Source organism: Salmo salar, chromosome ssa02 (assembly GCF_905237065.1).
Source record: "Salmo salar chromosome ssa02, Ssal_v3.1, whole genome shotgun sequence".
NCBI classification, from domain to species: domain Eukaryota; kingdom Metazoa; phylum Chordata; class Actinopteri; order Salmoniformes; family Salmonidae; genus Salmo; species Salmo salar.
The window spans coordinates 86,282,781-86,426,959 of record NC_059443.1 but is presented as its reverse complement, the minus strand read 5'-3'; the positions used below and the strand labels follow the sequence as shown (position 1 = coordinate 86,426,959).

Genomic DNA, 144,179 nt, shown 5'->3' with positions numbered 1-144,179 from the left:
GTTTTGCCAGCAGCCCTTCGCAATGCATTGTGCTGTTTATGACTTCAAGCCTGTCAACTCCCGAGATTAGGCTGGTGGAACCGATGTCAAATGGCTAGCTAGTTAGTCGGGTGCGCGCTAATAGTGTTTCAAACGTCACTCGCTCTGAGACTTGGAGTGGTTGTTCCCCTTGCTCTGCATGGGTAACGCTGCTTCGAGGGTGGCTGTTGTCGATGTGTTCCTGGTTTGAGCCCAGGTAGGAGCGAGGAGAGGGACGGAAGCTATACTGTTACACTGGCAACACTAAAGTGCCTATAAGAACATCCAATAGTCAAAGGTATATGAAATACAAATGGTAAAGAGAGAAATAGTTCTATAATTCCTATAATAACTACAACCTAAAACAACTTACCTGGGAATATTGAAGACTCATGTTAAAAGGAACCACCAGCTTTCATATGTTCTCATGTTCTGAGCAAGGAACTTAAACGTTAGCTTTTTTACATGGCACATATTGCACTTTCACTTTCTTCTCCAACACTTTGTTTTTGCATTATTTAAACTAAATTTAACATGTTTCATTATTTATTTGAGGCTAAATTGATAGTATTTATGTATTATATTATGTTAAAATAAGTGTTCATTCAGTATTGTTGTAATTGTCATTATTACAAATAAATAAAATTAAAAGAAATTGGCCGATTAATCGGTATCCGCCTTTTTTTGGTCCTCCAATAATCGGTATCGGGTTCGGCCTTGAAAAATCATAATCGGTCGACCTCTACTCCAGACATGACACTTGGCATTCAGGCCAGAGTTCAATCTTGGTTTCATCATGGTCTGTGAGTCTTTAGGTGCATTTTGGCAAACTCCAAGCAGGCTGTCATATGCTTTATACTGAGGAGTGGCTTCCATCTGGCCACTCTACAATAGAGGCCTGATTGGTGGAGTGCTGCAGAGTTGGTTGTCCTTCTGGAAGGTTCTCCCATCTCCACAGAGGAACTTTGGAGCTCTTAGTTGTTCTAAACTTCTTCCATTTGAGAATGATGGAGGCCACTGTGTTCTTGGGGACCTTCAATGCTGCAGACATTTTTTGGTACCCTTCCCCAGATCTGTGCCTCGACACAATCCTGTCTCAGAGCTCTACGGACAATTCCTTTGACCTCAGGGCTTGGTTTTTGCTCTGACAACTGTGGGACCTTATATCGACAGGTGTGTGCCTTCCAAATCATGTCCAATCAATTGAATTTGCCACAGGTGGACTCCAATCAAGCTGTAGTAACATCTCAAGGATGATTAATGGAAACAATTTTGAGTTTCATTGCAAAGGGTCTAAATACTTATGTAAATAAGGTATTTCTGTTTTCACTTTTTCATTATGGCTGAAAACTTTCTGAATGCACTGTATGTTTTATAATTTAAAAAATTTAACATTTATTTAACTAGGCAAGCCAGTTAAGAACAAATTATTATTTACAATGACGGCCTATAACGGCCAAACCCAGACGACGCTGGGCCAATTGTGCACCGCCCTATGGGACTCCCAATCACGGCCGGTTGTGATACAGCCTGGATTCGAACCAGGGTGTCTGTAGTTACGCCTCAAGCACTGAGATGCAGTGTCTTAGACCGCTGCACCACTCAGGAACCCCAAAATCATGTTAAAGTGCTGTCCCCACCTAAAATATATCTAGGTCAACCAAGAGTCATCTGTTCTTTTTACCAATCGATTGAAAAATACACGTTATTATATTTCACCCAATTTATAGACACATCCCATGTGTTTTAATAAAATGAACTATATGTACTGAACTTGTCTGATGCTATAAAGCATGCGCAAGTAACTAAGACACACAAATGACTTGAGGGAGCCAGTCATCAATATAACCTAACCAGAAGGGAAAAAACCTCTTCCCGACTTTGTTTACTTGCTGTTTGAGGTGAAGAAACATTTGCTTTGAGAAGCTCCACAACTCATTAGTGGTGCTGCATTAAGACAATCAGAAATACTATCAGACATCCCCAAATGGGCACATTTATAGGCCTACATTTGTGTGCAGGCCAGGTAGATTAATCCTACTTCTATATGTGTAATCAGGTGTGCGTCCTTACTCAACATTGACAGGAGTGTTTCAAACAAAAGACAATTAATAAATTGACAAAACTGACGCATCTTGCGGGGTCAGGTCTGGGTGGTCTGCCTGGGGCCATTTCATTTAGTGTCCGTTTTGGTCGGCATGGGGAATGATTGTATTTCCCCATAGTATGTTGTATCTAGTTTCCCTCCTTCAGGGTCGGCATGGAGAATGATTGTATTTCCCCATAGTATGTTGTACCTAGTTTCCCTCCTTCAGGGTCGGCATGGAGAATGATTGTATTTCCCCATAGTATGTTGTACCGAAGTTGACCGACTGAAAGGGAGCGTAACTTTATAACTGTAATTACTCTTCCCTGAAGGAGGGAAACGGGGTACAACACCTGTTTGGCCCCGCCTGTTCTTGGGCTCGGTGAAGAGCGATATTAAATTGAATATGACCTAAGGCTCGTATATCTGTGTTTATTATATTATAATTAAGTCTATGATTTGATATTTGATAGAGCAGTCTGACTGAGCGGTGGTAGGCAGCAGCAAGCTCGTGAGCATTCATTCAAACATTCATTCAAACAGCACTTTCCTGCATTTTCCAGCAGCTCTTCGCAATGCATGAAGCACAGCTCTGTTTATGACTTCAAGCCTATCAACTCCCAAGATTAGGCTGGCAATACTAAAGTGCCTATAAGAACATCCAATAGTCAAAGGTATATGAAATACAAATGGTAAAGAGAGAAATAGTTCTATAATTCCTATAATAACTGCAACCTAAAACTTCTTACCTGGGAATATTGAAGACTCATGTTAAAAGGAACCACCAGCTTTCATATGTTCTCATGTTCTGAGCAAGGAACTTAAACGTTTAGCTTTTGGCACATATTGCACTTTTACTTCTCCAACACTGTGTTTTTGCATTATTAAACCAAATGGAACATGTTTCATTGTTTATTTGAGACTAAATTGATTTTATTGATGTATTATATTAAGTTAAAATAAAAGTGCTCATTCAGTATTGTTGTAATTGTCATCATTACAAATATATATGTAAAATCGTCTGATGTAATCGGTATCGGCTTTTTTTTTGTCCTCCAATAATCGGTATTGGCGTTGAAAAATCATAATCGGTCGACCTCTACTATGTTATTGTTTGTTAAACACTTAGTGTACAAACCCTCATTGTCAGGCTGATGGCAAAGCTAGCCAAGGAGCATTTTACTGGTTGAAGTGTTTTTTAAGTATAAAGCAGTTGATTTGCGACAATAACACACAGAAATTAAGCAGGCGATTCAAACGAGCCTTACAATTATAATCCAAAAGTAGTGTGAAATGCACTCATAAACAACCTGGAAATGGAGGCTATTTTTGCTGTCAGCCTATGAGAACTCCCCTGAGTTTTCCCCCATGGTGGTGAATTAGTGAATAGACACAGAGCTTAATGTGAGTTTCCTTGAGTATCACTCCTGATCTTGCGCTGTAATATTCAAAATACAATGTGAAAAACTAAAATCTTCGCTCACCATTTTTGCTCCATACTGCATCCATAACTATCGGTTTTCTCATTAGCAGGGAGGTGTTTTTTCAACCAAATTGTGTGTGCTTTGCCTTCGTGATGCAATTTTAGCAAACACTTAAAGGGGCCTATTTTGGAGACCAAAAGTAATCTGGCACACTGCTTAGGGTTTCAACAACTTTAATAAATTCTTTGTTGCCTACAATCATTGATGTTACTACTAATGTGGAAACAAGACAAAATATGATTGTTGCTCACTTGACTGTCTTAATTGTCAAATCATTAAACAGATGTCAATTGTTGTACAACTTCATGGGTATGCTCTGGGCATCACCTTTTACCTCAAATAAACATTGGATTTCTGCTGTTGTGGGACTTTAACCATCTGTATGACTTTGTCATTCACACAGGAGAGAGACGTGACTATAGTGGATCCTCTGGGGAGCCTCAACAACCTCTTGATGCTGACGAGGCAGAGAAGAGTCTCTCCAGATCAGAACACCTCAAGAAACACCAGCAGGGAACCACAGGGAAGAAATCTCACTGCTGCTCTGACTGTGGGAAACGTTGCAAATATTAATCAGAACTTAAAATACACCAGAGAGCACACACAGGAGAGAAACCATATAGCTGTACTCAATGTGGGAAGAGTTTTGTTCAATCTGGCTCTCTGACTTTACACCAGAGAACACACACAGGAGAGAAATCTTATAGCTGTGATCAATGTGGGAAAAGTTTTACTGTGTCAAGCTCCTTGATAGTGCACCAGAGAACACACACAGGAGAGAAACCTTATAGCTGTGGTCAATGTGGGAAGAGTTTTACTGTGTCAAGCTCCTTGATAGTGCACCAGAGAACACACACAGGAGAGAAACCTTATAGCTGTGGTCAATGTGGGAAGGGTTTTAATCAGTCAAGCAGCCTGATAGTACACCAGAGAGCACACTCAGGAGAGAAACCATATAGCTGTACTCAATGTGGGAAGAGATTTGTTCAATCTGTCTCTCTGACTTTACACCAGATAACACACACAGGAGATAAATCTTATAGCTGTGATCAATGTGGGAAGAGTTTTGGTCAATCTAGAGATCTGACAGTGCACCAGAGAATACACACAGGAGAGAAACCCTATTGCTGTGATGAATGTGGGAAATGTTTTGCTGCATCTAGAAATCTGACTCTACACCAGAGAATACACACAGGAGAGAAACCTCATAGCTGTGATCAATGTGGGAAGAGATACTCTGATAAAAGATCTCTGATTAAACATAAAAAAATACATGGAGTTGAAGACGTTGTTTCATGATATCAATGAAATGATGTCACAATGTAGAATGTTTAAACATTGTAGTAGGAGTATTTTAATGATGTCACAATGTAGAATGTTTTAACATTGTAGTAGCAGTATTTTAATGATGTCACAATGTAGAACCCTAAACGTTTGCCCCCTGTTCTATTGATATTAGCCTGATATGGATATTAGACTCAGGGGAAAAATTCAGGCTCTGAATTGAATGAGTTACTATTTATGAGATTTAACAAAAAGTTAGAGTTGTTACACTTCCCACATTGGTGACCCACTTGCATCAAAATGCAACACTTCACAGTGTAGCTAGCTGTTTACCACGTTGGTGACCCACTGGAATCACAATGTAACACTTCAAAATGTAGCTAGCTGTTTACCACATTGGTGACCCACTGGAATCACAATGTAACACTTCAAAATGTAGCGAGCTGTTTTCGACAAATTGTCCTCTAACCAGTGATGTACTAATTACTCCCAGATTCTGTGTGGTTTTTGAGCTGTTAGTTTTAACAGGATGTTAAACAGGATCTCGCACAATTGATATAAGTGATGACAAATAAGTGTTGCGTTTCTCTTAGTTTTGGGGACCCATAAACTCAAAATGTAGCTGACTGTCTTCTGCAGGTTGTCCTCTAACCAGTGAGGTGTGTTTGTTTTTTTTTTTGTGAAAGTTTCAACAGCACGTACAATCTGATTTCCCTCCTTATCGATATCAGTGATTTAATTTCAACGTACTTGCAGCCTATACACATGGACGCAGTATAATAAATTGTTAATAAAATTGGGGCCCCGATCCAACAACATGCCTATCTAGTGAACCCTGAAAAGAGAGAGAAGCTCCGCAGTGAGGTGGAAAGTTACTACTGATATTGGAGGAGTTTCCTCTTGAAATCAGACATGTCTGTGGTAAGGACAATTTGGTTTCTGATTGTCTCAAGGGTGGGCAGTCGAAAAGTTTTGCGTTTAGGCGGTGAGTTGCCATGGATCACAATTAGTTTTGATTGCAACGTTTTTCCTGTATTGAGCTTTGTTGTTCCAAGGGGACGAGAGTTCTAGAAGCTAGTGGGGGAAAAATGTTATTTTCTTGTTTTTAATTGTTTGCAGCCAGTAGACACCATGTTTATATTGTAGAAGGTGAAGCATTGTAGTTGATCATAATGTGAAATGGAAGTTGTTTTCTGTTGGTGGTGAGCAAACTTGTCCAACAAAAATATAGGATATATTTGTTGTCTTAAAGGGGAAGGTGTTAGTCTTTGGTTTTTCCATTATTGTTTTGAGGTTGGACTTTAGCACGTATAGCTCGTTAGCACTGATTGGTGTCACCTCGTTAGTCAGTATGTGTTACACCTGTGCTGGCTTGTCCATCTCGTTAGTGGGAAGGTGTTTCACCTGAGCTGGTCCAGGTTCTATTTAAGAGTGTCTGGCCCAGTGCTCCAGTTGTCTTGATACATGTGGAGAGTCAACACCTTTAGTTGCTCCACCTTTTTGGTTTGCTTCCTGTCTTTAAGTTTGGTGTGGGTTTTTCTTTTGTTTGCCTCTTCTTGGGCAGATTTAGTGGGTCTCATGGTGGGTGTCTTTTAGGTCCCAGTTGTTGTTACTAGTCAACTTTCAGTGGACACCCCCATAGTGTCTTTCAGAGCCCCTCCTAAAATCCCACCTGTTTAGTTGTGGTTGTTGTCAGTGACTCTTTGTTAGTTCCTCTTCTGTTTAAGGGACATTTCTGTTTTTCTTGCTGGGGAACGTAACAACAAACAATGTGGTAAAACAAGCTTATATTTTGGGTTGGATGTTGCATCCAATTGTTAATATTTTAATCAATGGATTTTCCTTAGAATGCTCATTACTCTTTCAGTTGTTAATCTTCTGTTTTATCCTCTTATGTTTGTTGTGGTAAATATTTGTTTATTTTCATTTATTTGTTTTTTCATGTGACGCCATTGTGTTGCATCCATGTCTGAAATGTGCTGTATAAATAAAGCTTGATTTGAACATATTGTAAAACAAATGAACCCAACAGACTTGCTAAACCAATTAACAAATATGTGCAAAAGCAACACGTATCTTGGTCCATCTTAGTATGAAAAACAGTATAAATTCAGTATATCTTCCACTATGCCAAAATAGTGCATGGTATGTACATTTAGTATCACTTTTCAACCAACACAATGCATTTGTTGAAATCAACAATACGTCAAAGGATTCAACTACTGAAAACTGAAACAAACAAATGGATCAAAGAGATCAACTTCACATTTCCAGCCTGCTGAAGGCGTGGTGGAGTGGTAAACACCACCCCCGGCTCTACCAGGGGCTTGAGGTGGTCTCCCACAGCTCTGATTATGTCATGTTCTGTGGACTTGCTGTTCCATTTCTTGACTGCCCCTGCAACACAGAAACACATTTAGTCATATTATATAAAACATTCAATGTAATGGATGTGGAGCATCTACAGCCTCAGTTACACCTGGCACCTAAATGTGACTGTCATCCGATCACTCCAAGCTGCATTAGGTTCAGATCTACCAGGATGGGCCTTTGACATAGTCTGGATGCAGTCAGGCCACTGAATATATATAAGCAATGTAAAGAGATGGGGTGAATGAGTGGGGGAAAATACATTTGACACAAATGACCTTCATAAGGCAGTGGCTCGGGTAATAACAAAGAACAAATGTGTGTCTGAGGGGAAAATAACTTTCATACAGCCAGAAGGGTTGAGAAATTACACCAATATCAGTGGACAATTTGCACTAATGTAAATAAACATAGATGGTGGAACATATTCCCTTTTGCTGATCTGGGGCCTGTTGCACAAAAGTAGAATTAAGACATCCGGGATAAATGACTCAGCTGAGCTCAATGAAGCCAAAACATGTGCGTCCAGGCTTAATTGGTTGCACAAAGACCAAGCCAGGATGAGCAGACACGGATTCATTAAGCCAGGTGAAACCAATCCTGGATAGGTGCGCGCTCACGGCTCACTCAAATAGACCCCGCCACAGATCACAGATTAACTGATTTACCATGGCAACTAGAGCCGCGTACTTTTCCCCGTCGGAAGCACAAATCCTCATGGAGGCATACGAGGAGGTAAAATATATAATTAAGAAGAAAGGCAACACCGCCACAGTGATAAAGCAAAGAGAAAAAGCGTGGCAAAGTATTGCAGACCGCCTGAATGCGTAAGTAGTGCACAATTACACAGTCACCGCTCCGCTGAAACATCACAATTACAATTCAAATATTTAATTCACATCTCCAAAAATGCAGTTGTACTGTAATTATGAAACGGTTAAATTTTTAATTGAAATGCACTGCAGATATGAGTGAAATTGTGTAAAGTAACTCCATCACACTGTATAAAGCTATGATAGATTTTTTGATATTTTTACTGAAAACAAGACAAAAATACCAAGTAATTTTTTGCAGTGTGACTCCATTAAATGTGTGTGTGTGTGTGTGTGTGTGTGTGTGTGTGTGTGTGTGTGTAGATTAAACATGAACGGGCCAAAACGGACATGGCAGCAGGTCAAAATCAAATACAAGAACATTCTGCAGAATGGTATGGTCCCTGACTAATATTTAACAAAGCACAAGCATATATTGTACCCAGAAGGTGCCTGCTCACACATTGTCTGTACTGTTTTAGCAGTGAAAAAGAATACCCACAGACAAGGCACGGGTGGTGGGTCACCAAAGGCTGACCTTACCCCAGCAGAGGACATGGCCTTGGAGCTAAATAAAGGCAGGCCCGTCTTAGAGGGGATCCCTGGGGGGGAAAGAGACGAGCATAGGTTCCTCCCAAGATGCCACCCGCTTCATTCAAGGTATGTCCTTCCATCTCTACATGGGATACAACCACATTCATATTGAATCAATTTGGACTGTCTGACTTTGGTTTACCTATTGCCTTGCAGTGTCTGGCAGCACTGTGTTCCTGTTAGAGCCACCAGCACAAGCACCAGACGATGCTGATCCAGTGAGTACTCCATCAAAGGCATACTGTAGGCCTGGCATGTCTTGTCTACTAGCTTCAATATGAATCCGATTAAATGTGATAGGGTGAAGGCCCCAGTGCAGCAGCAACAGCACATGATGGAGACGATGATGAGGAGGAGACCATCTCTCTGGATTCCAGAAGGCATGAGGTATCATGTTAAGACTGTGAAAGTACTATTTACTCTACAATGGTGAGGAGTCCTCATCAAAATCAAAAAATCTAATTTCTTTTACAGGACCCAGATGCTATACAGTGGGAAAACCAGCCTGGCAACATAGTGCGTATTAATAAAAGGACACCACATCCTGCCAAATTCCAGCTGCGCTAATTGTATTGTGTTCACAGAGCTCACAAGCTATCAGAAAGTTGTATGGCAACCACCTCCGGCGCCAAATAGAACTGGCAGACATAGACATTCAGTACAAGAAGAAAAAGATGGAAAATCTTGCACTGGAGTCCGAAATAAAAAAGAGGACAATTAGGAAACTGGACCTTGAAATAAAAAAACTTGAGAGGGAGGTGAGATATGCCTTCAATGTACACTGTATGCTAACTGTAACACAAATGTATTAATCATTATTTTTCTTTCCTCCCCAGCTCCAAGAAGATGACACAGCTCAAAATAAAAATTAGGTATATTCTCGTAAAGTCAAGTGAGCCATGACATATGAGCTCTTATTGTGAGCACACAGGACGGTGGCATCTTTCTAAGGTTTTTTTTATTTTCCCAGCAATCAGTACAACCAAGTCATCGTTATAAGGCATCGCCCTCTTTTGCCCACCCCCCAGCACCAGGTGTGGCCACTAGCCTATATGAAGGCCCAAAATTGTGTGTTCCTTTCTGCTCTGACAATGGCATGCCCATTCGTGCGAGATGTGGTGGATGAAGAAGCACTTGTGCTGAGGAGAGCCTTCAGGCGAGAAAGGGTCTTCAGGGACCGGTTGGACCCACTGGCCTTCCCTGATGACCATCTATATGAAAGATACAGGTTTTCTGCAGATGGCATCAGGTATCTATGCAGACTACTGGGTCCCAGGATTAAGCACCGCACTGCACGGAGCCATGCACTGAGTGTGGAGCAAATGGTTTGTGTGGCCTTGCGCTTTTTTTCTAGTGGAGCCTTCCTGTACTCAGTGGGGGATGCAGAACAGCTGAACAAGGCCACAATTTGCCGCACAATAAGGAGTGTGTGTCTGGCTATCAAAGCATTAGCAGATGTCTTCATCTCCTTCCCTGGCCACAGAAGACTCTGTGACATCAAAGAGGAGTTCTATAGGATTGCAGGTAAGAGGATCTACAAATTACAGGACAACTGTTAACACATAGTAGGATACTCATTACTTTGTGTGACAGGTTTCCCCAATGTCATTGGTGCAGTGGACTGCACACACATAAGGATAAAAGCCCCCTCAGGTGCCCATGAGGCCGATTTTGTGAATAGGAAATCCTTTCACAGCATTAATGTTCAGGTGAACATAACTTTTTGATATTGTCCATTGACGAACACTCTGCATTGCCAGTGATGTGCATTGATTGGTGTAATATTCCTCATCTTATGATTTCAGATGGTCTGCAATGCTGACTGTGTGATCAGCAATGTTGTGGCAAAATGGCCTGGCTCAGTCCATGACTCCAGAATCTTTCGGGCCTCTGAAATCTATCAGTGCCTATCACAAGGTAAGCCACACAACCCCTATTTATAACCATCATGGCTGTGTCAAGAATATCACTGTGTTTATGAGGTAGTAATGATGAGATTTTGTGTTGACAGGTGAATTCTCTGGTGTGCTGCTGGGAGACAGGGGGTATGGCTGCCAGCCTTTTCTCCTGACACCTTTCACAGACCCCCAGGAAGCACAGCAGGCCTACAACCATGCCCATGCCAGGACCAGGGCCAGAGTTGAAATGACCTTTGGCCTCCTGAAGGCACGCTTTCACTGCCTTCACAAATTAAGGGTCAGCCCTGTTAGGGCATGTGATATTACTGTGGCTTGTGCTGTCCTCCACAATGTGGCCTGCCTGAGGAAGGAGAGGGCCCCCAGAGTGCCACCAGCCATGGACTGGGACAATCCGGCAATCTTCCCTGATGACGACAGTGGTCGGCTGCTGAGGGACCAATATGTGTTGAATTATTTTAGTTAGTATGTGTGCTTTCAATTTTGGTTAAATATGTCCTGCGGTGGCAGAGGAATTGGGTTTTTTTGGGTTCGTTTTTTTACGAATTTGGCCTCTTATGATGTTTGTGCGGTATACTGTGTGTAATACAAGGCTGCAGGGAGGCTACTGCATCCATTCATTTGTCTGTTCAGTTGATGTGTATGGATTTGTCCTGCATTTATTTTAGTGTGCAGACATGCAGGGTGTGTTATATACAGACCTTTGAATGTGTATGTATCATTTTGTATAATATGCTTGGATTCTGTGCTTTCCATCTTGTAGTCACTGTGACTTCAGTTTCGAAAGGAGCTGATGGTTTACCTGCTTTGTTTTGTCCTTATTCAATAAAGGAACATAATGTTACACATTGTGTTTTTATATTCATATGGAATGTGTATTTGTTTATATGACAGAGTACTAGGGCCACACTGAAGAAAAAGGATAAAGTCATAAATTTATGAGGCTGGTTCTTTCTGCAGAAAAGCTACATATTGTTTTTACAGTTTTGATACTTATGACAATGTGATACTTAATATTCTGGCACATCAGCATGTCTTTGTTTATGAAACCATACTGAAGTACAATTTCACGAAATGCCCCACATCTGTCATTTTAACAACTGTCCTCCTTTAAAACAACCGGTTACAATATTATTACTTGTGTTTTTTTCCCCTCTGTGGCCCTAATATTCTATCATTTTATATATAGCCTTATAGTCTATGGGAAACTGTAAATTATCTAATGATAGCAACATAATCTAAAAATTATTTTTTATCCAAAATCATTGAAATTAATGATCACAAACGTTTAAATAATGACAGTGGGTCTAGTTATGTGATAACAATGTATAGTGAGCAGTGAAATAACTATTGGTTTCCATTTGTGGTGACTGCTGACTGACATTAGGGATGAGATTAAATAGATCCTGGAATTTAGCCTGGTCTGGAGCAGGCTAGCTCCACAGAATAAATCTCCATGGTAATTTATACCATAACATATCCTCCTGCCCCCTATCCATCTTTAGTGCAACCGGATTACGGATCAATTGAGCCAGGATCACCAAGATATCCTGGCTTAATCCCTTATCCTAGTTTTGTGCAACAGGCCCCTGATGAACCACTAAGGGGACATAAATATTTACCATCTAAACTATGTGTGACCTCTCACCTCTCTGGCTGTAGAAGTGTTCTTCCTAACCAGTCCCTCAACAGCTCTCTGACTGAGCTCCACCCCCACTGGGTCTTCAGAGGAGAGGAAGGCTGAGGAGGGATGGAAGGATGAATGGATCAGTCAGTCAATAAAGTGTAGAGCTGCTGTCTATGCTGTCTGACAAAATCACTATTTTAGTAGTTCATTAAAGTAAATAAGGCTTTATGACTGCTGAATACCAACTATCAATCACTTAGATCATGTATTTTCAGGTAGAGATACATCCATGGGACGTCCCTAGCCCATTGAAGATGACATTTAAAATGGTTAAGGTAGGGGTTAAGGTTAGGGTTTAGGGTAGGGATGTCCAAAGGATCCCAGATAGCATTGACCATTGTGCATTCTTCTGTCTCTTTTACATAGCAGGTGATGGGTTCTGACTTCTGAACTTTTAAACATGAAATGTCCTTTTTATGTGAAATTGAATGAAACAATAATGTATGTTGATGCTAATATGATGTGCAATATTCCATGATGTTTCTATATGATAACAATAGAGTAATATATTTAATATAATGTACAATATTCCATGATGTTTCTATATGATAACAACAGCCTAATATATTTACTATGATGTACAATATTCCATGATGTTTCTATATGATAACAATAGCCTAATATATTTAATATGATGTACAATATTCCATGATGTTTCTATATGATAACAGAGAGAATAAAGTAGACGGCATCGGTCAAAATCGTGATTTATGACCCTATGTCCGGCTGGGGCGTACATGCCCAAATAAGGGCATCCGGTCTGGACATCCTGGCGGGAAGGTGTCACGTGGTTAGGGTCATATAGTTTTATCCTGTTCTGTCACGTGTTAGAGTTTGTGTTATATCTATATTGCATCTCTTTGAAGTTGTCATGATGATTGATGTGTATTGCCCTCATTGAACTGGGGGGGGTTGTGTTTGAACATTTCAAAGAAGATGACCCCACACCCCCCTATTTTATTGCTCTTAGGGTTGTTGTCTATGAATTAGGAATGTCCGGGGGGTTATGTGTTGGAGGCAGACGTCTTATAAATATGCCCCAGACACACATGCGGCCCCAGAACACTAAACAAGATTTTAAAAATAAACATGGATTTTGGTAAAGCAGTGATGACCGTAACAACGGAAGCAGGACCTCGGTTGAAACATAGAGAAAAGACCCAGTATAAAGCAACAATATACGACGCGCCAAAAAAGCGGTTTATATGTGTGTGTAGAACCCAAATACCGCCCGCAACTGCACTGAAAGATCAAGTGATGATGTCTAATGGACAGCACTGGGGGTATCAGTTTGATTACCCGGCCCGTAGAGTGAAACTCTATACTGTAGCCGAAGGTGGAGAATATACAGACCAGACTTTAGGAGTGGACTATGGGGCTGAGGACTGGGCGGTTTTTCGCAAGGTTTTGTGTCCCGAACTGAGAGTTATCACCAAGGGGTATAGCTTGTTCACGGGCTACGAGACCCATTGGGAAGGTACCCCAGACTCCATGTGGCTGCGTGGAGTTCTATATCAGCAACGAGGAAACCCGCAACCAAAACATTCGTGGTGGTGGCCTGACTGGGGATTTTAGGTTGCGCATGCTTATTCCTTTTAAAAGTTGGGATCTAATGGAATTGAGCATGTTAGAGTTGTTGGACGTTCTTTTTGTACAGAGCCAACAGTGGCAGAGCATTGTTCGGCTAAGGAAGTGCATAATATATACGAATCCTGAGGATTATGATTCAAAGGAACCCCAAGAAGGGTCATCCTCAGAAGGGTCAGCCCCTGAAGAAAACTAAGTACGTGGCTGCGTTAACCACGCCCTGACCCCCCAAAGGCCTGGTTCTACAATAAAAGGAGGTCCCTTAAATCTTCCACTTCTTCATTTCAGCATATACCATGGATATTCCTACAACATACCTGGACTCTGATACGTCATGGGGGCCAGACCCTACGGACTCTATGCCTCGCAGCCAACCATTCTACTCCCCCCAGCCAAGACCCTCGACACCCCCTACATGTCCACAGCCTGAGGATGTGTTTGATGGGGTGGTCAGTACTATTTTTGTGGACACCATCAAGGCCTCTGTAGCCACACTTTTAAATGTGGTGATTGGAGAGTATATACGTGAAAAATGCATAGGTTGTGAGATCAATCACCCCAGCCAGCGCCGGCATCCGTGTTTATACAAGCCCCCAAAATACTACTTCTTCAACCATTTTGAGGAGCTGGTGAAAAGACTGTGGTCCTGCAGGTTTATACCTGCGCTGGTCAGAGCCCTGGAGTCTATGGGTCTTGTGCCGTCTATTCCCAGAGTTTACGGGTAACCGAGGCTTTCCTACATGAACTGAAGGAGGCGATCTACATCCACGAAAAGAAATCCGACACACCCTGGTGGACGACAACAAATACCGGGAAGCTGTGGTGGAGGACGTGATGACTTTCTCGCTCAACAAAACCCCAGAGACCGAGTGACAATACCTATTTGTTATTTAGATGTAAAGCAATGGGGACCTATATACATACGTTGTTAGAGAGAATAAATATGTTTTTTCTTTTGAGAGAACTTACAAATGTGATGCATCAAATTATTGAAAATGAAGTGAACAATGTATCATTCTACACAACCCATAATACCTGGGCTAATGTAGAGCGTGTGCTAAAAATGGAGCAAATCATCAATCATGTACGCCATACGGGCGAGAGTATGCAATGGACACAACTGGTCTCCCGTCTTGTGGATGATTCTGAAGAACTAGAAACAAACATGTCTAAGATTTTACTTTATTTGTTTGAAACACCGTTTAATTGTAACATGTATCACATTTGTTGTTTATATACTTATATAGCTGATGTGTGTGTTTTAAAAATTCAGCGACAAAAGCCTGTAAATCTAAACCAAATATACAGGGTGTTGCATGCTGGGATCATTGAGAAAACGGGGACAAGTATCCTGCAACAAATCCTAAATTGTCTGTATATGTAATACATGATGTTTGCTAAAATAAAAATACAAAAATGAAACTGAAATGTTGTCGTTATTTGAAAGTGGCTCATTAACGTTATTGTACCTCAGAGAGGCAGGAAGGATGGCGGAGCAGATGTTGAAAAACGTGTATTTATACCCCCTCTAACCCGGGGTCTTATGGGGGTAAGGAGCGTTTACAGAGAGCTATAGCCAAAGAAACAGGTAGCCGGTTAGGCATTGCTCAAGTGGATGAGTGGTTAGCCGCGCAGGATGCTTATACTCTGCATAAACCTGTACGAAAACAATTTCCAAGAAATATAGTTTTTTCTACTCATCCTTTTGTCCCAGTTTCAGGCGGATCTATGTGACATGCAGGCCCATGCAGATAAAAATGATGGAAATCGATACATGCTAACGGTTATAGATATTTTCTCTAAAATGGCATTTGTAAGGGTCTTAAAAAATAAGAGTGGGGCAGAGGTGACCAGGGCCTTTGACGCTATCTTGAAGGATGGAGGAGTCCCCAAGAAAGTGCAGACTGATGGAGGAAAATAATTTTTTAATAATACTTTTCAGAAACTCATGAAGAAGCACAATATAGTACATTTTGCTACAGGCTCGGATTTGAAAGCTTCAGTTGTCGAACGCTTTAACAGAACTCTGAAGGAGAGGATGTGGAGATATTTTACAGCTCACAACACGCATAGATATATCGATATAGTTCAAGATTTAGTAAAGAGTTACAACTACAGCTACCATAAGAGTATAAGGATGAAGCCCGCAGAGCTCTCTTCTGAAAACTCTTTTCAAGTCTTTAAAAATCTGTATGGTTTGTTCCCCCTTCGCCGTAAGATTTTTTTTTATTTTAAATTCATAGTGGGGGACATGGTACGTATATCAAAGTTGAGGGGTGTTTTCGACAAGAAATATGAGCAAGGTTATAGTGACGAAGTGTTCACCGTTACCGAATGTCTACCTCGCATACCCCCTGTCTACAAGTTAAAAGATTATGACGGGGAGCTTATAGAGGGATCGTTTTATGAGAAGGAACTACAGAAGGTACAGGTGGTTAAAGACAAAGTCTTTCACGTGGAGGAAATTCTAGATCATAAGAGACAAAGGGGTAAAAAATGGGTCTTGGTCCATTGGAAAAACTGGCCCCAAAAGTTTAACAGTTGGGTTTTAGAGCAAGCTGTGGTGGAGGCATTGGGGGTTAACTTAAACCCTCAGGCATGATAAATACAACGTGTGTACACAGGAGTGCATCATGGAACACAGCGGCTTCTACCTGACCCTCCCCAGTAATGCGTCTGCACACATATATCGTAAGAACCAAAGTTCTAATTATAAAACCAATTTTCCAAAGCCTATAGAGTTATCCGAGGCCTGGGAAGTAGGTCTCAGCGAGATTACATACCCCCACAGCTGGTATAATATCAAAGAGAAGGACCGGGATTTTTATTGCAAAAGGATATCGGAACCTGCGAAACTTATAAAGATTAAAAAAGGGTTCTATAGAACCGTCGACAGGATCGTCTCAGAGTTGAACGAACTCCTAACCCAGAACAATACGGAAATACTCTTGAGCTACAACCCTATTCATAAACGTGTACAAATCTCAGGGGCTGCGGATAGGGGTATAAAGACCACCGGTAATTTAGCCTACGTGTTGGGGCTGGTTCCCAATAAATGGACGTATGTGAAAGATAAATTAACCCAATTCCCTGCGGATATACATGAAGGGTTTTACAACATATTTGTGTATACCGACATCATATCATATCAGAGGGTAGGAGACAGTTGTGTGCCCTTCCTGAGAACAGTTCATATAGAGGGAAAGGATGGAGGGATTGTCACTGTCATCTACGACAAGCCACACTACGTACCTGTAAGCAAGAAATATATTGAGAACATTCTGGTTGAGCTTAAAATGGATCAGAACGAAAACATCGAATTTACTTATGGTAAAACGATTGTAAAACTCCACTTTAGGCCCTCCAAAGCCTCTCTACATATATAATATATTATTAGTATTATATATTATTATTTTATTTTATATATTTTTTTTATAAACATAATACAAATAAATTAAAATGGTTATGGAACAAAACCACCATCTCGACCCTAACCGCTACGTCTCATACTATGTTGATCAAGTGGGTAATGGGTTACCCGGCTATTATGGATCCCCGACCATGTACGGTTTGGGGATAGGCGGTATATTTCGTAACCTCTTTAGGATGGTTTACCGTTTATGAAGAGAGGCCTCAGCATAGCCAAACCGCATTTAAAATCAGCGGCTAAAAATATAGTAAGTGAGGTTGTAGCCAATGCTATGACCCGAAGGGCGTCACCAGATGCCGAGCATCAAGAAGGCTCGGGGCTTATGATGTTGTCTCGAAGACCAAAAAAGAGACCTCCAGGTATAAGGCGCAGGCCAGCCCCTAAAAAGCAGAGGTTGACCGTTAAAAGAAACTCAGGAAGTCAAAGACGTGGTAAAGTGAGGAGGTCTGGACCTAAAACGACAAAAAGAATACTCAGAAGTATTTTCTAAAAGAACAAGCAACATGGCTCTTTTACACCGCATGTCCTCTGAAGCTATAAAGACTGAGCTCGATCTTTTCACGGCCCCCTTAACCCAACATTCAATAGATAGGTCCAGTTATGTGGAGATAGCCCCACTCTCTGCCATTACAGACAACGGTCCTATAGAATTTTTCATACCAGGCCACGGTGACAACTATCTGGACCTCAACAACACCTTGGTGCATTTACGTCTAAAAGTGACCAAAAGAGATGGTACTAATATTGCAAACGATGCCAAAGTGAGTCTCATTAATTACCCCTTGGCCACCATCTTCTCCCAAGTGGATGTGACTTTGGGTGAACGTCTAATTAGTCAAAGCAGTGCCACATACCCCTATAGGGCCATCATGGAGTGTTTACTCAACTACTCCGAAGACACTCTCAAGACACAATTCAGCGCCGGGCTGTTTAGCAAGGATACTGCAGGAGTCTCTATGGAATCGATAGACCCTTCCACTAGGTCCTATACACTCTGACATTTTCTTTCAAGAACGTTTACTCTTAAATTCAGTTGATTTAAGACTCAAATTAACCAGGGCCAAGGATGAGTTTTGTCTGATGTCTGCCCAAGACGGTGACTTTAGTTTAAAAGCGTTGGGGGCAACGCTTTTTATTAAAAAAGTGTCTATCTCCAGCAGTTCGTCTGGGTCACACACAGGCTTTGATGAAAGGAAATGCCCTTTACCCTCTCCTAAGAATTACCATGAAAACCTTTAGCATACCTGTGGGCAGTAGAATCTGCAGTCAAGAAAACCTTTTTCTAGGCCCTTTACCCCGCTATGTGGTTATAGGTTTGGTTGATCACGCCTCTAATACGGGCAGCTTACCTAAAAACCCATTTAATTTTCAACACTTCAATGCAGAGTATGTAGCTCTCGGTCAGGACGGACGTCAGGTCCCTGCTAAGGCTTTCCAACCGCAATTTAATAACAACATATCTGTGCGAGAATTTTACAATCTATTCCTGGCTACCAGGAGGCATCTAAAAGATCTCTCTTTACCTATTGACAGAAATGATTTTGCAGAGGGTTACACATTGTATGCTTTCAATTTATCCCCTGATGATGACACCTCAGGAAATCTGTCTGTGGTGTCCCAAGGTAACCTCAGGCTGGAAATGCGTTTCCGTACACCTTTAGCCTGTAGAGTTAGCATGATTGTTTATGCGTGCTCTGATTCAATCTTGGAAGTGAATGCCCGAAGACAGGTCTTAGTGGATTATTACTAAGGACTGTTGAGCAAAGACATGAATACCCAAGAGTTGGAAGGGCTCATGACCCGCTTGATTGGAAAACAATTTTATGGAGTGTGGGCTTGTGATTAATTACCTATTGAGAAATGGCCTGAGCGGCCGGCCATGTTTATTGTCAATACCCATCCTAAACACATGCCAGGTGAACACTGGCTAGCTGTGACACTAGAAGATGAAGGAGGAAGAAAAATCTCAACTTTTTTTTATTCCTACGGCTTTCCCCCTGGTTTTTCACATTTTCCCAAATCTATTAAAGATTTTTTGACCAACAACAGATCAAAGATCTACTATAGCATCAAACAAGTGCAAGATAACCTTTCCACTACATGTGGTCAACACTGTGTATTCTACCTGTGCCAAAGAGCCCGTGGAGTTTCTTTTGAAGATGTTATGTCTCTTTATAATGATGATTTAAGAAGTAATGATAGCGTCGTAGATTGTTTTGTTAGAAAATATCAAAAGTGTTCAAATATGTGTCCTTTAAGACCGTGTAATCAAGGCGTATGCTCGCGTCAAATGTTTCAAGAATGCCACAAATGTTAAATTGCTTAATTTTTCTAATAAACTTTATTGAATTTAATCATAGTCGTTCAAAAGTCATTCAAAATTCATTCAAAAGTCATTCAAAAGTCTAACCACCCCGAGAGATCGGGATTAGGAAAAGGTCCGGAGGCGTTCATGGGGCTAAATGAGTCATCATCATCCCCTTCATAGGGGGGAGGGGTTGTTGGGACATCTTTAGGGGTGCTGTAGCTCGGTGAAGGGTTTTGTTTTAAAGCTTGAATCTGTTGACGAAGCTTATGGTTAGGTACCCCCGAGAGGGGAATGTTGAGGATTGACAGGGCCTTAAGAAACTGAGGCCACCCTGGTGGTCTTCTGTCATCAGCAACCTTGTGGGCTGTCGTGGTACTTCTAAGCAAGTCAAACATATGTGAACCCTTGACAACAGCGCCCTGAAGGATAAACTCTCATTTGTCATTCCAAGTAGCGGTCCCCTTTGAGTCTTTTAGCTTGTTCATAATGTATCTAGCATTTTTCCTGTTACGTGCCGGAACATGTGTCAACACATCATGCATAACATTATCTTCAACAGGCATATGATCTTCAGCCGGTAAGATCGCAGGTACAGGCATTACAGGGGCATGGCTCTCTCTAAGTGCGTCATCTTTTAAAGGTTCAGGTAGGGAAAGCGTTAAATGGTTGGTATCTCTCTCACCTTGTTTTACCAAGGTCAAATACCTTTGCAAGAGGTTTGTGTATTTTTTAACCTTATCATAGGGGTTCAATCCTTTTCGGTTCAAAACATCCTTCATGACCGTATCCAAATCATTTTCCGCTGTTTGTCTGATATTTTCAGGACCCTGCATTTGTTTTTTAAGTCTATCCAACTCTTGTTGAGGCACCAAGTACATTTTATTTGCCATCACACCTTGTGTTCAACCCCCACACCTGGCAGCAATAAGGCTGGTGATGAAGGGCACAGCTATAGTTAGCAACGGCAGAAGAAAACCCCCAGACTGTTGTAGGCTATGTCTTTTCTTTCGAAGACTGGCTCTTTTATTGACAAAGAGTTTGATCGCGGTCTTTTGTCTCTTTAATTTTTTTAATTGGGTCAGGGTGAGTGGAATGCGCCCTTTGAGAAGATTCAAAGCAATCTCACATAGGGATAATATGAGATCTGAAGAACAGTGATCCAAGATGGCCTTCCGTTCTTTAGCTGTAGCCCCAACTAGGCTTCTCAAGAGGGGCTGGTTTCTTTTTAAACGCAGAGACATAGCGGTTACTTTTTAGGAATGTACGCAGCCGGCCACTCCCACGGGAACAGGCCTGTTCGGAGCCTCAGGTGTTCTGGAGTATTTGCTTTTAAATCCACGATTAAATAAGAAAATGGTGCTTTGGTAGCGTCCTTATAGCTATCCATAAAGTAGGATTTCCTTCCCGGGTACATCTGCTGAGCTAGAGTGTTAATTTGTAGTTTGTCTCTAGGGTTTTTGAACAAAACCATGTAATTGGCGTTCAAACTAATGGTATGGCTGTTTTTACCTTGGTGAAACACATTCTGCACCAAGTAAAGCACAGACAGGTTTCTATGATGAGTATATTGGGTAAATGCTCGTGCAATTTCAGGATGTTCGCTACCTGCAAATAGCATATCGTCCAAAACCAGCAGATTGTTTTTATGTGGAGGTAAAAGTTCATCATCAGACAGGGATTCAGGTATTCCTTCAACAAACTTGATTTTTATTTTCTTCAACAATTCATCATACATAGGTTGATAACATGAATAACACCACACAATATTGTCAGGCTTCTGAGATAACACATGTTCAGAATTCTCTAAAATACTTTTTACAAAACAAGTTTTACCACTGTTGGAGGGGCCTGCGATTAAGGCCGAAAATGGTAGTTGCAACCGGGGGTCAAAACCTTCTACAACAGCCATTATATCTTAAGCTTTAAGACACACTGGGGCTTAAAGCATAAGTCAGTAGCCAAAGGGCAGTGTGGTCCATGAGGGCGTACAGTTCAAGTCGGCCATAGGCCGTGGTAAATGCTGCAAGAAACACATTTACATTACCTGGGGGTAGAACCCACTTCGTGTTACGTCTCCATTGCACCAGGGCAATGTCTTGACTCAAGAATGAAAAATGTGAAATTTCGTATTGGTCCGAAAAAACAAATTCCAAAAATTCTTTGGGGTCTTTAATGATTGACGTTGTTAGCATATTGCATCTCTGCGAAAGCTTCCCCCAAAGCGAGTTTAAGTACAATTTTGACACATTTTGTTTGGTCTTGTTGACCTCTATTCTGTCAGGGTCAAGAAGAATGCCTTCTCTGTCGTGATAGTATCGAATGTACTTGTCTTTGCTCTCTTGATCTGTGACCGATGAAGGATAGCCTGAAGCCATCTGCTTGCATCTCAAGAAGATGTACTCTTTAAAAAGAGTGTCTGATTTCCTGGAAAAGTTCCACACTTCAAAGATTTTGCCCACACGATAGAGCCTTTGTGAATTCAGGTGTAACCCAGACAGCTGTAAGGGCTCTTTCCTGATCTGAGTGATCACAAGGCTTTTCCTGGTTGTTGTTTTCACTGCAGGTGCGACTAAGGGGAAAGAAAAGTTTTCCTTGAGGTCCCTTGTAGGGCAACACTGGTATAAACAAACCCCTAGGTGAATAATTTCAGGATGCCCCATAGGATAGCATGAGGAACTCATTACATGAGGATAAAGAGATGTAAAATCTACATAACCTATTGTCTCGTCTGGTTGCGCTACATACCGCAAGGTCAAAGCATTGGTACGGCCTCCATACAGGGCCTGTCGTGGCTCCAAGGGTTTGGGTGTGTCAAAGCTGGAAAGGAAAGCTCGAACATGAGGATCAGACGTTTTGAGTGCGGTCCACTCATGCTCCCACATAACATTCACTTTCAAACCATAAGTAGCCTGTAAAGATTCCAATTTGTCTTGAAACTCTAGGTACATTTCACCAAATGTATTTTGGGTTAGGACACACAGGGCCTGTGTCTCAAAGCAAGATTTACAACCGTGGAAGAAACAACCGTTGTACTCAAACACGGTCTCAACACCGTCAATATGTGTGTATCCATCTACATGATAAGGCCCAAAAGCCTTCTCACCCCTATTCAAAGCATGTTGAATAAAAATGTCTTTATCCTGGGCCAAGTACTCCAACCACTGAATGGAGCCACTAGAGTATGACTTAAATTGGCGTCGGTAGTTGTCAGGCGAGGGGATAGCTATAGATGCTGGAGGTAGAAAGTGTGTACGATAGGTTTTCATGCATGCCGATGCAATAGTTGTACAACTCCAGGGGTCAATGCCTGCATCTTTGATGACCTCTGCTCTGAATCTGAGGCACCCCTCGCGAAGGATAACCACGTCGTTGTCACAGTATGACTCCATCTCTTTGTGGAAATCAAAAGTGCTGTGACATACTGTCTCATACCATGTCATGATCTCTCTCGCTCTTTGGGAGACATTTGATCACAACCGTACATTTCAGGTCTCGGATAAGATCCTATATAGTGTAAATTCTCCTCAGATGTAAAAAAATGGGGAAACCAACCTTTCACAGAGTTCTCAAAACCCAAGGCCTCAGGCATTTGAGCCAATCTCATGGGTAAGAAGCTTAAACTGTCAATGTATCTCTGGTTGAAAGCGGGGTCTACAAAACACAAGATTTTACTACCTTGAGCTATGACACTGGGTGCAACGCCTTGCTGTATCAGAGGGTTCAAAAGAAGGTACGAATCATATGCTCTAGAATTGTGCGCTATAAACGTAAAGTTTCTGTACTGGGGTTTTCTGAAGTGTTTTAGAAAGAGGAGTGCACAATTGGGTCCCTCGGCTGACCACTTATCCTCCTTGAAAGTCATGGTAGATACAAAAATAGGCAAATGAACCCCTGATTGTTGATTAGTCTCAAAATCATAAAAAAAGTATTTCTCTGAATGTTCATCTTCAGCCAAGATATAACACTTGTGGGGCACTTCTTGAACCACTTCAGAGTCTCTGCTTTTCAAAGGCCCTTTACAGATTGGGCAATAAATGATTCCACACACATGAGGTTTAGGGCTGTCTATTTTAAGGTTGTAATTGCATTGACATTTTGGACATTTCCTGTTAATATCACAACTGCTTACAGATTTACAGGCCTTGGGGTGCCATGTTTCAATTTTGTGTTTTTCGTAACAGTAGGCCGAACGGCATGTCCGGTGACAATCGGCACAGGGTGTCAGGTTTAAGGGCTGCATCGGACATTTTTCATCCAGACATACGGAACAGTTATAACGGCACGAGTAGCCGGTATGACAGGCTGGACACACATATGGTGCGCCTAAAAACGCTCCGATGTTGGTAACTGCATAGTAATGGTCGTTTTGCACATAAAAGTACAGGATCTGAGGATGATGTTGGGGGTTGTTTTGGAATTTCAAGAGAGAAGCATTAGCTCTACTGTGGTACAAAACCACAATCTTGATGTTCAGAAAGTTTTCAAATTTGACTATGTCAGAGAATGCCACTGCATCCTGCATGCCCAGACCGACAGCATTTTGAAGCTCTCTAGCCTTTTGCAACGCCTCTAGATCCGTACATCCTGGGTTTAGTAAATGTGCTAGGCCTATTGCAAAGCATAGCTTATTACCGGGATTGTGAACGTTTATGAGGCATGCCCTTTTATTGTTTATGATTTCTGATTGCATTAGGCTATCTAGCTTCCTTCTCTGCCCCCCACCACCCAGGGGTTGCCGTATTATTTGCACAACAAGCTCCAGCGACCTATCGGCTATGATGGATAAATTTGATTGAACAAGTCGTTCCAGCAAGGCTATAAATTGTTCAAGATCGGCTTCACCATTGGGTAAAATAAGAGATACAGTGTTTTGCATGCTATCTCCACAAATTTCCAACTGTAAGACATCACGAGGTTCGCCATAATCTCTTGCCCTCTCTAACAGTTCATTCAGAGTATCCAAAATCATCACGTAAAAAAACGCATAATCGAGATTTTGATTCACCCATGTGAAATTGAAAAACTGTCTAATCTCTGTATTGCTGAATTTATTTCTGTACACAACCCTGACACTTCTATCAAGACCATCTCCCTCCTGATTTATTAGACAATTTTCCAATTCCTCAAAAACATCATATTCCGTTACAGACTCTTCTGACAGGGGCGTTAATAGGCTGCTTGGGGGCTCAGGTGTAGAAGATCTCAGGCTCTCGTTCATCTGGTTTATTAAAAAAACTAGGGCGGGCGGGATTTGAGATAATTCGTCTTCATCGGTTGTTCCTGACTCGTTCATATGTTTAATTATTTCAATTAGGTCGGCGGGAATTTGGGAAAATAGATTTTCGTCTATCGGAATTATGTCTGATACCCCACCCTCGTTCATCCGTTCAATTAAAGCTTGTAGATCGGGGGTATTTTCGCCAAAAGGCTTTCAACTGTCTCAATTATAGGCACGTCCATTTCGGTAACTGGTTTTAGCGCCGTTATTTGCGTTTTTTAAACGGTTTTAACAACCGGGGCATTGTTCTATGCCAGAAGGATAGATCCTGACTGTATTGCCGCTCGAGTAAATCAACCATTCGTTGGTGTAGTAAGACATTTCTGGATTTTAGAGCCTTTGAAAAGGCCTTGATAAACCCCGCTTGGTCTATTTCAGGTTTGGGTGTTTCTACATAAGAATTGGAGGAATCAAGAAGATTGGCTGCGTTACAGAATAGCCAGTCGTCTACCTGTGAAATGTCATTTAAAACGTTGAAATCATCTGGTTTGATTGTTTTATTGTGAATATCAGGCGCTCCGAAATCCTCCGCGGGTTCTCGGTGTGTATGGTCTTCTGTGCCGTTATACGCCGGGGAGGAGTCTGAAAAAACATTATTTGTCATTGTTTTAGCATTTTCAATCATAAAAATGTATAAATTATAATAAACTCTGTATTACTAATAACATATATAAGGGCTTCATACCATGTCAGTGTAGGGCCGTTTCTTGAAGAAGTAACTTTTTGGGCTGGGGGGATTCTGCGCAATGCACTTGCGCCGATGTTGTGCCCTGTTTGGGGCGGAAATATGTCGCTTGGTTCCTGGGTGGAGTTAGGGTAAACCCGTTCGAACAGAAAGGCAGAATAGCATCGATGTCCTCTTTCAGAGTACATGAAGCACCCGTGATCCTTCTTTTGGGTCTGTCCGCTGTAAACACAAAAAATAGCTTTTAATATAGGGTTCACACTTTTTGTTTTTAATGTATACATTTTCTTAGGGATTTTTATTATTGAACTTACGTCGACAATAGTGAGATGGAGACTGGCTACTTAAAGCGCTGCACGCAGTTTGATTCTGAGAATCCCTCTGACAAATTCGGTTCCAAATCATCTAGCCCACGGAGCATCTGCATAAAGGATTGCGAGCCTACAGACGTTAGATAATATTAACACATATTTATATGAAATATACACATTTTTAAAATATGAGAATACGGGCATTTGACATATTACCTTAAAATCATTGTCCATCCGTTTTAGAATAGCGATATCAAATTTTTAATATCCATACAATTCCCTGAAAATACCTCTCCAAATCTAATATATTATTTTCACTAACTCACCTTCAGAAAGCTCCATTAGGACCGATTCCGAGATTATCTGTTGGCCTGATAACTCTTCTGTCTGTTGGCCGGGAGTCTTTTGAGTTGCGCTATAGGATGTCTTACCATCTGGCTAGTTTCACTATTCTGCAATGAGTTTACAGAGCGGGGGTGCCGTTTTTTCGGGAGTCATCCCGTATGCAAAAAAGGGTCATATAAAGTACTCGAATGTCTAGAGACCCAAAACCACAGGCGGGTGTTCCGACATATTCGGTCTGCCGATATTGCACTTATGCTTCATAGCACAGCTTTGGGGTGTCTACTGTAAATTTATATCCCGGGGTGGGGGACCTTCAGTATATGCGCTGATTAGAAAATAACAAATGTTTTAAACCCTTAGGAGGTCGTCTAGACATGATATCTTATGCCTGGGCTTTTTCACTTTTTTAGCCCCCACATGTGGGTGAGATAAATACGTATTTGAAAGGGCTTGGGGGGGTAATAAAATGGAAAGTGTCTAGACCAATTGAAGAGATGCCGGCAATCCTAAACAAACTTACACACACCTTTTCTGGTTTCAAAAACCCCCCATGCAGAGACACCCCCCCCTTTTTGTTTTGAAACACACACACACAATTACCCTCCCTCACACGCACACACCCCCTGCGCGCGCACACGTCATTACGGAATCCTTTTCTCTCAGGGCCCTGCCGGGGGATGGCTCGAAAATGCATAGTCCCTACGTTAAAGGTGAGATACAGCTTTAAAACCATTTTATTTAATTCATAATATTTAGTACAGACCTTTTTAAAAACAGCTTGTGCAATATTGTAACACGCATTAATGTTTTTTATGTATAAACAACGTTTGAAGAAATGACAGATTCCTGTTCGATAAGGGGTAGCTTTAAAAACATTAATTTAATTCATAATATTTAGTACAGACCTTTGAATAATTAATACAATACATTTTTACTGTTCCTTTCTTACGGATAACGGGCCCGGCTATAGGGTTGTCACTGAACCCCAACCGCCGTCTGTGTCCAACTCCCCAGCGTCAAGACTCGGTAAGTTTTCACCCCAGGGATAGATCCTACTTCTGGCCTGTAGACTCTCGCCCGTGTGTCTTAAGGATAGAAGCGGCCATCGACGTAATTGTTCACGATTTTGGAAAAGATTGTCCAGCTTATTCATCAGGGTTATGAATATAGGGTAATCCCTCCATTTAAAGCTAAACACAGGCATAAAAAAATTCACATCCTTGCAGGCTTTCGATAATACATGTGAACTTACAGACTTCGTCGCATTTGTACTATCAAATTGTTCACATGCTAAAATTGTCACTTTGGAGTCGGGGCTATAAGCCATTGAATAGATCCTGATGGCTTGTAAATCATGGCGACCATCCACCCTCTCTTCCATAGCATAGCCTGGCACGGCTGTACCACTCAGGGCCTGTTCAATTTGACAGAGCGCTAGCCGTATCTTAAGCCATTCTCTCATACGCAGTGCAGGAGAAAAACTCCCGGGTTTTGCATGATAAAGGGGTCTGGGTTCGCTGTCTGTGAAAATCTTCACCGTTGAATCCTCAGGTTTGAACATATAAGTCATATGGCCATCACTAGTATCCAAAAACGCTTTAAAACATTCTGGGGCCTCACCCCAAAGATCCTCGATGCTTTTATCATTGGGTTCGCGACAAGAGACGCATAGTACCCCGAGAATTGGCCTAGGAGTCAGAATTTTCTGTTTAATGTTCAGGGTTTTTATTTTTAAAATCTTGTTTAGTGTTCTGGGGCCGCATGTGTGTCTGGGGCATATTTATAAGACGTCTGCCTCCAACACATAACCCCCCGGACATTCCTAATTCATAGACAACAACCCTAAGAGCAATAAAATAGGGGGGTGTGGGGTCATCCTCTTTGAAATGTTCAAACACAACCCTCCCAGTTCAATGAGGGCAATACACATCAATCATCATGACCACTTCAAAGAGATGCAATATAGATATAACATACACTCTAACACGTGATAGAACAGGATAAAACTATATGACCCTAAACACGTGACATACCTACCTGCCAGGATGTCCTGACCAGATGCCCTTATTTGGGCATGTACGCCCCAGCCGGACATAGGGTCATAAATCACGATTTTGACCGATGCCGTCTACTTTATTCTCTCTGATAACAATAGAGTAATATATTTAATATGCCATATACTATTTTTTAACAGTTTCACTAATTCATTTTAATTAACTTAATCTTTATGATTCAACATCAGTTCACCGTCTCACCTCATACTGTATTGGAGCAGCAGCAGCTGACATGATCGTTGATGCTAATCATCATGTTTGAATCTGAGAGTAAATAGAGCCGACTACACTCTAAAAATGAAGGGTTCAACTGGAGTTGTTCTCAGATCCCCTAAGAACCGTAGGGTTCTTGGTCAATGAAAAACAGCCCCAAAAGGTTCTTCAAAGAACTTGTTAGAAGGTGGGTTCATCGAGGAACCTCCGTTGTTGCTGGACTTCTTCCGGGAACTTCGCAATTACAACTGAAAACGATGGTGACAAGTTTGGATGCGACAACAGTTAAAAAGGTTAAGTTGGGTTGATGTTTGGCTCTGAATATGTCTCGAAATAATTTATATAATAATATAACATACTAATAATGAATAACGAAGACAATGATGGTTTTCTGTGAATATCTTTCATAACGTTACTATAGCTAATTAACGTAAATATTAGAAAGCCGGGTTTGACCGTCGGCGTTGTATGAGCTACAGTACAGTACCGTTAGCTAGCTAGTTAACGTTATGTCCTAACTAGGCACAACTAGGTTTGGATTATTTCCTCAACTATATTCTTTCCCATACATTGTATATCGTTTCCATAAAGCCAACATGGCTTTACACTCATTAACGTAAGTTTCCAATCTAGAGCAGTTCTCACTTTTGTGATAATGAACTAGCTAATGTTAGCTTCGTTAACTAACTAACTAACTAACTAACTAACTAACTAACTAACTAACTAACTAACTAACTAACTAACTAACTAACTAACTAACTAACTAACTAACTAACTAACTAACTAAGGACGGTGACCTGTCCAGACGAGATGTTACAACGAACTGAATCGTCAATGGAGGGCTTCCTCTTTATATAGCCTGCTACAGCATGCAGCATGCAACTCACAAGGGGGCATAACGTTACATGTACAATACTATCCCATTTTGGAAACGTTACATGTACAATACTATCCCATTTTGGAAACATTACATGTACAATACTATCCCATTTTGGAAACGTTACATGGACAATACTATCCCATTTTGTAAACGTTACATGTACAACACCATCCCATTTTGGAAACGTTACATGTACAAGACTATCCCATTTTGGAAACGTTACATGTACAATACTATCCCATTTTGAAAACGTTACATGTACAAGACTATCCCATTTTGGAAACGTTACATGTACAATACTATCCCATTTTGGAAACGTTACTTGTACAATACTATCCCATTTTGGAAACGTTACATGTACAATACTATCCCATTTTGGAAACGTTACATGTACAATACTATCCCATTTTGGAAACGTTACATGTACAATACTATCCCATTTTGGAAACGTTACATGGACAATACTATCCCATTTTGTAAACGTTACATGTACAACACCATCCCATTTTGGAAACGTTACATGTACAATACTATCCCATTTTGGAAACGTTACATGTCCGCCTCCTTGTGGAGGGAAATTAATATCTTAGATGGTAGCTGTAGATGGGATTCAAATGCATAATGGGATTAATACAGTGTCTAGACTACCTCTTTTGTATAAATACCCTTCAGAATCCAAACACAGTATTGCCACGCAGCAAATGTTGCGTATAATCTTTCAAGTCAGCCTGATAAAATATTGAACAATTTGTGTACAAAGATATCTTGAAATGTGATATTAGGCCTGTATGGCAGTACTGTTACTGTATGGCAGTACTGTATTGGCTAGTGCTTTCTCCAATATGTTCTTCTATTTTACATTCAATTGTATGTTGATGCCATTTATTTTTCAATATTTATTTCATATATATATATATATATTTTAATGCTTGTAAGACTATTCTTTGACACATTTTCTCTTCCTTTGAAATTCTTATAGGACAGATCATGGACAATGCAATTGGGATCAAGAAGAAGGTACAGATATGTTGTAGGACAGCTGCATTTGAAGTGTACATTTAACCTACATAGCAGTCAATACAAACTGACATCTATTAGTGTACAAATGTGTGCAAATTATCTTCTCAGATCTTCTCAGAAATGAATCAAGTCCATGGAATGGATATAGACAAAAATATAATTCAAAGACTATCAGAGGTAGAGAGGCGAGGCAGGGGTGAGGACATCATCCTGCTATTTTGACAGTCCCTGAAGGACAATACAGAAGAGGTATTTGCTCTTATTCCTTCCCTTTCTCTAATGTATTTTGTAATAAAATTGGCAAGTGTAGTAAGATCATTGCTTTACTTTACTAGGACTGGAGACCACAGCAGCGATTCTGCTCTTGCCCTACCTCTTCAATGAGGACCCGAGTGGCCTTTATGTCCATGACAAGGTATGTCTATGCACCAATCATCTGTTTCTTCATTAACATAGGTGTACATGCTTATATAAAACTACAGCTATACATTTGTTATGTTCTTTGTATTAATCTTTTCTTACTTTTGTTGACACAGATTTCACCGCTCTTCACTCCTTTACTGCACATCGGTGGAAATCCATTTCACCATGAGAGTGAAATCCCACTGGCCTTTGATGGGGAGAACATCCACGCCCTCGAGGACGTCCCCATGGGACTTGGAGCTCTGCTACGGCTGTATTTTTATTTCCCCTTCAATTTCCCCAAAATGTCAGAAAAACATTTATGTTGTTAAGTTACTGTGTTCTGGGGATCAGAGAAGTTGAGGTGAAGTTACCAGGGCCGGTCATATAGATGGCAAACTTCCTAACATAACTAAGTGAATATGATATACACACTAAAGCTGAAAAAAAATCTGTATTTAGCATCAAGTCTACAATATAGTTAGTTGACCTGTGATTCATTTTTAATGTTGTTTTTATTGTACATCATTATTTATATATTTTTAAATGTCATAAAAATCATTATACAAAGTAAATGTATTATTTATTATGGTCTGACATGCCTGCAGAAATGTTGCAATTTTGTCATGTGTTTTGTTTGGTAAATTGTTTTGTAAATATTAATTCACATTTGTGGTGCCACTAAATAAACAATGAATTATTTAAATCCATATTGTCAATATTATTATTATTATTATTATGTTTTTATAATGGAGTGAGGGTTGACAGGGAGTTTAAAAAATGAACCCCAAAAGGTTCTTAAAGGAACCATGATAAGGGGTTCATCTGAGAACTTATAGGAGTTCCCACAAAATGTTCTTCAAATAACTTTTAGGGGTTCCCCCACAGTTTCAGTCAAGGAACCTTTACTTTTTAGAGTGTATATTGATATCTTATACTATATCATAAATGGTCTTAACTAGTAAACACAGATTGCTGAATCAGCCTCAGAGCCTCCTGACTGGGCCCTGTTTTCACCTCCACACAGCAATACACACTGAGCCTTGTTTACACCTCCACACAGCAATACACACTGGGCCTCCTGACTGGGCCCTGTTTACACCTCCACACAGCAATACACACTGAGCCTCCTGACTGGGCCCTGTTTACACCTCCACACAGCAATACACACTCAGAGCCTCCTGACTGGGCCCTGTTTACAGCAATACACACTGAGCCTACTGACTGGGCCCTGTTTACGCCTCCTCACAGGAATACACACTCAGAGCCGACGAGGCTTTTCTAAAAACTCCACGTTGCGTGTTTCGCTCACCTCTTTTTTTTAAACTACGTTTGAGATGTGGTATCCACTCAGCTCTCTGCCTCTCAGATCAAAGGTGACCCACCATTGAGCTGAGATTTGCTCCTTTCCCGAAGTGTGGTCTCCCTGAGATCCCAAGTTTGAGGAATCCCTCGTGCACCATTTACCCAGGTCATCAGGAGCGGTCACCAAGTGAAGATTAACATCCCCATCGCCAAATGTGTTTGTTAATTTCTTTAACATCAATTGAGGAAACAAACTTAACACACAAGTCAGTTATTCTTAAACTAAATCTTTATTCACTTATAAGGGAGCAGGTCAATACAACGTACACATATAAAGTGAATCAATTGAGTGCCCTATGATAATGATGGCTGGTGGACCTACGGGACAAAAGTACAAAGGTCTTTTATAGCCCTTTCAACCTACATGACGAACAATAGATGTATAGAACAGGTCACAAGGTTAAGATTTGTATGAAAGATACTTATAATTCTCAGCAGACAGTATCTGCTGTAAAAACACTACTATGTCGAGACCAGGGTCTGGCCCTGGGGTCATCTCTCCCTGGTACCATATAGAACAGAAACATTAACTCATGCTCTGGAATGCAGTCTCTTTACATTTTATCACCCAAAAGACATTGTAAATCTCCTGTCAGTGTTTTCTCCCAGAGGCCCATCCTCAGTAGAACACACAGACACAATAGTTATAAGAACCCTTTATTCTGTTGCATAAAACAACCATTTGATGCAATAAAAGTATTATAACATAATCTTGCAGTTTTGCTCTCAGTGTCCACTGAAAGTTGACTAGTAACAACAACTGGGACCTAAAAGACACCCACCATGAGACCCACTAAATCTGCCCAAGAAGAGGCAAACAAAAGAAAAACCCACACCAAACTTAAAGACAGGAAGCAAACCAAAAAGGTAGAGCAACTAAAGGTGTTGACTCTCCACATGTATCAAGACAACTGGAGCACTGGGCCAGACACTCTTAAATAGAACCTGGACCAGCTCAGGTGAAACACCTTCCCACTAACGAGATGGACAAGCCAGCACAGGTGTAACACATACTGACTAACGAGGTGACACCAATCAGTTCGTCCTACGTGCTAACGAGCTATACGTGCTAAAGTCCAACCTCAAAACATAAATGGAAAAACCAAAGCCTGTAACACCTTCCCCCTTAAGACAACAAATATATCCTGTATTTTTGTTGTACGAGTTTGCTCACCACCAACAGAAAACAACTTCCACTCCACATGATAATCAACTACAAAGCTTCACCTTCTACAATATAAAACTTGTCTTCCTAAGAATCAGAACTCTAGAACTCAAACAAAACTCATCTCCAATACGGAAAAAAGTCCAGTCAAAATAAATTGTGATCCATGGCAACGCAGTGGCTAAACGCAAAACACAAATCTTTTTGACTGCCCACCCAAGTTGTCCTTACCACAGACATGTCTGACTTCAAGAGGAAACATATTATTATTTTCTATTACATTTTGCTAGGTGGGATAGCCCCACTGTCAAAACACAGTTTTAACGTGTCCAAATCAATAACCAATATGCAGAAACAGTTTGTGATATATTGAAAACCTAAACATAAAATGTACTATTTACACAAACATCTGCCACAATAATCATATTACTTGTATTTTTTAAAACAAGCTCCTTATAAACTGCACAAGCACCAAAAACGCTGTTGTTTTGACAAGTAGCAATAAATCACTGATATCTATTAGGGGGGAAATCAGTTCTACATGTTGTTGAAATTAACACAACTAAAACAAAACACATGGAAATGGGAGATATATTTTACCTCACTGGTTAGAGGACAACCTGCAGAAGACAGTCAGCTACATTTGGGAGTGATACATTTAAATGTAGGGGTCGCTAAACAAAGGAACGCAACACTTAACTGTCATCACTCATCAATATCACGTTGAAATCATTTGTGTGACAGGAGGGAGATGAGGTTGCATGTCCTGTTAAAACTAACAGCTCAAAAACCACACGGAATCTGGGAATAATGTGTACATCCCTGGTTAGAGGACAACTTGTAGAAAACAGTTAGCTACATTTTGAAGTGTTGCATTTTGATTCCAGTGTGTCACCAACGTGGTAAGTGTAACACAACTCTTTTTTTGTTAGTCACTTTCAGAGCTTGGATCTTTCCCCTGAGGCTAAAATCATTTAACAGGGGGCAAACGTTAAGGGTTCTATATTCTGACATTATTTAAAATACTCCTACTACAATGTTAAAACATTCTATTGTAAAAATATAAAAAAACTTCCACAATATTAAAAACATACTACATTGTGACATTATTTCATTGATATCATGAAACTCCTTCATGTATTTTCTGATGTTTAATCAGAGATCTTTTATCAGAGTACCTATCCCACATTGATCACATCTATAAGATTTCTCTCCTGTGTGTGTTCTCTGGTGTGATACCAGGCTGTTTAGCCAAGTAAAACTCTTCCCACATTGATCACAGCTATAAGATTTCTCTCCTGTGTGTGTCCGCTGATGTACTATCAGGTTGGTTAGGTGAGTAAAACTCTTCCCACATTGATTACAGCTACAAGATTTCTCTCCTGTGTGTGTTCTCTGGTGTACTATCAGGCCGTTTCGCTGAGTAAAATTCTTCAAACATTGATTACAGCTATAAGGTTTCTCTCCAGTGTGTATTCTCTGGTGTGATTTCAGGGTTTGTAGCTGAGTAAAACTCTTCCCACACTGATCACAGCTATAAGGTTTCTCTCCTGTGTGTGTTCTCTGGTGTAATATCAGCTGGCTAGATGTAGTAAAACTCTTCCCACACTGATCACAGCTATAAGGTTTCTCTCCTGTGTGTGTCCGCTGATGTACTATGAGGTTGGTTTGTTGAGTAAAACTAGATTTCTTCCCTGTGGGTCTCTGCTGGTGTTTCTTGAGGTGTTCTGATCTGGAGAGACTCTTCTCTGCCCTGTCAGCATCATGATGTTGTTGAGGCTCCCCAGAGGATCCACGATAGTCCTGTCTCTCTCCTGTGTGAACAACAAAATCAGACAGATGGTTAACCCAAAATATCAGAAATCCACTGTATATTTGAAGTAAAAGGTGATGCCCAGAGCATACCCATGAAGTTGTACAACAATTGACGTCTGTTAACTTCTTAGTGATCCGCTCAGATCCTGGTGACGGGATTGATTTGACAACATCCAGTGAAATTGCAGCGCACCAAATTCAAAAACAGAAAAACTCATAATAAAAATTCACAAAACATACATGTATAATACATCAAAATAAAGCTTAACTTCATGTTAACCAAGCCGCAGTGTTCACTTTCAATAAGGCTTTACGGTGAAAACTGCACTTATCTGAGGACAGCACCCCGCATACAAACACATGAAAATCATATTTCAACCAGCCAGGTGCGACACAAAACTCAAAAATAACGATATAATTCATGCCTTAACTTTGAAGATCTTCTTCTGTTGGCACTCTAAAATGTCCCAGAAACATCACAAATGGTCCTTTTGTTTGATAAATTCCTTCTTTATATCCCCAAAATGTCAATTTATTTGGCACGTTTGAATCAGAAAATACACCGGTTCCAACTCGCCCAACATGACTACAAAGTATCTAATAAGTTACCTGTAAACTTGGTCCAAACATTTCAAACAACGTTCCTAATCCAAACTTAGGTATCGTAAAACGTAAATAATAGATCAAATTTAAGACGGGATAAACTGTGTTCAATACCGGACGAAAACAAAAGTGAAGCGCGTTCCAGGTCGCACGCACCAAAAGACTAGAGTCCACCTGGAGTGACACATGGAAAGAACAAGGCTACTTCTTCATTTCTCAAAAGAAAAACATCAACCAATTTCTAAAGACTGTTGACATCTAGTGGAAGCCATAGGAACTGCAACCAGATTCCTATTGAAAAGGGCATACCATGGAAATCTAATGGAAAACAGATTGACCTCAAAAAATAATTTCCCTGGATGGATTGTGCTCGGGGTTTCACCTGCAAAATCAGTTCTGTTACACTCACAGACATTATTCAAACAGTTTTAGAAACTTCAGAGTGTTTTCTATCCAAATCTCCTAATAATATGCATATACCAGCTTCTGGGCCTGAGTAGCAGGCAGTTTACTTTGGGCACGCTTTTAATCCAGACGTGAAAATACTGCCCCATATCCCTAAGAAGTTGTTTAAATTATTTGACAATTAAGACAGTCAAGTTAGCGACAAGTCATATTTAGTCTTGTTTTCACATTAGTGGTAACTAGAAATAAGTTATTAAAGTTGTTGACATCCTAAGCAGTGTGCCAGACAACTTTTGGTCTCCAATAAAGGCCCCTTTCTGTGTTTGATAAAATTGCAGGACGAGGGCAATGCACACACAATTTGATTGCAGAAACTCCTCCCTGCTAATAAGGAAACCGCTAGTTAAAATGTAGTATATCTGCCTGGAGCAAAAATGGTGAGCGAAGATTTTAGTTTTTCACAATGTATTCTGAATATTACAGCTTACTATCAGCGCAAGATCGGGAGTGCTACTCAAGGAAACTCACATTAAGCTCTGTGTCTATTCACTAATTCACCACCGTGGGGGAAAACTCAGGGGAGTTCTCATAGGCTGACAGCAAAAATAGCCTCCATTTCCAGGTTGCTTATGAGTGTATTTCACATTACTTTTGGATTACAATTGTAAGGCTCGCTTGAATGTCCTGGTTAATATGTTTGTGTTATTGTCGCAAATCAACTCCTTTATAGTTAAACATTTAAACTAGAAAAATGCTCTTTGGCTAGCTTTGCCATCAGCCTGAAACTGAGGGTTTGTACACTAAGTGTTTAACAAATTGGCCCATAACGCCACCTAACAATAACATAGACCTACTGTAGGACCCATAACTTCACCGAACCACAATAACTACAGACATACTGGAAAGTGGAGCACGGCATAACTGTCTTTACCTGTGTAATGAATGAAGAAGCACTTTGATTGTTGTTGCATGTCGTGATGTTTGTCATTTGACTGGAATTCAGAAAATTATTTCCTGGATCAGCTAATGATAGTTGAACATGTGACTAACTAAACATCTACAGTATTAAGTATTATGTGAAATTATTGAACAACCACGTTAATGACAGTATCCATTTGGGAGTTGTCAATAAAGTTAAGGTGACTCTCGGTTAGAACCATTGGATTTAGCAAACTCTGAAATGATTTAGGATTTCTGTGCCCATGAAAACTGTTTTCCCAGCGTAACATAAGGAGACACTAAATGTTACGTAGTTAGAGTGCATTTCAGAGATCTGAATACAACAAACTGTCCCACAGCAAGATCCAGTTGAAGTTCATCATATGACAAGCTTAACGTTATGACTATAACTACTGTTCCCTGAAGGAGGGAAACTAGGTACAACATACTATTAAATCCACGCCTCGCTGGAAGCCCCGCCTTCCACAGGTGATGATTGTGAGGCTCGGGTTTATTCCTAAATTTAATACCACTCTTCACCGACCCAGGAAGAGGTGGGGCCAAACAGGTGTTGCACCTCGTTTCCCTCCTTCAGGGAACAGTAATTATAGTCAAAGTTACACTCCCTTTCAGTCGGTCAACTTCGGTACAACATACTATGGGGAAATACAATCATTCCCCATGCCAACCCAAACGGATACTAAATGAAACGGCCCTTTGCAGACCACCCAGACCTGACCCCGCAAGATACGTCAGTTTTGTCAATTTATTAATTGTCTTTTGTTTGAAACACTCCTGTCAATGTTGAGTAAGGACACACACCTGATTACACATATAGAAGTAGGACTAGTCTACCTGTCCTGCACACAAATGTAGGCCTATAAATGTGCCCATTTGGGAATGTCTGATAGTATATCAGACCAGTTCAGTACATATAGTTGATTTTTATAAAAACACATGGGGTGATTGGTAGAAAGAACAGATGAGTCTTGGTTGGCCAAGATGTATTTTAGTTGGGGACAGCACTAGAACATGATTTTGGGGCTCCAGAGTGGCGCAGCGGTCTGCATCTCAGTGCTTGAGGTGTCACTACAGACACCCTGGTTCAAATCCAGGCTGTATCACAACCGGCCTTGATTGGGAGTCCCATTGGGCGGCACACAATTGGCCCAGAGTCGTCCGGGGTAGGCAGTCATTGTAAATAAGAATTTGTTCTTAACTGACTTGGCTAGGTAAATAAAGGTTTCATTTAAATAAATAAAAAAAGTGTTTTATGACAAACTGTTTTCTACAAATTCGTCAAGGGAACAACGTTGAGAAGGTTTTAAAACAAACGTTTCAAACCAATTCATGAATGTAATTGAATCTAGGTATGTTTCGCCTTTAACGTAATGGCATGAAAAAAATTGGCTGAATATTATACAATGACTTATCAACAGCTCTAATAATTTGACCCCCACAGGAAATCTACACTGGCAATTATAGAATATACTATATAGCCTAGAAACCTGGTTAAACTATCATTATGACATTATGGATGAATTCTAGAATATACTATATAGCCTAGAAACCTGGTTAAACTATCATTATGACATCATGGATGAATTCTAGAATATACTATATATCCTAGAAACCTGGTTAAACTATCATTATGACATCATGGATGAATTCTAGAATATACTTCATAGCCTAGAAACCTGGTTTAACTATCATTATAACATCATGGATGAATTCTAGAATATACTATATATCCTAGAAACCTGGTTAAACTATCATTATGACATCATGGATGAATTCTAGAATATACTATACAGCTTAGAAACCTGGTTAAATTATTATTATTATTATTATTATTATTATTATTCAGAAGAAAAAGGATATCAAAGTGAAACAGTTCTCTAAAGACACAGGAGACAATAATACAAGAAACAACACTTCTGTAGCTTGTCAACTATGTGTCTGTCTATCCCTGTTCTCTCCTCTCTGCACAGGCCATACAAACGCTTCACACCGCGTGGCCGCTGCCACTCTAACCTGGTGGTCCCAGCGCGCACGACCCACGTGGAGTTCCAGGTCTCCGGCAGCCTCTGGAACTGCCGGTCTGCAGCCAACAAGGCTGAGTTCCTCTCAGCCTATGCTACCCTCCAGTCCCTAGACTTCCTGGCGCTGACGGAAACATGGATTACCACAGATAACACTGCTACTCCTACTGCTCTCTCTTCGTCTGCCCACGTGTTCTCGCATACCCCTAGAGCATCGAGCCAGCGGGGTGGTGGCACTGGAATCCTCATCTCTCCCAAGTGGACATTCTCTCTTTCTCCCCTGACCCATCTGTCTATCTCCTCATTTGAATTCCATGCTGTCACAGTTACCAGCCCTTTCAAGCTTAACATCCTTATCATTTATCGCCCTCCAGGTTCCCTTGGAGAGTTCATCAATGAGCTTGACGCGTTGATAAGTTCCTTTCCTGAGGATGGCTCACCTCTCACAGTTCTGGGTGACTTTAACCTCCCCACGTCTACCTTTGACTCATTCCTCTCTGCCTCCTTCTTTCCACTCCTCTCCTCTTTTGACCTCACCCTCTCACCTTCCCCCCCTACTCACAAGGCACGAAATACGCTTGACCTCATCTTTACTAGATGCTGTTCTTCCACTAATCTCATTGCAACTCCCCTCCAAATCTCCGACCACTACCTTGTATCCTTTTCCCTCTTGCTCTCATCCAACACTTCTCACTCTGCCCCTACTCGGATGGTATTGCGCCGTCCCAACCTTCGCTCTCTCTCTCCCGCTACTCTCTCCTCTTCCATCCTATCATCTCTTCCCTCTGCTCAAACCTTCTCCAACCTATCTCCTGATTCTGCCTCCTCAACCCTCCTCTCCTCCCTTTCTGCATCCTTTGATTTTCTCTGTCCCCTATCCTCCAGGCCGGCTCGGTCCTCCCCTCCTGCTCCGTGGCTCGACGACTCACTACGAGCTCACAGAACAAGGCTCCGGGCAGCCGAGCGGAAATGGAGGAAAACTCGCCTCCCTGCGGACCTGGCATCCTTTCACTCCCTCCTCTCTACATTCTCCTCTTCTGTCTCTGCTGCTAAAGCCACTTTCTACCACTCTAAATTCCAAGCATCTGCCTCTAACCCTAGGAAGCTCTTTGCTACCTTCTCCTCCCTCCTGAATCCTCCTCCCCCTTCCCCCCTCCTCCCTCTCTGCGGATGACTTCGTCAACCATTTTGAAAAGAAGGTTGACGATATCCGATCCTCGTTTGCTAAGTCAAACAACACCGCTGGTCCTGCTCACACTGCCCTACCCTGTGCTTTGACCTCTTTCTCCCCTCTCTCTCCAGATGAAATCTCGCGTCTTGTGACGGCCGGCCGCCCAACAACCTGCCCACTTGACCCTATCCCCTCCTCTCTTCTCCAGACCATTTCCGGAGACCTTCTCCCCTTCCTCACCTCGCTCATCAACTCATCCTTGACCGCTGGCTACGTCCCTTCCGTCTTCAAGAGAGCGAGAGTTGCACCCCTTCTGAAAAAAACCTACACTCGATCCCTCCGATGTCAACAACTACAGACCAGTATCCCTTCTTTCTTTTCTCTCCAAAACTCTTGAACGTGCCGTCCTTGGCCAGCTCTCCTGCTATCTCTCTCAGAATGACCTTCTTGATCCTAATCAGTCAGGTTTCAAGACTGGGCATTCAACTGAGACTGCTCTTCTCTGTGTCACGGAGGCTCTCCGCACTGCTAAAGCTAACTCTCTCTCCTCTGCTCTCATCCTTCTAGACCTATCTGCTGCCTTTGATACTGTGAACCATCAGATCCTCCTCTCCACCCTCTCCGAGTTGGGCATCTCCGGCGCGGCCCACGCTTGGATTGCGTCCTACCTGACAGGTCGCTCCTACCAGGTGGCGTGGCGAGAATCTGTCTCCGCACCATGCGCTCTCACCACTGGTGTCCCCCAGGGCTCTGTTCTAGGCCCTCTCCTATTCTCGCTATACACCAAGTCACTTGGCTCTGTCATATCCTCACATGGTCTCTCCTATCATTGCTATGCAGACGACACACAATTAATCTTCTCCTTTCCCCCTTCTGATAACCAGGCGGCGAATCGCATCTCTGCATGTCTGTCAGACATATCAGTGTGGATGACGGATCACCAGCTCAAGCTGAACCTCGGCAAGACGGAGCTGCTCTTCCTCCCGGGGAAGGACTGCCCGTTCCATGATCTCGCCATCACGGTTGACAACTCCCTTGTGTCCTCCTCCCAGAGTGCTAAGAACCTTGGCGTGATCCTGGACAACACCCTGTCGTTCTCCACTAACATCAAGGCGGTGACCCGATCCTGTAGGTTCATGCTCTACAACATTCGCAGAGTACGACCCTGCCTCACACAGGAAGCGGCGCAGGTCCTAATCCAGGCACTTGTCATCTCCCGTCTGGATTACTGCAACTCGCTGTTGGCTGGGCTCCCTGCCTGTGCCATTAAACCCCTACAACTCATCCAGAACGCCGCAGCCCGTCTGGTGTTCAACCTTCCCAAGTTCTCTCACGTCACCCCGCTCCTCCGCTCTCTCCACTGGCTTCCAGTTGAAGCTCGCATCCGCTACAAGACCATGGTGATTGCCTACGGAGCTGTGAAGGGAACGGCACCTCCATACCTTCAGGCTCTGATCAGGCCCTACACCCAAACAAGGGCACTGCGTTCATCCACCACTGGCCTGCTGGCCCCCCTACCTCTGAGGAAGCACAGTTCCCGCTCAGCCCAGTCAAAACTGTTCGCTGCTCTGGCACCCCAATGGTGGAACAAGCTCCCTCACGACGCCAGGACAGCGGAGTCAATCACCACCTTCCGGAGACACCTGAAACCCCACCGCTTTAAGGAATACCTAGGATAGGATAAAGTAATCCTTCTAACCCCCCCCTTAAAAGATTTAGATGCACTATTGTAAAGTGGTTGTTCCACTGGATATCATAAGGTGAATGCACCATTTTGTAAGTCGCTCTGGATAAGAGCGTCTGCTAAATGACTTAAATGTAATGTAATGTAAATGTAATGGTTAAACTATCATTATGACATCATGGATGAATTCTATAATATACTATACAGCCTAGAATCCTGGTTAAACTATCATTATGACATCATGGATGAATTCTAGAATATACTATATATCCTAGAAACCTGGTTAAACTATCATTATCACAATATGGATGGCCAGTATTTGTATTCAAAGTGTAGTGAATTCAGGAGGTAGCCCTGAGCTGAACTCAAACCTGGGTCCAGCGACTGTCAAGCCAACACCTTATAACTGTTACGCCAAGATGTTACTGTTACGCCAAGTCTCTGGGCAGCCATTTTGTTGCTGTTTAAAAAAAAACCCACATCAATCAATCAACCAATCTGCAGTTAAAACACTGTTTTGGTAATAAGATGATGATGGGTCTGGAGAAATGTAACTAGTCTCAAATGCATAGACAGGCCTATGGATGCAAGGACTGACTATCCATGATATCAACATAATAGTTTTAACCATGTTGAGGCTATACAGTGTTGATTTACATTGTTTCTAAACATTGGAGAGAAAAAAAGCTTATTTGGGGTTCTGATGGGGTACAACAGTTGAACTAAGCTCATGAGGCATGTGTTATATTCTTCAAGAATCAATGGCTATATATAAATAATTTAAAAGTCCAAATATGGATGTAGCAATTGCAGACTTCCCCTTTAACACCAAACATCAGTTCAACAACTGCAGAGTTTGTGCCTCTGTATTTAAGACAGTACTTACTAGTGGTAATCAGGGAACGGTTTCTCATAACCATCTTATGGCTAAGTTCATTGTTAGAACCATTGGATGCATTAAGATGCGTTTGGGAAACAGGGTCCAGATATCCAGTTTCCTCCTCTTCCCCCACCTCCTTTTTGGATGTGACAGTCATCCCCCCTCTTCCTCTTTTACTCCAAAAACTGCATCCTCCTCTTTCACTCTGAACGCCTCTTCCTCTTCTTTAACTGAAACGTCTTTCTCTTCTTCTTTCACGGTAACAGCCTCACCCTCTACTTGTTGTTGTATTGTAACATCCTTCTCTTCCTCCTCCTCTTTGACGAGAGCTTCTTTCTCCGTCCAGCAGACCTCTTCTTCTTTAGCAGGAGGAGAGTAGCTTAGTGAACTCATGGTCGGAGATGTTAGCTAGCTAGGCTAATGCTAACTTAACCAGCCCGCTAGCTGACTAATAACAACAACACCGTAAATATGAAATCTGGGTTTAAAACACAGTGGCTAATATACACTAAAGCGCCTAAAGAGCTTTATTGGTTCGGCTATTTTATCTAGCAAGCTAACGAGGTGGCTGACTAACTGTTGCTGCTGTTGAAAGAAGCGTTCCGTCCACTACATTATACGTCACACTAACAGCATTGCCTTAAATTCCCACACCGCCATCTGTTGACTGGAGTGGGTAACGCAGTTGAGTAAAATGTATATTTTAATTTTCAGACAAGAAGTTAAAGTGTAGGAAGCATGAGTTTTTACTCACCAGTGTAACAACACAGTGTGGTTAAATACTTAGTAACTGAGTTGTAGTCACAATCTGGATCCCTATAAGGACAAACAGTTGTTTTAATGTTATTACATATTTATTATATAACATAATATACACTACTGGTCAAAAGTCTTAGAACACCTACTCATTCAAGGGTTTTTCTTTATTTTTACTATTTTCTACATAGTAGAATAATAGTGAAGACATCAAAACTATGAAACCAAAAACTATGAAACCAAAAAAAGTGTTAAACAATTCAAAATATATTTTATATTTGAGATTCTTCAAATAGCCACGCTTTGCCTTATTGACAGGTTTGCACACTCTTGGCATTCTCTTAACCAGCTTCACCTGGAATGCTTTTCCAACAGTCTTGAAGGAGTTCCCACATATGCTGATCACTTCTTGGCTGTTTTTCCTTCACTCTACGGTCCGATTCAGGGAGCCGTCAGTTGGACTCATTTCTCAATGTGTCCACATGACCCGTCAAATAGTAATTAAAGTAATTTGCAATGTCAGGTGGTTTTGGTAATGAATGTTATAATGGATAGGAATTCAAACATGTCTGCCACTTGTGTTGAACCAAAGTTGTCCATAGATGTTTTCCATCAGCCTTGATTTAGTGATGATAATATCCTTTCTTTTTACCTTGGTCACCAGATGTATTCATTTACAATAACTGGTCTAGCTTGGTCACTAGATGAATTCATTTACAATAACTGGTCTAGCTTGGTCACCAGATGTATTCATTTACAATAACTGGTCTAGCTTGGTCACTAGATGTATTCATTTACAATAACTGGTCTAGCTTGGTCACTAGATGTATTAATCTACAATAACTGGTCTAGCTTGGTCACTAGATGTATTCATTTACAATAACTGGTCTAGCTTGGACACTAGATGTATTCATTTACAATAACTGGTCTAGCTTGGTCACTAGATGTATTAATCTACAATAACTGGTCTAGCTTGGTCACTAGATGTATTCATTTACAATAACTGGTCTAGCTTGGTCACTAGATGTATTAATCTACAATAACTGGTCTAGTTTGGTCACTAGATGTATTAATCTACAATAACTGGTCTAGCTTGGTCACTAGATGTATTCATCTACAATAACTTTGCTCATCAGACAGATCTGTCCTCTACATTTTTCGGTTTCATTAAGTTGAACCGTTCCATTTCTCAGCTCAGCAATCCCTGAGGCATCGTTTGACCTCAGTCCGTTTTCTTTTTGGGGCCTTGCTTATCAACAATACTCATAAATCATTTCATAAACACACTCAGTGCCCTTTCAGGATCCTCCTCACTACACACTTCCAGCCATCGCACATTCTGAACCTCATCCACAAATGAGTCCTGGCTGAACCTCTTGTAGGGCCTTGGGTAGGTTACTTTAGGATCAGCCTTTGGCATATGAGTCCTGACTGAACCTCTTGTAGGGCCTTGGGTAGAATATTTTAGGATCAGTCTTTGGTATATGAGTCCTGGCTGAACCTCTTGTAGGGCCTTGGGTAGGTTACTTAAGGATCAGCATTTTGGTATATGAGTCCTGACTGAACCTCTTGTAGGGCCTTGGGTAGATTACTTTGCTATCAGTCTTTGGTATATGAGTCCTGACTGAACCTCTTGTAGGGCCTTGGGTAGGTTACTTAAGGATCAGCATTTTGGTATATGAGTCCTGACTGAACCTCTTGTAGGGCCTTGGGTAGATTACTTTGCTATCAGTCTTTGGTATATGAGTCCTGACTGAACCTCTTGTAGGGTCTTGGGTAGATTACTTTAGGATCAGTCTTTGGTATATGAGTCCTGACTGAACCTCTTGTAGGGCCTTGGGTAGATTACTTTAGGAACAGTCTTTGGTATATGAGTCCTGGCTGAACCTCTTGTAGGGCCTTGGGTAGATTACTTTAGGATCAGTCTTTGGTATATGAGTCCTGACTGAACCTCTTGTAGGGCCTTGGGTAGGTTACTTTAGGATCAGCCTTTGGCATATGAGTCCTGACTGAACCTCTTGTAGGGCCTTGGGTAGATTATTTTAGGATCAGTCTTTGGTATATGAGTCCTGGCTGAACCTCTTGTAGGGCCTTGGGTAGGTTACTTTAGGATCAGCCTTTGGTATATGAGTCCTGACTGAACCTAACCTAAATTATTGTGACTGTCAACTGCTCAGCATACGGAGTATTTACATTTTTTTTAAACATTTTTTAGACTACTGCTATTCATTGTTTATTTTCTATGAGTCACTTCACCTACATGTACAAATTACCTCGACTTACCTGTACCCCTGCATATAGCCTCGTTATTGTTATTTTATTGTTACTTTTTATCTTATTTTATTTATACTTTAGTTTATTTAGTAACTATTTTCTTAACTCTATTTTTCTAACGGCATGGTTGGTTAAGGGCTTGTAAGCATTTCATTTTAAGGTCTACACCTGTTGTATTCAGCGAATGTGACAAATAACATTTAATTTGGTTTGATTGGTTTGATGTTGCAGCCGAAAGTGCAGGCGACTGCCAACTGACTGATCTATAAATCTATAAATCACCTTGCATCATAAATAATTACTCATTATTATTTATAAATCAGTCAGCCATTAACCATTTACCCACAATGCAGCATGGATTTGATGCTCTCGAACATGGCCAGTGGTTTAGTAGATGACATAAAGGCTACGCTGCGAACGCGATATCGTGTGTGGAACATTATCTCTAATAATTTGGCTGTTCTAAATTCTGTGTTGTTCAAAGCCAAGACTAATGAACCTATTTTTGACACAATCAGCTGGAAAGCGTCAATGCTTCAGGACGTTTTTTCCCCATCACTACTTTTCAGCATGTTCTCTGGGAACTAGACTACAGGAGTTTTGTGAGGTTTTCCACCTTGGCTTACTGCTAGGGCGCGAGCTGACTGACATCTGGAATCTATCTATTTTGGATGTTGGGGATTTTCCCTACCATCATTCTGTATGTCTCTGCTCTTTTGATCTGCAGTCATGTTTTAGTTGGGTTTTGTTAGTTGGGTTCTAACTGGTCTCCATGAGTTGGGCTCCAGCTCGCTGACCATAGCCGTGCTGATTGGCTACGCTGGTTAGGCTAATAGCTGGTTGGCTAAATAACTAATGTTAGCTTGCTGGCTAAGATAACTGCATATAGCTAACATTCTTTGATATTTGGATAGATGGCGTTATGTATTTCCAAAACTTTAATCACTTAAGTCATGAGTGCAAACGAATGGTTTAAGTTGAAGTTATACATTTGAAGTTATTTATTTTGTAGTTTACATCATAGGGAATAGGCTGGTCCTCCATATTACATCACACCTGACTTTATCATTCTTCTGAATTCTGATTGGTTTTATGTAATAACTCCAAAAAATAGAACAGTGAGGTGTAACTTTGCATTGGGACTTAAAACAATTTTTGGGAAAAATATTTTATTTTATATTTTATAAACTTTACCATAACCTAACCATTTTATTTCTCTCCGTCACCCACTTTACATGTTTAGATAATAAAGCATTTGACCTTTCCACTGCGTTAACAATGGAGGATTGGTTGATTTCCAGTTTAAGTATTTAAGATGATTAATGAGAAAAGTCCAACCATCGGGTAACTTGTTTCATGCACATCAAAGGTGAGGGTGAATTTCAGATGTTTACTGCTTGTATTGATGAAGGAGTGGAATCGATGAAGTTCCTCTGCTGTCCCCTGGAATAGATGGAACACGTCATCAGTGAAGCCTTTTTCAGAGCCTGATGAGGTGCAAGAATGGATTGTTGGGACTGACAATCACATTCTTCTCTAACAACCCCACGTACAGATTGGCATAATTAGATGCTATTTTTAAACTTCAATGACCATAATGCAGTGCGTGCCTACTTGTCCTGTCTGTGTTTATTTTACACCTGCTATGTAAAAGAGACAGAATAATACACGATGGTCAATGCAATCTGGAATCCTTGGGACATCCCTACCCTAAACCCTAACCTTAACCCTAACCATTTTAAATGTCAACTTCAATGGGCTATGGACGTCCCAAGGATGTATCTCTACCTGAAAATACATGATTTAAATGATTGATATTTGGTATTCAGCAGTCATAAAGCCTTATTTACTTTAATGAACTACTAAAATAGTGATTTTGTCAGACAGCATAGACAGCAGCTCTACACTTTATTGACTGACTGATCCATTCATCCTTCCATCCCTCCTCAGCCTTCCTCTCCTCTGAAGACCCAGTGAGGGTGGAGCTCAGTCAGAGAGCTGTTGAGGGACTGGTTAGGAAGAACACTTCTACAGCCAGAGAGGTGAGAGGTCACACATGGTTTAGATGGTAAATATTTATGTCCCCTTAGCGGTTCATCACATTAGCAAAAGGGAATATGTTCCATCATCTATGTTTATTTACATTAGTACAAATTGTCCACTGATATTGGTGTAATTTCTCACCCCTTTTGGCTGTATGAAAGTTAATTTCCCCTCAGACACACACATTTGTTCTTTGATAATATGAAGGTCATTTGTGTCAAATGTACTTTTCCCCACCCATCTCTTTATATTGCTTATGGATATTCGGTAGCCTGACGCAAATTCCGAACACAATGCCCATCCTGGCAGATCAGAACCTAATGCAGCTTGGAGTGATCGGAAGTCACATTTAGGTGCCAGGTATAACTGAGGCCATAGATGCTCCATATCCATTACTTTGAGTGTTTTATATAATATGACTAAATGTGTTTCTTTCTGTGTTGTAGGGACAGTCAGAAATGGAACAGCAAGGCCACAGAACATGACATAATCAGAGCTGTGGGAGACCACCTCAAGCCCCTGGTAGAGCCGGGGGTGGTGTTTACCACTCCACCACGCCTTCAGCAGGCTGGAAAAGTGGGATTGATCTGTTTGATCCATGTGTTTGTTTCCGTTTTCAGTAGTTGAATCCTATGACATGGGATTGATACTGTTTTTCATACTAAGATGGACCAAGAGTCTATTGATTGGTCGGTCATTGGGTTCATTTGTTTTATAATATGTTCAAATAAAATCAAGCTTTATTTATACAGCACATGTCAGACATGGAGGCAACACTGGCTTCACAGGAAAAAACAATGAAAAAAAATATAAATATTTAGTACACAACAAACATAAGAGGATAAAAAACAGAAGACTAACAACTGAAAGACTAATGAACATTCTAAGGAAATGCCATTGATTAAAATATTAATTGGATGCGATATCCAACCCAGTTAAGACAACAAATATATCCAAGATTTTTGTTGGACAAGTTTTCTCACCACCAACAGAAAACGTCCATATCACATTATAATCAACTACAATGCTTCACCTTCTACAATATAAACATGGTGTCTATTGGATGTCAACAATTAAAAACCAGAAAAAACACGTATTTCTAAATAATAATATTCAATTGTATTATTTTTTTCTCATTTTTCTTTCTATCGAATCTATATTCTATATTGTTTATTATCTATATTCTTTCTATATATACACACGCTTCTAGAACTCTCGTCTTCCTAAAACTCACTAGCTTCTAGAACTCTCGTCCCCTTGGAACGAGCCCAAACAAAACTCATCTCCAATACGGAAAAACGTGCAGTCAAAATAAATTGTGATCCATGGTTTAAGCACTGGTTAAATGCAGAACACAAATCTTTTTGACTGCCCACCCTTGAGACAATCAGCAACCAAGTTGTCCTTACCACGGACATGTCTGATTTCAAGAGGAAACTCCTGCAATATCCGTAGTAACTTTCCACCTCACTGCGGAGCTTCTCTCTCTTCTCAGGGTTCACTAGATAGGCATGTTGTTGGATCGGGGCCCAGTCCCCAATGTCATGCTCTAGTACATTTGGGTTGGCACATCTGAGAATGAACCCTGATATTCTAAAAGCAGGGCAACAAAGTCAATATAATTGTACCAACAATTGTCAGTCGGTTACATAAATAATTATGATTACTAAATATTACATGAAATGTACATTTTAACGTCTTTTTAATGACATTTTTTTGCTAGGTGGGATAGCTCAATGTCAAAGCACAGTTTAAACATGTCTAAATCAATAACCAATATGCAGAAACAGTTTGGGATTAATTGAAAACCTAAACATAAAATGTGCTATGTACACAAACATCTGCCACAATAATCATATTACTTGTATTTATTTAAACAAGCACCTTATAAACTGCACAAGCACCTCAAATGCTGTTGTTTTGACAAGTAGCAATAAATCAGTGATATCAATTAGGGGGAAAATCAGGTTGTGCGTGCTGTTGAAACTAACACAACTAAAAAAACACATGGAAATGGGAGATATCTTTTACCTCACTGATTAGAGGACAACCTGCAGAAGACAGTCAGCTACATTTTGGAGTGATGCATTTAAATGTAGGGGTCGCTAAACAAAGGAACACAACACTTATTTGTCATAACTCATCGATATCATGTTGAAATCAATTGTGTGACAGAAGGGAGATGAGGTTGCACGTCCTGTTAAACTAACAGCTCAAAAACCACATGGAATCTGGGAATAATGTGAACATCACTGGTTAGAGGAACCTTTGTAGAAAACAGATTACTACATTTTGAAGTGTTGCATTTTGATTCCAGTGGGTCACCAACGTGGTAAGTGTAACACAACTCTTTTTTTGTTAAATCACATAAATAGTACTCTTTCAATTCCGAGCCTGGATTTTTCCCCTGAGGCTAATTTCCATATCATGTTGAAATCAATAGAACAGGAGACAAACGTTTAGAGTTCTACATTGTGACATCATTAAAATGCTCCTTCTTCAATGTTAAAACATTCTACATTGTGACATTAATTCATTGATATCATGAAACAACTCCTTCATGTATGTATTTTCTGATGTTTGATCAGAGATCTTTAATCAGATTATCTCTGGTCACAGCCTTGAGGTTTCTCTCCTGTGTGTGTTCTCTGGTGTATCTTCATATGGCTAGATGTTATAAATAACTTCCCACATTGAGTACAGCTATAGGGTTTCTCTCCAGTGTGTTTTCTCTGGTGAACAGTCAGATTGCTCGACAAAGTAAAACTCTTCCCACATTCATCACAGCTATACGGTTTCTCTCCTGTGTGTTCTCTGGTGTGATACCAGGTTGCTTAGCTGAGTAAAACACTTCCCACATTGATCACAGATATAAGATTTCTCTCCTGTGTGTGTTCTCTGGTGTGATATCAGGCTGGTTGAATGAGTAAAATTCTTCCCACATTGAGTACAGCTATAAGGTTTCTCTCCTGTGTGTGTTCTCCTGTGAAGAGTCAGAATGCTAGATGTAGCAAAACTCTTCCCACATTCATCACAGCTATATGGTTTCTTTCCTGTGTGTGTTCTCTGGTGTCGAGTCAGATTGCTAGAATCATTATAACTCTTCCCACATTCATCACAGCTATAAGGTTTCTCTCCTGTGTGTGTTCTCTGGTGTATCTTCAGTTCTCCAGATTGAACAAAACTCTTCCCACATTGAATACAGCTATAAGGTTTCTCTCCTGTGTGTATTCTCTGGTGTATCTTCAGTTTGCAAGATTGAACAAAACTCTTCCCACATTCAGTACAGCTATAAGGTTTCTCTCCTGTGTGTGTTCTCTGGTGTATCTTCAGTTCACAAGACTGAACAAAACTCTTCCCACATTCAGTACAGCAATAAGGTTTCTCTCCTGTGTGTGTTCTCTGGTGAAGAGTCCGATGGCTCGTCGTAGCAAAACTCTTCCCACATTCATCACAGCTATATGGTTTCTCTCCTGTGTGTATTCTTTGGTGTGATATCAGGCTGCCTAGCTGAGTAAAACTCTTCCCACATTGATCGCAGCTATAAGGTTTCTCTCCTGTGTGTGTTCTCTGGTGTAATATCAGGCTGGTTGAATGAGTAAAACTCTTCCCACATTGAATACAGCTATAAGGTTTCTCTCCTGTGTGTGTTCTCTGGTGAAGAGTCAGATTGCTCGACTTAGTAAATCTCTTCCCACATTCATCACAGCTATATGGTTTCTCTCCTGTGTGTATTCTCTGGTGTGATATCAGGCTGCTTAGCTGAGTAAAACTCTTCCCACATTCATCACAGCTATACGGTTTCTCTCCTGTGTGTGTTCTCTGGTGAAGAGTCCGATGGCTCGTCGTAGTAAAACTCTTCCCACATTCATCACAGCTATATGGTTTCTCTCCTGTGTGTATTCTCTGGTGTGATATCAGGCTGCTTAGCTGAGTAAAACTCTTCCCACATTCATCACAGCTATACGGTTTCTCTCCTGTGTGTGTTCTCTGGTGAAGAGTCCGATGGCTCGTCGTAGTAAAACTCTTCCCACATTCATCACAGCTATATGGTTTCTCTCCTGTGTGTATTCTTTGGTGTGATATCAGGCTGCCTAGCTGAGTAAAACTCTTCCCACATTCATCACAGCTATATGGTTTCTCTCCTGTGTGTATTCTCTGGTGTGATATCAGGCTGCTTAGCTGAGTAAAACTCTTCCCACATTCATCACAGCTATACGGTTTCTCTCCTGTGTGTATTCTCTGGTGTGCTATCAGGCTGCTTAGCCGAGTAAAACTCTTCCCACATCGATCACAGCTATAAGGTTTGTCTCCTGTGTGTGTTTTTTGGTGTACATTAAGACGGCTAGATGTATCAAAACTCTTCCCACATTGAGTACAGCTATAAGGTTTCTCTCGTGTGTGGATTCTCTGATGCATTTTAATGGCTGTTGATGAGGTGAATTTCTTCCCACAGTCAGAGCAGCTGTGAGTTCTCTTCCCTGTGGGTCTCTGCTGGTGTTTCTTGAGGTGTTCTGATCTGGAGAGACTCTTCTCTGCCTTGTCAGCATCATGAGGTTGTTGAGGCTCCCCAGAGGATCCACGATAGTCACGTCTCTCTCCTGTGTGAATGACAAAGTCAGACAGATGGTTAAAGTCCCACAACAGTGGAAATCCACTGTTTATTTAAAGTAAAGGGTGATGCCCAGAGCATACCCATGAAGTTGTACAACAATTGAAGTCTGTTAAATTTGAAAATGGAGACAGTCAAGATAGCAACAATAGTCAGATTTATTCTTGTTTTCACATTAGTAGTAACATCTAAGATTGTAGACTAGAAATAAGTTATTCATGTTGTTGAGACCCTAAGCAATGTGCCAGATGACTTCTGGTCTCCAATATAGGACCGTTTCTGTGTTTGCTAAAATTGCGGCACGAGGGCGATGCAAGTTGTTGTAGAAACTCCTCCCGCTAATGAGGAAACCACTAGTTATGGATGTAGTATATCTGGTAATGAGGAAACCACTAGTCATGGATGTAGTATATCTGGTAATGAGGAAACCACTAGTCATGGATGTAGTATGTCTGGTAATGAGGAAACCACTAGTTATGGATGTAGTATATCTGGTAATGAGGAAACCACTAGTTATGGATGTAGTATATCTGCCTGGAGCAAAAATGCTTTGCTCCATTACCAGGTTGCTTATGAGTACATTTCACACTACTTTGGATTATAATTGTAAGGCTCGTTTGAATGTCTTGCTTAATATAATGTTTGTGTCATCATCGCAAATCAACCACTTTGTACTTAAAAAACACTTCAACCAGTAAAATGCTCTTTGGCTTTTTCATCAGCCTGACAATGAGGGTTTGTATACTGTTTGCCAAATTGGCCCATAACTTCACCTAACAATAACATAGACCTACTGTAGGACCCATAACTTCTTCTACATTTACATTTACATTTAAGTCATTTAGCAGACGCTCTTATCCAGAGCGACTTACAAATTGGTGCATTCACCTTATGATATCCAGTGGAACAACCACTTTACAATAGTGCATCTAAATCTTTTAAGGGGGGGTTAGAAGGATTACTTTATCCTATCCTAGGTATTCCTTAAAGAGGTGGGGTTTCAGGTGTCTCCGGAAGGTGGTGATTGACTCCGCTGTCCTGGCGTCGTGAGGGAGCTTGTTCCACCATTGGGGTGCCAGAGCAGCGAACAGTTTTGACTGGGCTGTGCGGGAACTGTGCTTCCTCAGAGGTAGGGGGGCCAGCAGGCCAGAGGTGGATGAACGCAGTGCCCTTGTTTGGGTGTAGGGCCTGATCAGAGCCTGAAGGTATGGAGGTGCCGTTCCCTTCACAGCTCCGTAGGCAATCACCATGGTCTTGTAGCGGATGCGAGCATCAACTGGAAGCCAGTGGAGAGAGCGGAGGAGCGGGGTGACGTGAGAGAACTTGGGAAGGTTGAACACCAGACGGGCTGCGGCGTTCTGGATGAGTTGTAGGGGTTTAATGGCACTGGCAGGGAGCCCAGCCAACAGCGAGTTGCAGTAATCCAGACGGGAGATGACAAGTGCCTGGATTAGGACCTGCGCCGCTTCCTGTGTGAGGCAGGGTCGTACTCTGCGAATGTTGTAGAGCATGAACCTACAGGATCGGGTCACCGCCTTGATGTTAGTGGAGAACGACAGGGTGTTGTCCAGGATCACGCCAAGGTTCTTAGCACTCTGGGAGGAGGACACAAGGGAGTTGTCAACCGTGATGGCGAGATCATGGAACGGGCAGTCCTTCCCCGGGAGGAAGAGCAGCTCCGTCTTGCCGAGGTTCAGCTTGAGGTGGTGATCCGTCATCCACACTGATATGTCTGACAGACATGCAGAGATGCGATTCGCCGCCTGGTTATCAGAAGGGGGAAAGGAGAAGATTAATTGTGTGTCGTCTGCATAGCAATGATAGGAGAGACCATGTGAGGATATGACAGAGCCAAGTGACTTGGTGTATAGCGAGAATAGGAGAGGGCCTAGAACAGAGCCCTGGGGGACACCAGTGGTGAGAGCGCATGGTGCGGAGACAGATTCTCGCCACACCACCTGGTAGGAGCGACCTGTCAGGTAGGACGCAATCCAAGCGTGGGCCGCGCCGGAGATGCCCAACTCGGAGAGGGTGGAGAGGAGGATCTGATGGTTCACAGTATCAAAGGCAGCAGATAGGTCTAGAAGGATGAGAGCAGAGGAGAGAGAGTTAGCTTTAGCAGTGCGGAGAGCCTCCGTGACACAGAGAAGAGCAGTCTCAGTTGAATGCCCAGTCTTGAAACCTGACTGATTAGGATCAAGAAGGTCATTCTGAGAGAGATAGCAGGAGAGCTGGCCAAGGACGGCACGTTCAAGAGTTTTGGAGAGAAAAGAAAGAAGGGATACTGGTCTGTAGTTGTTGACATCGGAGGGATCGAGTGTAGGTTTTTTCAGAAGGGGTGCAACTCTCGCTCTCTTGAAGACGGAAGGGACGTAGCCAGCGGTCAAGGATGAGTTGATGAGCGAGGTGAGGAAGGGGAGAAGGTCTCCGGAAATGGTCTGGAGAAGAGAGGAGGGGATAGGGTCAAGTGGGCAGGTTGTTGGGCGGCCGGCCGTCACAAGACGCGAGATTTCATCTGGAGAGAGAGGGGAGAAAGAGGTCAAAGCACAGGGTAGGGCAGTGTGAGCAGGACCAGCGGTGTCGTTTGACTTAGCAAACGAGGATCGGATATCGTCAACCTTCTTTTCAAAATGGTTGACGAAGTCATCCGCAGAGAGGGAGGAGGGGGGGGGAGGGGGAGGAGGATTCAGGAGGGAGGAGAAGGTAGCAAAGAGCTTCCTAGGGTTAGAGGCAGATGCTTGCAATTTAGGGTGGTAGAAAGTGGCTTTAGCAGCAGAGACAGAAGAGGAGAATGTAGAGAGGAGGGAGTGAAAGGATGCCAGGTCCGCAGGGGAGGCGAGTTTTCCTCCATTTCCGCTCGGCTGCCCGGAGCCCTGTTCTGTGAGCTCGTAGTGAGTCGTCGAGCCACGGAGCAGGAGGGGAGGACCGAGCCGGCCTGGAGGATAGGGGACAGAGAAAATCAAAGGATGCAGAAAGGGAGGAGAGGAGGGTTGAGGAGGCAGAATCAGGAGATAGGTTGGAGAAGGTTTGAGCAGAGGGAAGAGATGATAGGATGGAAGAGGAGAGAGTAGCGGGAGAGAGAGAGCGAAGGTTGGGACGGCGCAATACCATCCGAGTAGGGGCAGAGTGAGAAGTGTTGGATGAGAGCAAGAGGGAAAAGGATACAAGGTAGTGGACGGAGATTTGGAGGGGAGTTGCAATGAGATTAGTGGAAGAACAGCATCTAGTAAAGATGAGGTCAAGCGTATTGCCTGCCTTGTGAGTAGGGGGGGAAGGTGAGAGGGTGAGGTCAAAAGAGGAGAGGAGTGGAAAGAAGGAGGCAGAGAGGAATGAGTCAAAGGTAGACGTGGGGAGGTTAAAGTCACCCAGAACTGTGAGAGGTGAGCCATCTTCAGGAAAGGAACTTATCAAGGCGTCAAGCTCATTGATGAACTCTCCAAGGGAACCTGGAGGGCGATAAATGATAAGGATGTTAACCTGTTGGGTCTAGGGGGCAGCATTTGCACGTCTGGATAAAAAAAATTTACCCGATTTAATCTGGTTACTAATCCTACCCCTAACTAGAATATGCATATACTTATTATATATGGATAGAAAACACTCTAAAGTTCCTAAAACTGTTTGAATGGTGTCTGTGAGTATAACAGAACTCATTTGGCAGGCAAAACCCTGAGACATTTTCTGACAGGAAGTGGATACCTGATGTGTTGTATTGACTTTAAACCTATCCCATTGAAAAACACAGGGGCTTAGGAATATTTTGGCACTTCCTATTGCTTCCACTAGATGTCACCAGCCTTTACAAAGTGTTTTGAGTCTTCTGGAGGGAGATCTGACCGAACAAGAGCCATGGAACGATGATGTCCCATTAGACACCTGGCGCGCGAGTTCATGTTGGGTACCCTCGTTCCAATACGTTATAAAAGAGTATGCATTCGTCCACCTTGAATATTATTCGTGTTCTGGTTAAAAAGGCCCTAATGATTTATGCTATACAACGTTTGACATGTTTGAACGAACGGAAATATATTTTTTCCCCTCGTTCATGACGAGAAGTCCGGCTGGCTTACATCATGTGCTAACGAGACGGAGATTTTTGGACATAAATTATGAGCTTTTTTGAACAAAACTACATTCGTTATGGACCTGTGATACCTGGAAGTGACATCTGATGAAGAGAATCAAAGGTAATGGATTATTTACATAGTATTTTCGATTTTAGATCTCCCCAACATGACGTCTAGTCTGTATCGCAACGCGTATTTTTCTGGGCGCAGTGCTCAGATTATTGCAAAGTGTGATTTCCCAGTAAGGTTATTTTTAAATCTGGCAAGTTGATTGAGTTCAAGAGATGTAAATCTATAATTCTTTAAATGACAATATAATATTTTACCAATGTTTTCTAATTTTAATTATTTAATTTGTGACGCTGACTTGACTGCCGGTTATTGGAGGGAAACGATTTCCTCAACATCAATGCCATAGTAAAACGCTGTTTTTGGATATAAATATGAACTTGATAGAACTAAAAATGCATGCATTGTCTAACATAATGTCCTAGGAGTGTCATCTGATGGAGATTGTAAAAGGTTAGTGCATAATTTTAGCTGGTTTTATGGTTTTGGTGACCCTGTCTTTGACTTGACAAAACATTACACACAACTCTTGTAAATGTACTGTCCTAACATACTCTAAATTTATGCTTTCGCCGTAAAACCTTTTTGAAATCGTAAAACGTGGTTAGATTAAGGAGATGTTTATCTTTCAAATGGTGTAAAATAGTTGTATTTTTGAAAAATTTGAATTTTGACATTTATTTGGATTCAAATTTGCCGCTCTTGAAATGCACCTGCTGTTGATGGAGTGCACCACGGGTGGCACGCTAGCGTCCCACCTAGCCCCAAGAGGTTAAGCTTGAAAGGGCTGGTAACTGTGACAGCATGGAATTCAAATGAGGAGATAGACAGATGGGTCAGGGGAGAAAGAGAGAATGTCCACTTGGGAGAGATGAGGATTCCAGTGCCACCACCCCGCTGGCTCGATGCTCTAGGGGTATGCGAGAACACGTGGGCAGACGAAGAGAGAGCAGTAGGAATAGCAGTGTTATCTGTGGTAATCCATGTTTCCGTCAGCGCCAGGAAGTCTAGGGACTGGAGGGTAGCATAGGCTGAGATGAACTCAGCCTTGTTGGCTGCAGACCGGCAGTTCCAGAGGCTGCCGGAGACCTGGAACTCCACGTGGGTCGTGCGCGCTGGGACCACCAGGTTAGAGTGGCAGCGGCCACGCGGTGTGAAGCGCTTGTATGGCCTGTGCAGAGGGGAGAGAACTGTCTGACTTCTAACAACAAATATAGGAAAATAGCTCTGTGTGTTGTACAATAGCCTATCCATCAAGGAACAGTTCTCTACACATTATGAGCAAAGTATCTCTGTGTGCAAACTGACTAACGAGACCCTACAGTAAATCAAGCAGACAATAACATTATAAACATCAATTTGTTAAGGATCTTGGATCCAAAGTGGAGCACAGCATAACTGTCTTTACCAGAGTAATGAATGAAGAAGCACTTTGGTTGTTGTTGCATGTCGTGATGTTTGTCATGTGACTGTCATTCAGAAAAAGATTTCCTGGATCAGCTGATGATAGTTGAACATGTGACTAACAAAACAGCTACAGTATTAAGAATTATGTGTAATTATTGAAGAACCGCGTTAATGACAGTATCCATTTGGTTGTTGTAAATAAAGTTAAGATGTTTTAATTTCATTTTTTTTTCACCTTTATTTAACCAGGTAGGCTAGTTGAGAACAAGTTCTCATTTACAACTGCGACCTGGCCAAGATAAAGAAAAGCAGTGCGACAAAAACAACAACACAGAGTTACACGTGGGATAAACAAACGAACAGTCAATAACACAATAGAAAAATCTATATACAGTGTGTGCAAATGGAGTAAGAAGGCACGGCAATAAATAGGCCATAGTAGCAGAGTAATTACAATTTAACAAATTAACACTGGAGTGATAGATGTGCAGATGATGTGCAAGTAGAAATTCTGGTGTACAAAAGAGCAAAAAAAAGTAAATAACATGGGGATGAGGTAGGTAGTTGGATGGGCTATTTACAGATGGACTATGTACAGCTGCAGCGATCGGTAAGCTGCTCAGATAGCTGATGCTTAAAGTTAGTGAGGGAGGTGAAAGTCTCCAAATTCAGCGATTTTTGCAATTCGTTCCAGTCATTGGCAGCAGAGAACTGGAAGGAAAGGCGGCCAATGTAGGTGTTAGCTTTGGGGATGACCACTGAGATATACCTCCTGGAGCGCGTGCTATGGGTGGGTGTTGCTATGGTGACCAGTGAGCTGAGTGAAGGCGGCCTAGCAAAGACTTATAGATGACCTGGAGCCAGTGGGTTTGGCGACGAATATGTAGCGAGGGCCAGCCGAAGAGAGCATACAGGTCGCAGTGGTGGGTGCTATATGGGGCTTTGGTGACAAAATGAATGGCACTGTGATAGACTGCATTCTAGTTTGCTGAGTAGAGTGTTGGAGGCTATTTTGAAAATGACATTGCCGAAGTCAAGGATCCGTAGGATAGTCAGTTTTACGAAGGTATGTTTGGCAGCGTGAGTGAAGGAGGCTTTGTTGCGAAATAGGAAGCCGATTCTAGATCACATTTTGGATTGGAAATGCTTAACATTAGTCTGGAAGGAGAGTTTACAGTCTAGCCAGACACCTAGGTATTTACAGTTGTCCACATATTCTAAGTCAGAACCGTCCAGAGTAGTGATGCTGGACGGGCGGGTGCGGGCAGCGATCGGTTGAAGAGCATACATTTAGTTTTACTAGCGTTTAAGAGCAGTTGGAGACCACGGAAGGAGTGTTGTATGACATTGAAGCTCGGTTGGAGGTTTGTTAACACATTGTCCAAAAAAGGGCCAGATGTATACAGAATGGTGTCGTCTGCGTAAAGGTGGATCATAGAATCACCCGCAGCAAGAGCAATATCGTTGGTATATACAGAGAAAAGAGTCGGCTCGAGAATTGAACCCTGTGGTACCCCCATAGAGACTGCCAGAGGTCCGGACAACAGGCTCACCAGGTGAGAACCAGGTGAGTCAGTCATTTGAGAAACCAAGGCTGTTGAGTCTGCCGATAAGAATACGGTGATTAACAGAGTCGAAAGCCTTGGCCAGGTTGATGAAGATGGCTGCACAGTACTGTCTTTTATCGATGGCGGTTATGATATCGTTTAGTACCTTGAGCATGGCTGAGGTGCACCCGTGACCAGCTCGGAAACTGGATTGCACAGCGGAGAAGGTACGGTGGGATTCAAAATGGTCAGTGATCTGTTAGTTAACTTGGCTTTCGAAGACTTTAGAAAGGCAGGGCAGGATGGATATAGGTCTGTAACAGTTTGGGTCTAGAGTGTCACCCCCTTTGAAGAGGGGGGATGACCGCGGAAGCGTTCCAATCTTTAGGAATCTCGGACATTACATTTACGTAATTTAGCAGACGCTCTTATCCAGAGCGACTTACAAATTGGTGCATTCACCTTATGATATCCAGTGGAACAACCACTTTAGAATAGTACGATACTAAAGAGAGGTGGAACAGACTAGTAATAGGGGTTGCCACAATGGCGGCGGATAATTTTAGAAAGAGTGGGTCCAGATTGTCTAGCCCAGCTGATTTGTACAGGTCCAGGTTTTGCAGCTCTTTCAGAACATCAGCTATCTGGATTTGGATGAAGGAGGAGCTGGGGAGGTTTGGGCAAGTAGCTGTGGGGGGTGGGGAGCTGTTGGCCGGGGTTGGGGTAGCCAGGAGGAAAGCATGTCCAGCTGTAGAGAAATGCTTATTGAAATTCTCGATTATAGTGGATTTATTGGTGGTGACAGTATTTCCTAGCCTCAGTGCAGTGGGCAGCTGGGATGAGGTGCTCTTATTCTCCATGGACTTTACAGTGTCCCAAAACTTTTTGGAGTTAAAGCTACAGGATGCAAATTTCTGTTTGTAAAAGCTAGCTTTTGCTTTCCTAACTGACTGTGTGTATTGGTTCCCGACTTCTCTGAAAGGTTGCATATCGTGGGGACTATTCGATGCTAGTACAGTACGCAACAGGATGTTTTTGTGCTGGTCGAGGGCAGTCAGGTCTGGAGAGAACCAAGGGCTATATCTGTTCTTAGTTTTACAATTTTTGAAAGGGGCATGCTTATTTAAGGTGGTGAGGAAATTACTTTTAAAGAGCAACCAGGCATCCCAGTTTAGGTCACCTAACAGAATATACTCTGAAGATAGATAGGGGCAATCAATTCACATATGGTGTCCAGGGCACAGCTGGGAGCTGAGGGGGATCTGTAACAGGTGGCAACAGTTAGACTTATTTCTGGAGAGATTCATTTTTAAAATTAGAAGCTCAAACTGTTTGGGCATAGACCTGGAAAGTATGACAGAACTATGCAGGCCATCTCTCTAGTAGATTGCAACTCCTCCCCCTTTGGCAGTTCTATCTTGATGGAAAATGTTGTAGTTGGGGATGGAAATTTCAGAATTTTTGGTGGCCTTCCAAAGCCAGGATTCAGACACGGCAAGGACATCAAGGTTGGTGGAGTGTGCTAAAGCAGTGAGTCAAACAAACTTAGGGAGGAGGCTTCTGATGTTAACATGCATGAAACCAAGGCTTTTACGGTTACAGAAGTCAACAAATGAGAGCGCCGGGGGACACACAGGGCCTGGCTTAACCTCTACATCACCCGAGGAACAGAGGAGTAGGATGAGGGTACGGCTAAAGGCTATCAGAACTGGTCGTCTAGTGCGTTGTGAACAGAGAATAAAAGGAGCAGATTTCTGGGCGTGGTAGGATAGATTCAAGGCATAAGGTACAGACAGGGGTATGGTAGGGTGCGGGTACAGTGGAGGTAAACCTAGGCATTGAGTGAAGATAAGAGAGGTTGCATCTCTGGAGGCAACAGTTATGCTAGGTGATGTGTCAGGGAAATTGCAAGATTATGTTATAATGCTTATAATGGTTGTTTTATTTGACAGAATAGAGTATTCTGTTAACTATTGTGTGTGTGTTCTACTGAGGATGGGCCTCTATGAGATAACACTGACAGAGGTGATTTACGATGTCTTTGGGTAATAAAACCTAAAGAGCATTCCAGAGAACATGAGTTAATGGTTCTGTTCTATACCGTACCAGGAAGAGACGGTTCCAGTTTGGAGTAGGAGGACCAGACACTGGTCTATACAATGAAAACTGTTGACACAGCAGATGCTGTCTGCTATGTATTATAGATATCTTTCATACAAATGTTAACCTTGTGACCATTCTATGTATCTGTTGTTCGTCATGTAGGTTGAAAGATGTGTATCTTGGCTATAAAAGATCTTTGTACTTTTGTTTTGCCACTGTCAACGGATCATTAGAAAATGGTGAATCGTTGATAAATCATTGCTATTGCAAAGCTCTTATTATTAAAGATTTAGTTTAAGTATAACTCTGACTTGTGTGAAGTTAGTCTCTCCTCATTTGATAGTAAAGAAATTAACCACCACAGAGGTAACGCATGTGTGGGAGGTGGGACAAAAGAGTTCTCTGAGGCATGTTGAGTGGGATTAGGGGCTCCGCAGTAAAATAAAGCAATAACTATCCTAAACAACAGTATACAAGGCATATTGACATTAGAGAGATAAACGAGGCATTAAGCAATCACAGGTGTTGATTGGGAGAGGTAGCTAAGACAACAACGGGTAAGACAACAACAGCTAATCAGCTAAGACAACAAGAATAGGTAAAATGGCGATGAATGGGCAGAGAGGATCAGTTAACTACACACAGGGCCTGAGTTCGAGGCTGGGACCGACAGATAAACAAAATAAACAAAATGGAGAACCTTATTAATGAACAGTCCAGCAGGCATCAGCTATGTAGCCAAGTGATCATAGGGTCCAGTGAACAGCAATATACAGTTGAAGTCGGACGTTTACATACACCTTAGCCAAATACATTTAAACTCAGTTTTTCACAATTCCTGACATCTAATCCTAGCAAAAATTCACTGTCTTAGGTCAGTTAGGATCATCACTTTATTTTAAGAATGTAAAATGTCAAAATAATAGCAGAGGATATTTTCTACCTGCAGGCTTTATGTAGGCAATTTTTTACATAGTTGGCAATAAAAGTTACTTTTAGATTTTTATAATTTTCATTTAGATTTAGATAGAATGTAGATGAATCACAGACAATGATTTTGAGATACTATTATAAATTCAATTAAACTGTTCCAGTAAAATGTGCATATTAAAATCATAACTGGCACCAGATCAGTAAAAATGGTAAGATAAATTTCCACTCCAAATGTAGGTTGCCAACTGCTTGTGTAGCCTATTACCAGCAACGTCAGAATGTATGAAGGCCAGCAGGACGTGGTTGTTCAGGAAGAGTTTATTCCTCTGGTTGGGCTATATTGATGTAATGGCATGAAAACAAAAATACTGAAAATTATACAATGACTTATCAACAGCTCTAATAATTTGCGCCCCACAGGAAATCTACACTGGCAATTCTAGAATATACTATATAGCCTAGAAACCTGGTTAAACTATCATTTTAACATCATGGATGAATTCTAGAATATACTATATACAGTGGGGGGGGGGAGTATTTGATCCCCTGCTGATTTTGTACGTTTGCCCACTTACAAAGAAATGATCAGTCTATAATTTTAATAGTAGGTTTATTTGAACAGTGAGAGACAGAATAACAACAAAAAAATCCAGTAAAACGCATGTCAAAAATGTTATAAAATGATTTGCATTTTAATGAGGGAAATAAGTATTTGACCCCTCTGCAAAACATGACTTAGTACTTGGTGGCAAAACCATTGTTGGCAATCACAGACGTCAGACATTTCTTGTAGTTGGCCACCAGGTTTGCACACATCTCAGGAGGGATTTTGTCCCACTCCTCTTTGCAGATCTTCTCCAAGTCATTAAGGTTTCGAGGCTGACGTTTGGCAACTCGAACCTTCAGCTCCCTCCACAGATTTTCTATGGGATTAAGGTCTGGAGACTGGCTAGGCCACTCCAGGACCTTAATGTGCTTCTTCTTGAGCCACTCCTTTGTTGCCTTGTCCGTGTGTTTTGGGTCATTGTCATGCTGGAATACCCATCCACGACCCATTTTCAATGCCCTGGCTGAGGGAAGGAGGTTCTCACCCAAGATTTGACGGTACATTGCCCCGTCCATCGTCCCTTTGATGCGGTGAAATTGTCCTGTCCCCTTAGCAGAAAAACACCCCAAAAGCATAATGTTTCCACCTCCATGTTTGACGGTGGAGATGGTGTTCTTGGGGTCATAGGCAGCATTCCTCCTCCTCCAAACACTGCGAGTTGAGTTGATGTCAAAGAGCTCCATTTCGGTCTCATCTGACCACAACACTTTCACCAGTTGTCCTCTGAATCATTCAGATGTTCATTGGCAAACTTCAGACGGGCATGTATATGTATTCTTGAGCAGGGGGACCTTGCGGGCGCTGCAGGATTTCAGTCCTTCACGGCGTAGTGTGTTACCAATTGTTTTCTTGGTTACTATGGTCCCAGCTGCCTTGAGATCATTGACAAGATCCTCCCGTGTAATTCTGGGCTGATTCCTCACCGTTCTCATTGCAACTCCACAAGGTGAGATCTTGCATGGAGCCCCAGGCCGAGGGATATTGACAGTTCTTTTGTGTTTCTTCCATTTGCGAATAATCGCACCAAATGTTGTCACCTTCTCACCAAGCTGCTTGGTGATGGTCTTGTAGCCCATTCCAGCCTTGTGTAGGTCTACAATCTTGTCTGACATCCTTGGCGAGCTCTTTGCTCTTGGCCATGGTGGAGAGTTCTGAATCTGATTGATTGCTTCTGTGGACAGGTGTCTTTTATACAGGTAACAAACTGAGATTAGGAGCATTCCCTTTAAGAGTGTGCTCCTAATCTCAGCTCGTTACCTGTATAAAAGACACCTGGGAGCCAGAAATCTTTCTGATTGAGAGGGGGTCAAATACTTATTTCCCTCATTAAAATGCAAATCAATTTATAACATTTTTGACGTGCGTTTTTCTGGATATTTTTGTTGTTATTCTGTCTCTCACTGTTCAAATAAACCTACCATTAAAATTATAGACTGATAATTTCTTTGTCAGTGGGCAAACGTACAAAATCAGCAGGGGATCAAATACTTTCCCCCCCCACTGTAGCCTAGAAACCTGGTTAAACTATCATTATGACATTGTGGATGAATTCTAGAATATTCTATATTGCCTAGAAACCTGGTTAAACTATCATTATGACATCATGGATGGCCAGTCCTTGTATTCATAGTGTAGTCAATTCAGGGGGTAGCCCTGAGCTGGACTCAAACCTGGGTCCAGCGACTGTCAAGTCAACACCTTATAATTGTTATGCCAAGATGTCTGAACTGGATGGGGCCACAGGGTCTCCTGACCCCTCCTGTCTCAGCCTCCAGTATTTATGCTGCAGTAGTTTATGTGTCGGGGGGCTAGGGTCAGTCTGTTACATCTGGAGTATTTCTCGTCTTATCCGGTGTCCTGTGTGAATTTAAATATGCTCTCTCTAATTCTCTCTTTCTCTCTTTCGGAGAACCTGAGCCCTAGGACCATGCCTCAGGACTACCTGGCATGATGACTCCTTGCTGTCCCCAGTCCACCTGGCCGTGCTGCTGCTCCAGTTTCAACTGTTCTGCCTGCGGCTATGGAACCATGACCTGTTCACCGGACATGCTACCTGTCCCAGACCTGCTGTCCCAGACCTGCTGGAACCCTGACCTGTTCACCGGACGTGCTACCTGTCCCAGACCTGCTGTTTTCAACTCTCTAGAGACAGCAGGAGCGGTAGAGATACTCTCAAAGATCGGCTATGAAAAAGCCAACTGACACTTACTCTTGAGTTGCTGACTTGTTGCACCCTCGACAACTACTATGATTATTATTATTTGACCATGCTGGTCATTTATTAACATTTGAACATCTTGGCCATGTTCTGTTAATCTCCACCCTGGCAAAGCCAGAAGAGGACTGGCCACCATTCATAGCCTGGTTCCTCTCTAGGTTTCTTCCTAGGTTTTGGCCTTTCTAGGGCGTTTTTCCTAGCCACCGTGCTTCTACACCTGCATTGTTTGCTATTTGGGGTTTTAGGCTGGGTTTCTGTACAGCACTTTGAGATATCAGCTGATGTAAGAAGGGCTATATAAATACATTTAATTTTGAGAGTGGTTACATTTCTCCAGCCCCCATCCCTCAACTGTTTGCCAAACCAAGTCTCTGGGCAGCCATTTTGTTGTTGTTTAAATCCTAGGTTGTCCCTTTAAAAAAGCCACACAACAATCAATCAACCAATTTGCAGTTGAAACAATAACAAAGCTGTAATTCCACCACTGTTTTAGTTATAAGATGATGGATGGGGCTGGAGAAATGTAACTGGTCTCTAATTCATAGACAGACCTATGGAAGCAAGGACTGACCATCCATGATATCAACATTATTGTTTTAACCATGTTGAGGCGATACAGTGTTGATTTACATTGTTTCTAAACTGAGTAAAAAAGGCTTATTTGGGGTTCTGATGGGGTACAACAGTTGAACTAAGCTCATGAGGCATGTGTTATATTCTTCAAGAATCAATGGCTATAAATTAATAATTTAAAAGTCAAAATATGGATATAGCAATTGCAGATTTCCCCTTTAACACCACACATCTGTTCAACAACTGCAGAGTTTGTGCCTCTGTTTTTAAGACAGTACTTACTAGTGTTAATCAGGGTCCTTTCATCGTTAGAACCATTGGGTGCCTGAAGATGCGTTTGGGAAACCGGGCCCAGATATCCATTTTCCTCCTCCTTAGTCACTCCAAAAACGGAATCCTCCTCCTCTTTCACTTTAAACTCGTCTTCCTCTTCTTTAACTGAAACGTCTTTCTCTTCTTCTTTCACGGTAACAGCCTCAGCCTCTACTTCTTGTTTTACTGTAGGAGGAGAGTAGCTTAGTGAACTCATGGTCGGGGATGTTAGCTAGCTAGCATTAGCGACTAGCCTAGTTCTAAGCTAACTTAGCAAACCAGCTAGCTGACAAGCAACGTAAATATATAATTAAATAGGTCAACAAGTACATACAACAGAAGTGTGTTTAATACACAACCAGTGTAAAGCGCGTGAATGTTGTAGCTATGTTTGCTAGAAAGCTACCGAGGTGTCTGACTAGCTGTTGTTGTTGAAGGAGCGCTCCGTCCACTAGATTATACGTCACACTGGCAGCATCGCCTGAACCTAAAAGACGCACATCGCCATCTGCTGACTGGAGTGGGCAACGCAGTTGAGGAACCAAACGTTTATTTTTCATTTATTTCATAAAAGTATAATATTATATTAAGTCGTTCAAAGAGAAGCATGTGTTAATTGATTCGTTTTTAATGAGTGAGTATTTAAAACAAACTTTACACTCACTACATATTTGCATTGAACCATACTTCTGACATGGATCATTTCGACCCCAGAGGCATATCTTTTATCATAGCCAAAATGTGGTTTATCAATTCATCCAATTTTTCATGACTTTGTCAATCAACTGGTTCTTATTAAATGTAAATCATGGTTTAGTGTTTCTGCATCAAAATGGACTTATAACAAATTTAAATCCTTTGGAGTCATTTTGACCCCAGCCAAAAGCACCTTTGATAAATAGGACGTTTATTTCAAATCAAAATCACATTATATTGGTCACATACACGTGTTTAGCAGATGTTATTGCGGGTGTCACGAAATACTTGTGTTTCTAGCTCCGACAGTGCAGTAATATCTAACAAGTAATATCTAACAATTACACAACATATACCCAATACACACAAATCTAAGTATTTGAATCTAGGTTTCTCTGTAGACATGATCCATCCCACCAGAAGGTGGAGGGGCTCCTGTATCAGTGGTTTTAACCAGATAGACACCTGAAGACACACAGTATAGTGCCTCCCATGTACTCTCCTAAGATTGGACTTTTCTATACCACGTATCACATGACTGTGTACAAATTTGCCAATGGTAGAAAACTCTGCCAGCGATATACAGTGCATTCGCAAAGTATTCAGACACCTTCACCTTTTCCACATTTTGTTACGTTACAGCCTTATTCTAAAATTGAATATTTTTTGCCCTCATCAATCCACATACAATACTTCATAATGACATCACAATACCCCATAATGACATCACAATACCCCACAAAGACAAACCCAAAACAGGTTTTTAGAAATTTTTACAAATGTATTTACATTTAATATTTAATATTTACTTAAGTGCTCTTTGCTATGAGACTCGAAATTGAGCTCAGGTGCATCCTGTTTCCATTGATCATCCTTGAGATGTTTCTACAACGTGATTCGAGTCCACTTGTGGTAAATTCAATTGATTGGACATGATTTGGAAAGGCACACACCTGTCTATATAAGGTCCCACAGTTCATGTCAGAGCTAAAACCAAGCCATGAGGTCAAAGGAATTGTCCGTAGAGCTCTGAGACAGGATTGTGTCGAGTCACAGATCTGGGAAAGGGTTCCAAAAAATGTCTGCAGCATTGAAGGTCCTCAAAAACACAGTGGCCTCCATCATTCTTAAATGGAAGAAGTTTGGAACCCCAAGACTCTTCCTAGAGCTGGCTGCCCGGCCAAACTGAGCAATCGGGAGAGAAGGGTCTTCATCAGGGAGGTGACAAAAAACTCGATGGTCACTGACAGAGCTCCAGAGTTCCTCTGTGGAGAACCTTCCAGAAGGATTATCATCTCTGCAGTACTCCACCAATCAGGCCTTTATGGTAGAGGCCAGACAGAAGCTACTCCTCAATAAAAGGCACATGACAGCCCGCTTGGAGTTTGCCAAAAGGCACCTAAAATACTCTCAGACCATGAGAAACAAGATTCTCATGTCTGATTAAACCAAGATTGAACTCTTTGGCCTGAATGTCATGTGTCACGTCTGGAGGAAAATTGGTACCATCCCTACGGTGAAGCATGGTGGTGGCAACGTCATGCTGTGGAGATGTTTTTCAGCAGCAGTGCAAGTTGTCTACTGATATTGGTGTAATTTCTCACCTATTTTGTCAGAAGGAAAGTTAATTTCCCCTCAGTCACATGCATTTGTTCTTTATTATGAAGGTAATGTGTGTAGAATGTACTTTTCCCCACTCATTCACCGCACCCCTTTACGTTGCTTATTTATATTCAATGGCCTGACTGCGTCCAGACTGTCAAAGGCCCATCCTGGTAGATCTGAACCTAATGCAGCTTGGAGTGATCGGATGACAGAAGTCACATTAAGGTGCCAGGTATAACTGAGGCTACAGATGCTCCATATCCATTACTTGGAGTGTTTTATATAATATGACTAAATGTGTTTCTGTGTTGCAGTGAAGAAATGGAACGGCAAGGCCACAGAACATGACATAATCAGAGCTGTGGGAGACCACCTCAAGCCCCTGGTAGAGCCGAGGGTGGTGTTTACCACTCCACCACGCCTTCAGCAGGCTGGAAAAGTGGGATTGATACAGTTTTTCATACTAAGATGGACCAAGAGTCTATTGATTGGTCAGTCATTGGGTTAATTTGTTTGGCAATATGTTCAAATCAAATCAAGCTTTATTTATACAGCACATGTCAGACATCGAAATATTTAGTACACAAATATGAGGATAAAAAACAGAAGAATAACAACTGAAAGACTAATGAGCATTCTAAGGAAATGCCATTGATTAAAATATTAATCGGATGCAATATCACACCGAAAATAAGCTTGTTTTTTAGGAGGGTCTCTGAAAGACACTATGGGGGTGTCCACCGGAGTTGACTAGTAACAACAACTGGGACCTAAAAGACACCCACCATGAGACCCACTAAATCTGCCCAAGAAGAGGCAAACAAAAGAAAAATCCACACCAAACTTAGACAGGAAGTAAACCAAAAAGGTGGAGCAACTAAAGGTGTTGACTCTCCACATGTATCAAGACAACTGGAGCACTGGGCCAGACACTCTTAAATAGAACCTGGACCAGCTCAGGTGAAACACCTTCCCACTAACGAGATGGACAAGCCAGCACAGGTGTAACACATACTGACTAACGAGGTGACACCAATCAGTGCGTCCTACGTGCTAACGAGCTAGACGTGCTAACGAGCTAGACGTGCTAACGAGCTAGACGTGCTAACGAGCTAGACGTGCTAAAGTCCAACCTCAAAACATAAATGGAAAAACCAAAGCCTGTAACACCTTCCCCCTTATGACAACAAATATATCCTATGTTTTTGTTGGACAAGTTTGGTCACCACCAACAGAAAACAACTTCCATTTCATGTTATAATCAACTACAAAGCTTGATTATACAAATAAACATGGTGTCTACTGGCTGTCAACAATTAAAAACAAGAAAAAAACATTTCTAAATAATAATATACAATAGTATTATTTTTTTCTCCTTTTTCTTTCTATAGAATCCTAGAACTCACTAGCTTCTAGAACTCTCGTCTTCCTAAAACTCACTAGCTTCTAGAACTCTCGTCCCCTTGGAACGAGCCCAAACAAAACTCATCTCCAATACGTGCAGTCAAAATAAATTGTGATCCATAACAAAGCACTGGCTAAACACAAAACTTTTTAACTGCCCACCCTTGAGACAATCAGCAACCAAGTTGTCCTTACCACGGACATGTCTAATTTCAAGAGGAAACTCCTGCAATATCCGTAGTAACTTTCCACCTCACAGCAGAGCTTCTCTCTCTTTTCAGGGTTCACTCGATAGGCATGTTGTTGGATCGGGGCCCAGTCCCCAATGTCATGCTCTAGTACATTTGGGTTGGCACATCTGAGAATGAACCCTGATATTCTAAAAGCAGGGCAACAATGTCAATATAATTGTACCAAAAATGGTCAGTTGGTTGCATAAATAATTATCATTACTAAATGTTACATGAATTGTAAATAGGAAATATTTGATTGCATAGTCTTATTTTCAACGTCTTTTCAATGACATTTTGCTAGGTGGGATATCCCCAATCTCAAAGATTTTTGTTGTGACATTTTGGCCGCGCTTCCTACACTTGGAGTAGCTTACTGAACGCGCAAACAACAAGGAGCTATTTGGACATAAATTATGGACTTTATCGAACAAAACAACATTTATTGTGGACCTGGGATTCCTGGAAGTGCCTTCTGATGAAGATCATCAAAGGTAAGTGAATATTTCTAATGCTATTTATGATTTTAGATGACTCCAAAATGGCAGGTATCTGTATTGCTTGATGTCTTTTTCTGAGTGCAGTACTCAGATTATTGCAAAGTGTGCTTTCCCCGTGAATTTAAAAAAAAATCTGTCACAGCGGTTGCATAAAGGAGATGTTCATCTATAATTCTTTGAATAACAGTTTAATATTTTATCAACGTTTATGATGAGTATTTCTGTAAATTGATGTGCTCATTCACTGGAAGTTTTGGGAGGCAAAACATTTCAGAACATGACACGCCAATGTAAAATGTTTTTTTTGGGATATAAATATGAACTTTATCGAGCAAAACATACATGTATTGTGTAACATTGAGTCCTATGAGTGCCATCTGATGAAGATCATCAAAGGGTAGTGATTAATTTTAGCTGTATTTCTGGTTTTTGTGACGCCTCTCCTTGCTTGGAAAATGGCTGTGTGGTGTTTCTTGTCTCGGCGCTGTCCTAACATAACCTAATGTTATGCTTCCACCGTAAAGCCTTTTTGAAATCGGACAATGTGGTTGGATTAACGAGAAGTGTATCTTTAAAATGGGTTATAATAGTTGTATGTTTGAGAAATTTGAATTATGAGATTTTTGTTGTTTTGAATTTGCCACCCTGCTATTTCACTGGCTGTTGAATAGTGTCTCCCGCAGATGGGACTCTAGTGTCCCACATACCCTAGAGAGGTTAAAATGAGCAAGAATAGTCATATTTTGTCTTGTTTTCACATTAGTAGTAACATCGATGATTGTAGGCTAGAAATAAGATATTCATGTTGTTGAAACTCTAAACAGTGTGCCAGACGACTTTTGGTCTCCAATATAGGCCCCTTTCTGTGTTTGCTAAAATTGCGGCACGAGGGCAATTTGATTGCAGAAACTCCTCCCTGCTAATGAGGAAACCGATAATTATGGATGTATTATATCTGCCTGGAGCAAAAATGGTGAGCAAAATTCTAGTTTTTCACAATGTATTCTGAATGTGAATGGGGGAAACTCAGGGGAGTAACCTCCATTTCCAGGTTGCTTATGAGTACATTTCACACTACTTTGGATTATAATTGTAAGGCTCGTTTGAATGTCCTGTTTAATATAATGTTTGCTACAGTATTATGAATTATGTGTTTGAAGAACTGCGTTAATGACAGTATCCATTTGGGTGTTGTCAATAAAGTTAAGATTTTATTTTTTATTTCACCTTTATTTAACCAGGTAGGCCAGTCGAGAACAAGTTCTCATTTACAACTGCGACCTGGCCAAGATAAAGCAAAGTAGTGTGACAAAAAAACAACAGAGTTACACGTGGGATAAACAAACAGTGTGTGCAAATGGAGTATGGAGGAAAGGCAATAAATAGGCCATAGTAGCGAAGTAATACAATTTAACAAATGAACACTGGAGTGATAGATGTGCAGATGATGATGTGCAAGTAGAAATACTGGTGTGCAAAAGAGCAATAAAGAAAATACCAACATGGGGATGAGGTAGGTAGTTGGATGGGCTATTTACAGATGGACTGTGTACAGCTGCAGCAATCGGTAAGCTGCTCAGATGGCTGATGCTTAAAGTTAGTGAGGGATATATAAGTCTGCAACTTCAGCGATTTTTGCAATTCCTTCCAATCATTGGCAGCAAAGAACTGGAAGGAAAGTCGGCCAAACGAGGTGTTGGCTTTGGGGATGACCAGTGAGATATACCTGCTGGAGGCGTGCTATGGGTGGGTGTTGCTATGGTGACCAGTGAGCTGAGTAAAGGCAGAGCTTTACCTAGCAAATACTTATAGATGACCTGGAGCCAGTGGGATAGGCAACGAATACGTAGCGAGGGCCAGCCGACGAGAGCATACAGGTCGCAGTGGTGGGTGGTATATGGGGCATTGGTGACAAAACGGATGGCACTGTGATAGACTGCATCCAGTTTGCTGAGTAGAGTGTTGGAGGCTATTTTGTAAATGACATCGCCAAAGTCAAGGAGCGGTAGGATAGTCAGCTTTACGAGGGTATGTTTGGCAGCGTGAGTGAAGGAGGCTATGTTGCGAAATAGGAAGCCGATTCTAGATTTAATATTGGATTGGAGATGCTTAATATGGGTCTGGAAGGAGAGTTTACAGTCTAACCAGACACCTAGGTATTTGTAGTTGTCCACATATTGTAAGTCAAAACTGTCCAGAGTAGTGATGCTAGTCGGGCGGGTGGGTGCGGGCAGCGATTGGTTGAAGAGCATGCATTTAGTTTTACTAGCGTTTAAGAGCAGTTGGAGGCCACCGAAAGAGTGCCGTATTGCATTGAAGCTCGTTTGGAGGTTTGTTAACACAGTGTCCAAAGAAGGGCCAGATGTAGACAGAATGGTGTCGTCTGCGGAGAAGTGGATCAAGGAATCACCCGCAGCAAGAGCGACATCGCTGATATATACAGAGAAAAGAGTCGGCCCGAGAATTGAACCCTGTGGTACCCCCATAGAGACTGCCAGAGGTCCGCACAACAGGCCAGGTCGATGAAGACGGCTGCACAGTACCGTCTGTTAACGATGGTGGTTATGATACAATTTAGTACCTTGAGCGTGGATGAGGTGCACCCGTGACCAGCTCGGAAACCGGATTGCACAGCGGAGAAGGTACGATGGAATTCAAAATGGTCAGTGATCTGTTTGTTAACTTGTCTTTCGAAAACTTTAGAAAGGCAGGACAGAATGGATATAGGTCTGTAACAGTTTGGGTCTAGAGTGTCACCCCCTTTGAAGAGTGGGATGACCGCAGAAGCTTTCCGATCTTTAGGAATCTCGAACTATACGAAAGAGAGGTTGAACAGTCTAGTAATAGAGGTTGCAACAATGGCGGCAGATAATTTTAGAAACAGAGGGTCCAGATTGTCTAGCCCAGCTGATTTGTACGGGTCCAGGTTTTACAGCTCTTTCAGAACATCAGCTATCTGGATTTGGATGAAGGAGAAGCTGGGGAGGATTGGGCAAGTAGCTGCGGGGGGCACGGAGCTGTTGGCCGGGGTTGAGGTAGCCAGGAGGAAAGCATGTCCAGCCGTAGAGAAAAGCTTATTGAAATTCTCGATTATCGTGGAGTTATCGGTGGTGACAGTGTTTCCTAGCTTCAGTGCAGTGGGCAGCTGGGAGGAGGTGCTCTTATTCTCCATGGACTTTACAGTGTCCCAAAACATTTTGGAGTTAGAGCTACAGGAGGCAAATTTCTGTTTTACAAAGCTAGCCTTTGCTTTCCTAACTGACTGTGTGTATTGGTTCCCGACATCTCTGGAAAATTGCATATCACGGGGACTATTCGATGCTAGTGCAGTACGCCAGAGGATGTTTTTGTAATGGTCGAGGGCAGTCAGGTCTGGAGTGAACCAAGGGCTATATCTGTTCTTAGTTCTACATTTTTTAAAGAGGCATGCTTATTTAAGAAAATGCTTATTTAGGAAATTACTTTTAAAGAACAACCAGGCATCCTATACTGATGGGATGAGGTCAATGTCCTTCCAGGATACCCGGGCCAGGTCGATTAGAAAGGCCTGCTCGCAGGAGCATTTAACAGTGATAAGGGGTGGTCGTTTGACCGCGAACACATAATGGATGCAGGCAATGAGGCAGTGATCGCTGAGATTCTGATTGAAAACAGCAGAGGTGTATTTGGAGGACAAGTTGGTCAGGATAATATCTATGAGGGTGCCCATGTTTACGGATTTAGGGTTGTACCTGGTGTGTTCCTTGATAATTTGTGTGAGATTGAGCGCATCTAGCTTGGATTGTAGGACGGCCGGGGTGTTAAGCATATCCCAGTTTAGGTCACCTAACAGAACGAACTCTGAAGATAGATGGGGGGCAATCGTTTCACATATGGTGTCCAGGGCACAACTGGGAGCTGAGGGGGGTCTATAACAGGCGGCAACAGTGAGAGACATATTTCTGGAGAGATTCATTTTTAAAATTAGAAGCTTGAACTGTTTGGGTGTAACAGTGTAGGTTCCTTACCCATCGCGCCACAAAAGCCGCGGCCCTTGCGACGCAAGGGGAAACCCTACTTCAAGTCTCAGAGCGAGTGACGTCACCGATTGAAATGCTATTAGCGCGCACCACCGCTAACTAACTAGCCATTTCACATCGGTTACATGGGCATAGACCTGGAAAGCATGACATATCTTTGCAAGCTATCTCTGCAGCAGATTGCAACTCCTCCCCCTTTGGCAGTTCTATTTTGACAGAAAATGTTGTTGTTGGGGATGGAAATGTCTGAATTTTTGGTGGCCTTCCAAAGCCAGGATTCAGACACGGCAAGGACATCAAGGTTGGCGGAGTGTGCTAAAGCAGTGAGTAAAACAAACTTAGGGAGGAGGCTTCTGATGTTAACATGCATGAAACCAAGGCTTTTACAGTTACAAAAGTCAACAAATGAGAGCGCCTGGGGACACACAGGGCCTGGGTTAACCTCTACATCACCCGAGGAACAGAGGAGTAGGATGAGGGTACGGCTAAAGGCTATCAGGACTGGTCGTCTAGTGTGTTGTGAACAGAGAATAAAAGGAGCAGATTTCTGGGCGTGGTAGGATAGATTCAAGGCATAAGGTACAGACAGGGGTATGGTAGGGTGTGGGTACAGTGGAGGTAAAGCTAGGCATTGAGTTACGATAAGAGAGGTTGCATCTCTGGAGGAGGTGGGACAAAAGAGTTCTCTGAGGCATGTTGAGTGGGACTAGGGGCTCCGCAGTAAAATAAAACAATGATAACTACCCTAAACAACAGTATACAAGGCATATTGACTTTAGAGAGACATAAAGGCCTAAAGCAATCACAGGTGTTGATTGGGAGACCTAGCTAAGACAACAACGGGTAAGACAACAGTTAATCAGCTAAGACAACAACAGGTAAAATGGCGATGAATGGGCAGAGAGGGTCAGTTAACTACACACAGGGCCTGAGTTCGAGGCTGGGGTCGACAGATAAACAAAATAAACAAAATGGAGACCCGTGATTAATGAACAATCCAGCAGGCATCAGCTATGTAGCCAAGTGATCATAGGGTCCAGTGAACAGGAATATATGAACCAGGGCAGCCGTTAGGTAGTCATTACTACGCTAGCCGGGAGATGCGCCTGGCTCGAGGATAACTGGTGCTAGCTTCGGGACAAGGGCATCACCGACGTCCTGCAAAGGCCTGTTGAGGGCACATCGGACGGAATTACGTCGGCAGACCAGTCGTGATGGATCGGCGGGGCTCCGTGTTGACAAAGGGTCCAGGCCAATTGGCAAAAGAGGTATTGTAGCTGGAGTAATTTTGTTTGCTAGCCGGGAGAAGCACCTGGCTCGAGGCTAACTGGTGCTAGCTTCGGGACAAGGGCGTTAGCCACTATAGCCAATCTGGTGCAAAGGTCCAGAGTTTACGGCAGGAATCCGGTGATGTAGTGGCTTCTAGTCGTCTTAGTGAAGAGTCTGGGAGGCATCAGCTGTGTAGCCGAGTGATCATAGGGTCCACTGAGCAGGCCGGGAGATGGGCCTGACTCAAGGCTAGCTTCTAGGCTGGGCCACTCGGTAGCAGCTAGCTAGCTGCGATTATCCGGTGTAATGGTCAGCATGTCACCAAAAACACTCACAAACTTTTACAGATGCACAATCGAGAGCATCCTGTCGGGCTGTATCACCGCCTGGTATGGCAGCTGCTCCGCCCATAACCGAAAGGCTCTCCAGAGGGTAGTGAGGTCTGCACCACGCATCACCATCACCAGAAACTTTAGGAGCATAACATCAGAATTTACAAAGGCAAGCAGCTGCAGGAGGAGTAGGCTAAAGAAGAGTTTTTTTTCTGATGTTAGGCTATCTTGTTTCAGAGGGGTGTCATCAATAGCCCATAATGACAAAGTGAAAACAGGTTAAAAAAAAAATTAAAAAAACCTTATTTACTTAAGAATTCAGACCTTTTGCTATGAGAATCAAAATTGCTTTCAGGTGCATCTTGTTTCCATTAATCATCCTTGAGATGTATCTACAACTTGTTCGGAGTCCACCTGTGGTAAATTCAATTGATAGGATATGATTTGGAAGGCACACACCTGTCTATATAACGTCCCAGAGTTGACAGTGCATGTCAGAGCACAAACCAAGCCATGAGGTCGAAGGAATTCTCCGTAGAGCTCCGAGACAGGATTGTGTCGAGGCACAGATCTGGGGATGGGCACCAAAAATAATTCTGCAGCATTGAAGGTCCCCAAGAACACAGTGGCCTCCATCATTCATAAATGGAATACTCTTCCAAGAGCTGGTCACCCAGCCAAACTGAGCGATTGGGGGAGAAGGGCCTTGGTCAAGGAGGTGACCAAAAACCTGATGGTCACTCTGACAGAGCTCCAGAGTTCCTCTGTGGAGATGGGAGAACCTTCCAGAAGGACAACCATCTCTGCAGCACTCCACCAATCAGACCTTTATGGTAGAGTGGCCAGACAGAAGCCACTCCTCAGTATAAAGCATATGACAGCCTGCTTGGAGTTTGACAAAAGGCACCTTAAGACTCTAAGACCATGAGAAACAAGATTCTCTGGCTTGATGAAAGCATCTAATTGGCATGACTGCCAACTCTTTGGCCTGAATGTCATGTGTCAAGTCTGGAGTAAACCTGGCACCATCCCTACGGTAAAGCATGGTGGTGGCAGCATCATGCTGTGGGGATGTTTTTCAGCAGCAGGGACTGGGAGACTAGTCCGGAAAGTATTATGTGAAATTATTTTGATGTGATATTTAAATATTGTGTGAAACTATTCTGAATTGATATGAAAGTTCAGCAATTTATGTTTCTAGAAACGTATCGCAATTGAGAATCGATTCACATTTAGATGGAATAGTTGACTATTTTAGCTGCCAGAGCCAGTCTACCTCTGAAAATAACATACAGTCCTTGGACCTTGAGGAGTAACGGGGGCAGCAATCAGCAGTAGAAACAATAACAAAGCGTACTCCCTGCCCGTTTCGGTAAAAAGCTGAGGGATGGGGCTGGAGAAATGCAACCATCCATGATATCAACATTCTAGTTTTAACCATGTTTTGAGGATATACAGTGTTTGTTTATATTTACTGACAAACATTGGAATAAAAAAAAGCTTATATTTTGGGTTCTGATGGGGTACGACAGTTTAACTAAGCATTTATAAGTTACTTCTTCAAGAAACAGATGGGTACATATCATTAATGTATAAGTCCCAAAATGGATGTAACAACTGCTGATTGCCCCTTTAAGAGAACATCTTGGGCTAATCTAATAGGAGATATTGAGGACTACAGTATTTCAGGAACTGTCATTGGATGCATTTGATCGATTGTTAACGTTTTGTTGATGGTCCACTCTTGATGTTCTACACGTTACAGTGTAGCTTCAGCCATTCCTACAGAACAACATTAAAGTGTAGGACCCCTTTACTGCATATTGGTTCAACGACTGCAGAGACGGTACTTACTGGTGTTAAACAGATCTCCAACCTCCTCTTCTTCCTCCAATGTGACAGTCATCTCCCCCTCCTCCTCTTTCACTCCAAAAACTGCATCCTCCTCTTTCTCTTCCTCCTCTTCTTTTACTCTGAATGCGTCTTCCTCTTCTTTCACTGAAACGTCTTTCTCTTCTTCTTTCACTGTAACAGCCTCACCCTCTACTTGTTTTTGTATTGTAACATCTTTCTCTTCTTTCTCCGTCCAGCAGACCTGCTCTTCTTTAACAGGAGGAGAGTAGCTTAGTGAACTCATGGTCCGGGATGTTAGCTAGCTAGCATTAGCGACTAGCCCAGTTCTAAGCTAATTTAGCAAACCAGCTAGCTGACAAACAACGTAAATATATAATTAAATGGGCCAACAAGTACAGACAACAGAAGTGTGTTTAATACACAGCGACGAATATACACCAAAACAGTGTAAAGAGCGTGAATGTTGTAGCTATGTTTGCTAGAAAGCTACCGAGGTGTCTGACTAGCTGTTTGTTGTTGAAGGAGCGTCCCGTCCACTAGATTAGACGTCACACTGGCAGCATCGCCTGAACCTAAAAGACGCACATCGCCATCATGACTTTGTCAATCAACCTGTTGTTAGTAAATCTAAATCATGGTTTAGTGTTTCTGTGTCAACATGGACTTTTAGCAAATTCAAATCCTTTGTAGTCATTTTGACCCCAGCCAACAGCACCTTTGATAAATAGGACATTTATTTCAAATTAAATCACATTTTATTGGTCACATACACATGTTTAGCATATATTATTGTGGGTGTAGCGAAATGCTTGCGTTTCTAGCTCCGACAGTGCAGTAATATCTAACAAGTAATATCTAACAATTTCACAACATATACCCAATACACACAAATCTAAGTTTTTGAATCTAGGTTTCTCTCTAGACATGATCCATCCCACCAGAAGGTGGAGGGGCTCCTGTATCAGTGGTTTTGACCAGATAGACACCTGCAGACACACAGTATAGTGCCTCCCATGAACTCTCCTAAGATTGGACTTTTCTATATCACGTATCACATGACAGTGTATAAACTTTCATTTGATTTGATCATGTACAAAACTGCGGTAGAAAAGTAAAGTATTCAGACCCCTTCACATTTTCCACATTTTGTTACGTTACAGCCTTATTCTAAAATGTAATCTTTTTTCCCCCTCATCAATCTACACACAATACCCCATAATGACAAAGTGAAAACAGGTTTTTAGAGATTTTTGCAAATGTATTTACTTAGGTATTCAGACCTTTTGCTATGAGACTCGAAATTGAGCTCAGATGCATCCTGATTCCATTAATCATCCTTGAGATGTTTCTACAACTTGATTGGAGTCCACCTGTGGTAAATGCAATTGATTGGACATGATTTGAAAGGCACACATCTGTCTATGTAAGGTCCCACAGTTTACAATGCATGTCAGAGCAAAAACCAAGCCATGAGGTCCAAAGGAATTGTCCATAGAGCTCTGAGACAGGATTGTGTCGAGGCACAGATCTGTGGAAGGGTACCAAAAAATGTCTTCAGCATTGAAGGTCCCCAAGAACAAAGATGCCTCCATCATTCTTAAATGGAAGAAGTTTGGAACCACCAAGACTCTTCCTAGAGCTGGACACCCAGCCAAACTGAGAAATAGGGGGAGAAGGGCCTTGGTCAGGGTGGTGAACAAGAACCCGATGTTCACTCTGACAGAGCTCCAGAGTTCCTCTGTGGAGATGGGAGAACCTTCCAGAAGGACAAACATCTCTGCAGCACTCCACCAATCAGGCCTTAATGTAGCAATGATTAAATTGTCAAAATGTATTTCAATGGACAATTCAGTGAACTGTTCTGTGAAAGGTGTCGGCTAGAGATGACATGCAGGAGCTTGCAGGGATTTGTAGTCTTGCATGTCGTCTACTTTGATGCTAATTAGCATTTTTGAATCCGAGAGTAAAGAAAGACAAATATATTGATACAAGTTTTTGTATTTATTATGGATCCCCATTAGTTCCTGCCAAGGCAGCAGCTACTCTTCCTGGGGGTTTATTATGGATCCCCATTAGTTCCTGCCAAGGCAGCAGCTACTCTTCCTGGGGTCCAGCTAAAATAAAGGCAGTTATACCATTTTAAAAACATTACAATACATTCACAACACACTGTGTGTCCTCAGTCACCTTGTCCTAGAGAGATTTACATGGTTATCAAAACGTCACACCACGGTGAGCCTAAACAAAACACAGCCCTATGGGAAAAATGAATGGTGGAAAAACGATGTGAACCATTTCCCTGTTTGACCTGTAGTTATTATGGATATTATGACTCTACAGAGCCCCACAGTGGACGTGTCAAAATATGTTACATTGGTAAAGCACCCTTTATTTAACCTCAATGTCATCTTGTTTTTACATGGCATTGTAGATTTTAACAGTATACAGGATGTATTTTGGATGTTTTCAGTGTATTTTCAACGCTCTCAGACAATGGATTAATCGCAATAAAAAAATAGTGCACTAACATTACACAAAGTGAACTCACGCCTGACAGTCCAAACAAAATCACAAATTTTCAGTCAAAAACACAAGTCAGAACACAGCCTCTCTATTCTCTCATGTGATTTCAGGTCCTCTGACTGGGAAAATGTCTTTCCACAATGAGAGCAGTGGTATGTCTTCTCCTGTTGTGTATTTGTATGTATTCTTTCATGCTCTTTCAGGTACCTTAACCGGGTAAATCTCTTTCCACAGTGGGAGCAGTGGTGCGTCTTTTTTCTGTGTGTGTCCTCTCATGTTGGTTCAGGTTTCCTAAATGGGCAAAATGCTTTCCACAATGGGAACATTGGTAAGGCTTTTCTCCTGTGTGTATTCTCTCATGCTCCTTCAGGCTCCCTAACTGTGTACAACTCTTTCCACAATGCGAACATTGGAAAGGCTTTTCTCCTGTGTGTGTCCTCTAATGCCTTTCCACGCTCCCTAACCATCTAAAACTCTTTCCGCACAAGGAGCAGTGGTAAGGCTTCTCTTCTGTGTGTATTCTCTTATGTGTTCTCAGGCTCCCTAACTGAGTAAAACACTTTCCACACTGGGAGCAGTGATGTCGTCCTGCTGGTTTGGACGTCTCAGGGTCTGGTTCCTCTGAAGGACTCTTCCTGCTGTCAGAAGGAGAGTCTGGTCTCTCTCCTGTCAAAGAGAAACAGATTATTTAATTAATTAAACAGAGACCTGAATGAAACCTCCACATGATAAAACTTCCTACGATGTTTAATCTCGACTAGATCCCTCAATCACCTGAAGTCAGTTTTCACAAGTATTATTAAAGCGACTTCAAAATGCAGGTCTCTGTGTGCTTCTTAGGATGTTCAGGCAGGTGATTCACTTCTAACCGAAGTCTTGCAGGTGTTTACATGGTTTTACACATCTGCCAGGTCATCAAAAAATCTAATTTCAGTACGAGTGTATAAATATATATCTATTTTTTGTTGTTGTACCTTTACCCCTTTTTCTCACCAATTTCATGATATCCAATTGCAACTCCCCTAAGGACTCGGGGGAGAGGCGTAGGTCGAGTTCCATGTGTCCTCCGAAACACGACCCTGCCAAGCCGCACTGCACATCTTGACACACTGCTCGTTTAACCCGGAAGCCAGCCACAACAATGTGTCGGAGGAAACACTGTCCAGCTGGCGACCGAAGTCAGCGTGCATGCTAACTGCCACAAGGGACAAGGACTCCCGGCCGGCCAAACCCTCCCCTAACTTGGACGACGCTGGGCCAATTGTGCGCCGCCCTATGGGACTTCCGATCACAGCCGGTTGTGATACAGCCTGGATTAGAACCAGGGACTGTAGTGACGACTCTAGTGACGCCAATGACAAGCATACCCATAACATGATGCAGCCACCACCATGCTTGAAAATATGAAGAGTGGTAGTCAGTGATGTGTTGGATTTGCCCTAAACATAACACTTTGTATTCAGGATTTAAAGGTAATTTCTTCAACACATTTTTTTGCAGTATTACTTTACTGCCTTATTGCAAACAGGATGCATGTTTTGGAATATTTTTATTTCTGTACAGGCTTCCTTCTTTTCACTCTGTCAATTAGGTTAATATTGTGGAGTAACTACAATGTTGTTGATCCATCTGCAGTTCTCTCATATCACAACCATTAAACACTGTAACTATTTTAAAGTCACCATTGGCCTCATGGTGAAATCCCTGAGCGGTTTCCTTCCTCTCCAGCAACTGAGTTAGGGACTGAGTATATTGATACACCATCTAAAGTATAATTAATAACTTCACCATGCTCAAAGGGATATTCAATGTCTGCTTTTTTTTACGCATCTACCAATAGGTGCCCTTCTTTGCGAGGCGTTGGAAAACCTCCCTGGTCTTTGTGGTTGAATCTGTGATTGAAATTCACTGCTCGACTGAGGGACAATACAGATAATTGTATGTGTGGGGTACAGAGAGGAGGTATTCATTCAAAAATCATGTTAAACATTATTATTGCACACAGTGAGTCCATGCAACTTATTATGTGACTTGTTAAGCAAAATCTTTACTCCTGAACTTATTTAGGCTTTTAATTAAATTTGTAAACATTTCCAAAAACATAATTCCACTTTGACATTATGGGGTATTGAATCCATTTAACCCCAGTATCTCTACTTGCACATTCATCTTCTGCACACCCTACCATTCCAGTGTTTATTTGCTATATTGTAATTACTTCGCCACCATGGCCTATTTATTGCCTAACCTCTCTTATCCAACATCATTTGCACATGCTGTATATAGATTTTTCTACTGTATAATTGATTGTATGTTTGTTTATTCCATGTGTAACTCTGTGTTGTTGTATGTGTTGAACTGCTTTCCTTTATCTTGGCCAGGTCGCAGTTGCAAATGAGAACTTATTCTCAACCAGCCTACCTGGTTAACAGGTGAAATAAAAATAAATAAAAATACATTTTCAATTTAGGCTGTAACACAACGAAATGTGGGACAAGTCAAGGGGTGTGAATACTTTCTGAAGGCACTGTATATATAAAACTCCCCCCACCCAGCAATCTAATAGCATCAGTAAAATCTGTTGAAATAAAACGACAGATAAATATACCTAACATAGTACATTTATTAAACAATACCTACATCAGAAATAGTTACACATTATAGAAATCCATTCATGGATGTACAGGTCTGTTGGAAAAACGTTCAGAAATGTCCACTGCTGATTTTTTCCAGGTGTCCATAGCGGACACCCTGGCCCTATGAATCCTGTCCGTGGACAAATTCTCTGTCAAAAACACAAGTCAGAACACAGCTTCTCTATTCTCTCGTGTGATTTCAGGTCCTCTGACTGGGAAAATGTATTTTCACAATGAGAACAGTGGTATGTCTTCTCCTCCTGTGTATTAGTATGTTGGAAAGGCTTTTCTCCTGTGTGTATTCCCTCATGCTTTTTCAGACTCCCTGACCACCTAAAACTCCTTTCACACTGGGAACATTGGAAAGGCTTTTCGCCTGTGTGTGTTCTCTCATGCGTTTTCAGGCTCACTAACCACCTAAAACTCTTTCCACAGTGGGAACAGTGATAAGGCTTCTCTCCCATGTGTGTTCTCTCATGCCCAACCAGGGCCCCTAACTGAGTAAAATTCTTTCCACAGTGGGAACAGTGGTAGGGCTTTTCTCCTGTATGTGTTCTCTCATGCATTTTCAGGCTCCCTAACCACCTAAAACTCTTTCCACACTGGGAACAGTGGTGTTGGTTAGGCGTCTCCGGGTCTGTTTCCTCTGAGGAACTCTTCCTGCTGTCAGAGTCTGGTCTCTCTCCTGCCAAAGACAAACAGATTATTTAGTTAAACAGAGAGTCCTGAATGAAACCTGCATTAAATAAAATTGTTTTCCTATGAGGTTTAATCTAGAATAGATCCCTCAATAACCTGAGGTCAGTTTTCACAACATTAGATAATTAATAATAAACTTGGTGACGTTGAGATTTAAAAACAAATGATGTAGAGCTCCAAATCTAATTTCTCAGGGAATGTCATGTGTCAGGCTGAGCAGAGCTCTATAATAATAGATCATTTCATGTTTATAGGCTGAACAGAGCTCTATAATAATAGATAATGTCATGTTTATAGGCTGAACAGAGCTCTATAATAATAGATAATGTCATGTTTATAGGCTGAGCAGAGCTCTATAATAATAGATAATGTCATGTTTACAGGCTGAACAGAGCTCTATAATAATAGATAATGTCATATTTTAGGCTGAACAGAGCTCTATAATAATAGATAATGTCATGTTTATAGGCTGAACAGAGCTCTATAATAATAGATAATGTCATGTTTATAGGCTGAACAGAGCTCTATAATAATAGATAATGTCATGTTTATAGGCTGAGCAGAGCTCTATAATAATAGATAATGTCATGTTTACAGGCTGAACAGAGCTCTATAATAATAGATAATGTCATATTTTAGGCTGAACAGAGCTCTATAATAATAGATAATGTCATGTTTATAGGCTGAACAGAGCTCTATAATAATAGATAATGTCATGTTTATAGGCTGAACAGAGCTCTATAATAATAGATAATGTAATGTTTATAGGCTGAGCAGAGCTCTATAATAATAGATAATGTCATGTTTACAGGCTGAACAGAGCTCTATAATAATAGATAATGTCATGTTTTTAGGCTGATCAGAGCTCTATAATAATAGATAATGTCATGTTTATAGGCTGAGCAGAGCTCTATAATAATAGATAATGTCATGTTTATAGGCTGAGCAGAGATCTATAATAATAGATATTACTAACTTTTTCAGTCAATGTTATAGGCTGCAGTTGATCCATTGTTAATAACGTTTTGTTGGTGTCCCACTTCATCTCTAAAGTAATAATGGACATTACTATCTTCTCTAAATTATATATTTTTGTTTATACACACCTTTCCTTCAAAATAGGTCCTTTGTTTGAAGACTTACAAACTCACAGACGTTTGCTAATATGTTCAGTCTCCCCAAAACCACTGTCCATTTCATGTCAATAATGCTTCTTATTTTATGTATTTCTCCAACATTATTTAGAAATCTGCTTTTTGCGAGTATACACACTCTACGCAAGGCCTACAATAGACACACGTCAAACGTTTCATTTATAACTTGTTTGCCATTCTGTGAGACAATTAAGTTGTGAATTTGTGGTGGGAGGGACTCTGATGGTATACACATGTTACAGTTAAGCAATAAGGCCAGAGGAAGTGTGGTATACGGCCAATATGTGCTAAATACGGCTGCTAGAATCCTGACTAGAACCAAAAAATTTGATCATATTACTCCAGTGCTAGCCTCCCTACACTGGCTTCCTGTTAAGGCAAGGGCTGATTTCAAGGTTTTACTGCTAACCTACAAAGCATTACATGGGCTTGCTCCTACCTATCTTTCCGATTTGGTCCTGCCGTACATACCTACACGTACGCTACGGTTACAAGACGTAGGCCTCCTAATTGTCCCTAGAATTTCTAAGCAAACGGCTGGAGGTAGGGCTTTCTCCTATAGAGCTCCATTTTTATGGAATGGTCTGCCTACCAATGTGAGAGACGCAGACTCAGTCTCAACCTTTAAGTCTTTACTGAAGACTTATCTCTTCAGTAGGTCCTATGATTAAGTATAGTCTGGCCCAGGAGTGTGAAGGTGAACGGAAAGGCTGGAGCAACGAACCGCCCTTGCTGTCTCTGCCTTGCCGGTTCCCCTCTTTCCACTGGGATTCTCTGCCTCTAACCCTTTTACAGGGGCTGAGTCACTGGCTTACTGGTGTTCTTCCATGACGTCCATGGGAGGGGTGCGTCACTTGAGTGGGTTGAGTCACTGACGTGGTCTTCCTGTCTGGGTTGGCGCCCCCCCTTGGGTTGTGCCATGGCGGAGATCGTTGTGGGCTATACTCGGCCTTGTCTTAGGACGGTAAGTTGGTGGTTGGAGACATCCCTCTAGTGGTGTGGGGGCTGTGCTTTGGCAAAGTGGGTGGGGTTATATCCTGCCTGTTTGGCCCTGTCCGGGGGTATCATCGGATGGGGCCACAGTGTCTTCTGATCCCTCCTGTCTCAGCCTCCAGTATTTATGCTGCAGTAGTTTATGTGTCGGGGGGCTAGGGTCAGTCTGTTACATCTGGAGTATTTCTCTTGTCTTATCCGGTGTCCTGTGTGAATTTAAATATGCTCTCTCTTTCTCTCTTTCTGTCTTTCTCTCGGAGGACCTGAGCCCTAGGACCATGCCTCAGGACTACCTGGTATGATGACTCCTTGCTGTCCCCAGTCCACCTGGCCGTGCTGCTGCTCCAGTTTCAACTGTTCTGCCTGCGGCTATGGAACCCTGACCTGTTCACCGGACGTGCTTGTTGCACCCTCGACAACTACTATGATTATTATTATTTGACCATGCTGGTCATTTATGAACATTTTAACATCTTGACCATGTTCTGTTATAATATCCACCCTGCACAGCCAGAAGAGGACTGGCCACCCCTCATAGCCTGGTTCCTCTCTAGGTTTCTTCCTAGGTTTTTGGCCTTTCTAGGGAGTTTTTCCTAGGGAGTTTTTCCTAGCCACCGTGCTTCTTTCACATGCTTTGCTTGCTGTTTGGGGTTTTAGGCTGGGTTTCTGTACAGCACTTTGAGATATCAGCTGATGTACGAAGGGCTATATAAAAATAAATTTGATTGATTGATTGATTGAATATAGCATGGTTAAAGACTGTCCTTATGCACAACACAACACAGAGTGCCTGGATACAGCCCTTAGCCATGATATATTGGCCATATATCACTGAGGTGTCTTATTGCTATTATAAACTGGTTACCAACGTAATTATAACAGTAAAAATACGTTTTGTCATAGCCGTGGTATATGGCCTGATATACCACGGCTGTCAGCCAATCAGCATTCAGGGCATTAATCACCCATTTTAAAATTTAGCTTTAACATTATATTATAACATAAATTCCTATAGTATAGAAAAACATTTTCAAGTATAGAATTTCAGTAGCATGCTGCTTTAAAACAACACATTCGTTCAAAAACTTTGGAGCCCGTTTTTAAGACAGTACTTACTGATGGTCATCAGATCTCCTGACTCCTCTGTCAATATGACCGTTATCTCTCCCTCTTTCTCCTTCTTCAATCAAAAAACTGCATCCTCCTCTTTCTCTTCCTCCTCTTCTTTAACTGTAACATCCTCCTCCTCTTTCACTCTGAACACCTCTTCCGCTTCTTTCACTGTAACGTCTTTATCTTCTTCTTTCACTGTAACAGCCTCACCCTCTACCTCTTGTTTTACTGTAACATCCTCCTCTTTCTCTTCTTTCACTGAAACGTCTTTCTCTTCTTCTTTCACTGTAACAGCCTCACCCTCTACTTCTTGTTTTACTGTAACATCCTCCTCTTCCTTCTCATCTTTCACGACAATGTTCAGCCCCAGACCCTCTTTCTCCGTCCAACAGACCTCTTCTTTAGCAGGGGGGAATACATCAGTGAGCTCATGGTCGGGGATGTTAGCTAGCTAGCTAGTTAGCATGAGCGACTTGTTTAGTGCTAGGCTAACTTATCACGCCAGCTAGTTGACTTACAATGTACCTATAACATTTAAATGGGGGCAATTAACTAGACGTCAGAAGTATATTTAAAACACAGAGGCAAATATGCACAGAAACAGTGTAAATGTTTCGGCTGTTGGCTACCAAGGTGGTTGACTCATTGCTGTTGATCCGTTCCGTCCACTAGATTATACGTCACACTGGCAGCATCGCCTGAAAGACGCACATCGTCGTCTGCTGACTGGAGGGAAACGTAGCTGAGGATCATATTTTATTTTCAGACAAAGATTATTTTAAATGGATTTAATTAAATAATACTATTATATTGAGATATACAAAGACAGGAATGTGTTGACTGATTAGTGCGAATAAAACATGTTTACTACGGCTCATTTAAAACCTCTCTAGGGTAGGGGGCAGTATTTTCACGCCGGATAAAAAACATACCCGATTTAAACTGGTTACTACTCTTTTCCAGAAACGAGAATATGCATATAATTGGTAGATTTGGATAGAAAACACTCTAAAGTTTATAAAACTGTTTGAATGGTGTCTGGGAGTATAACAGAACTCATATGGCAGGCCAAAACCTGAGAAGATTCCATACAGGAAGTGCCCTCTCTGACCATTTCTTGTGCTTCTGTGGCATCTCTGTCGAAAATACAGGATCTCTGCTGTAACGTGACAATTTCTAAGGCTCCCATAGGCTCTCTGAAGGCGCCAGAAAGTGGAATGAGATCTCTGCTGTCTCTGGGCTAGGTACAGGAGCGTTGTTTGTGAGTGATCAGGCTGGTGGCTCAGAGACAGGAGATGCGCGGCCCCGAGAAGTGGCCATGTTTTTCTTTCAGCCTTTGAACGAAAACAAGGTCTCCCGGTCGGAATATTATCGCTATTTTACGAGAAAAATAGCATAAAAATTGATTTTAAACAGCATTTGACATGCTTCAAAGTACGGTAATGGAATATTTAGAATTTTTTGTCACGACATGCGTCCGCGCGTCACCGTTCGGATTGGGACCTGAACGCACAAACAAAACGGAAGATATTTGAACATAACTATGGATTATTTAGAAGCAAAACAACATTTGTGGTTGAAGTAGAAGTTCTGGGAGTGCATTCTGACAAAGAACAGCAAAGGTAATCCAATTTTTCTTATAGTAATTCTGAGATTGGTGAGTACCAAACTTGGTGGGTGTCAAAATAGCTAGCCATGATGGCCGGCCTATCTACTCAGAATATTGCAAAATGTGCTTTCACCGAAAATATATTTTAAAATCGGACACCGCGATTGCATAAAGGAGTTCTGTATCTATAATTCTTTAAATAATTGTTATGCTTTTTGTGAACGTTTATCGTGAGTAATTTAGTAAATTCACCGGAAGTGTTCGGTGGGTATGCTAGTTCTGAACATCACATGCAAATGTAAAAAGCTGGTTTTTGATATAAATATGAACTTGATTGAACAAAACATGCATGTATTGTATAACATAATGTCCTAGGAGTGTCATCTGATGAAGATCATCAAAGGTTAGTGCTGCATTTAGCTGTGGTTTTGTTTTTTGTGACATTATATGCTAGCTTGAAAAATGGGTGTCTGATTATTTCTGGCTGGGTACTCTGCTGACATAATCTAATGTTTTGCTTTCGCTGTAAAGCCTTTTTGTAATCGGACAGTGTGGTTAGATAAAGGAGAGTCTTGTCTTTAAAATGGTGTAAAATAGTCATATGTTTGAAAAATGGAAGTTTTCGGATTTTCGAGGACTTTGTATTTCGCGCCACGCCCATCATTGGATATTGGAGCAGGTGTTCCGCTAGCGGAACGTCTAGATGTAAGAGTTAAGGACAACAAAGTCAAGGTATTGGAGTGACAATCACAAAGTCCTAACCTCAATCCTATAGAACATTTGTGGGCAGAACTGAAAAAGCGTGTGCGAGCAAGGAGGCCTACATCCTGACTCAGTTAAACCAACTCTGTCAGGAGGAATCGGCCAAAATTCACCCAACTTATTGTGGGAAGCTTGTGGAAAGCTACCCGAAACGTTTGACCCAAGTTAAACAATTTAAAGACAATGCTACCAAATACTAAGTCCCGTGTGGCTCAGTTGGTAGAGCATGGTGTTTGCAACGCCAGGGTTGTGGGTTCGATTCCCACGGGGGACCAGTACGGAGAAAGAAATGTATGAAATGTATGCATTCACTACTGTAACTCGCTCTGGATAAGAGCGTCTGCTAAATGACTAAAATGTAAATGTACTAATTGAGTGTTTTTCTGACTGCAGTATTGACACGGCCGGATAAAAAACGTACCCGATTTAATCTGGTTATTACTCCTGCCCAGTAACTAGAATATGCATATAATTATTGGCATTGTATAGAAAACACCCTAAAGTTTCTAAAACTGTTTGAATGGTGTCTGTGAGTATAACAGAACTCATATGGCAGGCAAAAACCTGAGAGGATTCTATATGGGAAGTGGCCTGTCTGACAAGTTGTTGTTCATCTTGGCTCTTTTTATTGAAGACTGAGGATCTTTGCTGTAACATGACACTTCCTACGGCTCCCATAGGCTCTCAGAGCCCGGGAAAAAGCTGAATGATATCGAGGCAGCCTCTGGCTGAAACACATTATCGCTTTTGGCAAGTGGCCGATCAGAGGACAATGGGCTTAGGCGCGTGCCCGAGTCGACCCCATGCTTTATTTTCTTTTGTCTGTTTACCTAAATGGAGATTCCCGGTCAGAATATTATCGCTTTTTTACGAGAAAAATGGCATAAAAATGGATTTTAAACAGCGGTTGACATGCCTCGAAGTACGGTAATGGAATATTTAGAATTTTTTTGTCACGAAATGCGCCATGCTCGTCACCCTTCTTTACCCTTTCGGATAGTGTCTTGAACGCACGAACAAAACGCCGCTATTTGGATATAACAATGGATTATTTGGGACCAAACCAACATTTGTTATTGAAGTAGAAGTCCTGGGAGTGCATTCTGACGAAGAACACCTAAGGTAATAACATTTTTCTTATAGTAAATCTGACTTTGGTGAGTGCTAAACTTGCTGGGTGTCTAAATAGCTAGCCCTGTGATGCCGGGCTATCTACTTAGAATATTGCAAAATGTGCTTTCACCGAAAAGCTATTTTAAAATCGGACATATCAAGTGCATAGAGGAGTTCTGTATCTATAATTCTTTAAATAATTGTTATGCTTTTTGTGAACGTTTATCGTGAGTAATTTAGTAAATTCACCGGTATGCTAGTTCTGAACGTCACATGCTAATGTAAAAAGCTGGTTTTTGATATAAATATGAACTTGATTGAACAAAACATGCATGTATTGTATAACATAATGTCCTAGGTGTGTCATCTGATGAAGATCATCAAAGGTTAGTGCTGCATTTAGCTGTCTTCTGGGTTTTTGTGACATTATATGCTAGCTTAAAAAATGGGTGTCTGATTATTTCTGGCTGGGTACTCTGCTGACATAATCTAATGTTTTGCTTTCGTCGTAAAGCCTTTTTGAAATCAGACAGTGTGGTTAGATTAACGAGAATCTTGTCTTTAAAATGGTGTAAAATAGTCATATGGTTGAGAAATTGAAGTAATAGCATTTCTAAGGTATTTGAATAACGCGCCACAGGATTCCACTGGCTGTTACGTAGGTGGGACGATTTCCTCCCGCCGGCCCTAGAGAAGTTAAATAAAGTGGTGATCCAAAATGAGCTAAGACAGGGAATTTTTACTAGGATTAAATATCAGGAATTGTGAAAAATCTTGTTTAAATGTATTTGCCTAAGGTCTATGTAGCAGTATGAGGTGTTTGTTGTAAATGTTGTTTTTTTCGTCTTTTTGTATATATTGCAATATATTTCAATCTCTTTTTCCATGTTTAAATTAAATATACCTACCGGCAACCTGCCTCACCCAATGTGATACGGATCTGCTATTTTTTAGACCTTATAGCTAGAACCTCCAACAGAAGCTAGCCAGCTAATTAGCTGCTAGCTATTTAGTCATTGTTAGCCACCGGATTCCTGCCGTAAGCTCTGGACCTTTGCACCAGAGTGGCTATAGCGGCTAACGCCCTTGTCCCGAAGCTAGCACCAGTTTGCCTCGATCCAGGCGCATCTCCTGTCTAGCGTAGTAATGACTACCTAACGTGTTCCCTGTTTCATATATTGCTGTTCACTGGACCCTATAATCACTTGGCTACATAGCTGATGCCTGCTGAACTATTCATTAATCACGGTACTCCATTTTGTTTATTTTGTTTATCTGTCGGCCCCAGCCTCGAACTCAGGCCCTGTGTGTAGTTAACTGACCCTCTCTGCCCATTCATCGCCATTTTACCTGTTGTTGTCTTAGCTGATTAACTGTTGTCTTACCCCATTGTTGTCTTAGCTAGCTTTCCCAATCAACACCTGTGATTGCTTTACGGCTCGCTTTATGTCTCTCTCTAATGTAAATATGCCTTGAATACTGTTGTTTAGGGTAGTTATCATTGTTTTATTTTACTGCGGAGCCCCTAGTCCAATTCAACATGCCTCAGAGAACTCTTTTGTCCCACCTCCCACACATGCGGTGACCTCACTTAGCATAACTGGTGCCTCCAGAGATGCAACTTCTCTTATCGTCACTCTACGCCTAGGTTTACCTCCACTGTACCCGCATCCTACTATACTCCCTGTCTGTACATTATGGCTTGAGTCTATCCTACCACGCCCAGAAATCCTCTCCTTTTATTTTCTGTTCCCAATGCACTAGACGACCAGTCTTGATAGCCTTTAGCCGTACCCTCATCCTACTCCTCTTGTTGTCCTTGCCATGTCGGAGTCCTGGCTTTGGAAGGCCAACAGAAATTCTGAAATGTCCATCCCCAACTACAACATTTTCCGTCACGATAGAGATGCCAAAAGTGGAGGAGTTGCAATCTACTGCAGAGATGACCTGCAAAGTTCTGTCATACTTTCCAGGTCTATGCCCAAACAGTTCGAGCTTCTAATTAAAAAAATGAATCTCCCCAGAAATAAGTCTCTCACAGTTGCCGCCTGTTACAGATCCCCCTCAGCTCCCAGCTGTGCCCTGGACACCATATGTGAATTGATTGCCCCCATCTATCTTCAGAGTTTGTTCTGTTAGGTGACCTAACCTGGGAAATGCTTAACACCCCGGCCGTCCTACAATCCAAGCTAGATGCCCTCAATCTCACACAATTTATCAAGGAACCCACCAGGTACAACCCTAAATCCGTAAACATGGGCACCCTCATAGATATTATCCTGAACAACTTGCCCTTCAAATACACCTCTGCTGTTTTCAATCAGGATCTCAGCGATCACTGCCTCATTGCCTGCATCCGTTATGGGTCTGCGGTCAAACGACCACCCCTCATCACTGTCAAACGCTCCCTAAAACACTTCTGCAAGCAGGCCTTTCTAATCGACCTGGCCCTGGTCTCCTGGAAGGATATTGACTTCATCCCGTCAGTAAAGGATGCCTGGTCGTTCTTTAAAAGTAATTTCCTCACCATCTTAAATAAGCATGTCCCGTTTAATTTTTTTTTAACTAAGAACAGTTATAGACCTGACTGCCCTTGACCAGCACAAAAACATAATGTGGCGAATGCAATAGCATTGAATAGTCCCCGCTTTATGCAACTGTTCAGGGAAGTCAGGAACCAATACACGCAGTCAGTTAGGAAAGCAAAGGCTAGCTTTTTCAAACAGAAATTTGCATCCTGTAGTTCTAACTCCAAAAACTTTTGGGACACTGTAAAGTCCATGGAGAACAAGAGCACCTCCTCCCAGCTGCCCACTGCACTGAGGCTAGGTAACACTGTCACCACCGATAAATCCATAATAATCGAAAATTTCAATAAGCATTTCTCCACGGCTGGCCATGCTTTCCTCCTGGCTACCCCAACCCCGGCCAACAGCTCCGCATCCCCCCACTGCTACTTGCCCAAGCCTCCCCCACTTCTCCTTCACCCAAATCCAGATAGCTGATATTCTGAAAGAGTTGCAAAACCTGGACCTGTACAAATCATCTGGGCTAGACAATCTGGACCCTCACTTTCTAAAATTATCCGCCGCCATTGTTGCAACCCCTATTACTAGTCTGTTCAACCTCTCTTTCGTATCGTCCAAGATTCCTAAAGATTGGAACGCTTCTGCGGTCATCCCCCTCTTCAAAGGGGGTGACACTCTAAACCCAAACTGTTACAGGCCTATATCCATCCTTCCCTGCCTTTCTAAAGTCTTCGAAAGCCAAGTTAACTAACAGATCACTGACCATTTCGAATCCCACCGTAGCTTCTCCGCTATGCAATCCGCTTTCTGAGCTGGTCATGGGTGCACCTCAGCCACGCTCAAGGTACTAAATGATATCATAACCGCCATCGATAAAAGACAGTACTGTGCAGCCGTCTTCATCGACCTGGCCAAGGCTTTCGACTCTGTCAATCACCGAATTCTTATCGGCAGACTCAACAGCCTTGGTTTCTCAAATGATTGACTCGCCTGGTTCACCAACTACTTCTCAGATAGACTTCAGTGTGTCAAATCAGAGGGCCTGTTGTCCGGACCTCTGGCAGTCTCTATGGGGGTACCACAGGGTTCAATTCTCGAGCCGACTCTTTTCTCTGTATATACCAACGATATTGCTCTTGCTGCGGGTGATTCCATGATCCACCTTTACGCAGACGACACCATTCTGTATACATCTGGCCCTTCTTTGGACAATGTGTTAACAAACCTCCAAACGAGCTTCAATGCCATAGAACACTTCTTCCGTGGCCTCCAACTGCTCTTAAACGCTAGTAAAACTAAATGTATGGTCTTCAACCGATTGCTGCCTGCACCCACCACCCGGACGGTTCTGACTTAGAATATGTGGACAACTATAAATACCTAGGTGTCTGGCTAGACTGTAAACTCTCCAGAGTAATATTAAGCATCTCCAATCCAAAATGATATCTAGAATTGGCTTCCTATTTTGCAACAAAGCCTCCTTCACTCACGCTGCCAAACATAGCCTCGTAAAACGGACTATCCTACCGATCTTTGCGACCTGTATGCTCTCGTCGGCTAGCCCTTGCTACATATTTGTCGCCAAACCCACTGGCTCCAGGTCATCTATAAGTCTTTGATAGGACGCCTTAACTCAGCTCACTGGTCACCATAGCAACACCCACCCATAGCACGCGCTCCAGGAGGTATATCTCACTGGTCATCCCCAAAAGCCAACACCTACTTTGGCCGCCTTTCCTTCCAGTTCTCTGCTGCCAATGACTGCAACAAATTGCAAAAATCGCTGAAGTTGGAGACTTGTATCTCCCTCACTAACTTTAAGCTTAAGCTATCTGAGCAGTTTACCAATTGCTGCAGCTGTACACAGCCCATCTGTACACAGCCCATCCAACTGCCTACCTCATCCCCATGTTTTTATTTACTTTTTTTGCCCAGTATTTCTACTTGCGCATCATCATCTGCACATCTATCACTCCAGTGTTAATTTGTTAAATTGTAATTACTTCTCTACTATGGCCTATTTATTGCCTTACCTCCATTCTCCATTTGCACACACTGTATATAGATTTTTCTATTGTGTTATTGACTGTACGTTTGTTTATCCCACGTGTAACTATTGTTTTTGTCCCACTGCTTTGCTTTATCTTGGCCAGGTCGCAGTTGTAAATGAGAACTTGTTCTCGGCTGGCCTACCTGGTTAAATAAAGGTGAAATAAAAAATGTAATCTTAACTTTATTGACAACACCCAAATGGATACTGTCATTAACGCGGTTCTTCGATAATTACACATAATTCATAATACTGTAGCAAACATTATATTAAACAGGACATTCAAATGAGCCTTACAATTATAATCCAAAGTAGTGTGAAATGCACTGATAAGCAACCTGGAAATGGAGGTTACTCCCCTGAGTTTCCACCATTCACATTCAGAATACATTTTGAAAAACTAAAGTCTTTGCTCACCATTTTTGCTCCAGGCAGATATACTACATCCATAACTAGTGGTTTTCTCATTACCAGATATACTACATCCATAACTAGTGGTTTCCTCATTAGCAGGGAGGAGTTTCTATAACCAAATTGCATGTGCATCGCCCTCGTGCCGCAATTTTAGCAAACACAGAAAGGGGCCTATATTGGAGACCTAAAGTCGTCTGGCACACTGCTTAGAGTTTCAACAACATGAATAACTCAAGCCTACAATCATCGATGTTACTACTAATGTGAAAACAAGACAAAATATGACTATTCTTGCTCATTTTAAGACAATAGTCAAGTAATTTTAACATTCATTACAGACGTCAATTGTTGTACAACATCATGGCTACGCTGTTGGCATCACCTTTTACAGTGGATTTCCGCTGTTGTGGGCCTTTAACCATCTGTCGGACTTTGTTGTTCACACAGGAGAGAGACGGGACTACCGTGGATCCTCTGGGGAGCCTCAACAACCTCATGATGCTGACGAGGCAGAGAAGAGTCTCTCCAGATCAGAACACCTCAAGAAACACCTGCAGAGATCCACAGGGAAGAGAACTCACTGCTGCTCTGACTGTGGGAAGAGATTCACCTCCTCATCAGACATTAAAATTCATCAGAGAATCCACACAGGAGAGAAATCTTATAGCTGTAGTAAATGTGGGAAGAGGTTTACTCAGTCAACTAGCCTGATATCACACCAGAGAACACACACAGGAGAGAAATCTTATAGCTGTTCTCAATGTGGAAAGAGTTTTACTCATTCAACCAACCTGATATCACTCCAGAGAACACACACAGGCGATAAACCTTATAGCTGTGGTCAATGTGGGAAGAGTTTTACTCAGTCAAGTGGCCTGATAGCACAGCAGAGAATACACACAGGAGAGAAATCTTATAGCTGTGACCAGAGATAGTCTGAATAAAGATCTCTGATCCAATGTTAGAAAATACATACATGACGGAATTGTTTCATGATATCAATGAGTTAATGTCACAATGTAGAATGTTTTAACATAGATGGAGTATTTTAATGATGTCACAATGTAGAACCCTAAACGTTTGTCCCCTGTTCTATTGATTTCAGCATGATATGTATATTCGCCTCAGGGGGAAAATCCAAGCTCTGAATTGAAAGAGTTACTATTTACGTGATTTAACCAAAAGTGACTAACACAAAAAGAGCTGTGTTACACTTACCACGTTGGTGACCCACTTGAATCAAAATGCAACACTTCAAAATGTAGCTAGCTGTTTTCTACAAATTGTCCTCTAACCAGGGATGTACACATTATTCCCAGATTCCATGTGGTTTTTATGCTGTTAGTTTTAACAGGACGTGCAATCTCATCTCCCTCCTGTCACACAAATTATTTTAGCATGATTTCGATGAGTTATGACAAATAAGTGTTGCGTTCCTTTGTTTAGCGACCCCGAAATTTAAATGCATCACTCCAAAATGTAGCCGACTGTCTTCTGCAGGTTGTCCTCTAACCAGTGAGGTGAAATATATCTCCCATTTCCATGTGTTTTGTTTAGTTGTGTTAGTTTCAACGGCATGTACAACCTGATTTCCCCCCTAATTGATATCATTGATTTATTGCTACTTGTCAAAACAACAGCGTTTTTGGTGCTTGTGCAGTTTATAAGATGCTTGTTTTAAAAATACAAGTAATATGATTATTGTGGCAGATGTTTATGTATATAGTACATTTTATGTTTAGATTTGGACATTTTAAAACTGTGTTTTGACATTGGGGATATCCCACCTAGCAAAATGTCATTGAAAAGACGTTGAAAATAAGACTATGCAATCAAATATTTCATATTTACATTTCATGAAACATTTAGTAATGATAATTATTTATGCAACCAACTGACCATTTTTTGGTACAATTATATTGACATTGTTGCCCTGCTTTTAGAATATCAGGGTTCATTCTCAGATGTGCCAAACCAAATGTACTAGAGCATGACATTGGGGACTGGGCCCTGATCCAACAACATGCCTATCTAGTGAACTCTGAAAAGAGAGAGAAGCTCTGCAGTGAGGTGAAAAGTTACTACGGATATTGCAGGAGTTTCCTCTTGAAATCAGACATGTCTGTGGTGAGGACAACTTGGTTGCTGTTTGTCTCAAGGCTGGGCAGTCAAAAAGTTTTGTGTTTTGCATTTAGCCAGTGCATTGCCATTTATTTTGACTGCACGTTTTTCCGAATTGGAGATGAGTTTTGTTTGGGCTCGTTCCAAGGGGATGAGAGTTCTAGAAGCTATTTAGTTTTAGGAAGACAAGAGTTCTAGAAGCTAGTGAGTTTTAGAAAGACGAGAGTTCTAGAAGCTAGTGAGTTTTACGAAGACGAGAGTTCTAGAAGCTAGTGAGTTTTACTTTTTTTTTTCTTCTTGTTTTTAATTGTTGACAGCCAGTAGACACCATGTTTATATTGGTGAAGGTGAAGCATTGTAGTTGATTATAATGTGAAATGGAAGTTGTTTTCTGTTGGTGTATATTTGTTGTCGTAAAGGGGGAAGGTGTTACAGGCTTTGGTTTTTCCATTATTGTTTTGAGGTTGGACTTTAGCACGTACAGCTCGTTAGCACGTAGGACGCACTGATTGGTGTCACCTCGTTAGTCAGTATGTGTTACACCTGTGCTGGCTTGTCCATCTCGTTAGTGGGAAGGTGTTTCACCTGAGCTGGTCCAGGTTCTATTTAAGAGTGTCTGGCCCAGTGCTCCAGTTGTCTTGATACATGTGGAGAGTCAACACCTTTAGTTGCTCCACCTTTTTGGTTTGCTTCCTGTCTTTAAGTTTGGTGTGGGTTTTTCTTTTATTTGCCTCTTCTTGGGCAGATTTAGTGGGTCTCATGGTGGGTGTCTTTTAGGTCCCAGTTGTTGTTACGAGTCAACTTTCAGTGGACACTGAGAGCAAAACTGCAAGATTATGTTATAATACTTTTATTGCATCAAATGGTTGTTTTATGCAACAGAATAGAGGGTTCTTAGAACTGTTGTGTCTGTGTTCTACTGAGGATGGGCCTCTGGGAGAAAACACTGACAGGAGATTTACAATGTATTTTGGGTGATAAAACCTAAAGAGACTGCATTCCAGAGCATGAGTTAATGTTTCTGTTCTATATGGTACCAGGGAGAGATGACCTCAGGGCCAGACCCTGGTCTCTACACAAAGAGTACTGTTTTTACAGCAGATACTGTCTGCTGTGAATTATAAGTATCTTTCATACAAATCTTAATCTTGTGACCCGTTCTATACATCTGTTGTTCGTCATGTAGATTGAAAGGGGTGTATCTTGGCTGTAAAAGACCTTTGTACTTATGTCTTGGGGCTCTCAACGATTCATCTGGGGGTGATTCATCTCTCAACGATTCATCTGGGGGTGATTCATCTCTCAACGAATCATCTGGGGGTGATTCATCTCTCAACAAATCTTCTGGGGGTGATTCGTCGACCAGCCACCATTGCCACCATTGTCATAGAGCACTCAATTGATTCACCCTATATTATTAATAAGTGAATAAAGATTTAGTTTAAGATTAACTCTGACTTGTGTGATAAGTTTGTCTCCTCAATTGATATTAAAGAAATTAAACGCCACATTTGGCGATGGGGATGTGAATCTTGACTTGGTGACCGCTCCTGGTGACCTGGGTAAATGGTGCACGAGGGATCCCTCTAACTTGGGATCTCAGGGAGACCACACTTCGGGAACGGAGCAGATGGACCCACCTTTGATCTGAGAGGCAGCGAGCCAAGTGGATACCACATCTCAAACCTAGTTTTAAAAGAGGTGAGCGAAACACGCAATGTGGAGTTTTTAGAAAAGCCTCGTAGGCTCTGAGTGTGTATTTCTGTGTGGTGTAAACAGGGCCCAGTCAGGAGGATCTGAGTGTGTATTCCTGTGTGGAGGTGTAAACAAGGCCCAGTCAGGAGGCTCTGAGTGTGTATTCCTGTGTGGAGGTGTAAACAGTGCCCAGTCAGTAGAATCTGGGTGTCTATTCCTGTGTGGAGGTGTAAACAGGGTCCGCTATCTGTGTGAACTGGATGAAAACTAGAATCTGTGTTTACTAGTTAAGACCATTTATGATATAGTGTAAGATAGTAAGGTGCACCTGTAATTGTTTTAAACCTGGACCCCATTTTAGAAGAATTGAAAGATGTAAATGTATGAGTTGCATTATCCTAGGAACTAACCATGAGATAGAAATGTGAAAATATTCCTGCAGGTTAAAATATTGTTGAAAAACAACTAATTGATTAGGTATGTTTGGGAATAGCATTGTGTCACTGTGTTATGATAGTTGTGTGACTGTGGAATGAGAGTTGTGTGACTGTGATATGAGAGTTGTGTGACTGTGATATGAGAGTTGTGTGACTGTGGAAATGAGTCTTAATCTGTTGTCTGGATAGTAACATACAGAAATATGCTTAATCAGATGATTGAAATTTGGATAATATTTTAGAAAGCAGCGGAAGGTCTATAGTTCCTGGGAGGCTTGATTTTGCCGTGGTCTCTGGGAGGTTAGAGAACCGTTGAGGATCCCATGGTCATTGTCTGGGAAACAAAAGTTTATTTTTTGTTCTGCTGGGAGTATTTATGGAGAGCTGCTTCGTAGCTATGGAGAGTCCTTGAAAAAGCAAATGGAATGGTTGTCGTGACTACCTGAGAATTTCTTACGTTTTATATGGATTCTGTGAATATATGAAAATATGATGAAATGTATGTGTGTATAATCGATTACTAGAGATTTAATGAAGTAATACTGGGAATATAATTAGATACAATTTAAACAACCCATATGTAGACGAACGTAGGTTTTGAGTTGGTATCTTTAATGGATAATTTGATAAAGATGAGGTATAAGCATTATTAAACAGTCTACAAAGTCTGGGCAGTTGTCTCAGAAACTGATGGGAGTGTGTCCACTTTAGGTTAACTTACCCTAACGATGTAACTCCATAAAGTTAGAGTGAAACCCACCTTCTAACATGTTCTTTGAAGAACCTTTTGGGGCTGTTTTTCATTGACCAAGAACCCTACGGTTCTTAGGGGATCTGAGAACAACTCCAGTTGAACCCTTCATTTTTAGAGTGTAGTCGGCTCTATTTACTCTCAGATTCAAACATGATGATTAGTATCAATGATCAAGTCAGCTGCTGCTGCTCCAATACAGTATGAGGTGAGAAGGTGAACTGATGTTGAACTGGGCAGTCAGCTGCTCCAATACAGTATGAGGTGAGACGGTGAACTGATGTTGAACTGGGCAGTCAGCTGCTGCTGCTCCAATACAGTATGAGGTGAGACGGTGAACTGATGTTGAACCGGGCAGTCAGCTGCTGCTGCTCCAATACAGTATGAGGTGAGACGGTGAACTGGGCAGTCAGCTGCTGCTGCTCCAATACAGTATGAGGTGAGACGGTGAACTGATGTTGAACTGGGCAGCCAGCTGCTGCTGCTCCAATACAGTATGAGGTGAGACGGTGAACTGATGTTGAACTGGGCAGTCAGCTGCTGCTGCTCCAATACAGTATGAGGTGAGACGGTGAACTGGGCAGTCAGCTGCTGCTGCTCCAATACAGTATGAGGTGAGACGGTGAACTGATGTATGAGGTGAGACGGTGAACTGACGTTGAACTGGGCAGTCAGCTGCTGCTGCTCCAATACAGTATGAGGTGAGACGGTGAACTGACGTTGAACTGGGCAGTCAGTCATTCATTCTGTACTATGAGTCTGGTCTATCATTGTTACTGCACATTCTGGTAAAAATTGTAACCAATAAGGAGAGACTTTTCTTCAAACAATCAACCATTATTTGATAAGAATTGCAATAATGTAGCTGGTCAGCCCTACACTCTGAGGTGGAAGGCCGAGAGCTCGATGACACAAGGAGTTCAGAAGCCTTATATAGTCAAACTATCATAGACCATAATCCATTGCGTGCCTACTTGTCTTGTCTGTGTTTCTTTTACACCTGCTATTTAAGAGACAGAAGAATGCACGATGGTCAATGCAATCAGGGATCCTTGGGACATCCCTACCCTAAACCTTAACCCCTAACCTTAACCCTTTTAAATGTCAACTAAAATGGCCTAGAGACGTCCCATCTCTACCTGAAAATACATGATCTAAGTGATTGATAGTTGGTATTCAGCAGTCATATAAAGCCTTATATACTTTAATGAACTACTAAAATAGTGATTTTGTCAGACAGCATAGACAGCAGCTCTACACTTTATTGACTGACTGATCCATTCATCCTTCCATCCCTCCTCAGCCTTCCTCTCCTCTGAGGACCCAGTGAGGGTGGAGCTCAGTCAGAGAGCTGTTGAGGGACTGGTTAGGAAGAACACTTCTACAGCCAGAGAGGTGAGAGGTCACACATGGTTTAGATGGTAAATATTTATGTCCCCTTAGTGGTTCATCACGTCAGCAAAAGGGAATATGTTCCATCATCCATGTTTATTTACATTAGTGCAAATTGTCCACTGATATTGGTGTAATTTCTCACCCCTTTTGGCTGTATGAAAGTTATTTTCCCCTCAGACACACACATTTGTTCTTTGATATTATGAAGGTCATTTGTGTATAATGTACTTTTTCCCACTCATTCACCCCATCTCTTTACATTGCTTATGTATATTCGGTGGCCTGACTCAAATTCTGAACACAATGCCCATCCTGGTAGATCTAAACCTAATGCAGCACATTGTGACTTTTGTGCATCCAGACCTAATGCAGCTTGGAGTGATCAGATGACAGAAGTCACATTTAGGTGCCAGGTGTAACTGAGGCCATAGATGCTCCATATTCATTACTTTGAATGTTTTATATAATTTGACTAAATGTGTTTATTTCTGTGTTGCAGGGGCAGTCAAGAAATGGAACGGCAAGGCCACAGAACATGACATAAGCAGAGCTGTGGGAGACCACCTCAAACCCCTGGTAGAGCCGAGGGTGGTGTTTACCACTCCACCACGCCTTCAGCAGGCTGGAAAAGTGATAGTTTTTCATATTAAGATGGACCAAGAAATGTGTTGCTTTTACACAGATTTGTTCATTGGTTTAGCAAGTCTGTTGATTGGTCAGTCATTGGGTTCATTTGTTTGCAATATGTTCAAATCAAATTAAGCTTTATTTATCCAGCACATTTCAGACATGATGCAATGCTTCACAGGAAAAAACAATTAAAATAAAGAAATACTTAGTACACATAAAAGGATGAAGTGCTCATTAAAAGGAAATTGATTAATTGGATGCAACAACCCAAAATATCAGCTTGTTTTACCACATTGTTGTTACTTTCCCCAGCAGGGAAAAATCTAAAATGTCCCTAAAATAGAAGAGGGAACTAACAAAACGTCACTGACAACAACCACAACTAAACAGGTGGGATTTTAGGAGGGGCTCTGAAAGTCACTATGGGGGTGTCCACTGAAAGTTGACTAGTAACAATAACTGGGACCTAAAAGACACCCACCATGAGACCCTCTAAATCTGCCCAAGAAGAGGCAAACAAAAGAAAAACCCACACCAAACTTAGACAGGAAGCAAACCAAAAAGGTGGAGCAACTAAAGGTGTTGACTCTCCACATGTATCAAGACAACTGGAGCACTGGGCCAGACACTCTTAAATAGAACCTGGACCAGCTCAGGTGAAACACCTTCCCACTAACGAGATGGACAAGCCAGCACAGGTGTAACACATACTGACTAACGAGGTGACACCAATCAGTGCGTCCTACGTGCTAACGAGCTAGACGTGCTAACGGAGCTAGACGTGCTAACGGAGCTAGACGTGCTAACGGAGCTAGACGTGCTAACGAGCTAAACGTGCTAAAGTCCAACCTCGAAACATAAATGGAAAATACAAAGACTGTAACACTGTCCCCCTGAAAACAACAAATATATCCTATATTTTTGTTGGACAAGTTTGCTCACCACCAACAGAAAACAGCTTCCATTTGACATAATCAACTACAATATAAACATGGTGTCTACTGGCTGTCAACAAGTAAAAACAGGAAAAAACACATTTCTAAATATATTTTTCTACAATCTTAATTTTTGAAAAACTCACTAGTTTCTAGAACTCTCGTCCCCTTGGTACGAGCCCAAACAAAACACATCTCCAATACAGAAAAACATGCAGTCAAAATAAATTGTGATCCATGGTAAGGCACTGCCTAAACGCAAAACGCATATTTTCGATTGCCCATACTTGAGACAATCAGCAACCAAGTTGTCCTTACCACGGACATGTCTGATTTCAAGAGGAAACTCCTGCAATATCTGTAGTAACTTTCCACCTCACTGCGGAGCTTCTCTCTCTTTTCAGGGTTCACTAGATAGGCATGTTGTTGGATCGGGGCCCAGTCCCCAATGTCATGCTCTAGTACATTTGGGTTGGCACATCTGAGAATGAACCCTGATATTCTAAAAGAAGGGCAACAATGTCAATATAATTATACCTGAAAATTGTCAGTTGGTTGCATGAATAATTATGATCACTAAATGTTACATGAATTGTAAATACGAAATATCAAAACCAAATGTACACCCCTTTGTTAATTTTGATTTGGCAATAATTAACTTAATGATGATGGAATATTAAAACATGACAGTTTTGACAGACCTGCAGAAGACAGTCAGCTATATTTGGGAGTGATGAATTTAAATGTAGGGGACGCTAAACAAAGGAAGCAACACTTATTTGTCATCATTCATCAATTTTTCCCTGAGGCTAATATCCATATCATGTTGATATCAATAGAACAGGGGACAAAAGTTTAGGGTTCTACATTGTGACATCATTAAAATAATCCTTCTACAATGTTAAAACATTCTACATTGTGACATTAATTCATTGATATCATGAAACAACTCCTTCATGTATTTTCTGATATTTGATCAGAGATCTTTTATCAGATTATGTCTGGTCACAGCCATGAGGTTTCTCTCCTGTGTGTGTTCTCTGGTGCTTCTTCAGTTCACCAGATTGTACAAAACTCTTCCCACATTGAGTACAGCTATAGGGTTTCTCTCCTCTGTGTCTTCTCTGGTGTATCTTCAGATGGCTAGATGTAAAAAAAAACTTCCCACATTGAGTACAGCTATAGGGTTTCTCTCCTGTGTGTATTCTCTGATGTATCTTCAGATGGCTAGATGTAAAAAAAAACTTCCCACATTGAGTACAGCTATAGGGTTTCTCTCCTGTGTGTGTTCTCTGGTGAAGAGTCACACTGCTCGACCTAGTAAAACTCTTCCCACATTCATCACAGCTATATGGTTTCTCTCCTGTGTGTGTTCTCTGGTGTGATGTCAGGCTGCTGAGCTGAGTAAAACTCTTCCCACATTGATCACAGATAAAAGGTTTCTCTCCTGTGTGTGTTCTCTGGTGTAATATCAGGCTGGTTGAATGAGTTAAACTCTTCCCACATTGATCACAGCTATAAGGTTTCTCTCCTGTGTGTGTTCTCTGGTGAAGAGTCAGATTGTTCGACTTTGTAAAACTCTTCCCACATTGATCACAGCTATAAGGTTTCTCTCCTGTGTGTATTCTCTTGTGTGATATCAGGCTGCTTTGGTGAGTAAAACTCTTCCCACATTGATCACAGCTATAAGGTTTCTCTCCTGTGTGTATTCTCTGGTGTGATATCAGGTGGCTTAGCTGAGTAAAACTCTTCCCACATTGATCACAGCTATAAGGTTTCTCTCCTGTGTGTGTTCTTTGGTGTACAATAAGATGGCTAGAAGTATCAAAACTCTTCCCACATTGAGTACAGCAATAAGGTTTCTCTACTGTGTGGCTTCTCTGATTAATTTTAGTGCCTGCTGATGAGGTGAAGCTCTTCCCACAGTCAGAGCGGTGAATTATCTTCCCTGTGGGTCTCTGCTGGTGTTTCTTGAGGAGTTCTGATCTGGAGAGACTCTTCTCTGCCTTGTCAGCATCATGAGGTTGTTGAGGCTCCCCAGAGGATCCACGATAGTCAAGTCTTTCTCCTGTGTGAATGACAAAGTCATACAGATGGTTAACTTCTACGTCCCACCCTAGTCAACAGCCAGTGGAATCGTGTGGCGCGAAATACAAATACCTCAAAAATGCAAGCGCATTTTGTGACAAAGAATTTAAAAATATTCCATTACCGTACTTAGAAGCATGTCAAACGCTGTTTAAAATCAATTTTTATGCTATTTTTCTCGTAAAATAGCGATAATATTCCAACCGGGCAACGTTGTATTCATTCAAAGGCTGAAAGAAAAAAAATTGAGAAGTCTCGTGAACGCACATCTCAGTCTCACTGTCCCCAGGCTGACCACTCACAAACAGAGCTGCTGTACTTTGCCCAGAGACAGCAGACACCCCATTCCACTTTCTGGCGGCTTTAGAGAGCCAATGGAAGCCTTAGAAAATGTCACGTTACAGCACAGATGCTGTATTTTCGATAGAGATGCAACAGAAGGACAATAAATTGTCAGACAGGGCACTTCCTGCATGGAATCTTCTCAGGTTTTGGCCTGCCATATGAGTTCTATTATACTCACAGACACCATTCAAACAGTTTTAGAAACTTTAGAGTGTTTTCTATCCAAATCTACTAATTATATGCATATTCTAGTTTCTGGGCAGGGGTAGTAACCAGATTAAATCGGGTACGTTTTTTATCCGGCCGTGAAAATACTGCCCCCTAGCCCCAACAGTTTAAAGGCCCACAACAGCAGAAATCCACTGTAAAAGGTGATGCCAACAGCGTAGCCATGATGTTGAACAACAATTGACGTCTGTAATGAATGTAATGATTATTTGACATTTGTCTTAAAATGAGCAACAATATATTTTGTCATATTTTGTCTTGTTTTTACATTAGTAGTAACATCTAAGATTGTAGCCCCTTTCTGTGTTTGCTGGTGAGAAAAGATTTTTGCTCAGGGGAGTAACCTCCATTTCCAGGTTGCTTATGAGTGCATTTCACACTACTTTGGATTATAATTGTAAGGCTCGTTTGAATGTCCTGCTTAATATAATGTTTGTGTTATTGTCCCAAATCAACTGCTTTGTAATTAAAAAAACACTTCAACCAGTAAAATGCTCTTTGGCTTTTTCATCAGCCTGACAATGACGGTTTGTACACTGTTTGCCAAATTGGCCCATAACTTCACCTAACAACAACATAGACCTACTGTAGGACCCATAACTTCACCTAACAACAAATATAGGAAAATAGCTCTGTGTGTTGTACAATAGCCTATCCATCAAGGAACAGTTCTCTACACATTATGAGCTAAGTATCTCTGTGTCCAAACAGACTAACGAGACCCTACAGTAAATCAACCAGACAATAACACATTATAAACATACATTTGTTAGGGATGTTGGATCCAACATGGAGCACGGCATAACTGTCTTTACCAGAGTAATGAATGAAGAAGCACTTTGGTTGTTGTTGCATGTCGTGATGTTTGTCATGTGACTGTCATTCAGAAAATGATTTCCTGGATCAGCTGATGATAGCTGAACATGTGACTGTAACTCAAGTATTATGTGTAATTATTGAAGAACTGCGTTAACCTGTTGGGGATAGGGGGCAGTATTTGCACGGCCGGATAAAAAACGTACCCGATTTAATCTGGTTACTACTCCTGCCCAGTAACTAGAATATGCATATAATTGTTTGATTTGGATAGAAAACACCCTAAAGTTTCTAAAACTTTTTGAATGGTGTCTGTGAGTATAACAGAACTCATTTGGCAGGCCAAAACCTGAGAAGATTCCAAACAGGAAGCGCTCTCTCTGACTATTTCTTGGCCTTCTTGATCATCTCTAACCAAAACAGGGGATCTCTGGCATAACGTGACATTTTCTAACGCTCCCATAGGCTCTCAGAAGGCGCCAGAACGATGAATGGTGGCTTTGCAGGCCATGGCTGAAAAACATTAGCGCATTTGGATAGTGGTCGATCTGAGGACAATGAGACTGGAGGCGCGTGCACGAGCCGACACCATGTTTACTTTCTCTCTCTTTGAACGAAAACAACGACTCCCGGTCAGAATATTATCGCTTTTTTACGAGAAAAATCGCATAAAAATTGATTTTAAACAGCGTTTGACATGCTTCGAAGTACGGTAATAGAACATTTTGAAATGTTTTGTCACGAAACGCGTCGGGCGAGTCACCCTTCTTTACACTTCAGATAGTGTATTGAACGCACGAACAAAACGGCGCTATTTGGATATAACTATGGATTATTTTGAACCAAACCAACATTTGTTATTGAAGTAGCAGTCCTGGGAGTGCATTCTGACGAAGAACAGCAAAGGTAATGAAACTTTTCTAATAGTAAATCGGAGTTTGGTGAATACCACACTTGGTGGGTGTCAAAATAGCTAGCCTGTGATGGCCGGGCTATCTACTCAGAATATTGCAAAATGTGCTATCACTGAAAAGCTATTTTAAAAATCGGACATAGCGAGTGCATAAAGGAGTTCTGTATCTATAATTCTTAAAATAATTATGTTTTTTGTGAACGTTTATCGTGAGTAATTTAGCCAATTCACCGGAAGTGTTCGGTGGGAATGCTAGTCACATGCTAGTCACATGCTAATGTAAAAAGCTGGTTTTTGATATAAATATGAACTTGATTGAACAAAACATGCATGTATTGTATAACATAATGTCCTACGATTGTCATCTGATGAAGATCATCAAAGGTTAGTGCTGCATTTAGCTGTGGTTTGGGTTTATGTGACATTATATGCTAGCTTGAAAAATGGGTGTCTGATTATTTCTGGCTGGGTACTCTGCTGACATAATCTAATGTTTTGTTTTCGTTGTAAAGCCTTTTTGAAATCGGAAAGTGTGGTTAAATTAACGAGAGTCTTGTCTTTAAAATGGTGTAAAACAGTCATATGTTTGAGAAATTGAAGTAATAGCATTTCTAAGGTATTTGAATATCGCGCCACGGGATTACACTGGCTGTTGAGTAGGTGGGACGCAAGCGTCCAACCTAGCCCATAGAGGTTAATGACAGTATCCATTTGAGTGTTGTCAATAAAGCTACGATTTAAAAAAAAATTAATGTTTTCACTTTTATTTAACCAGGTAGGCTATTTGAAAACAACTGAAACCTGGCCAAGATAAAGCAAAGCAGTGGGATAAACAAAAGTACAATCAATAACACAATAGAAAAATCTATATACAGTGTGTGCAAATGGAGTACGGAGGAAGGGCAATAAATAGGCCACAGTAGCGAAGTAATTACAATTTAACAAATTAACACTGGAGATAGATGTGCAGATGATGATGTGCAAGTAGAAATACTGTTGTGGAAAAGAGCAAAAAAAGTTAATAAAAACATGGGGATGAGGTAGGCAGTTGGATGGGCTATTTACAGATGGGCTGTGTACAGCTGCAGCGATCGGTAAGCTGCTCAGATAGCTGATGCTTAAAGTTAGTGAGGGAGATATATGTCTCCAACTTTAGCGATTTTTGCAATTCGTTCCAGTCATTGGCAGCAGAGAACTGGAAGGAAAGGCGGCCAAAGGAGGTGTTGGCTTTGGGGATGACCAGTGAGATATACCTCCTGGAGCGCGTGCTATGGGTGGGTGTTGCTATGGTGACCAGTGAGCTGAGTTAAGGCGGAGCTTTACCTAGCAAAGACTTATAGATGACCTGGAGCCAGTGGGTTTGGCGATGAATATGTAGCGAGGGCCAGCCGACAAGAGCATACAGGTCGCAGTGGTGGGTGGTATATGGGGCTTTAGTGACAAAACGGATGGAACTGTGATAGACTGCATCCAGTTTGCTGAGTAGAGTGTTGGAGGCTATTTTGTAAATGACATCGCCGAAGTTAAGGATCGGTAGGATAGTCAGTTTTACGAGGGTATGTTTGGCAGCGTGAGTGAAGGAGGTTTTGTTGCGAAATAGGAAGCCGGTTCTAGATTTAATTTTGGATTGGAAATGCTTAATATTAGTCTGGAAGGACAGTTTATTGTCAAACCAGACTCCTATGCATTTATAGTTGTCCACATATTCTAAGCCAGAACCGTCCAGAGTAGTGATGCTAGTCGCGCGGGTGTGGGCAGCGATCGGTTGTTGATTGATCGGCTGTTGAGTCTGCCGATAAGAATACGGTGATTGACAGAGTTCGAAAGCCTTGGCCAGGTCGATGAAGACGGCTGCACAGTACTGTCTATCGATGGCGGTTATGATATCATTTAGTACCTTGAGCGTGGCTGAGGTGCACCCGTGACCAGCTTGGAAACCGGATTGCACAGCGGAGAAGGTACGGTGGGATTCGAAATGGTCAGTGATCTGTTAGTAAACTTGGCTTTCGAAGACTTTAGAAAGGCAGGGCAGGATGGATATAGGTCTGTAACAGTTTGGGTCTGGAGTGTCACCCCCTTTGAAGAGGGGGATGACTGCGGAAGCGTTCCAATCTTTAGGGATCTCGGATGATATGAAAGAGAGGTTGAACAGACCAGTAATATGGGTTGCAACAATGGCGGCGGATCATTTTAGAAAGAGAGGGTCCAGATTGTCTAGCCCAGCTGATTTGCAGGGGTCCAGATTTTGCAACTCTTTCAGAACATCAGCTATCCGGATTTAGGTGAAGGAGAAGCTGGGGAGGCTTGGCGAAGTAGCTGCGGAGCTGTTGGCCGGGGTTGGGGTACCCAGGAGGAAAGCATGGCCAGCCGTAGAGAAATGCTTGTTGAAATTCTCGATTATCGTGGAGTTATCGGTGGTGCCAGTGTTTCCTAGCCTCAGTGCAGTGGGCAGCTGGGATGAGGTGCTCTTATTCTCCATGGACTTTACAGTGTCCCAAAACTTTTTGGAGTTAGAGCTACGGGATGCAAATTTCTGTTTGAAAAAGCTAGCCGTTGCTTTCCTAACTGACTGTGTGTATTGGTTCCTGACTTCTCTGAAAAGTTGCATATCGCGGAGACTATTCGATGTTTTTGTGCTGGTCGAGGGTAGTCAGGTCGGGAGTGAACCAAGGGCAATATCTGTTCTTAGTTCTACATTTTTTAAGGGGCATGCTTATATAAGGTGGTGAGGAAATTACAATTAAATAACAACCAGGCATCCCTTACTGACGGGATGAGGTCAATATCCTTCCAGGAGACCTGGGCCAGGTCGATTAGAAAGGCCTGCTTGCAGAAGTGTTTTAGGGAGTGTTTGACAGTAATGTGGGGTGGTCGTTTGACCGCGGACCCATAACGGATGCAGGCAATGAGGCAGTGATCGCTGAGATCCTGATTGAAAACAGCAGAGGTATATTTGGAGGGCACGTTGGTCAGGATAATATCTATGAGGGTGCCCATGTTTACAGATTTAGGGGTTGAATTTGGTGGTTTCCTTGATAATTTGTGTGAGATTGAGGGCATCTAGCTTGGATTGTAGGACGGCCGGGGTGTTAACCTCACTACGGTAGGGGGCACTATTTTCACCTCCGGATGAAAAGCGTGCCCAAAGTAAACATGGTAGATTTGGATAGAAAACACTCTAAAGTTTCCAAAACTGTTAAAATAATGATTGTGAGTATAACACAACTGATATGACACACGAAAACCTGAGAAAAATCCATCCAGGAAGTGGGATTTTTTTTATTTTTGTAGTTTTCCCATTGACTGCCTATACAGATTCCATTGACTTAGGACTCAAATTGCACTTCCTATGGCTTCCACTAGATATCAACAGTCTTTAGAAATTATTTCAGGCTTGTATTCTGAAAAATGAGTGTAAGACCACTCTGAATGTGTGGGCCATTCAGTGTCCCAGAGATTTTTTCATGCGCGAGACCCAGAGTGCGCCTTTCTTGTTTACCTTTTCTATTGAAGACGTTATTGTCCGGTTGAAATGTTATCTATTATTCAGGCTAAAAACAACCTGAGGATTGATTATAAACATAGTTTGACATGTTTCTACGAACTTTACTGATACTTATCTGATTTTTTGGCTGGCTGTTGTGATTGCCTTTGAGCCTGTGGATTACTGAACAAAATGAGTGAACAAAAGGTTTTTGGATATAAAGAGAGACTTTATCGAACAAAACAAACATTTATTGAGTAAATGGGAGTCTTGTGAGTGCAACGATATGAAGATCATCAAAAGTAAGTGATTAATTTTATCGCTATTTCTGACTTGTGTAACTCCTCTACTTGGCTGGTAACGGTTTGTAATGATTTGTCTGCTGGGCGCTGTTCTCAGATAGTCGCATGGTATGCTTTCGCCGTAAAGCCTTTTTGAAATCTGACACCGTGGTTGGATTAACAAGTAGTTAATCTTTAAACCGATGTATAACACTTGTATGTTTTATGAATTTTTATAATGAGTATTTCTGTTTTTGAATTTGGCGCTCTGCAATTTCACTGGATGTTGGCCATGTGGCACGGTAGCGTCCCACACCCCCTAGAGAGGTTAAGCATATCCCAGTTTACATCACCTAACAGAACAAACTCTGAAGATAGATGGGGGGGGCAATCAATTCACATATGGTGTCCAGGGCACTGCTGGGAGCTGAGGGGGGTCTGTAACAGGCACGACAGTGAGAGACTTATTTCTGGAGAGATTCATTTTTAAAATTATAAGCTCGAACTGTTTGGGTATAGACCTGGAAAGTATGATAGCCTGCAAAGTTCTATCTCTGCAGTAGATTGCAACGCATCCCCCTTTGGCAGTTCTATCTTGACGGAAAATGTTGTAGATGGGGATGGAAATTTCAGATTTTTTGTTGGCCTTCCAAAGCCAGGATTCGGACACGGCAAGGACATCATGGTTGGCGGAGTGTGCTAAAGCAGTGAGTAAAACAAATTTAGGGAGGAGGATTCTAATGTTAACATGCATGAAACCAAGGCTTTTACGGTTACAGAAGTCAACAATTGAGAGCGCCTGGGGACACACAGGGCCTGGGTTAACCTCTACATCACCCGAGGAACAGAGTAGGATGAGGATACGGCTAACGGCTATCAGAACTGGTCGTCTAGTGCATTGTGAACAGAGAATAAAAGGAGCAGATTTCTGGGCGTGGTAGGATAGATTCAAGGCATAAGGTACAGACAGGGTTTAGTAGGGTGCGAGTACAGTGGAGGTAAACCTAGGCATTGAGTGACGATAAGAGAGGAGGCACCAGTTATGCTAGCTGAGGTCACCGCATGTGTGGGAGGTGGGACAAAAGAGTTCTCTGAGGCATGTTGAGTGGGACTAGGGGCTCCGCAGTAAAATAAAACAATGATAACTACCCTAAACAACAGTATACAAGGCATATTCACATCAGAGAGACATAAAGCAAGGCAAAAAGCAATCACAGGTGTTGATTGGGAGAGCTAGCTAAGACAACAACAGGTCAGACAACAGTTAACCTCTATGGGCTAGGAGGGACGCTTGCGTCCCACCTACTCAACAGCCAGTGTAATCCCGTGGCGCGTTATTCAAATTCCTCAAAAATGCAAAAACTTCAATTTTTCAAACATATGACTATTTTACACCATTTTAAAGATAAGACTCTCGTTAATCTAACCACACTGTCCGATTTCAAAAAGGCTTTACAACGAAAGCAAAACATTAGATTATGTCAGCAGAGTACCCAGCCAGAAATAATCAGACACCCATTTTTCAAGCTAGCATATAATGTCACATAAACCCAAACCACAGCTAAATGTAGCACTAACCTTTGATGATCTTCATCAGATGACAACCCTAGGACATTATGTTATACAATACATGCATGTTTTGTTCAATCAAGTTCATATTTATATCAAAAACCAGCTTTTTACATTAGCATGTGACTAGCATTCCCACCGAACACTGCCGGTGAATTTACTAAATTACTCACGATAAACGCTCACAAAAAGCATAACAATTATTTTAAGAATTATAGATACAGAACTCCTCTATGCACTCGATATGTCCGATTTTAAAATAGCTTTTCAGTGAAAGCACATTTTGCAATATTCTCAGTAGATAGCCCGGCATCACAGGGCTAGCTATTTAGACACCCAGCAAGTTTAGCACTCATCAAAGTCAGATTTACTATAAGAAAAATGTTATTACCTTTGCTGTCTTCGTCAGAATGCACTCCCAGGACTTCTACTTCAATAACAAATGTTGGTTTGGTTCAAAATAATCCATAGTTATATCCAAACAGCGGCGTTTTGTTTGTGCGTTCAAGACACTATCCGAAAGGGTAAATAAGGGTGACGAGCATGGCGCAATTCGTGACAAAAAAATTCTAAATATTCCATTACCGTACTTCGAAGCATGTCAACCGCTGTTTAAAATCAATTTTTATGCCATTTTTCTCATAAAAAAAGCGATAATATTCCGACCGGGAATCTGCGTTTAGGTAAACAGACGAAAGAAAATAAAGCATTCGGTCGACTCGGGCACGCGCCTTAGCCCATAGTACTCTGATCGGCCACTTGCCAAAAGCGATAAAGTGTTTTAGCCAGAGCCTGCCTCGATATTATTCAGCTTTTTCCCGGGCTCTGAGAGCCTATGGGAGCCGTAGGAAGTGTCACGTTATTGCAAAGATCCTCAGTCTTCAATAAAAAGAGCCAAGATGAAAAACAATTTGTCAGATAGGCCACTTCCTGCATGGAATCTTCTCAGGTTTTGGCCTGCCATATGAGTTCTGTTTTACTCACAGACACCATTCAAACAGTTTTAGAAACTTTAGGGTGTTTTCTATCCAAAGCCAATAATTATATGCATATTCTAGTTACTGGGCAGGAGTAGTAACCAGATTAAATCGGGTACGTTTTTTATCCGGCTGTGTCAATACTGCCCCCTAGCCCTAACAGGTTAAAACATATGTTATTTTCTAATCAGCGCATATACTGAAGGTCCCCCACCCCGGGATATAAATTTACAACGGACACCCCAAAGCTGTGCTATGAAGCATAAATGCAATATCGACAGACCGAATATGTCGAGACACCTGCCTGTGGTTTTTGGGTCTCTAGACATTCGGGAGTACATTATATGACCCTTTTATGCATACAGGATATCGCCCGAAAAAAACGGCACCCCCAGCTCTGTAAACTCATTGCATAATATATCTCTCGTTAGAGTACGAAAGGCTAAAGCACAACATCAGGCCAATAGCCAGAAGAGTTTTCCGCCCAGAACAGCTAAAAGATCCTCGATGAATCCGTCCTAATGGAGCTTTCTGAAGGTGAGTTAGTGAAAATAATATATTAGATATGTAGGTTCGATTTTTTTCAGGGAATTGTTTGGATATAAAACCGGTGTGATATGGTTTGTTAAACGGGGGACAATGATTTTTTTTAGGTAATATGTCAAATGCACGTATTATTATAAGTTAGTGAATATATTTGGTATAAATACCTGTTAATATTATCTAACGTCTGTATGATACCCAGAGGCTACCTGGGCATAATTGCTTGGGAACCGACAGCGTTAGACGGGGATTCTCAGAATCAAACTGCGCCCGGTCCTTTATGTAGCCCTTCACCATCACACTATTTTCGACGTAAGTCCAAAAATACAATCCATAATAATATTTATACATTAAAAAACAAAAAGTGGGCACCCTGTTTTAAAATCTATTTTTGTGATTACAGCGGACAGCCAACAAACAGGAGTACATGATGCATTAGGGACTCTGAACAACTTCGGAGGAGCAGATGAAAGAGATGCTATTCTACGGTTTTGTACTAACGGCCTTACCCTAACTCCAAACACCAGCCAACAGCCCAGAACCGCGGAATACCGAGCAGCTAATAGATCATCTGTGAATCCATCCTCATGGAACTTTTTTGAAGGGGAGGTGAATATTCAGTGTGATGTTTGTATATAGAAAAATATTATTTAAGAATGATAGGTATTATTCTTGGCATTTACATGTGTTTTGTTTTTTTAAATGAAGGCTATTTAACCATTGAACCATAGTTTTTTTTATTCATACTGTTTGTAAACAGTAGCTTCTGCCCTCTTAGGGTCTATCTGACCCGCTTATTATATCAAACCTCTCAGACTAGAAAGTATGATTAAAAAGTATGATTAGAAACTATGACAACTATGTTCAAACTGTGATTAGAAACAACAATTTGAAACTACGACAAACTATGATAATAAACTATGAACAACTATGAAGCCAGGTGTGTGTGTGTGTGTGTGATGATCTATTATTTAAGTGTGTAATATTACTCTCTCTCTCTCTCTCTCTCAATGTATACCCTTTCACTCAATGTATACCAAGTAGCAAATATTTAACAACGTTTCAACATTCGGTATTGCAACATTTATGAAAGATAATGACATACAATTTTAGGCAATTATCAATATAATGTGTTACATAGTGTGCAGCTGTGATAACTTTATGTAATATATTCTCTCTCTCTCATTTTTATATATATATATATATATAAAAAAATACAGGACATTGACTCCTGATTGTTGAACTTATGCCCACTCTACAGCCACCCAGGGTTGTTATATGACCCTGAGGGTCATCTACGAACATTGGAACATCTTGAAAAACAATAAGGGGTACATGTACTCTTAAATGTCCACTCAGAGCATGGTACCTTTATCATTTTGTTCCTAGGTTTATGACTTCTAGGGAGTGTTTCCAAGAGGCTGTGCTGAGGCATATGCATTGATAGGTCTTAGATTTTATAGACAGGGTATCTGTAAAAACACTTTGTGACAACTACGGATACAAAAAGGGGTTTTCAGAAATACATATGTTTGACAGATTTGTATTATTATAAAAATAATATAACATTATTATCAGAATCTTTAGTATTATTATGTTACAGGCGAGACCTACCCAGAAATGTCAACGTAGACAACTTACAAGAATGTGTTTACCAGGCAGTGATGAAAACATTTTAAAGGAGCTCTAATTCAAACATGCAAAGATATATATTGGATACAATTACCCCGTTAAAACTGTTGTTACAATATCACTTCTCATTGACGTACATTTCAAGGTTTCACAAAACAACTATCTCAATAATGTTTCGCTTTACTTAAATTGTATTATTTATCATGTCTCATACCATGCTAATACACTACCAAGAAATGCAAACAGCTGTGGAATTAACCCATAACCGATGTGTCTTTTTGGGGATCAATAATTGATCAAGAATACCAATAGGCAGGATAGTACCCTCAAAATAATAGTAGTTATCAAATAGTACCCGCAAAACACCAGTCTCAATGTCAACAGTGAAGATGCGACTCCAGGATGTTGGCCTTCTAGACAGAGTTGCAAAGAAAAATCCATATCTCAGACCGTTAAAAAAAAATAAAAAAATAAAGATTAAGATGGGCAAAATAACACAGACACTGGGCTGAGGAAGATTGGAAAAAAGTGTTATGGACAGACGAATCTAAGTTTGAGGTGTTCGGATCAAAGAAGAACATTCATGAGATGCAGAAAAAATGAAAAGATGCTGGAGGAGTGCTTGACGCCATCTGTCAAGCCTGTATCTCCCACTTTACCACCACCAAAGCACCCCCAGACCATCACATTGCCTCCACTCTGTCTAGAAGGTCAACATCCTGGAGTCGCATCTTCACTGTTGACATTGAGACTGGTGTTTTGTGGGTACTATTTGATAAAGCTGCCAGTTGAAAACTTGTGAGGTGTCTGTTTCTCAAATTAGACACTAATGTACTTGTCCTCTTGCTCAGTTGTGCACTGGGGCCTCCATCTATTCGGGTTAGAGCCAGTTTGCGCTGTTCTGTGAAGGGAGTAGTACACAGCGTTGTACAAGATCTTCAGTTTCTTGGCAATTTCTTGCATGGAATAGCCTTCATTTCTCAGAAAAAGTATAGACTAACGATTTTCAGAAGAAAGTTATTTGTTTCTGGCCATTTTGAGCCTGTAACCGAACCCACAAATGCTGATGCTCCAGATACTCCACTAGTCTAAAGAAGGCCAGTTTTATTGCTTCTTTAATCAGAACAACAATTTTCAGCTGTGCTAACATAATTGCAAAACGGTTATCCTTTTAAAATGATAAACTTGGAGAATATAAAATATCGAATATATTTTGATTTGTTTAACACTTTTATTTTTTATTTTTTTGGTTACTACATGATTCCATATGAGTTATTTCATAGTTTTGATGTCTCCACTATTATTCTACAATGTAGACAATAGTTAAAATAAATAAAAAAAACATTGAATTTGTAGGTGTGCCCAAACAATTGACCGGTACTGAATATGCATTGTGGAGGAGAACTGATCCTAGATCTGTACAAAGGCATAACATCGACAGCAGAAACAACTGTCTGTGTTAAGAAGGCCCAGCTGGATTGAATTGAGCTATTTAAAATGACATATTTGAATGTCAAATGATTTGTTCTGCTTGTCAATACAAGACAGGGTCTGTCATTTGTAAATCATTATTATAACCCAAATGAAACCTTTGGTTTATACGTGTCTACAACTCACAAGTATTATTAAAAAGAGTAAGAAATTGAAATACATAATATATGTACCCCATCTCAATTTTCCCAAGAGGCATATTCTGAACTTTTAAACAAAATTGTAAACTCTTTACACATACTTGCTACTTTCACATAACAAAATACAATGTCAATGTCAGTGTATTCATCCTTAGATGCTGTGGGAATGTGTTATATCATGCACATGTTCCCCCACTATAGATATTCCTTAACATCCTAGATACTAGTACATTAGTAGTACATAACAGTGTAATAGTGTAGTACTACAGTACGGACCTGTCTTCTGGATATGTGTAGTACTGTATATAAAAACGTCAGTGACTCTTTGCTTTGAGGTCATGTAGGTCAATTTTGTTGCTCTCTTTGCCTTTATACATCTCTTTGACCTACTGTAAACTCCCTTGGTTGTTAACATCTACAATAATCATTAGATGTCAAAGTTATCATGCCCAGTGTCAGGGTTTGCTAAGTCTGGAAATTCCTTTGGTCTGTACATTTAGGTAAATCAACTCTTTGCCCCTTACATTTGGGGAATAATCTCCAAGCTGCTCTAAACATTGCTGTTTTTGGTGTCTCTCGGTTAATCTCTAGACTGCTGAATGAGGCCTGTAACAACTTGCTTTCAAAACCTTTAAAGGGAGTTTGTGAAACCGTTCATTCATGGATGTATGTAAAACATATTTAACACGTATTGCATGTTACAGAAGCCTACTGTTGTACATTGAATAACCATTCATCCCTGTTACATCTTGATGTGATGGTTCTCTATGTCTGTACATGTTTATAATCCACATAGTGTGAATAGTGGTTTCCTTAAAGTTATTAACCCCCTAAACAGGAATGTGAAATTACATTTATGATCTTTCTTACCCCTATTACTTTGGGGTTCTAATCGCCCTCTTTCAAAATCCCCACTGTGACCAAATCTCTAACATCCATGATCCTTCCCATATAGTTTAACCCGAAACCTCCCACAATAACGATTGTCTATTGTTAGTCTCAGTGAGCTTACTGACAATATCAACGTTTTATACATATCTAAATACATTGTTGGAGACAGTTTTCATGTCTTTCATTATGCAGACATTTGTTTATTAGATTATATTTCTCATTAAGAATACTGTTGTTTTAATTCTATATGGGTCCTGCTTTGCCTTGGTCCTGTGTTATGGGTCCTTGTTTTTAATTACAATATAGCAATTATGTTCTCGGCTCAATTACTTATAAGGTGGTTGTGGTCCCAGCCCTCCCGTGTGTTCCCAGGTCCATATTTGGGAGCCCCTATACATTCAGGATGTACGGCTTACTAGTTATGTCAAATGTTAGGTAGACCTGTTGGTTGTAACAAAACATTACAAAAATACATTTGACCCCATCTTTTCACATACTTTTTATTTGGGTCTTTTTAATTTTGCCTGTTGTTTGGCTCCAGCCACTTGGAGGCTCCGTGCATGTACAAAGAAAAAGTACCCAATTCAACCATTGATGGATGGTAACTAAAATAATGACAATGCATGTAGTCATGTTAAGGTTTTCATTGTTTTCTTGTCGGAGTTCTATGGTTTTGCATATGACTGTGCATTATATTCCAGTGTTTTACTTGCTATAAAGTATTTACTTCGCCACTATGGCCTTTTTTATTTTTTATATATTTTTTGCCTTTACCTCTTTTATCTCACCTCATTTGCTCACATTGTGTATAGACTTATTTTTCTACTGTATTATTGCCTGTATGTTTGTTTTACTCCATGTGTAACTCTGTGTTGTATGTGTCAAACTGCTTTGCTTTATCTTGGCCAGGTCACAAATGTAAATGACAACTTGTTCTCAACTTGCCTACCTGGTTAAATAAAGGTGAAATAAATAAAATAAATAAAAATGATGTCGTAATAGGGAAGAGGATCAGATCCTGCCCATTGGTATTCTTGATCAATTATTGATCCCCAAAAAGACACATCGGTTATGGGTTAATTCCACAGCTGTTTGCATTTCTTGGTAGTGTATTAGCATGGTATGAGACACGATAAATAATACAATTTAAGTAAAGCGAAACATTATTGAGATAGTTGTTTTGTGAAACCTTGAAATGTACGTCAATGAGAAGTGATACTGTAACAACAGTTTTAACGGGATAATTGTATCCAATATATATCTTTGCATGTTTGAATTAGAGCTCCTTTAAAACGTTTTCATCACTGCCTAGTAAACACATTCTTGTAAGTTGTCTACGTTGACATTTCTGGGTAGGTCTCGCCTGTAACATAATAATACTAAAGATTCTGATAATAATGTTATATTTTTATAATAATACAAATCTGTCAAACATATGTATTTCTGAAAACCCCTTTTTGTATCCGTAGTTGTCACAAAGTGTTTTTACAGATACCCTGTCTATAAAATCTAAGACCTATCAATGCATATTTACATTTAAGTCATTTAGCAGACGCTCTTATCCAGAGCGACTTACAAATTGGTGCATTCACCTTATGATATCCAGTGGAACAACCACTTTGCAATAGTGCATCTAAATCATTTGTTTTTTTTGGGGGGGGGGGGGGCTTAGAAGGATTACTTTATCCTATCCTAGGTATTCCTTAAAGAGGTGGGGTTTCAGGTGTCTCCGGAAGGTGGTGATTGACTCCGCTGTCCTGGCGTCGTGAGGGAGCTTGTTCCACCATAGGGGTGCCAGAGCAACGAACAGTTTTGACTGGGCTGAGCGGGAGCTGTGCTTCCTCAGAGGTAGGGGGGCCAGCAGGCCAGAGGTGGATGAACGCAGTGCCCTTGTTTGGGTGTAGGGCCTGATCAGAGCCTGAAGGTACGGAGGTGCCGTTCCCCTCACAGCTCCGTAGGCAAGCACCATGGTCTTGTAGCGGATGCGAGCTTCAACTGGAAGCCAGTGGAGAGAGCGGAGGAGCGGGGTGACGTGAGAGAACTTGGGAAGGTTGAACACCAGACGGGCTGTGGCGTTCTGGATGAGTTGTAGGGGTTTAATGGCACATGCAGGGAGTCCAGCCAACAGCGAGTTGCAGTAGTCCAGACGGGAGATGACAAGTGCCTGGATTAGGACCTGCGCCGCTTCCTGTGTGAGGCAGGGTCGTACTCTGCGAATGTTGTAAAGCATGAACCTACAGGATCGGGTCACCGCCTTGATGTTAGTGGAGAACGACAGGGTGTTGTCCAGGGCTGGGAGGAGGACACAAGGGAGTTGTCAACCGTGATGGCGAGATCATGGAACGGGCAGTCCTTCCACGGGAGGAAGAGCAGCTCCATCTTGCCGAGGTTCAGCTTGAGGTGGTGATCCGTCATCCACACTGATATGTCTGCCAGACATGCAGAGATGCGATTCGCCACCTGTTTATCAGAAGGGGGAAAGGAGAAGATTAATTGTGTGTCGTCTGCATAGCAATGGTAGGAGAGACCATGTGAGGATATGACAGAGCCAAGTGACTTGGTGTATAGCGAGAATAGTAGAGGGCCTAGAACAGAGCCCTGGGGGACACCAGTGGTGAGAGCACGTGGTGCGGAGACAGATTCTCGCCACGCCACCTGGTAGGAGCGACCTGTCAGGTAGGACGCAATCCAAGTGTGGGCCGCGCCGGAGATGCCCAACTCGGAGAGGGTGGAGAGGAGGATCTGATGGTTCACAGTATCAAAGGCAGCAGATTGGTCTAGAAGGATGAGAGCAGAGGAGAGAGAGTTAGCTTTAGCAGTGCGGAGAGCCTCCGTGACACAGAGAAGAGCAGTCTCAGTTGAATGACCAGTCTTGAAACCTGACTGATTTGGATCGAGAAGGTCATTCTGAGAGAAATAGCAGGAGAGCTGGCCAAGGACGGCACGCTCAAGAGTTTTGGAGAGATAAGAAAGAAGGGATACGGGTCTGTAGTTGTTGACATCAGGGGATCGAGTGTAGGTTTTTTCAGAAGGGGTGCAACTCTCGTTCTCTTGAAGACGGAAGGGACGTAGCCAGCGGTCAGGGATGAGCGAGGTGAAGTAAGGGAGAAGGTCTCCGGAAATGGTCTGGAGAAGAGAGGAGGGGATAGGGTCAAGCGGGCAGGTTGTTGGGCGGCCGGCCGTCACAAGACGCGAGATTTCATCTGGAGAGAGAGGGGAGAAAGAGGTCAAAGCACAGGGTAGGGCAGTGTCAGCAGGACCAGCAGTGTCGTTTGACTTAGCAAACGAGGATCGGATGTCGTCGACCTTCTTTTCAAAATGGTTGACGAAGTCATCCGCAGAGAGGGAGGAGGGGGAGGGAGGAGGATTCAGGAGGGAGGAGGATTCAGGAGGGAGGAGAAGGTGGCAAAGAGCTTCCTAGGGTTAGAGGCAGATGCTTGGAATTTAGAGTGGTAGAGACAGAAGAGGAAAATGTAGAGAGGAGGGAGTGAAAGGATGCCAGGTCCGCAGGGAGGCAAGTTTTCCTCCATTTCCGCTCGGCTGCCCGGAGCCCTGTTCTGTGAGCTCGCAATGAGTCGTCGAGCCACGGAGTAGGAGGGGAGGACCGAGCCGGCCGGGAGGATAGGGGACATAGAGAGTCAAAGGATGCAGAAAGGGAGAAGAGGAGGGTTGAGGAGGCAGAATCAGGAGATAGGTTGGAGAAGGTTTGAGCAGAGGGAAGAGATGATAAGATGGAAGAGGAGAGAGTAGCGGGAGAGAGAGAGCGACGGTTGCGACAGCGCAATACCATCCGAGTAGGGGCAGAGTGAGAAGTGTTGGATGAGAGCGAGAGGGAAAAGGATACAAGGTAGTGGTCGGAGACTTGGAGGGGAGTTGCAATGAGATTAGTGGAAGAACAGCATCTAGTAAAGATGAGGTCAAGCGTATTGCCTGCCTTGTGAGTAGGGGGGGGGAGTTGAGAGGGTGAGGTCAAAAGAGGAGAGGAGTGGAAAGGAGGCAGAGAGGAATGAGTCAAAGGTAGACGTGGGGAGGTTAAAGTCACCCAGAACTGTGAGAGGTGAGCCATCCTCAGGAAAGGAACTTATCAAGGCTTCAAGCTCATTGATGAACTCTCCAAGGGAACCTGGAGGGCGATAAATGATAAGGATGTTAAGCTTGAAAGGGCTGGTAACTGTGACAGCATGGAATTCAGAGGAGGCGATAGACAGATGGGTCAGGGGAGAAAGAGAGAATGTCCACTTGGGAGAGATGAGGATTCCAGTGCCACCACCCCGCTGGCCAGATGCTCTCGGGGTATGCGAGAACACGTGGGCAGACGAGGAGAGAGCAGTAGGAGTAGCAGTGTTATCTGTGGTAATCCATGTTTCCGTCAGCGCCAAGAAGTCGAGGGACTGGAGGGTAGCATAGGCTGAGATGAACTCTGCCTTGCTGGCCGCAGACCGGCAGTTCCAGAGGCTGCCGGAGACCTGGAACTCCACGTGGGTCGTGCGCGCTGGGACCACCAGGTTAGAGTGGCAGCGGCCACGCGGTGTGAAGCGTTTGTGTGGCCTGTGCAGAGGGGAGAGAACAGGGATAGACAGACACATAGTTGACAGGCTACAGAAGAGGCTACGCTAATGCAAAGGAGATTGGAATGACAAGTGGACTACACGTCTCGAATGTTCAGAAAGTTAAGCTTACGTTGCAAAAATCTTATTGACTAAAATGATACAGTACTGCTGGCTGGTGAAGTAGGCTAGCTAGCAGTGGCTGCGTTGTTGACTTTGTTTGAAAGTGTAGCTGGCTAGGTAACCTCGATAGTTTCAGTACTACACCTTATCATGATACAAAGGCAACTATGTAGCTAGCTAACACTAGCCTCAGCACAGCCTCTTGGAAACACTCACTATAAGTCATAAACCTAGGAACAAAATGATAGAGGTACCATGCTCTGAGTGGACACTTAAGAGTACATGTACCCCTTATTGTTTTTCAAGATGTTCCAATGTTCGTAGATGACCCTCAGGGTCATATAACAACCCTGGGTGGCTGTAGAGTGGGCATAAGTTCAACACTCAGGAGTCAATGTCATATATATATATATAAATAAATGGGAGAGAGAGAGAATATATTACATAAAGTTATCACAGCTGCACACTATGTAACACATTATATTGATAATTGCCTAAAATTGTATGTCATTGTCTTTCATAAATGTTGCAATACCGAATGTTGAAACGTTGTTAAATATTTGCTACTTGGTATACATTGAGTGAAAGGGTATACATTGAGAGAGAGAGAGAGTAATATTACACACTTAAATAATAGATCATCACACACACACACACACCCCTGGCTTCATAGTTGTTCATAGTTTATTATCATAGTTTGTCGTAGTTTCAAATTGTTGTTTCTAATCACAGTTTGAACATAGTTGTCATAGTTTCTAATCATACTTTTTAATCATACTTTTTAATCATACTTTCTAGTCTGAGAGGTTTGATATAATAAGCGGGTCAGATAGACCCTAAGAGGGCAGAAGCTACTGTTTACAAACTGTATGAATAAAAAAACGATGGTTCAATGCTTAAATAGCCTTAAAAAAATTTAAACATACATGTAAATGCCAAGAATAATACCTATCATTCTTAAATAATATTTTTCTATATACAAACATCACACTGAATATTCACCTCCCCTTCAAAAAAGTTCCATGAGGATGGATTCACAGATGATCTATTAGCTGCTCGGTATTCCGCGGTTCTGGGCTGTTGGCTGGTGTTTGGAGTTAGGGTAAGGCCGTTAGTACAAAACCGTAGAATAGCATCTCTTTCATCTGCTCCTCCGAAGTTGTTCAGAGTCCCTAATGCATCATGTACTCCTGTTTGTTGGCTGTCCGCTGTAATCACAAAAATAGATTTTAAAACAGGGTGCCCACTTTTTGTTTTTTAATGTATAAATATTATTATGGATTTTATTTTTGGACTTACGTCGAAAATAGTGTGATGGTGAAGGGCTACATAAAGGACCGGGCGCAGTTTGATTCTGAGAATCCCCGTCTAACGCTGTCGGTTCCCAAGCAATTATGCCCAGGTAGCCTCTGGGTATCATACAGACGTTAGATAATATTAACAGGTATTTATACCAAATATATTCACTAACTTATAATAATACGTGCATTTGACATATTACCTAAAAAAAAAATCATTGTCCCCCGTTTAACAAACCATATCACACCGGTTTTATATCCAAACAATTACATAAAGTTATCACAGCTGCACACTATGTAACACATTATATTGATAATTGCCTAAAAATGTATGTCAAACAATTCCCTGAAAAAATCTAACCTACATATCTAATATATTATTTTCACTAACTCACCTTCAGAAAGCTCCATTAGGACGGATTCATCGAGGATCTTTTAGCTGTTCTGGGCGGATAACTCTTCTGGCTATTGGTCTGATGTTGCGCTTTAGCCTTTCGTACTCTAACGAGAGATATATTATGCAATGAGTTTACAGAGCTGGGGGTGCAGTTTTTTCGGGCGATATCCTGTATGCATAAAAGGGTCATATAATGTACTCCCGAATGTCTAGAGACCCAAAAACCACAGGCAGGTGTCTCGACATATTCGGTCTGTCGATATTGCATTTATGCTTCATAGCACAGCTTAGGGGTGTCCGTTGTAAATTTATATCCCGGGGTGGGGGACCTTTAGTATATGCGCTGATTAGAAAATAACATGTTTTAAACCCTTAGGAGGTCGTCTAGACATGATATCTTATGCCTGGGCCTTTTCACTTTTTTAGCCCCCACATGTGGGTGAGATAAATACGTATTTGAAAGGGCTTGGGGGGGTAATAAAATGGAAAGTGTCTAGACCAATTGAAGAGATGCCGGCAATCCTAAACAAACTTACACACACCTTTTCTGGTTTCAAAAGCCCCCCATGCAGAGACACCCCCCCCTTTTTGTTTTGAAACACACACACACAATTACCCTCCCTCACACGCACACACCCCCTGCGCGCGCACACACGTCATTACGGAATCCTTTTCTCTCAGGGCCCTGCCGGGGGATGGCTCGAAAATGCATAGTCCCTACGTTAAAGGTGAGATACAGCTTTAAAACCATTTTATTTAATTCATAATATTTAGTACAGACCTTTTTAAAAACAGCTTGTGCAATATTGTAACACGCATTAATGTTTTTTATGTATAAACAACGTTTGAAGAAATGACAGATTCCCGTTCGTTAAGGGGCAGCTTTAAAAACATTCATTTAATTAGTAATATTTAGTACAGACCTCTGAATAATTAATACATTAAAAAAAAATGATGTTCCTTTCTTACGGATAACAGGCCCGTCTATAGGGTTGTCACTGAACCCCACCCGCTGTCTGTGTCCAATTCCCCAGCGTCAAGACTCGGTAAGTTTTCACCCCAGGGATAGATCCTACGTCTGGCCTGTAGACACTTGCCCGTGTGTCTTAAGGATAGAAGCGGCTATCGTCGTAATTGTTCACGATTTTGGAAAAGATTGTCCAGCTTATTCATCAGGGTTATAAATATAGGGTAATCCCTCCATTTAAAGCTAAACACAGGCATAAAATAATTCACATCCTTGCAGGCTTTGGAAAATAAATATGAACTGACAGACTTCGTCGCATTTGTACTATCAAATTGTTCACATGCTAAAATTGTCACTTTGGAGTCGGGGCTATAAGCCATGGAAGAGATCCTGATGGCTTGTAAATCATGGCGACCCCCCCAAAACCTCTTCCAATGCATAGCCTGGTAATTCTGTAGCGCTAAGGGCCTGTTCAATTTGACAGAGCACTAGGCGTATCGTAAGCCATTCTCTCATACGCAGTGCAGGAGAAAAACTCCTGGGTTTTGCAGAATTTACGAAGTCCAGCAGTGGGGGGGGGGGGGGGGTTCTTCTGGTGAGGTTGGGGCGGCAGCGCAGCCTAGTGGTTAGAGCGCTGGACTAGTAACCAAAAGGTGAGCTGACAAGGTACAAATCTGTCATTCTGCCCCTGAACAAGGCGGCCTGTTCCTAGGCCGTCACTGAAAATAAGAATTTGTTCTTAACTGACTTGCCAAATAAAATAAAAATGTAAAAAGGTTATGTTGATGACTGGCTCCCTCTAGTCATTTGTGCGTCTTATTTATTTAATCAAACAGTGTGCTTAAAGCATCAGACAAGTTCAGTACATAGAGATTTTTTTTTTAAACACATGGGGTGATTGGTAGAAAGAACAGATGACTCTTGGTTGGCCAAGATGTATTTTAGTTGGGGACAGCACTAGAATATGATTTTGGGGCTCCCGAGCGGCGCAGCGGGCACTGCATCTCAGTGCTTGAGATGTCACTACAGACACCCTGGTTCAAATCCAGGCTGTATCACAACCGGCCGTGATTGGGAGTCCCTATAGGGCGGCGCACAATGGCCCAGCGTCGTCCGGGGTGGGCAGTCATTGTAAATAAGAATTTGTTCTTAACTGACTTGCCAAGTTAAATAAAGGTTACATTTAAATAAAAATAAAAATTGTGTTTCATGACAAACCATTTTTTACAAATCTGTCAAGACACCAACTTTGAGAAGGGTTTAAAACAAAGGTTTCAAACCAATTCATGAATGTAATTGAATCTAGGTATGTCTTGCCTTTAATGTAAGGGCATGAAAAAAAAAAATTGGCTGAATACAATGACTTATCAACAGCTCTAATAATTTGCCCCCACAGGAAATCTACACTGGCAGTTATAGAATATACTATATAGCCTAGAAACCTGGTTAAACTATCATTTTGACATCATGGATGAATTATAGAATATACTATATATCCTAGAAACCTGGGTAAACAATCATTATGACATCATGGATGGCCAGTCTTTGTATTCATAGTGTAGTGAATTTAAGGGGTTGCCCTGAGTCTAACTCAAACCTGGGTCCAGCGACTGTCAAGCCAACACCTTATAACTGTTATGCCAAGATGTCTGAACTTCTTGAAGAGGACACTAGGTGTTGAGTTACGGTTGCTACAATAGCTTTCTCTATGAATTTGAGAGTGGTTACACTTCTCCAGCCCCCATCCCTCAGCTGTTTACCAAACCAAGTCTCTGGGCAGCCATTTTGTTGCTGTTTAAAAAACCCACACAACCCAGCAATCTGCAGTTCAAACAATAACACATCTGTCATCCCACCACTGTTTTGGTAATAAGATGATTATGGGGTTGGAGAAATGTAACTACAGACAGACCTATGGATGCAAGGACTGACCATGACCATCGATGATATCAACATTATAGTTTTAACCATATTGAGGCTATACAGTGTTGATTTACATTGTTTCTAAACATTGGAGAAAAAAAAGCTTATTTGGGGTTCTGATGGGGTACAACAGTTGAACTAAGCTCATGAGGCATGTGTTATATTCTTCAAGAATCAATGGCTATAAATAAATAATTTTAAAGTCACAATATGGATGTAGCAATTGCAGATTTCCGCTTTAACACCAAACATCAGTTCAACAACTACAGAGTTTGTGCCTCTGTTTTTTAAGGCAGTACTTACTAGTGTTAATCAGGGAACGGTTTCTCAAAACCATCTCACGGCTAAGTTCACCGTTGGATGCCTTAAGATGCGTTTGGGAAATCGGGCCCAGATATCCAGTTTCCTCCTCCTCTTCCTCTTTTATCGATGTAACAGTCATCTCCTCCTCCTCATCTTTCACTCCATAAACTGCATCCTCCTCTCCTTTTACTGTAACATCCTCCTCCCCTTTCACTCTGAACGTGTCCTTTTCTTCTTTCACAGTAACAGCCTCACCCTCTACTTCTTGTTTTACTGTGATGTCCTCTTCTTTAGAAGGAGGAGAGTAGCTTAGTAACCGCATGGTCGGGTATGTTAGCTAGCTATGCTAACTTAACCAGCCCGCTAGCTGACTAATAACAACAACACCGTAAATATGAAATTAAATCTGATAACTAACTAGACGACAGAAGTGGTTTTAAAACACAGTTGCTAATATACACGAGAGCGTCTAAAGAGCTTTATTGGTTAGGCTATTTTGGCTAGCAAGCTACCGAGGTGGCTGACGAACAGTTGCTACTGTTGAAAGAAGCGTTCCGTCCACTACGTCACACTAACAGCATCGCCTTAAATTCCCAGACCGCCATCTGCTGACTGGAGTGGGTAACGCAGATGAATAAAATGTACATTTAATTCTCAGACAAAAAGTTAAAGGGTAGGAATCAGGGACGTCGCTAGGCCTAAAATATTAATTAGCCCCCCTTAAATAAATCAGTATCAGTCAATATATATTTTCTGTGATTTCTTTTTTTCGTCAACCGTTCATTCGCATCTTAAACTTCTTACAGGGCCGGCACTAGGACCGGGGGAGGCTGCGGCTGCACTAGTGACTGATAGACTTTCTTCAGCAAAGATGGCGGACAGAAATAATAGGAGAGAGGGGTACCCCTACACAGAACTGAACTGCATAAAAGATGGCGGACAGAATACTAGGATGGAAGTAAATGTAAGGGATGATAACGTCATAATGAATCATGCAGAAACATGTACAGTTGACAGGAATGTTAGTTAATCTAGAGACAAACGATTAAGCATTTTTTTAATCGTAAAGTTCATTTACGAAAATCGCGATTTAGCAAGCTAGCTGACTAGCTAACATTAGCAAGCTAGCTGACTAGCTAACATTAACCAGCTGGCTGGCTAGCTAACATTAACCAGCTGGCTGACTAGCTGACATTAACCAGCTAGCTGACTAGCTAACATTAACCAATTTGCTGACTAGCTAACATTAACCAGCTAGCTAACAATAGCCAGCTAGCAGACTAGCTAACATTAGCCAGCTAGCTGACTTGCTAACATTAACCAGCTAGCTGACTAGCTAACATTAGCCAGCTTGCTGACTAGCTAACATTAGCCAGCTAGCTGACTAGCTAACATTAGCCAGCTAACTGGCTAGCTTTATGGCTGTTGTGACATGAGTATGAAATTGTCATTCTGGTTGTTTTAGGGACTCCAGAAATAACCAGCAAACCAGGCTGTCGTTTTGTGAAATAGTGGATGTATAGAATCTAGCTAGTTGAAGAGTTTACTGCAAATTAAATGTACAATTTTGTAAGCTTGCCTTGCTGATATTTGCCATGCAGATAGATGAAATAACGTAGCTAGCTATGTTCTTGCTTATTGTGCAATGGATGATTATAATACCTGTATGCCTATGGATGTGTAGCTAGCTATCTAGCCGATCTGTGTATGGACCCAAACGTTTGGTATACATATTAGTTCAGAACCTAGCTATGAACCTCAGCTATCATAGCCAGTTGTATCAACTTCAAAATACCCTGAATGACATTAATGAAGCCTATGGACTGAGTAGAATATAATATCATGTTGTGCCAAGGATGCAAGTCATATATACATGTAGTTATTACCATGCATGAGATCCACACATTGTAGCCTGTACATTTAATATATTCACTGATCATGTACAGTGGGGGAGAAAAGTATTTGATCCCCTGCTGATTTTGTACGTTTGCCCACTTACAAAGAAATGTATTTGTTGTTATTCTGTCTCTCACTGTTCAAATAAACCTACCATTAAAATTATAGAATGATCCTTTCTTTATCAGTGGGCAAACGTACAAAATCAGCAGGGGATCAAATACTTTTTTCCCCCACTGTACTCTACCTTGGCAAATAAAGGTGCAGTTTAGGTATGAATGTCTTTGAGATTATTTTTCAGTCATATCCAATACCAGGAGTGTAAAATTACAGTCTTTGAATGACGCTGTGTCTGCATGTATGTATTACAATTATACACTTCAACAGTGTTTACCAATCTTGGTCCTGGGACATCAATGGTTACACATTGTAACTAATAGACTAGAAACAGGATTTAACTAGTTAATTCATATATACAGAAATATAATGTTAAAAAACAGAACACTACACTTCCTATGCATCATGTAAATACTCTAACACTGGTTAATCTCAACATCTAATGCCCTTCATCTGCATTGATCTGATAAACACAGGATAGGTGGAGTATTTAATCACATTACACTTCATTTCAACCAGTAGAGAATGTGAAACACTTTATTGAAAAGCTCATTATCCAAGTGTTATAAATACAAGTTTCAATCTGTACTTCAATGCACATCTGTTGTGCATTATAAAAACAGAGGAAGAAAGAGGAGGTGGTGAGAGAGGTGTAAAAGATAGAAAGGGAAAGAGGTAAGCACATAGGAGCAGGGAAGGCAGCACATGATTAATGAATCACAGTGCTACATAAATATTCTCTCAGTTCATCACAATTACATAATAGTGTCTATCGTCGGCCCAAAGGTTCTTAAAAGCAGGTGAGGTGGCGATGATGGGACTGGGGGTTGGCATCCTCTCACATCAAAATATACCTGCAGATAAGAGACAGATGGAGAGAGAGAGCATGTTTAAACCTTGTTTTTATTTTTTATTCTAACATTGTTAGTCATCAATCAGGAGGTGAAATGCAAAACTGACCTTGGATCATTAACTCTGGGACTACTGCATCTCTGTCTGTATTTCAATGTAAAGCATCTCTTTAATAATACTTCCTGTATAATATAAACTGACCTGGGATCATTAACTCTGGGACTACTGCATCTCTATCTTTATTTCAATGTAAAGCATCTCTTTAATAATACTTCCTGTTGACCTGACCAAGTGACCTGTCAGTGTGGTGTGGCCTCACCTGGTGTCTACACCACACTAAGTGGCTGCAGAGTACTTTATGCTGAAAAACATTAACAGACCCACAAGGACAAACAATATAGCGTAGTTATAGAACTAATAAAGTGTCTTACTATTCTCCATGGTTGGTCCTTTTGCCTATTCTTTGAAGGTGGAAGGAGCCACAGTTATACACCTGAGCCCGCTTACTGCACAACACAATCCATCAATCAGATAGATACAAGTGTGTAGGTGTGGGTTATAGGGTGTCTAATTGTTCTACATTTTTTTCAATATGGGTGATTTAAAATAGCCTGTTTTGTTTTTGCACAGACATCACACCCTTACCTAAACAGCACCCTCACATGAGAAGTAGAAATCAAAGGGAGAGAAACTGTGAATTGAATAACTGCAGTTGACATAGCTAAGTAAATGAAAGAATACTCTTACTGCAATGTGAATGGCTCTTAAAAGAGCCTTTGGTTGTGCATAGTGTAGTCTATGGTGTTGCCAGGGAACAGCACCCTCTTTGAAGAAGTAGGAGGTGAAGATCTCCTGCACACGGATTGCCTCTCTTGCTGCGTTGTTGGACCCCATCCTTGAAACATCCTGCAGAGCAGCAGACTTCTCCTCTGGCAGACGGCGGCGAGCTGCAGATCCCCTCGTGTCCATCCTCATGAAGTTACACAGGACCCAGGTAGCCTTCACACACCTGAATTGCTCCAGGAGGCAGTCCCAGATGACCCTGGTCACCCAACCTTGCAGTGCCCTACACGTTAACTGTAGGCAATCGTTTTGAAGGAATCTCCAGTTACAAGGTCTCTGTAGGAATATGGAAGACAATGTAATTATTAGACTGTTACATCACCAGGTCATTGTGGATTACTAAAGTATAATATCCCTGATAACAAATGATGACATTGGATTGATAAATTCATGGGCACACATATGTACATGTGTAGCATGTGACAATAACAGGATCATATCAAAGATGGCATCACAAATGAATACATAAATACCACCTGAAGCTTGATAATGAGTTGATCATTTGAATCAGCTGTGCAGTGTGAAGGCAAAAACCAAAATGTGCCCCTCTGAGTCCCCAGGACTGAGAACCACTGCTCTTCATTGGGACCTCTTCATATGAAGACTGGCTTTCATAGCGCTCTTTATCTGAGGACAAAAAACCTCACAAGAAACAGACTTCATTATAGTCAAATTACACCACACTGAATATTATGTTACTATTATCTCCGTCCTCACTTCTAGGGACAGGAACTACACAAAAGTACCTGCCCTATCCAGAATAACCTCCTCTCTCACTGACAGTGTGGGCTGCTATCCTTTCAACCTCCTCCATGGCTGTTAGCTAGCTACCTACAAATGCATTTGGATTTAGATTTTTACAGTGATAAATACATCAAGATAGCTAGCTGATATGAAGTTAGGTAGCTGGTGATTTTTAATTCACTTAGCTAGCTACCTATCTATCTATACAGAATATGAAGGTGGTTAGATAGCTAGCTAGCTCATTTAGCAGCTCATTTGAGTTAGCCTGCACATTAGCTAGTTAGCTAATAATACATCGTTATTTTTACATTTTCAAAATCTATTTACTTACTTACTTGAATAGGTTCTCCTAGCCTTGTGGACAATTGGAAACAGGGCAGCAAAGTTTGTTTGTCATCAGATAGTTTTAGAGGATATTACTATTGAACTACAGAAAAACAACTGGCTTTTGTGGCTCTCTCCAGGTAACCAGGGCAATAAATCAGAAGAGTGACTGGGGGAGAGGTCTCCACACTCACACAATCCCCCACAGGTCTACTGTGAAACCTGACACCTTCACAATAGTGTTTGAGTCTATTACTCCACCTCACGGCCCGTTGTAGGTGCACATGGGCGGCGTCCCAGGTCTCCTCCGAGCGCTTGAACCATTCGACCACCGCAGGAGCTTCGATCTGGCTCTGATGCCACAGTGCCAGAACCGGCTGATACCCCAGTACACACTGGAAAGGAGAGAGGTTAGTGGGGGAGTGGCGGAGTGAGTTTTGGGCCATCTCTGCCCAGGGGATGAACGCCGCCCACTCCCCCGGCCGGTCCTGGTAATATGACCGCAGAAACCTACCCACATCCTGGTTTACTCTCTCCACCTGCCCTTTACTCTCGGGGTGAAAACCTGAGGTGAGGCTGACCGAGACCCCCAAACGTTCCATGAACGCTCTCCAGACCCTGGACGTGAACTGGGGACCTCGATCAGAGACTATGTTCTCAGGCACCCCGTAGTGCCGGAAGACATGAGTGAACAGGGCCTCTGCAGTCTGTAGGGCCATAGGGAGACCGGGCAAAGGGAGGAGACGGCAGGACTTAGAAAACCGATCCACAACGACCAGGATCGTGGTGTTGCCCTGTGAGGGAGGAAGATCCATCAGGAAGTCCACCGATAGGTGCAACCACAGCCGTTGTGGAACGGGTAGGGGTTGTAATTTCCCTCTGGGCAGGTGCCTGGGAGCCTTGCACTGGGCGCACACCGAGCAGGAGGAAACATAAACCCTCACGTCCTTGGCCAAGGTGGCCACCAGTACTTCCTACTAAGGCAACGCATCGTCCGCCCGATGCCAGGATGACCAGAGGAGGGTGACGTGTGGGCCCAATAGATCAAACGGTCGCGGACAGCAGACGGAACGTACAGGCACCCAGCTGGACACTGGGGGGGAGTGGGCTCTGTGCGTAGCGCCCGCTCGATGTCCGCGTCCAGCTCCCACTCCACCGGTGCCACCAGGCAGGAGGCCGGAAGTATGGGAGTGTGATCCATGGACCGCTCCTCTGTGTCATACATCCGGGATAGTGCGTCTGCCTTAGCGTTCTGGGAACCTGGTCTGTAGGATAGGGGGAAAACAAAACGGGTAAAGAACATAGCCCACCTTGCCTGGCGAGGGTTCAGTCTCCTCGCCGCCCGGATGTACTCCAGATTGCGGTGGTCAGTCTAGATGAGAAAAGGGTGATTAGCCCCCTCAAGCCAATGTCTCCACGCCTTCAGAGCCTTGACAACAGCCAACACCTCCTGGTATCCCCACATCATAGTTTCGCTCCGCCGGGCTGAGCTTCTTCGAAAAGAAGGCACAGGGGCAGAGCTTTGGTGGCGTGCCCGAGCGCTGAGAGAGCACGGCTCCTATCCCAGCCTCAGACGCGTCCACCTCCACTATGAACGCTAAAGAGGGATCCGGATGAGCCAGCAAGGGAGCCGAGGTAAACAGAGCCTTCAGGTGACCAAAAGCCCTGTCCGCCTCAGCCGACCACTGCAGCTGCACCGGTCCTCCCTTCAGCAGTGAGGTAATCGGAGCTGCTACCTGACCAAACCCACAGATAAACCTCCAGCAGTAGTTGGCAAACCCCAGAAACCGCTGCACTTCCTTTACCGTGGTGGGAGTCGGCGAATTACACACGGCTGAAATGCGGTCACTCTCCAACTCCACCCCTGACGTGGAAATGCGGTACCCTAAGAAGGAGACAGACTGTTGGAAGAACAGACATTTCTCAGCCTTGACGTACAGGTCATGCTCCAATAGTCGACCAAGCACCCTGCACACCAGGGACACATGCTCGGCGCGTGTAGCGGAGTATATCAGAATGTCATCAATATACACCACTACACCTTTCCCGTGCAGGTCCCTTTAAAATCTCGTCAACAAAGGCCTGGAAGACTGATGGAGCATTCATCAACCCGTACGGCATGACGAGGTACTCATAGTGCCCTGAGGTGGTTCTAAATGCCGTCTTCCACTCGTCCCCCTCCCGGATCAGCACCAGGTTGTAAGCGCTCCTGAGATCCAATTTTGTGAAGAAGCGCGCCCAGTGCATTGACTCGATCGCACTGGCGATGAGAGGCAGTGGGTAGCTGTACCTCACAGTGATCTGATTGATCCCTCGATAGTCCATACAGGGGCGCAGACCCCATCCTTCTTCTTCACCAAAAATAAACTTGAGGAGGCAGGTGAAGTGGAGGGCCGAATGTATCCCTGCCCCAGGGATTCGGAGACATATGTTTCCATAGCCACCGTCTCCTCCTGTGACAGATACACGTGACTCCTGGGAAGTGCTGCGTCTACCAGGAGATTTATCACACAATCCTCCCGTCAATGAGGTGGTAATTTAGTCGCCCTCTTCTTACAGAAGGCGAGAGCCAAATCGGCATATTCTGAGGGGATATGCATGGTGGGGGACATGGTCTGGACTTTCCACCGTAGTCGCACCGATGGAAACCCCCACACACCTCCCTGAGCACTCTCGTGACCACCCCTTGAGAGCCCTCTGTTGCCACGAAATAGTAGGGTCATGATAGGCCAACCAGGGTAAGCCCAGCACCACGGGAAACGCAGGAGAATCAGTAAGGAAGAGACTGATTCTCTCCTCATGACCCTCCTGCGTAACCATGTCAAGTGGAGCGGTGGCCTCCCTAATCAGCCCTGACCCTAATGGGCGACTATCTAGGGCGTGCACAGGGAAAGGCATATCCACAGGAACAAGGGGAATCCCTAAACTATGAGCAAATGAACGGTTAATAAAATTCCCAGCTGCGCCTGAATCTACTAGTGCCTTATGCTGGGAATGCGGGGAAAAGTCAGGAAATGAAATAAACACATACATGTGAGCAACAGGGGGCTCTGGGTGAGCCTGGTGCCGACTCACCTGGGGTGACACGTTAGTGCCCTGCCTGCTGCCTCGACTCCCTGAGGAACCCCTCCAGCACCGACCAGCAGTGTGCCCTCTGCGGCCACAGATGGTGCAGGGAATGGCCCCTCTTCCGGTCACCCTAAGTGCAGCACCTCCCAGCTCCATGGGCGTCGGTGCGGAGGTGCTGGGGGATAGAACTGACAGGTCCCGATCCGGACGTCCGCGGGCAGTCAGCAGCTTATCCATCTGGATGGACAGGTCCATCAGCTGGTCCAATGTGAGGGTGGTGTCTCGGCAGGCCAACTCCCGACGGACGTCCTCGTGCAGACTGCACCTGTAGTGATCGATCAGGGCCCTGTCGTTCCATCCCACGCTGGCGGCCAGGGTCTGGAAGTCCAAGGCGAAATCCTGCGCGCTCCTCGTCCCCTGCCTCAGGTGGAACAGACGTTCACCTGCCGCTCGACCCTCAGGCGGGTGGTCGAACACTGCCCGAAAGCGGCGGGTGAACTCTGCGTAATGATCCAACGCCGCATCTCCCTCACACCATACGGCATTGGCCCACTCCAGGGCTTTGCCTGAGAGTCAGGAGACGAGGGCAGACACACTCTCACGCCCCGAAGGAGCTGGGTGGACGGTCGCCAGGTAGAGCTCCAGTTGTAGTAGAAAACCCTGGCATCTGGCAGCCGTCCCATTATACTCACTCGGGAGTCTGTAGGATAGGGGGAAAACAAAACGAGTGCGAGTCGAATCCCGCTGGGACCAGGGGAAAGAGGGGTGGACAGTGGGACCTGTTGTAGTGGGGCTGGTGGAGGCACTGAAAAACCTCCTCCTCTCTCCAAACGATCCATAGTCTGCAGCACACGATCCATGACAGTGCCCAGATGTTGCAACATGGTCATGTGCTGCTGAACACGCTCCTGCTGACTCCATTTTTCAGGTGAGTGATTCTGTAACGGGTCCTGTGTGTAGCTGGTGTAGAGAGTCAGGCGCAGGACAGCAGATATGAGTAATCAACATACTTTTACTCAAAATGTCAAAAATACAAAGTAACAAATACACACACACCATGACAGACCGAAAATACGATAAACAATCACTCATAAAAAAATATGGGGAAACACAGGGTTAAATAATGAAACAGTAATTGTGGGAGAGAAATCAGGTGTGTAAAACAAAGACAAAACAAATGGAAAATGAAAAGTGGATCGGCGGTGGCTAGAAGGCCGGTGACGTCGACCGCCGAACGCCGCCCGAACAAGGAGAGGGACCGACTTCGGCAGAAGTCATGACAATAGCTCACCAGCTGTGAGGTAAACACAAAAGTATTCAGTGGATACATTATTAAACATGATAAAAGTATTCATTAAGAAAACCTGAAACAATTGTACAAAATTCAATTTGTTCCACTCATTAATTGTATTAAAAGTTTGAAATAGTAAGACTACAATATTCAACAAGTTGGCCTAGTTACTTCAAACCTCTACTGTTGATTCTAAGACAAAATGGCCAAGTTTTCAGCCACCGTCTGAAAACCTGAGCCATACTATATATTTTGATAAAGGTTATAATCTATGAAACTATGACATTGAGATAAATCACTCGGCCGTGTGGATTTGATAGTAAGCTATTTTGTCATATCCACAGGTGAGTGTAAACGATGCATTATTAATCCCAATGTTAAATTAAATGATGTTTTATGTTGAACACTAGTAGATCTGACGTCACAAAAACGTTTTGTCAACTACAAATTAACACAACATTGAATTGACATGAGATTTGCTATTAAAAGGCTGATCTCTGAGGAAGATTGGGTGTAAACGACTCAACTCGGGCCTTGTGTCATAACGGTTTCAAATTGCTATAAGACGATATAATAAATATTATAGTCATGGTGGTAGATAAGATAACGGGTTGATAGTTTTAGACCAATTAATAACGGAACAATCCACAGATAAAGTGTTCTTGTAAGTCTCGCCTTCAACAACAAAATCAATGGCCTTTTTCAGATTTTAATTTTTTTCCCTCCTTGGTCAAGCCCACGGGACAGCCACCATTGCTTTTGTAATTGACAAAGATACTATCGGTTGCGGGATTCATTCTTCTGAAAACATCAGTTTTCCAAATTAAATCAATCAACTGTGTTCTAATAATCTGCAACGTTGTGACATTTCTGCCAGTTGTGTAATTTGGATAACCTTGCCTAATGTCAGTCATCAATGAAGCTTCTTGTTGTTGTTTTACTGAAAGGTCAAATGAGAAGTATGGCGTAGTGTAGGTAGGCCTGACGTCTTCCATGGTATGTTGTGACACTTCAAAAAATGAAAATACTCTACAGTATAAAAGCCATTAACAGTAAAACGAAGCACTCTTTCACAAAAAAAGAGGCTTCAGCAACCCACAGAAAGACGCCCACGTTTATATATTGTTTTGGAAAACACATGGTGACGTGTAAATACAAACTTATCATTACAATCTTTATCATCTGTGATGCTGATAATATGCAGTGTGTTTTCCATAGCAGTATAGCCGTATCACCTTATAGTCAGAAGAAAAATGAGTGTGTCTGGATGTGGAATACGTTGGATCTTGGACAAGCCACAGTGATGGAAAATAAATCACTTCATTCTGTCTTTATTGTATATCATGATATCTGTGAGGCAAGACAATACCATATGTTATGATTAAAAAGACAAACCAAACCTGTTGTTTCATTTGAGGTTAACTAAATTTAGAAATAAGGTCAGGGGAGAATAAAGAGGATCAGGGGAGAATAAAGAGGACAGGGGAGAATAAAGTTGATCAGGGGAGAATAAAGAGGCTCAGGGGAGAATAAAGAGGATCAGGGGAGAATAAAGAGGACAGGGGAGAATAAAGAGGATCAGGGGAGAATAAAGAGGACAGGGGAGAATAAAGAGGATCAGGGGAGAATAAAGAGGACAGGGGAGAATAAAGAGGATCAGGGGAGAATAAAGAGGACAGGGGAGAATAAAGAGGATCAGGGGAGAATAAAGAGGATCAGGGGAGAATAAAGAGGGGAGAATAAATCAAATCAAATGTATTTATATAGCCCTTCTTACATCAGCTGATATCTCAAAGTGCTGTACAGAAACCCAGCCTAAAACCCCAAACAGCAAGCAATACAGGTGTAGAAGCACGGTGGCTAGGAAAAACTCCCTAGAAAGGCCAAAACCTAGGAAGAAACCTAGAGAGGAACCAGGCTATGAGGGGTGGCCAGTCCTCTTCTGGCTGTGCCGGGTGGAGATTATAACAGAACATGGCCAAGATGTTCAAATCTTCATAAATGACCAGCATGGTCAAATAATAATAATCATAGTAGTTGTCGAGGGTGCAACAAGTCAGCAACTCAAGAGTAAGTGTCAGTTGGCTTTTTCATAGCCGATCTTTGAGAGTATCTCTACCGCTCCTGCTGTCTCTAGAGAGTTGAAAACAGCAGGTCTGGGACAGGTAGCACGTCCGGTGAACAGGTTAGGGTTCCATAGCCGCAGGCAGAACAGTTGAAACTGGAGCAGCAGCACGGCCAGGTGGACTGGGGACAGCAAGGAGTCATCATGCCAGGTAGTCCTGAGGAATGGTCCTAGGGCTCAGGTCCTCCGAGAGAGAGAAAGAGACAAAGAGAGAATTAGAGAGAGCATATTTAAATTCACACAAGACACCGGATAAGACAAGAGAAATACTCCAGATGTAACAGACTGACCCTAGCCCCCCGACACATAAACTACTGCAGCATAAATACTGGAGGCTGAGACACGAGGGGTCAGGAGACACTGTGGCCCCATACGATGAAACCCCCGGACAGGGCCAAACAGGCAGGATATAACCCCACCCACTTTGCCAAAGCACAGCCCCCACACCATTATAGCTGTGTTCAATGTGGGAAGAGATACACTGATAAAAGTTATCTGATCAAACATCAGAAAATACATACATGAAGGAGTTGTTTCATGATATCAATGAAATAATGTCACAATGTAGAATGTTTTAACATTGTAGTAGGAGTATTTTCATGATGTCACAATGTAGAACCCTAAACGTTTGTCCCCTGTTCTATTGATTTCAACATGATATGGATATTAGCCTCAGGGGGAAAATCCAGGCTCTGAAATGGAAGAGTTACTATTTATGTGATTTAACAAAAAGTGACTAACAAAAAAATAGTTGTGTTACACTTATCGCATTGGTGACCCACTGGAATCAAAATGTAGCACTTCAAAATGTAGCTAGCTGTTTTCTACAAATTGTCCTCTAACCAGGGATGTACACATTACTCCCAGATTCCATGTGGTTTTTGAGCTGTTAGTTTTAACAGGACGTGCAACCTCATCTACCTCCTCTCGCGCATTTGATTTCCACATGATATCTATGAGTGATGACAATTAAGTGTTGCGTTCCTTTATTTAACGACCCCTACATTTAAATGCATCACTCCAAAATGTAGCTGACTGTCTTCTGCAGGTTGTCCTCTAACCAGTGAGGTAAAATATATCTCCCATTTCCATGTGTTTTTTTAGTTGTGTTAGTTTCAACATCACGTACAACCTGATTAACCCCCTAATTGATATCAGTGATTTATTGCTACTTGTCAAAACAACAGCGTTTCTGGTGCTTGTGCAGTTTACAAGGAGCTTGTTTTAAAAATACAAGTAATTTGGTTATTGTGGCAGATGTTTGTGTATATAGCACATTTTATGTTTAGGTTTTCAATATATCCCAAACTGTTCCTGCATATTGGTTATTGATTTGGACATGTTAAAACTGTGTTTTGACATTGGGGCTATCCCACCTAGCAAAATGTAATTGGAAAGATGTTGAAAATAAGACTATACCCAATATACGTTATTTTGTAGTTGAAAATGTTGTTTTGGGTCGTTTTTTTCAATGACTTTAAAACAACTTAATTTCAACGTACTTGCAGCCTATACACATGGACGCAGTATAATCAATTGGTCTATAATCAATTTATTAACAATCTGACATCACTCCAGTATTTCCTGACAACATTCAAATGCTAATTGTCTTTATTCCACTACTGAAGAAGCATGACTCAAATCACCTCATATTTCAAACATCCAGCCTGACAAAAGATACATGTTTTATTATTCCATGCCTCACCATTAAGTCAATTATTGCCAATACATATTAACAAAGGGGTGTACATTTGGTTTTGATATTTCATATTTACAATTCATGTAACATTTAGTAATCATAATTATTTATGCAACCAACTGACAATTGTTGCTACAATTATATTGACGTTGTTGCCCTGCTTTTAGAATATCAGGGTTCATTCTCAGATGTGCCAACCCAAATGTACTAGAGCATGACATTGGGGACTGGCCCCGATCCAACAACATGCCTATCTAGTGAACCCAGAAAAGAGAGAGAAGCTCCGCAGTGAGGTGGAAAGTTACTACGGATATTGCAGGAGTTTCCTCTTGAAATCAGACATGTCTGTGGTAAGGACAACTTGGTTTCTGATTGTCTCTGGGGTTGGCAGTCAGAAAGATTTGTTTTGCATTTTGCTAGTGCGTTACCATGGATCACAATTTATTTTGACTGCATGGTTTTCCGTGTTGGAGATGAGTTTTATCTCTTCTTTTCTGTATTTTTTTGAAACCGCACTGTTGGTTAGGGGCTCGTAAGTATGTATTTCACTGTTAGGTCTACAGGTCTACAACTGTTGTATTCGGCGCATGTGACTAATACAATACAATTTGATTTGAGTTTATTTTTGGGCTCGTTCCAAGGGGACGAGAGTTCTAGAAGCTAGTGAGTTTTAGGAAGGATTCTATAGAAAGAAAAAGGAGAAAAAAATAATACTATTGTGTACTATTATTTAGAAATACATGTTTTTTCTTGTTTTTAATTGTTGACAGCCAGTAGACACCATGTTTATATTGTAGAAGGTGAAGCATTGTAGTTGATTATAATGTGAAATGGAAGTTGTTTTCTGTTGGTGGTAAGCAAACTTGTTCAACAAATATATAGGATATATTTGTTGTCTTAAGGGGGAAGGTGTTTCAGGCTTTAGTTTTGTATTTATGTTTTGAGGTTGGACGTTAGCACATAGGAAAGGGGGATACCTAGTGAACTGAATGCATTCAACTGAAATGTGTCTCGGCGAACTGATTGGTGTCACCTCGTTAGTCAGTATGTGTTACACCTGTGCTGGCTTGTCCATCTCGTTAGTGGGAAGGTGTTTCACCTGAGCTGGTCCAGGTTCTATTTAAGAGTGTCTGGCCCAGTGCTCCAGTTGTCTTGATACATGTGGAGAGTCAACACTTTTAGTTGCGCCACCTTTTTGGTTTGCTTCCTGTCTTTAAGTTTGGTGTGTGTTTTTCTTTTGTTTGCCTCTTCTTGGGCAGATTTAGTGGGTCTCATGGTGGGTGTCTTTTAGGTCCCAGCTGTTGTTACTAGTCAACTTTCAGTGGACACTCCCATAGTGCCTTTCAGAACCCCTCCTAAAAAACAACCTTATATTTTGGGTTGGATGATGCATCCAATGAATATTGTAATCAATGGCATTTCCTTAGAATGCTCAGTAGTCTTCTGTTTGTTGTGTACTAAATATTTCTGTTTATTTTCATTGTTTCTTCCTGTGAAGCCATTGTGTTGCACCCATGTCTGAAATGTGCTGTATAAATAAAGCTTGATTTGACAAATGAACCCAATGACTGACCAATCAACAGACTCCTGGTCCCTCTTAGTATGAAAATCAGTATCAATCCCATTTCAAAGGATTCAACTACTGAAAACTGAAACAAACAAATGGATCACACAGATCAACACCACTTTTCCAGCCTGCTGAAGGTGTGGTGGACTGGTAAACACCACCCCCGGCTCTACCAGGGACTTGAGGTGGTCTCCCACAGCTCTGATTATGTCATATTCTGTGGCCTTGCCATTCCATTTCTCGACTGCCCCTGCAACACAGAAAGAAACACATTTAGTCAAATTATATAAAACATTCAAAGTAAGGAATATGGAGCATCTATGGCCTCAGTTACAACTGGCACCTAAATGTGACTTCTGTCATCTGATCACTCCAAGCTGCATAAGGTCTGGGTGCACAAAAGTCACAATGTGCTGCATTAGGTTTAGATCTGCCAGGATGGGCATTGTGTTCAGTCCTGTGTGGCTCAGTTGGTAGAGCATGGTGTTTGCAACGCCAGGGTTGTGGGTTCAATTCCCACGGGGGACCAGTACAGGGAAGAAAAAAATAATGTATGAAATGTATGTGTTCACTACTGTAAGTCGCTCTGGATAAGAGCGTCTGCTAAATGACTAAAATGTAAAAAATGTGTTTGGAATTTGAGTCAGGCTACCGAACATGCATAAGCAATGTAAAGACATGGGGTGAATGAGTGGGGAAAAGTACATTATACACAAATTACCTTCATAATATCAAATAACAAATGTGTTTGTCTGAGGGGAAGTTAACTTTCATACAGCCAAAAGGGGTGAGAAATTACACCAATATCAGTGGACAATTTGCACTAATGTAAATAAACATGGATGATGGAACATATTCCCTTTTGCTGACGTGAT

General features: G+C 41.9%; 1 protein-coding gene, 3 long non-coding RNA genes and 1 pseudogene across 4 annotated transcripts; 1 reads left to right on the top strand and 4 right to left on the bottom strand.

The window, feature by feature from the left end:
- Positions 1-50,838: 50,838 nt before the first annotated feature.
- Positions 50,839-78,356, bottom strand: LOC123732493 (zinc finger protein 883-like; annotated as a pseudogene).
- Positions 78,357-83,391: 5,035 nt separating this feature from the next.
- On the bottom strand, positions 83,392-88,089 carry LOC123732552 (uncharacterized). The gene is made up of 2 exons (XR_006763219.1): positions 87,385-88,089; positions 83,392-84,107 (listed from the first exon to the last, which is right to left on the bottom strand). It is a non-coding gene; the product is annotated as an uncharacterized lncRNA (long non-coding RNA).
- Positions 88,090-102,214: 14,125 nt separating this feature from the next.
- On the bottom strand, positions 102,215-114,851 carry LOC106578598 (zinc finger protein 239-like; the record flags this gene model as incomplete). Its single annotated transcript, XM_045713464.1, has 3 exons — positions 114,806-114,851; positions 104,892-105,910; positions 102,215-102,223 (listed from the first exon to the last, which is right to left on the bottom strand). Coding segments are annotated over exons 1-3 (1,074 nt in total), but the record flags the coding sequence as incomplete, so codon positions are not given.
- Positions 114,852-115,001: 150 nt separating this feature from the next.
- On the top strand, positions 115,002-116,000 carry LOC106578602 (uncharacterized). The gene is made up of 3 exons (XR_001322486.2): positions 115,002-115,059; positions 115,268-115,377; positions 115,469-116,000. It is a non-coding gene; the product is annotated as an uncharacterized lncRNA (long non-coding RNA).
- An 8,555-nt stretch (positions 116,001-124,555) lies between these two features.
- LOC123732558 (uncharacterized) lies at positions 124,556-128,887 on the bottom strand. Its single transcript, XR_006763228.1, has 4 exons — positions 128,778-128,887; positions 125,583-125,688; positions 125,189-125,298; positions 124,556-125,097 (listed from the first exon to the last, which is right to left on the bottom strand). It is a non-coding gene; the product is annotated as an uncharacterized lncRNA (long non-coding RNA).
- Between the last annotated feature and the right edge of the window lie 15,292 nt (positions 128,888-144,179).